At 37.5% G+C, this 144,179-nt stretch overlaps 1 protein-coding gene and 1 long non-coding RNA gene across 2 annotated transcripts; both read left to right on the forward strand.

Moving 5' to 3' along the window:
- Positions 1-13,922: 13,922 nt before the first annotated feature.
- LOC145978310 (uncharacterized) lies at positions 13,923-31,066 on the forward strand. The gene is made up of 3 exons (XM_083110856.1): positions 13,923-14,003; positions 29,003-29,147; positions 30,771-31,066. The coding sequence occupies exons 1-3, from the start codon at positions 14,001-14,003 to the stop codon at positions 30,932-30,934; spliced, it is 312 nt and encodes a 103-aa protein (XP_082966982.1). The 5' UTR covers positions 13,923-14,000; the 3' UTR covers positions 30,935-31,066.
- Positions 31,067-39,221: 8,155 nt separating this feature from the next.
- On the forward strand, positions 39,222-75,598 carry LOC145991213 (uncharacterized). Its single transcript, XR_014442020.1, has 3 exons — positions 39,222-39,284; positions 72,080-72,227; positions 75,339-75,598. It is a non-coding gene; the product is annotated as an uncharacterized LOC145991213 (long non-coding RNA).
- The last annotated feature ends 68,581 nt before the right edge of the window (positions 75,599-144,179 follow it).

A 144,179-nucleotide genomic window follows, 5' to 3' on the forward strand; every position in this document is an offset into this window, starting at 1 on the left:
CTCAGTTTTGTTCTCTTGCCTGTTACCCTGGTCAGGGTAACAACGTTGAAACGTTTCAGTAAACGTTCTTATACGTTCTTAAACGTTTCAACGTTTATATAAGAAACGATAAAACGTACTGTGATACTTATCTTCACGATTAGTCAAACGTATCATTCATTCGCTCTTCATATTTTCCATCCTTAAATTCTGATAATTATGTATTTTATCTAACAACAGATTAAATTATATACCAAACATTATCGAGAAGCAATTCTCAAAACATTATACTAAGATATTAACATTATAATAAGTGTCCTTCCATAGCCATTTCAGTCTTCAAACTGCTTCCAACGGCTTCCGTACGTTGATTCGCGATTAGTCAAACATGTCAAATGTAACTGCTATTAGTAAACGTACGAGGAAAAATAAGTTTTTTAGAAATTCTCTTCTCAATAAGAATACTATATTACTACCTTCATTATATTAAATATTAATTAATTAATTAATTCTCTAGCACTCTTGATTCTGAAAATTCGTAGTTACAGTTCAATTTGTACTTATCCTGAGCAAAATTTATATATATTCTATTCCAATCTTTACAGATTTCTTTTAGATTCATCTCCATGTTCGTTTTGGTCCTTTACCATCAGGTTTCCCAACAAGATTCCTGTAAAAATCTCCTTTATTCCTTTCTCATTCGTGCCGGTTTAAAAAAAAACATAGAGAGTTAGTTAGTTAGTTGTTTCCCACTGTACTATTTCAATTTTTGAATAATCACATGTTAGTTATGAATGCATCGTTGACATCCTGTCTGATCATATATGTGTTTGGGCTGAGGCTCCGTATCTACCTGCAACATTATTTCTTTTCTTCTTTTTTCTTGTTATCTGCTTTCTATATTTAACATTAGAAACAACACATTCCCATTAACAATATTTCATGTTATGCAAAACATTTAAGTTTTATACACCATCAGAGGTGTGATTGCAACAAACGTTACCACTACGTCATCCGACAAAAAGCCAGAATCGGTATTGTTATATTTTATTGCTCAGGTCATTTCATTTTTTTTAATATGTATAGCTATAGTGAATATACTAACTTAAGCCCTCAGACTCGTAAACCAACAAATATACACACCTCTGTTAACTGCCTTGTATTTTGGGGGGAGGGGGACAATTGTAGCTGTTGGTGCAATACACTTTGAAGTTTTTGTTTTCTAAGTGCCACACATCAATTTCATCATAATTATCATTATTCATCCTCATCGTTGCCATTAGCCTCTTCTTTTTTACAAATTTTTTCGTACTGATATCGCCTTAGCAGATTAACAGAAATCGTCTAAAATTTGAACTCGTGACACCTCTCAATACCATTGCAAGCTTACTTGTGATTGTCCCCCTCAATTATTCAAAATACCTCACTTTCATATTCAAATACACACAAGTAAAAAAGTTCATATCACATTAGTGATTTTAAATTTTATTCTTGGGGCCACTTTCTAACATTGTTGCCTGATATTAAAATAAGCGAAAACACTCTGCTATGCTTAATAAAAAACAACATCTATTCATTGCCAGATTGTACAACTGTATAGGTCGAGGTTGATAAGCCTCATCCATTTTATTCTAGGGACTGCATATTTTGTATACAGTTTTTGTAGTGGAATCAAAACACAGGTTGTTAAGAATATCGTCAGTAAATATGAGAATTCTTGCTGTGAAATTTCTATGCTGTTTAACCTAATAGAATTCGAATCTCTGAGAAAGCCAAGTACTAAGCTTTAGCATTCCATATTAACAAAACCTTTATACGTACGTATTTATAACCTCAATTTACTAATCAAAAAATCCCCCCTAACCAACCAATTAGCACATTTATATGACCTTCTATAGAGGAAGAGGACATGACATTTCCGAGCCGGTATTATTAATATGACATTCTTAACAGGTTAATGCATCAATCTTTAAGCAAACACTTAGGAATGTTTGAAATTCAAACAATTCTTGTGACAAAAAACAAATAATTAGGAAATTCTTTTTAACCAAACAATCAACACAAATCTCTCTTTTTTATAGAGAAAAAAGAAAGAGCATAACATTCCTGAGACAGTAATAGTGAACACTGTCGTTTGAAATTAGAAGAAGATTAATCACACGAGCATCATCATCGTCGACATCGCTTATCCTGACGGGGATGCACGACATGTTTATCCAACGTATAGGAATACACGTTGATGATTAAGCGTTTTCCTTCTGCATCTCGTGCTCGTGTTTCGAATTTTGATGTATCAGAAATAGTCACCGGGTATTCGATGCCAGACATTACACTTTCAAAACTCGGACTCGTATTGTTTGTAATATCCAACCCATTGTGGATTATTTTTGTAATAAACAGGATGCAGTGCAGCCAATATACACCAAAAAAAACACTTGTTATCGCTGTTCTGTATATTTAACACAGCCCTCTTGTGTTGAATGTTCGGTGGAAGAGGCATAAGCTAAGTACGTGTTGCTAGAAGGCCTTCGTCGTTGCAAGTCATCCATAACCCATTCACTAAGAAATAAGAAAAAAAATATTGACGTACTGAAAAAAAAGTTGACTTGTTCACCGAGTTCACAGATGTTTACTTATTGATGACTCCGTCGTTGTCGTCTATCAAAAAAACCTAAGTACGTTGGAAACAGTGAGAGAGTTATCGAAAAATCTCCCCCTTGTCGATTTTTTTTGGTGACTGTAGGTCCAGTTTCGATTAGCCTTACTGTGCATAAAATAGACATAAAAAAACAAATCCAAACCAGAGTATCAACAAATTAAAAAAAAAAAATTCCCCCTGTGTACTTGTATAATTTAAAACACCAAGTTCGATACCCGGCGGATCCCACTGTAGGTCCAGTTTCGATTAACATTACTGTGCATAAAGTAGATTTAAAACAACAAATCCAACCCAGAGTACACGCGTCAATACCATCCACCATGAGTAAACTAACATGATCATGATCATCGCCCCCTTCCCCTCCCTCCGATTGTTACCTCGCTTTTATGTTATTCGCAATGAAGAATAGTTTTTTCAAGCGCACGTTATGTATGCTCATATTTTTTTTGTTTAGCGTAAATTTCGATGTTTAATCAAAACACCACTTCCTGTTCACTAACGCAACTCGCAATTATTACACACACATGCAAGAGAAATAACAAGAAACAAAACTTACCTACAAAAAACTGCTAGCAATTTAACACACACAAAACAGTTGTATAATCGCGTGCAGTTGCAAAAAAAAACGTTACTCTTCTCTACAGAAACTTTCACGCTACTGTGTTTGATCTGACCTACATCCACACCACAGAAACGAAAATAATCTCTCCCCCTCCCGTCGTCGCATCCGGTTGCGATGACAATATAAGCAAAACTAGGTCGTGTCAGTATTGCCAACTCGCTAGGCCTCTGAGTTTAGGGCGACCCGACTTGTGCGAGGGTTGGGGTGCAGCCGAACACCGTCGCCGCCCACCATATAGAAGTGGTGCGTTACCTTTTCGGGAACCTCTCCTCGTACACGCTGAAATACGTTTCGTTGTATTTCAACCTGGGGGGAGAAAATAATGCCCGAGGGCGAAAACGTGCAGACGCTCTACGAGAAAAACAAGATAGACGATCTGTTGCAGTACAACGTACAGGATTCGATGATTGTGAGGGACGTGTGTTTTTGAAAAACAGACTCGTGCAAACGATCGTCTCCACGTGCTGCCAGAGCGTGTTGCGAGCGGACCAGGTTCGAGGGCATCAACTCAACTTGCATCTCTCGCATTACTATTTCAGCGAAGCGTTGCAGAACAAGCAATATTTGTGTTTCCCGCGACAGCATCTCGAGTACCACCACAAGCTGGTCGGGGGTTACGTGCACCGTAACCCTCACATGAACGTGGCGCTCAAGACCAGGACGGAGGATGAGATTATTTTGGTATTGGACTTCACGTCACTCTACCCGAGCGTCATGGTCGCAGCCGGCCTCTCCCCTTTCAACGTGAACTTGGGGAGTGGCGCGAATTCCACGCCGGAACGGGCGTTCCGCCCGGTACGGAAGTTGATGTTTATCGCGGCGTTACAAATCCAGCCGGTTGCACGGAAGCTGATCTTCACGTGTATTTCTCACAGGACACGCTCAATGCCACGTGCATACGCAAGATCATGACCTTGCGTAAAAAAATCAAAAAATTTAAAAACGATAAGACTTTACCGCCGGGCAAACTGTTTGAAATGGACGCCAAACAGAACACGGCTAAATTAATAATAAATAGTATGCACGGGTAAATATACAAATTGAAAAACATCCCCGAAGAGATTCGCCCCCACGTCAATCAATTTTACGTTCGAAGGCCGTACGGGAAAACCTTTACTTTTTTGGTTGGGCACCACGCACTCCTGGCGGGGTTATGGGGGCCAGGAATCCTAAAAAACAACAATTATTATTATTTTGTCTGTTTGCTTGCGTCACAATACACGCGCACGCGTGTGTGTGTGTGTGTGTGTGTGTGTGTGTGTGGCACATCGTTCCCCCGAGAGAGGTTTACAAAGGTCACGATATACAAACATTGCCGGAGTTGGAAAATTACGATATGGCGCATTCGCTCATTACTGTTGCCAGCTATAGGTTTTTCTCTCTCTCTAGCCCTTGCCAAGTAAAAAAAAAGTGTAGGTAGGAATTGGCAACACTGCGAGAAAATGGAGCTCATGCCTTACAAGAGAAAACCATTAAGGCGATTTTTATTTGATGATGTTGAACCCGTGCAGTGTTGCCATCCATCCATCTCTCTCTCTTTTACGGCAGTGCCGGCTCTCCTTGCCCAGTATATGTAGGTTGGCAAAAATTGCTTTATGCACTGTAAAGCAAACCTCAAGCAAAGTTGCCAGCTCCTTGCTTTAGGTTAGGTTAGACAAAAAAAAAAGCTGTAGGTAGGCTGTCGGTTGTTTAACTCTTCCCTCTCTCTCCCCCTCTCTCTTTTTTTTGTAAAAGACTATGGCAAAAGTACCAGTAGGTTGGCAACCTTGCTTTATGCACTGTAAGGCAAGCCTCAAGCAAGATTGCCAGCTCCTTGCTTTAGGTTAGGTTAGACAAAAAAAACCTTGGTGATTTTTTCGAGTAAGATGTTGGCAACACTGCGAGAAAATAGGGCTTATGCCTTACAAGAGCAAACCATCAAGACGAGCCCCACCGAGCTTTACTTTCGGGCGCAGTGTTGGCAACACTGCGAGAAAAAAATTGCCAGCTCCATGCTTTAGGTTAGGTTAGACCAAAAACCTTGGTGATTTTTTTCGGGTAAGAAGTTGGCAACACTGCGCCATCAAGTGGAGATCATGCCTTACGAGAGAAATCCATTAAGGCGATCCCCACTTGATGGCGTTGAACTCTCTAATCTGCACTACTCATGAAAATTGAATATAAAGATGAAAAGAGGGTGAACAAAAAGGAATGGGAACAGTTTCAATTCAGCAAACTGACGCACTGGTTTATTTAAAGACTCCAGGATAGTAAGCGCATACGCTCGAGTGTATGCAGTCAGAGGCGGGTTTACGTCGGAGGTCTTCCCTTTCTTTCCTTGCATTTAATTATAATCTTAAAAAAGAATAGTTTCATGGCGCCCTTACTGTTTGAAAATCTTTCCGCAGCGCCAAAGTCATAATGTACGCACTTGCAACGCTAAATTAGTGTGGTTAGTTTGCTTGTCTTAAGTTTCAAAATAAACACATATTTCAAATTCAGAAACATTTTACATGTATCAAGTACTAAATAAGCACATATTTGGGACAATTAGATCATTTCAGTGAAAATAATGGAATATTTTCGAGGCTCCCCACGGCGCTGTGATGCGCACTTTAGGAACCACTGGTCTAGATATTCGCAATACTCTAATTAGCTTACATAGTCACGACACTATTGCAAATATCTAGAGAACAACGAAAGTAAATCACACGAAGACTCACGTGAATGCTCTGGAAGGAATTTATAGCAGATATAATTTCTCAGATATTTTGTTATAGAGTCTAGCTGATCTAAAAAGGTTTTTACTTTTACCTTTGTTGGCGTCGGTAAATGGTGCAACCTTAAGTCATTCTTTAAATTATCACCCATTTTTCACCATGACTTAAAGTTATGAAATTTGTCAATAAGTGTTCGGAAATCTATACTTATACCTACTGTATATAGGAGGATGGAGATTTTGTTTAGATTAAAGATTGTGAGGAGATGAGAGAAATCTCGGTTTTATATCAGTCACGAGTCGAATTTCGAGACAAGTTTTGGATGGTCTTTTAAAACTAAAGACGAAAATGATACCAAAGATTTCAAGAATTTTTGAGACCAGATCCATGAGAGCCTCCACCTCCCCTCTCTCTTCCTCTCTCCCTTTCTCTCTTTAAGGAAATCAAGAATTAATTATTATCACTAATTCGTAGTAGGCGTGGAGTCAATGCTGTTCCTGCAAACACACTTTTACGGGCATAATGGAAGTGGAAGTGTTAGGTAAACAAATAGTATTTAAGGAAGGTGTATATGCGGTGGGTCGGATCCGACTTTAAACTGTAGATTCAGTCGCGATTAGCCTAGCTGTCCACAAAGTTGACTTAAAACAACAATTAAATCAATCAATTATGGAAAGCGTTTATTTAACCTGCATTAAATTTTAAAATCATTGTAGGCGCTATAGAACTTTTAGATTCCGCCAATGGTGTGAGCAGGTATGGAGACTTCCAAGTGTACATGCTTCATTGTTGTAGCATAAAACAGTGTTCCCTTTATGTATTATAATCTTGTACCTTCATATATAAATGTATGGATCAACGTGAATATTTTCTCATACAACTATTGTTCTTTATTCATCTTCGCCAACTAATATTTACTTACTTACTTATAGTCTAGGCGCATATGTAACCCGTTGAGTTTTTGAATGAAGGGAATATATGACTACCGGTAATACGTCGCTAGTGTGGTAGATAATCATGTTCAACTAGATGGTTTGGCCGCAATTGTGGCATATGGCTTGTGTGACGGCATAAATCCAACATTGTTGCACCTTTTTGCACTAACAAAGAAAATCGATCATAACTCCATTAAGAATGGTTTTAGACAAAGTGTTGCTCATACAGTATTTGTTCAGAATTGAAAACGGAACAAAATCGATTCTTACAGGTTTTTTCGTATCACGCACTGTTATGGAGATATATCCAGTGAAACTATTTTGCGTCCTTTTCAGCAAGGATTCTAAGCGTATTTTACACTATACTTGATATTCTGGAATATAAATGGCAAAAAATACTGCCTGTGATATTTTGTTGATGCCTACTATTGTGGCGTATATTTTGTGTGACGTCATACATCCAAGATGGCTGCCTCTGCAGAAATTAAGAAAGATAAACGACTATACCTTCTAATCTCCTTTGGGAGTCATGTTAACCATTTGTAAGTTTGTTGGGTGTTTACACGAAGGGGAGAGATGTGTAAAAAGGTTGCCTTCATTTGGAGGCATGCAATCATGTATTAGTACAGGTGTTTTGATGGAAAATGTATCAGAGATCATACATGACGTCGGAAATACAAGATGGCCTCCATGGAGGTTCTACACATAAAATACTGTCCATATCCTGATTTAGTGCTCGATTATCAGATTTATGAAGATGCATTTTCTGTTAAAAAATAACATTTTGAGTTGGTGTTTTAAGTCCACTTTATGCACAGTAAGGCTAATCGGGATTGGATCTACAGTTCCAAGTGGGATTTGAACCACCATGTGCCTCCACCGGGTATCGAACCCGGGACCGCTTGATAACAAGTTGACGACGCTACCACTGCGCAATCGCGGAGGCCCTGTTAATAGATAACAAGTGAAAGATATTCATTAATATTAATATCATTATCATTACTATTATTATAACTATTATAGTACAGGAGTAATAACACCATCTGGGACTTCCGTATTGTCTCTTGAAATTTAAGCAGTTCACCTGTTATCAAGATTAAGAGTGGCTGTAATCATTTGGGAAAAATCATGTCATCAATACAGTCACTTTAGTCAAATTCCTCGTCACTCTGATCTCAATATCTGTCCTGTAAGCCATTGTTATCACATTTTCTTCATCTGCTCTACAAAGACAGAGTTCAGTACGTCTCATGGAGTGATCACGGCATATTCATGAACATTTCCTCTTTCCGCAACTACATGCCAACTGTAATATTCTCTGGAGCTGTACACACTATCACTATGAGAGGAAAGATCATCTTGTCATCCTCATTTTGTTCTTTTTCTCTCCAACAGCCTAATGGGGTGGTTAGTTTTGGATGTCTCTTTCCTGCTTTTATTTCACTCCAATACTTGGAAGTAACTCCTTCTGGTGAAAGGTGTCAGGCGCACACTATTAATGGTGTTCAGTTTGTGCTTGTTTTGCAAAGAAGTGGGTGTTGAATGTATTTGATGGCGCATAAGATGATGTGCTTCAATCTGTTTCAAACTTTAGTTCTCTTGATATTTGATATTCTTTTTAATATCTGGTAATATAAAATTAAAAACTTATTACGGAAATTAGAGGAACCATAATTTTCCACAAGACTGAGAATCATAAGCACGAGAGACACAATTTTCTGAACTGAATATTTTTTGGGAGTGGGATCAAGAACCGAATCCAGAAGTGGAAGTGAACTGCTTGTTCATTTTCAAACATTTTCTCTTGCGGACTCCAAAATGCACGTAGGCTAAATTACAGACAATCTGCAAGATTCCCTGATTTTTCCTGACATTTCCTGTTTTCCAAGTTTTCTAGACGCAAAGCAACACTGTTAAATGTTTAAATGTTTTTCTATGTACGTATTCAATATTCAGTAATTCTAAATTTATTACAATATTCACTTATTGGTATCACAATGACAGGGAGAGGAAATTGGTATGAGAACTGGTATCAATTCAAAGAGGTATGGGATCAGTTTTAATACACAAACACACACAAATACAGATTGACACAGTGCCTCCCTGATGACAAAGTGTTTGTCATCGCCCAATAATCAAGGGATCTTGGGTTCGATACCTGGTGGAAGCACACAGCTGTGTAGATCTCACTATAAACTGTAGATATAGTTCTCATTAGCTTATCTGCGCAGAAAGTGGACTTAAAATAAATGTCTGCATATAACGCCAACAAACTATCACAATATCCATTGAGAGGGATTAGGATTTACAATTTCTCGTTGGTAACGTTTTGCTCATTAAGGTCTGTTCAATCTAAAGAAAACAGAATTTTCTATCCTACATGTATATGAAGTCACGTAGCTGAGATTTGCAGTTGTCACTAGATTTATCTCTTGGTTGGATAACACGTTAAAATAAACAACATATTGAGTTGGTGCAGATGAAATGTCTTCAGAGGTAATATCTTCAACATTAATAACAATAAGTATAGTATATATCCTGTCAAAATAGTCCCCCTTGACATAATCATCTGGTGAAGTTGATGTTTCATGTTTTCATTCATGGTTTCATCTTGTCTAAAAAAGACATGTGAATATTTTACGAATTTTATCTTACAACTTTTCATCCTAATCTTCGCGATTAGCCAAAAGTGGCAGAAAAGCGAGTAAAATAGGACAAATATATAAATCAATCATCAACATGATATTTTCTACTATTTCTGATAAAATAACACCAGGTATCCGTGTCAGAGCAGTTTGAGTAAGGTACAACCAAATCAGAATTATACTATTACTAGGGTTTTCTGAGTACTAGGTTTGATATTTGAGAAGGAATGCATATTGTATGTTTTATATCTTTGCCTCCTCATTCCCTTCAACATAAACCAGCTTATCTCAGTTGCAATAATTATAGTTTTACAAAAAATGCGAAAGTAATTTAGTGTTATCTTTTAATAATGGAAGTATCATTGACAAGGTGTGTATCCTTTGCTCGTAACGGGGAGTAGTAGGAATTGCTGGCAGGGGAACTAGCCCTCCGATCCCCACCAGTACAATCGTCATTGTCAATAATGTTAAATTTGTAAATTCTGAGCATAAAGTGAGTGAAAATAGGTGGCAAAATAATGGCTTACTTAGGTAGGCATCGTAGTGAAAAACACAAGCTTTAGTCACTAGCAAGAAACTATCTCTACTCAGTCAGCCGCCTCTTCGCTATAATTCGTACTCCTAAAAGTCGAATAGTATTGCAATTTTGTTCTAAACGAAATGTTCATAATTTGAAATCTCATTCACACAAGTCTCGAAATAGGACATTATGTTTCATTCCCTTCTCGACACGTTCCGGTTTAAGTGAGGGAGTGGTTAGCACATCGCGTTATAACGCCAGGGGTCCCGGTGTAGAATGCCGGCCAGGGCATGGGTGTTCTCTGTGAGTGTCCTTTTAATCAGTGTGTGTCATTGATTTCATAATATTATCATCATTCATCTTCATCGTCGCGATTATCCAAACGTGGAAGAAAATCGACTCAAAAATTTAGAAAAGGAAAATAAGAAAATTAAATCTTCTCAATACGTGCCTCTTGGAATCGTCGGACAAGACTTGAAGGATCTGGTCACGATTCTTGAAGTGTGGTCTCGATATTAGCCCAATTCAAACCCAATGAAATTGCCGAATAGGTTTACTGCATACATACTAGAAAACCAAGATACTCATTACAGATCTCCTTTCTTAAGGACATTACGCAGGGCTTCTTCACTTTCCAATTGGAGGTAACTGTAAATGATTGTGCCCATGGGCGTATTTAAGGGGGGATTCAACGGTCCAAACCCCCTTATGGTTCAATAAAATTACCGGAATACCTGCCCTATCCGCTTGTCATAAACATTTCTTCGCACTTATATTATTCTCCTAAATTCGAGATGTACAGTACGGGATACCTATGGGAAGAACATTACGTAATTTCACACACTATAGATGGGACTGATAGTTTCGGAATTTCTGCGTTAAGAAACTGCATTGGGACTGTCAAATCAGTTATAATTTCTTTCCTTCGAGTTTTCTTAAAGGAATTTGGTTTTTTTAAAAAGGCAGTGCAAGAAAACCAGGAAAACACCGTAACATTCTCAGTTGTTTGACACAACATGAACAGAAAAGTGACAATACTAAGTAGTGTGACTTGTGGAGTTTTATTCACAATTTGTAGAAGCTTTACGGGCCTTACAATCAGTGGCGTGCACAAGGGGGTTGGTGGAGGTTATTACCCCCTCTTTAGCCCAGTATTCCTAAAACGAAGATGCAAGAATACATGGCAAAATGAAAGATGACAAATAAAAATGCACACTTAACCCCCTCCTCTCGAAAATTCTGAGCATGCCACTGATTACAATATATTAGTAGAAGAGAAATATTTCAGCAAACTCTTCAGTTTCTTCACTGTGTATCCTGTGGGGAGTTTGAAACATCTTCACTTGTTCTAACCAAATAGATTTCATGCAGTGCAATGTAATGTTGAACACCTCAAAAGGTGTACTGTTCGGTACTGTGAACATTAGAGTATTATAAAAGAGATATTAAAAAAGTGCCCCTTCCCCCCCGAAATCATGCACGTACCCAGATATTTTCCACGCAGGGACAAGCAAGGTACTTTTCCATGGGTCATATTATTACGATAATAGTGTTGCTCGCTCAAGAAAACACTACTTGAATTTGAAATTATCGCATTCCGCATCCCCATTATAATAATTGGGGACTAAAATTGGTAAACGATGTAAGTACCAAATTATTCAAACACAGATTTCCACTTTAAACTGTGAAATGTGTCATGCTTTATAATGTGGTAAACGTGAAAAGTGGCTGGTAGCCTAGTTCAAATAGCGTGTAAAGAGGTCACTAGTGTGAACTTTCTTACGGGCTGATGTGCTGAACGATGCGAATTCCCAACACTTTCGCTTTTGGCACTTACAACGTTTACCACTTTTTAGTCCTCAATTGTGTAAATTGCTGTAACTGAAATCAAATTATACGTGTGAAATATATACTTTTAGATTGACATTTGTTTTCTAAGTGGAAAAGAAGTGTAGCCATCCTTGCCTCCCTTCCAGATGTCCATCCTCCTATATTAAACTTTTATCTAGAAATTTACTGTAGAGGATTCTTATTGACGTTATTAAACTCTATAATATTCTCAAAGAAAATGAAGTATATTCAAGCTGATGAAAGTTGAATGCAGCTACGGAGTAAAGGTGCATTGTGCAGAAATCAATTGAGGGGGCAAGGATAGCATACATTTAAGTAAAAGAAGGCAAGGCTAGCAGAATCTAAGAGTTACAGGACAAAAAATACTCAACAAGTTGTTAGTTTTTACGTCTTTCTTGCATTATTTCTTCCAGACGGCCAAGAGAATCTGCAGTGGGACACAGAGGGGAAATTGCCCCCCCGATTTAAAATTTTATCGAGAATTTGACCTCGGCGCCAAACAATCTAAATGAAAAAAAGTAGAGAATGCTATGGCGGTCTATGATTTTTTGTGCCCTATTAAATCAATAGTGTTTTCAGTTTGCTAAAATTTGGATCAGAATTTTTTCTTGGGCACTTCGCTCGCAATTTACTTATTTTCTCTACTGCATTGTTAATTACGAGAGAGAGAAAAAATAATAAATAAGAACTTCAGACTGTTGCTGCTAAACAGTTTTACTTAAATGCAGGAACAATGGTTCGGAGAAAAAGGTACGCTTATATTTCAGAGACAATTTATATAAGTTTTGCTCTTGATTTGTTATGGGGAGGATGAATTGATTATGTAATGTATTTAAATAATTTGCAAAATACACCCCCCCCAACACACACACATATATGTATATATATATATAAATATATATATATATATACACATATATATGCATACACGAGTATATTATTAGATACGCACATACCCTCAATGCAATAAAACTAAAAGAGTGAGATAAAATTAGTTTCTTCTTTCCTGACTGAACTTTCATCAAGTCTCTTGTCCTCGCTAATCACACAGTCTGCACACACCTATGTCAATGATATACTTAGAAAAAAGATTTGTATCTCTGCAAGCAGTGTGAAGAATATGAGAATGGATATGTACATACACACAATATTGTCGGGTCCTGCACCTCCCCACCCCCACCCCCCACAACCCGCGCTCCCCAACCAGCTTCAGGTCAGAAGTGTCCCGAATTTTCACTTATGAAATATAACAAGCCTAAAAATACCAAAAGTTTAACCCCCCTTACGTGAACTATATATACGACCACAGTTTTGCCGGAAGTATTTTCCTAAGTGCTGAACTGTAAGTTTTCGTGACCTTGTAAATCGGACAAAGAAATGTCTATCGATAAATAAATTGGGTATCATCCTCAGCTCAAGTAGAAGACGCTCACGTGTCTTCGTAAAAATAACGACAGATAACGCTGTTAGTTCCATTTCTAGTACAGAAAATAAAAGAAATCACATAAAATTCGTTATCGTTTCACGGTCAAATAACAAATCTTATCTTCTTAATACAAGCTTAAAAATTAAAATATGAAAAATTTGATATTATTTTTCTCGCTCGAGGAATTTTATTATTTTTGATATAACTGTCTTCAGCGCAACACTTCTATGTTCCATAATTTCAAAAGACCAAGTCCAAATAAAAAGTATCATAAAACTATTGTGTTTTAAATGATAATAATAAGAAACAGATGAAGTTCTTCACTCTGGACCGTGATATTTTTGTCACAGAACGAATATATAATATTATTTTATAAGTGAAAAAATAGTAATACGAACTATGCCAAACAAGGTGCATATCTATCTGGCTTTACGGAATATTATAGCTTCATAATAAAGCATGGACAAAATTTTCTGTATCGCTAGATTTATTACGATGCATTATAATTATTAAAGAAATTTTAAGACGTTGAAAAAATTAGAGGCCTGAATATTCTTGCACTGAATAATTATAATTTGAATTGGGTATTTTTTTAAATATAAAAGCTAAGGGAAAATAGGAGTCTGCAGTTACTTGTCCACAGGTAGTAATCAAGTCTACAGAAATGGTAAGTAGAAATTCTTCTACTGTCAGTGAAAATATTAGAAATATTGAATTGCTTGTAGGTTTGTCCGAGGTGCAGAAATGTTCTAGATCACTTCTGTACTCTGTACCCGACGTTTCGAGGAATAGATTTAGAACGTGTTTATTTAATTCCTGTGTGATGGATATGTGGATTACGTTAAAGATAGACGATCATTGCTGACTGACATAGGCTTCGAAAGCCACAATGAATAAAGTGAGTTGCTTTCTTAATATGAGATTGTCATAGATTGCAGATGTTGAAGATCACCATGGTCGGTATATGCAACAGATAGTTGTAAATTTTTCACGATTTCTGTGTTCGTTCAATATTCTACAATAAAAATACTTTGATAGGTATACTGGTTGCCCAATTGAAGACAATTGTATTTGTGATTTAACGTTTCGCGATTGTAGCAAATTGCAAAAATTTGGATTTTGTTTGTTTGTTTTGTTAATGTATCTATAGCGGGATTTCATTTTCAGTTACGTAGGGAATTGTTGATATGAAGTATGATATGGAGCAGATTGGAACGTTATGTTTATAATGGGAATTAGAGACAGATAATATAACACAATTACCGGTACTTATTTCAATGAAAGATATTATAGAAAATTACATTTTGGCAAAAGGAATGTTTATTTTAAACTTCTATTCCGGATAATACTTGTTTAGTATATTTTTTGTTAAAATAATGGGTTACGGGAGATGATTCTATTTGAGAGGGGTGTGGTTGTTTGCATTTTATCCCATGGAAATATTTAAAAACTCGAGAAAATATTTTGAAGTTTACTTTCTACCCAGAAATGTACGACATGACAATAGTTTGTGAAATGAAATGAAACCAAATCTCTGCGCAAGTAGAGTCTAAAGAGGTCTCGACCAATAATCACGTGAGAGTGAACGGAATTGCATGGAGGGGAAAATAGACTACCGCTACCAGTATTTTACATCAACGCGTACTGATTCGCTCCGCCCATTCGCTTTCAACCCTTCTCTAACATTAACTGTAACTTTGCTCCAGAGATACCCGAGATAGGGTATAGACATTACTCAAGCCCATAAAGCACGTAAAGTTTTACTTATGAAAAACTCTCACCGGTATGGGTTGATAATAAGATAAAATTCCCTTGCATACAGGACAATGTTTCGTAGGCACATTTAGGAGATCTGTGGGTACACCCACACATTCTCGATCGAGGTCATTTTGGAGGTGATGTGATCAGCACCACACTCCAGCCAAATTTACCTTCCTCCCAGGTATTGATTTGATTTGAGGCTGGGTAAACCCCAGAGCAAGTTTATGCGGGGACAAGGCGGGGAAAATTACCACATTAAATCGCCGACCTTGAAAATCGAACCGAGCTGTTCTGCGTGGCAGTTAGACGCACTGCGGTGTAGACCATCACGACTCTTCCGATTGATGAAAAATTCTATAATATTTTCAAACATATTCTTCATATAAATCACAATGTTTATCATTGTGTACAAATTGATAAGTAAGTAAGAAACTAAAAACGTTAAGACTTTTTCCAATTAATTTACTTGCAACATCACATTCACAGTTGAAGTTTGTGGTTGCAAAGTGAGGCAACCGACAGTTATTTCTCCTAAAAGCAAGTGGACAAATTCACACCACTATGTTTAAATGTTTAAACTTGACGTAAGGGTTTTATATAACATATATAACATGGACTTTAAACCAAAACTCAAACCAAACTAAAGATATAGTTCATTTGCTTCGTTATACTGAAGAATACTCTGCCTCTTTCATGTCCCTTGCTACCAAAATGTATTTAGTGGGGGAGTCCAAGGGGTTCGAACTCCCCTCCCCCCTCCCCCCTCCCCATAGACTTACCAAATACTAAAATTAAATAATGAAAAATATATTCGTTTAGTCTTTGTTGTATAATTTCCTCTGAACTTATAGGAAGACAAGGATTAGATAAGAATCATACGGCTTTGAAGAACAAAAAGGACTTACCAAGTACTAAAATTCGATGGTTAATAATTTCCTCTGAACTTTTTAGAAGGCAAGGATTATATTGGGATCACACGGCTTTGAATGACATTGCAAAGAAGATTTATGTACACTACTACTCAAAATAATATACATAAAATATTACTACATGTAACATCCTTCTTGTAATTCGATAAATATTCAATTATATTAATCAATTTGACATTAATTTCATTGCCAGGTCACTTGCTTTTATGTATATTATTCCGATCTTAACTACAGGTAAGCTACGTAATGAATATGCGCTGTTATATATCTATTCTTATGCAGTCTTTTTACCTATTCGTGTAACAATAATATAATATCAATTCATGTATTGTAATTAGTATTAATTAGATTTGATATAATAATTTTAAATTAAATATTATTCTTATTACTACTATTATACTATTATTATTATTATTATTATTATTATTATTATTATTATTATTATTCCTGAGACACTTGGTTTGGACCCCCCACGAAACATATTTGTAGATACGTGCCTGCTTTCTGCCGCTTTCACATTAGCAAAAGCAGACAGATGGTTTTCTGAATTGAAAATTATATAAACCTATTTAAAAGTTTTGTTATTTAGAGTCACCTTTCTGCCACGTTTGGCTAATTGCGAAGCGAAGATGAGAATGAGTGATGATATGATGGGATTGATGAAGGGACATTCACTAAGAACACCCATGTCCAGACCAAAATTTGAATCCGGGATCCCTGGCGTAAGGCGTAGCACGTTGTGCTAACAACTTCGACTATTTGCTCAGTTCCATGAGACAAACGCTTTAGTGGTATGACTTTACTTTCATCTGAAAATCACAGAGCCAAATGATCAATTTTATGAAAGTAATCGAAGCTTGTGCAAGCAAAATGTCACTGTAATCAAGGGGTCCCGGTTCGGTACCCGATGGAGGCACATTGCACAGTGGTTTGGATCCTACCTTAAGGAGTAGGTCCAGTTCCGAGTAGCCTATATGTGCATAAAGCTGGCTCAAAACAATAATTCAATTCAATTGAATGCTTGTGCAGACAGACAATCAAAGTATTAAATCTTCAAGAATTTTAATCAAGAATCATCTGCTCGAATTCCATTTTCAATACGATTCTCTCTTATTGCAGTAGGTAAACTGTTCATGTTAGTCCCCCCACACCAGTTTAGATAAGTAAACGCCACTACTTTGTGCATACATTTTTAAACAACAAAAACAACATGTAACAAACGCAAGTGAACGAACACCGCAGTATTACGTTCTCATCAATATCATAAGAAATAATGGAACACGTAAAATACAGAGAATCACATGACTCTGTATTAAACTACACATCATCTTAATTATTGACTCTAAAGGCACGAAACAAAAACCATTCCATGGAGGAAATCATTGTCTAAGAATTTGGTCTAGTGACTTTAAGACGTAACTTACGTAGTTTCTTACATATTTGCTGTTCTTCGTAAGTGTCCCTTCATCAATTTCATCATGCTGTCCAACTTGTCCAAATTTCTGTTGCCAAGTTCAAAACACAATGTTCATCTAACCCACGTAAAACTTTCTTGTGAACACTTTAATTAATACGTTTAAAATATCAGAATATGCCACGAAAACGTAAGTGGAAAACAGCCTGCTGTTGCCTCGGCTCGGTAAGTTTGGTCAGTTGCAGAAGTATGTCCTTCTTTAATCCACAAGGCTGCATACTTTTTGGCAGGGAAATCTTTGATGACTGGGATCGTTAATGGACACGAATGATTTATGAATTGGGTTTGTAACACAGTTACGAAATAGTGTACTATATGCTTTCAATTTCGTTTATATGAGTGGGATAAAAACATGCCTGGCAGGGATAAACTATTTTTTTTTATTTTGCCGGTGATAATTGTGTGTGTGTGTGTGTTTGGGGGGGGGGGGCTCCGGCATCCCACTCGTTAATTTGCACAGTGACTGAAGTAGTACAGTGACTGAACTAGTGCAGTGACCCTCCATACAAAACTGTCACTGGCGTACGCACAGTGAGGTTGATGGGGCTACAGCCCTCTCCGAAATTTTGAGAAAAATCAACATTTCCGAATAAATGCGGTGAAGAACTCAAGGAAAAAACAAAGTTGCAAGTGAAAACCCCCGTAAAATGACGCTGATTGCCATTTTTGACAGTGAAATGTTTTAAAATTATGAAATATCTTGTCGAATATTTCACTCCCTCCAAGGAAAGCAATTCCAGACCCTCCCGAAAAAAAAATCCTCCATACGCCAGTGAAAACTGTCCCTGTTAGTGTAGGTGCTTACGTCATTAGTGACCTGAACTATATTTGGCTCCAAAGTTTATGAATTTCAATTTAAATATAATTGCAAAAAGAAAATATTGTTGCAATTATAGTTAGGAAAGCGACTTGTCCTGGTATGCCAATTGTGAAACCGGGCAGGTGAATCCGACCTACTTGACTGGTGTTATGAATTCTTCTGATCCATTGCTGTTGAAAGAACAGACTACCGAATGGAGCAAATCTAGCACAAAACAGAAAACATATAACAAAATATGCTTACCTCAACGAAATGCAACTCCGGAAGGACGAATGCTTGTAATAGTTCTAGTCATGGTGAGGAGTGAATGAACTTCCACATGGCAATGCAACATGGAGAGTGTGGTAGGACGGAAGTTTAAAAAGCAGTGCTCCTCAGCACTCCGTGGCAGATACAAGCCTCTCTTCAAATTTCCCGAGGGGGTTGGTTCGCCAGTGTTGCATAAGTGTGAATCTTGCAAGATAAAAAAGAGACACGGAATGGAACCAATCAATGTGCAGTTTGGAGTTTGAGTGTATTTTGTGGTTTTTATGGCCAGGAGTTTGAACTAGGAATATGCAAATACGATTTCTATTTATGCAATGGTGAGTACTGTATTATTATTTTTGTATTTTTAATGTTTTAATTTGCATTTTTGTTACTTTTGTGTAATTGCAACAGAGGACGGAATGGTGATTAGATGAACTGGTGATGGGACACTCCAAAAGAAAGAAATATCTCTGTTCAGGTAGGGTCTCGAAGCTCTGTAGGAAGACCTTGAGTGTACCACTAAACACACTCGGGTACAGCAATGGCTTTATTATTTATTATTATTATCATCATCATCATCATCGGAATGTAATATTAGAAGTGAAATCGCGGTATCTACCGGCGTGGAGGCCGCCTTTATGGCAATGACCCTCTGTTGCCGCGTTTACCTGCCAAGGAACTCGCGGTCAAATTGCCAATCTTCGGGAAGAGCCGACAACGTTAAAATTCCCCCTCCCCAAAGCAGCCATTAGGGAAACAGGATTTTGTCAAAATAACCGTTCTGGGCTGTGATTGCACACTGGTTCCTAGCTTGACTCAGCTAGCAGTAGATGTCCGTAAGGTTGAAGGCAGGCACATTTCCCTCAAGATGGCGCTGCTCGCTCCAAGCACTGCTGAATATTTGTGACGAGCGGCAGCTTTCAGACCGGAGTGACGCCCGACACGGGAGTTTCACACCGAAGTGACAAGCGACAAGGTCCCTTTCAGTCTGTTTAAAAAATAAGAAAAAAGTATTCACTACGCATGCGCGACCAACAGGCCGAGGCGACACGATGAGGAAACGGGTCAGCGAGTTGTGTTAGAAAGAGAACACTGCAATGGTGTTGATAAAAATGTAAATGTTCTGCTTCTTTCCATAACTCCACAATGAAGTTGAACTTTGCATCGAATATATTGAAGCAACGCGTCCAGCAACGGACCCAGAAATAAAATAGTGGGGAATCAGATAAAGGAGTGAAGTATTTTCTGGAGGGGGGCAGTCACAATTAATATATATCCCAAAACACATCACACAAAAATCTGCACATGGGTTTAAAGAGCATTTATTTATCTAGTTTTTAGTATTTGGTAGGGTGGGGAGTGGACAGGTTGACTCACCATCCGCAAGCGCGTGCACACATAGCATACAATCTTCATGTTCCAGCTCACTATATATATATAGTGGAAATGATGTTGATGCAATATTAATGATAGGCGTTTCTAAAAGAAAACATTGCGATATTGGTACATAATCACACGTTAGTACATATTTATCTATATTTCCATAACGAGACCATTTATTAGTTTATATTTATATTCTGGCAAGTAAACATTTGTTTGAATGGGCAAAAAAAAAAGTAAGTGTCCCTACATCACTTTCATCAACTCACGTTACGAGGTCAGTGGCGGATAAAAGACGTTCACTCGGAGGGGGCGGATGTCTATATGACGTCCCCTCCCCAACTTTTGGCGTCCAACACTCACCTCCCTCTCACACCCACCTATCAACGGTCCTGTCATAAAATGCTGCCACGTTTATTGTGCACACACCACTCATATTAAATTTCGTGAACCACAAAACAGTACCTATGTTACTTCAAATTATATTACCAGAAATACATTTCTCATAAAGCAAAATAAATTTGATATTTAAGTTCAACAGACGTGACTTGAGTTAGAATTTTTCATTTAAGTACACTTTATGTACAGATAGACTAATCGGGACTGAACCTACAGTTGAAAGTATGATCCGTAAAACTAACCCCTATATTTCTCCACCTTGTATCGAAGCCGTGACCCGTTGTTTACAAAGCAACGAACAAAAAGTGATTTCCCCCATACAAAATGCTTTCACTTCAAATCCTCAGGATTCAAACTATTTTTCAAATGTCGCTATAAGTGACACGTATAGGGCTTTCAAACTGTGTATGTATATTATGATATCTATTGACAGAATCACAACTTTGTGACCGAGTGATGATGATATCTTACTCTCCTGTAAACAAAACAGATTCGAAACACTACATCATAGGAAAATTTCGGAGCGAATGCAGAGAAGTTCGTTTAAAATCATACTGAACTAAAGCTTGAGCCAAAGTTAAAACCGAATGGTATTTGTAGGAAAACGGAGCGAATTGTCCCCTCTGGATGCTGTTTCTTCTCTCTTCCCTGTTTGAAAATTATTTAGTGCTTGGAGCATTTCCCTCCAAAACACTGTTTCAGTTTGAAGTTATATGTTCTTGCAACGCTCTGTGTTAGTTTTGTAATCATCAGTATTTCTATATAATAATTCAATCCGTGGAGGCACATAGTGGTTCGGATCACTTTAAACTGTAGGTTCAGTCCCGATTAGCCTGTCTGTGCACAAAGTGGGCTTTGTTATTTGATTAAACACAAACTCAAGCAACAGATAGCACTATGAACCAATACCGATACCGATGCCGCTACTCTTACCGATTCCAACCGATACCGATATTTGAAAGTTGTAATACAGTAAAACCTCATTAATCCGGACTAATGGGGGGATAAGTTGACCGGTTTAACGAAAGTCCGCATTAATTGAAATAACCTAAAAGAACAGTAGAAAGTGCATTAAAACTCCGTTTATAGCAACAAAACACGTTTATTATTGTGTATTTAACGGGCATAGGCCTAAATACTAAATACACTATACAGTACATTACAAATTCTTAGGGAAAGAGAATTTCATCAGTGGTTGACTGCCTTTTATTTGGGAAGTTCTCTTTTTGACTTATCTATAGCCACATTTAAAACCTTGCATTCTGCTTTCATTTTCTTTTTTTTCTTTTTCTTTGCCTTTTGCCTTTTGCCTGTCCGGATTAAGCGATGTCCGGCATATCGTTATTCGGATTAACTAGGTTTTACGGTATTTAAAGTTTGTTCAAAATATTAATCAATATTAGTGTGTAAATATTCTTCTCCAATTGCATGCATCAATTTACCAAGAAATTTACTTTAGAATATTCAAGAATTAAATTAAGGATATGAAAATAGATGTTATGTAATCACAAAATACAGTTTTTCGTGGAAAATTGGCACAGAAGAAAAATAAAGTTTGTTTGAATCTTGCATAATTTCCAGATTTCGCGAAATTATCCCGCAGCATTTTTGTGGACCCCATGAAAGACCAACATGACGAAAAAGTATCGGCTGGTATCGTTAGATGAATTTCAACCGATACTTTTCGATTCCGATACCGATATTTATAGGACACACACAGTATATGAATTACGCAAATTATGTATTAATAACTGAAAAAACTTAAATAAGGCATTTCGAAGGAAGACAATCGCACACTCCGCACCCCCAAGATCCTCAAGTTAGGGTTGTCATCCCCGTAACACTTTAACCCCCTCTGTAGATCGATAGTAATGTCTCGCTCCAACCACATAGGAAATATGCAAATGAAGGGGGGGGGGCAACATATGAAAAATTCCCACAAGAAGAAAATGAAAATGTTCACTGGCCCCTCTCTCCAATCTACTGCGGCCTTAGCAAGTGTCATAAAATACCAAAATGCATTTATGTAAATTTATCAATAACTAAGAAAATAAAATAAGGCACTTGAGAATTCGATAGTCTCCTGAGTCCCCTACAAGATCGTCCCCTTTAACCCGCCCTTGCAAGCTACTAAGATTGGTAGTTGTAGTTCACGTAAATAATTTTCGCCACCAAGTTTCAGCGTCCAGGGCACATGCCACCTGCTGCCCTCCCACCTACGATCTTTCCACAGTGAAATCATATGAAAAAATGAAAAAGTGAGGAGGCTGAAGTAATGGTGGGAATAATCTGGAATGAGAGTCATATTTAATATAGACCGAAATACTATACAAAATGCCCATTTGAGAACAAATAGTATGTATTTGTCTATTATTATTTACTGGTGGGGGGAAAGAGTCAAGACTGGGATGGTTGTTAGCCCATCATTCCCATCCCCCACAGCTCACCGTTGTTGTCACTGCTTTGCCATGCGTGATGAAAAATACCCTAATATATTTTTAAAATTTGTCCCAACTGTGTAAACATCTGAAAAGCAAAATAAGGTTATCACTCACCGCCTCCTATCTTTCGTCGTCTCCTATTTTTGTCACCTCTTATCTTTATTTGCTTTCACCGTTCAGTTTCCATTGTAGTCCCTCCTGCTCCTCCAAAACTACCGCCCTATGGAGCGTCGCAAAATGCCATAATAGTTACTTTATTTCATTTCAACCGTGGAAATTATTTATCAAAATCTGTAAAATGAAATATAAGGTCCTTGTGGGTTCTGTGTCCGCCAGATCCGAAAAGCCAATGTAACATCCACCCAAAAGAAAATGAAGCACCCCTCACCCATGTTCATGTCATAATCCACGTAAAGTATTTAATTAGGACAGTGTTTCCGGATATATATATTTTTAGCTTTAATGAACACTTCACTTGAGTTATTCCTTTTCTACATCTAACATGTCACTATCGCATCAAATACTCTGTAGTGCAAAGTGGAAACTCGATGATCTGTTTTGCGTCTAGTATGAGCAAGGTTTACCATTAATCAGGGGATAAGAGATGAATTGCCACATCAAACTTCATGGTATGGATATAAAGATAACTCTTAACATATTTAACGTCATAAGATGAATTATCATTTATAATCTGCTTAAATTTATATGAAATAACAATGTTCGAGTTCTGTTAAGAGAAAATACACTGCATATTTGGAAATACAATAGATAATTATATGAATTTAAGTAAAGACACGTATTGACTTTTACTATTTATTTCTTCTTCTCATTTATTGTAACATGTATATGAACAAAATGTACAATTGTTTTCCACTAAGAAAACTTAATATTTTGTAGAAAGAAAATAATTAATAGTAGCCTATTTATTGAACCACAGCTTACACAGTACATTTTTATGACGAAATAAGAAATCTTAAGTTCTCAGACAATCACGTGAATGGTAAGCCATGTTACTCTTTTTGCTCTGTTTTTTGATTACTCATTGAAAAAGAATATCAGAAGTAGAACGCTTGTATCGTTTTCAAATTAATGTTTATTTACAAGACAAATATATGCTAAAACAAACTTTAGTATGAAGATATTAAAGGAAGGTTTTGTTTCTGAATACTGGACCTTGCAAATTTATCATTTATCTATTATTTCATCATTTGGAATTTGTGCAAGAATGTCACTCCCACTACACAAAATAAGCAAACTTGACAATCATGAATCCCCCAAACTGGAACGCAACCTACTTTTAAAAACCTATAATCGAATATCACCCCAAGACCGTGGATTCATTACCTCCCCAAAATTGTTCATCATATCCCCCCCCGATAGTTTTAATTCTTGTTTGTTTGAATACAATACCATGTTAAAATGTCCATATATTTTTTTTTAGTTCAGTTTTCGAAATTGTGGAAAGCTGGCACATTGATTGGTTATGGGTAATAAGTAAAATTATATAAATATGCCTTTAAACAGTGCGAATGGAGAATAGATTTATGAGATTTATATAACACACAATTTGAGTATTTAGCAGAAATTGTTACACAACTTAAGATAGAAAATTCAACCTGGGCAAACCAAATAACATGCTGCAGCCGTGTGACCGATTCAATTATTGTTTCATGGGACATTACAGAACCTTGGCTATTAATTCCTTCCCAAGCTAATTGCGAGAATTTAATACGGTTCCTCCTTCAAAGAATTCTCTCCCTCTGCTTGGGATAAATATAATTATTTTAGTAATTCATAGCAATAATTACGTGGATTCTATCTTCAGTGCAAATGCCACTTGTTATAATAAAATTGTCCTGCGACAAGGTGTTAGAAATGCGAAGAAATTTGATATTATTTTTTTTCTGTTTTATCGGGTAACGTGCAAGGTGTTACTGTACAATATGTAGTACACTTAGTACAATTATTACAGCATAAAGGAAATTAATACTACAATAATACGACAAATAGAAGTGCGTCATCCAAATGATGCACCTGCTTTAAATTGAGCAGAATACTAACATTATAAGCAATATATTTTAAGAAGTGATGTTATGAATCAACACCGAGAAAGTAGTTCATGTCTTGTATTGCAGTATATATATATAGTATATATATATATATATATAGTATAAAACTTTACTAAATTCGAAACACGCATTATCGTAATACAATATTGCGAGCGAACCGAGAAAGAAAATTCTTGTATCCATTTCTTTGAAGTCTTTCAAGAAAATTAATTCAATGGCATGTCAATACTTTCTTATAAACCTGCGATATTTACTCTTCCCTAGCTCCTCCTTTCGCACGTTCGGCGCCAAAAACGTGTGGAAACCATACCGCTAAATATAATCCCGTAATTATAATATTCGAACTTTCCCCCACTACAGAAATCCATCGACAATCTAAGATTTAATTAACACTTTAGCTCCCCCCCTTAAATTTAATACTCACCAAAATTTCCGTGCCAATTTAGACTTACTGTTTATGTTGAAGAGTGGATGTTGCCTTCTCCAAAACAAATAATTCTCAGTCACCAGAATTTTCGCAACAGTTTAGAGTCTAGACAATAGTAATATACAAAAATTGGATACCCCCTCAATTTGACGCTCAATCCCCCCTAACTAAAATACCCTCTGTAATCTAAGACTTAACACTGATATTCAAGAAATGTATATTGCCCCCCCCCCAAACGTTTAAGTCTCAATCCCCCCAGAATCTACGTGTCAATAGGTAAGAGTTGGATATCCCCTTATTATCCTTTACAATTCCCTTGGAAGTCCAGAAATTGCTATTATAAAGCAGCAATGGTAACTTGTGTCCAATGCTATATTGTTCACGTCAAATTTTCATCATAACCCCCCCCCCCTCCCAATTGGCTGTACGCAACGGGCGTCCACAAACTCACCTGTGAGTACCCCTGCCCCTAAGTACTTTCTTTTCTTCATCTAATGGATTAAATATGGTGCATTTAAGGTGTAACATTTTTATAAATATTTTAGAAATGTATAAAAATGTTGAATTTAATGTTATTTGAAAGGGAACAGACGCCCCCAAAAAATCTCGATGGCGGAGTCTGCGCCGTAGTCCCCCTCGTGGGCACCCCTGACGCACATTGTATAGTTTGTCAACATGTCTAGTCGGTACTACTGGTTGTTTTGTTATAAATAGTGAAATAATTCGGATAATTCGTGTTACAATGCGAAACAGAACGGAGAAAATGGATAAAATATTTGTGGGATTATACAGGTTTGATGCTGAAAAAACTGGGTGAAACAAAAACCACGGTTCAATTTCTGACGTTCGTCTTCTTGGAAACCATGCCCCATCTGAAAATGAAGATCAACACTTTCCTACAGCACTAAGGAATATTTGGTTTCCACTTTCTGGTGATACTGGCAAAGAGAAACTGATAAACTAAACTATCAACCCTCCACCATTACGTTACTCGGTAGAGAGACACGAAAAAAATTTCAAGCAGCCATCAATTGAATATTTACTCATTTGGTGATCCATCCTGAATGAAAAAATGTTTCATTTCAATGGATTTGGATTTGAAGGAACAGTAAAAGACGTAACGACAGCATTTCTTCTCTCACACATCTGAGTGGCTGCAGTTTTTTTTTTTTTTTTTTCCTTCGTGAGAAAGGTGTCTCGTTTGCTGCCTAAGCTATTTGATGTTAGCGACCTCTGAATTCCTTGGGAAATTGTTGAGATGCCTAGCTATAATATGAGAGTGGTAAAATTACTGGGAAATCCTTCGTGCAGATGAAGAAATGAAAGTTTGAAAAAACTGTGGCCTGTGGGATTGGTCAGTTCACTTCTGGAACTAAAACATTGTGAGGTTTGCCGTATTCTCATATTTTTATTTGTTGAGTTTGTGCTTAAGTCCGATTTTTGCACAGAAAGGGTAATCGGGACTGGATCTAGAATTTAAAGTGCGATATGAACCACTATGTACCTGTACCGGGTATCGTACCCGGGACTCGTTGATTACAAAGGTACACCGTTAACACGTATGTACTCTCATTTCAATAACACGTTTGCATTAATAGGGATTATCTTCGCACTTGTTAGTGGTTCCATTTGTGATATAAATTTAAATACATGTTTCAAAAATATGCCTTCAAAAGTTATTTCGAAAATAAAAAATGGAAATTTAACTGTGATATTTCTGAAGGTCAGGGTATTTTTTGAGGGTGGGACACTCAAGCCTATAACATTGCTTAGTTACGAGTAGTTATATACACGTGTATGTCAAGGACATTTTTAGAGATGGTGTGCTCAAAACTACAAAGAAATAACAGCATTTCCTACTAAATAAATTTAGCCGACCTGACTGAGTTTTTCGCAAGTGTCTCTACCGTAGGCAAATACTGGGAAGGCACCTTGTACAGTACACACAACACTGACTTTTTCATATCACTTTCTTGTCCTTTTCTTCCATCATCCTCCACCCTTCCCGTCTCTGTTAACGTAATAACACAAATAAGTGGCAATATGTAAACTAAACAAAATCATGCTTTCTGCATTGTTGTTGTCTAAAAATAAAGTTTATGTCAATAGGATCCGAGCACTTCGAGTTCTGTCGGTCTTGGGGCTTCAACATGGTGCCAATCAGAGTTCGTTCCTGCCACGTATGAATCGGAACTTTGTCAGCCTCATTAGGCTCTTCAGCCTGAGTGGCAACAGACATGTTGCACCGGAAAATAACCATCTTAAATGCGATGAAACCTGTAAAACATCCACAGATATTTATTCTGGGGTGGTCCCTCTGATAAAACATCAATATTCTTAAAATTCTTCGAACGGACTCCGTAAAGCATTGTAATACTTCCAAAACTGAACCTGCTCTGAAACACAAGAAAAGTGCCTCATTAAGAAATCAATGTGCCTTTGTTAAGTTGTTAGGTTTAGTATGGCACAATATTTTCAATAATACCAATATAATAAACCAATAAAATTTGTTAGATGACAACGACTCCTTACCACAAGGAGAATATAATTATTCCTTAGATGTTTACTTGTTTAAAAGCTTTGATCCTTTGAAAGGTTTGTTAAGGAGTTGAGACAGTTAAATCTACTTTATGCACAGTAAGGCTAATCGGGACTAGATCTACTGTTTAAAGTGGGATCCGAACCGCTATGTGCCTCCACCGGGTATCGAACCCGGGACCCCTTATTTACAAGGCAACGACGCTACCACTGCGCCATCGCGGAAGCATCGTTTGCTAAGGAGGATTCTCAAAATCGGTCTTCACGAAATCGAGAAAGATAATGGGCGATTCGAAATCGTACAGTTTGTGAAGATAATTACTTTTAACACGTTGCGTGTTTTAGGTTGTCTCAATAGTATAGTAGAATAGTTATTTGCTGCGAATAATACTACTTGCCCTGAGATATGATAATCTACATAGGCATCACGCCAGCATTATACGTACTTATTTTAGCGTGTATTGCGCTCTGATTCGGGACCACTTGTAACTTTTTGCATATATGCGATTTACCGCCACACAAGCGGTCATTCTTCAATCTGGTCACAAACTACTCGAGCTGGAAGCATTGTTTTGACGCGACGGCGATACCCAACCCTGCCTGTTGATGACCTGCAAGGGGTGGAAAGGCCGCTCCCTCAAAATTTCGAGAAACATCGAAGTGCTCGGTTCCTACACTGACATCCACATTTTCGCACTCTTGAGTTAACTATGACGGTGCAGACTAAAGCAGGATGCAGGATAGAAGGAATTAGACGAAGGTTACGTTGAATGTACCCTCCCGACATTAACCAAGAAAGACTGAGGTAAAACAAAAGATATAAATGTATCTTTCAATATCTGCGCACCCATGAAGCCTCTGCATATGATCTTCTAACGGTTAATCAGCATTGCTATATGATAGCATGCAATGTTGATTGGGCATTATCTATTGTCTAGTGCTTTAAACTTTGAACTCTCTCGAAATATAGTGTTAGAATAAGTATAGTTTAGAGCACTAGGGCTCGATAATGCATAATGTCCAATTAATGAAGCTTGCTTATGTAGAACCATTGCCACTAATATTCAGAACTAATAGCTAGTCTATATGTTCTAGAATTTTGAAAAAATGTGTTAGTACATATAATATTAATTTTATAAATTGCTGTCTCAATTTTTTTCTTCTGTTTCCTTGTTTCAGAAGAAACTTGTTCTACTGGTGTTATGTGTGGCGCTCCTGAAACCAAGCATATCTCTAACGAAGACCTGTACGGCGAGAGAATTCCGAGAGGCCGTCAAGGCTGCATGCAGTTCCGCAGGGCCTAAAGTTGATATAAATGAAATAGGTAAAAACCTATCTAGATTAGATATATACTACAACTTTGATCTAGGGCATATTACCTTTCTTTCCTCACCCTGGTCAATTAAACTTCCTACAAAAAGAAAGCTAAATGTCTTTTCAAATGCAATTTTATCCTCCATTCAGCTCTTTATGTCCTCTATGTTCCAAAATAGTGATACACTATTTTATATTATCCACCTGAAGCATAGGGTTTGCAATAAACTTGCCTATGTAAACTGAAAAGGCAATTCCTTGTGTAAATATTAACAGTCATATTTGTCGGCCATATTGAATATCTCAAATTAGCTGTGTCTTGCGTTCTTGCCATTTTGTCAGCTTTCTTGATCACGGAGCTCTCAAAATACATAGGATTTTATTTTAGTTATTCTTATCTCAGTCCACATGATTAATATTTGGGGGGGATGGAAATATTTTCAAAGTATTCATTTTAAAGTTAAATATGAATGTTATGGCATTATAACTGATTCTACGAACGCGCAACTGTAGACAACACGATACATTGGATGCCCATGACGGCCGTTGACAACCATATGTCCGCCACTATTCTGGCTGCTTAGAGGGAGCTCAAATGCATAGGATTTGATACTAAATATGCTTATCTTGGTCCACCTAATACATTACTTTCGTCCATGTTCATTTATAGTGAAAAAATTATATATTAATAGGGCAGTTTAAGTTTTAATCGGTTCCATCGAATGCGGCGTTGTCAAAAATGTAGAAAGCGACATGTTGCACTCTCTCAATGTCCGTTAAAAAATTATAGGAATGTAAATTCAATATAAACCCTGTGAAGTCGAAGGTTTGATGGGATCTTTTCGTAATCCGTGCAATTTTGAATGCTTGGAGGGACTCCAAATACATAGGATTTAAAACTAAATATGTTTATCTTAGTTCACTTGATACATTATGTTTCCTAAGTATATTAAGTCCAATTTAACATGTACTTACTTTTCACACAAGCTTTCACCACATCATGTAGCTTCATCAGGAGATAAGACAAGAATAGTCAAGTTAAAACATGGGAAAGGTAAGGTAAGTTGGAGCTGAGGGTAAAGTAAGATGAAGCCATATAATGTGACGAAAGCTTGAGTAAAAAGTAAGTACATGTTAAATTAGACTTAATCTACTTAGGAAAATGATGGCATGTGGTGTAGCTACGGTGTAAACTATGCTTATCCAATATTATCTTTAGACCATTTCTTGGAAGACATATTTTTAATATTAATATTCAGTATAAGTTTAAGTAGGACCTTTTCGTAAATCCCGCGTGTGTACTTATCCCTGGTGATATATAACTTTAACGCTATATATTATGCATTGATATTGACTCAATATCAAGACTTTGGGGTTACCTACCGAGGATCGAAATCCGCACCTTTCGCACTTGCGTTGAGACAATTAACCATTTTTCTGTTTCGTATTTATCACTTTACTTTGCTCACGTCAGTATGACAAATAAAACAGCCATGACCTAGAATTTGAATCATTATTCGGTTATTAATGTAACATCTTTGCTGTTATTGCTGGCCACTCTCCATTTGATTTTAGTTCACATTGTTGTTTCCATATTTGGAAATGTAATTAGTTTTTTTTTCCTTTTTTCTAGTGAAAGTATTTCCTGTGTGGGATCCCTTGCGGCCATTTCTCGAAATGGAGCAGAAATTGAAACAAGTCAAAAAAACAAATCCCCCTACAAACGCTGCCCAACTCTTCCACAGATGCTGTGTCGACGGATGCTCCCACGCGGACCTCGTTGGAGCCTGCTTATGAATATCTTCGTATCAACATACTCACACATTTACAAACAACTCAATTTTCTACCAAATATCGTCTACAATGCATCAATGTATTTAACACTTGACAATAAATTTTCAATCTAATGGTTGTGAGAATATGAAGAAATTATGCTATTTCTACTGAATTCAAGCTTCACAGGAAGAAGCACCTTGTCCCAGACATTTTTACTTTACTTTCTTTCTAAGAAATGAAAAATGCATGCAAAAAGTTTCAAAACACCGCCCAATCTATTTTGTTTCACAGTTTCACATAATACTTAATTTTATCATAATTGAGACATAGGTATATAATTTCCCCTGGACTCTTTCTCACACAATTACACCAAGTGATTACTTTTAAAGAGCACTTTTTTGGTAATAAAATAATTGTTATACACCAAAAAGCAACATCGATACACGTACAGTCACCATCAATAAAAATGGGACGCCTAGATCCACAAATGCTCGCTTCCCTGCAACTTTGTTGCCCAACTCTAGGGCGATAAGTGGATTTCAATAGCAAATTTTCAATGGTAACTTCTACAACAACCGCAGATTTAGGCAACACACATAGCGCCTTGCAGGGAAGAGATTATTTCAGGATCTAGGCGTCCTCTTCTTATTGCCGGTGACTGTACGTAAGTTCCAGAATTCATAACTCCAGATGTAATTTTTTCCAACAGATTAAAGTGCACACCAATGGTGTAGGCAGGATTTTTACTGGGGGGAGGGAATTGGAATTGGATATTATGTAGCTGCGTTCTAGGAGGGGGATGGGATACACTACAAAACATTTCATAATTACCATTTCCAACCTTAGTTTTAAAAGTGGTTCAAAGGCAAAAATGATAATCGGGGGTTATATTAAGAAGGGGAGGTGCATTTACCACTCTGATTTTCACGAGTTCTTCACAACTGCCATTTGAACTCTATTTTCTAAAAAAATCGGGAGAAGGTGTAGCCCCATCAGCCCCACGGCGTATGCCAGTGGTGCTTACTAACGAATATCTATTTGATGTTAGAGTTGTTAAATTATATATATATAAAGGTATATATATAAATAAGAAATATATTACGAACATGTATTTCGTTAAATTGGTGTTGACCTAATCTCATCACAAATGAAAACAATGGTGCTAAATATCTATAGAGGGGAAAAAATTACTTCGAATGAAAAATTCGATTATTCGAAGTTCAAGATAATGTATTTGTTTACTTGTTTAAGACGTGTTTATTGTGCTTATTTATAAACGTACGCTACTTCCCAGGACATCATCCAGTATCATGTAACAGGCAATCATTTTTGTCTACACAAAAGAATCATATTAAAATGTAATGTCTTACAAGAGATAAACTAATCTATCAATAAAGGTAAACAATAACGTGTATTGTTCGATATTTTAATTAATTTTCTTGACTTTTCTATGTTTCTTAGGTTAATTAAACTGATGAAAAGGATAAATAAATACTAACAACACTACCATCGTAAGCGAATCCAACTCGCACGCTCAGAATTCGAACATATTGTTTGGCGGTGTGTCGCTAACCACTATACTGTGTGGTGGGGCTGATTGAAAGAAGATAACGGGCTGGACACTAGCTCAGAATGTAGGGCGATGAAAATTCACTATAGTCATCACCTGACGACTGAATTTTTAACTCTTCTTACCTACCAGTGCACTGAAATATAATTTTGAGTGTCGGTATTTCTAAGGTTCAAATCTAGAGTTTTGATTTTTTGTTTTTAAGTCCACTTTGTGCACAAAGAGGTTAATTGGGACTGGAACTACAGTTCGAGGAGGATCCGAACCAACATGTGTCTCCAACGGGTGTCGAACCAACGTGTGTCTCCACCGGGTGTCGAACCAACATGTGTCTCCACCGGGTGTCGAACACGAGACTCCCTCATTGCAAGACGACGACTATACCATCGCCCTGTACAGATCTAGAGATGGCACCGAGACGAAACGAAACTTGGCACAGTCTCATCTACAGCAGTGTTGCCACATGAAGGAAAATTTCATTTTTGCAGGGAAATTCGGACCGAATTTAAACTAAAAAGGGAATTCCATGAAAGATACAAAAATTACATGGAAATATGAAACCATCAGGCTCAATATTGGAACAGATTATATGTATTAAAGATTATACTAGTTCCATTTTCATATTCATAATCCTTTGCTGTTAGTTCTTCAGTATAAGCCTAGTGTCTACTTACATATTTATAAAATATTTACGTCTTTTTCCTACGTATTCGGTTAAAAAGACGATGAGGATGAATGAATGGGTGAAGGAACAAACACAATTGTATATTCATGCCTGGCTTTCTAGACGTCTGGTGCGGTAGCGATAACTAGGCTATTAGCAAGTACTAGTACGTGATGAATTTGTAAAACATTTTGATTCTAATATGTACGAACATGGGCCAATGAAAATATTGCTGACACTACTACTACTGATACTACTAACTACTATTATCATTATTGTGCGAGTTCTTTGTATGAAGGGAAAAATTGGACGAACAGGCGAAATTTTGACCTTTGCAAAGGGGAAATTTTGTCTGCAACACAACACAACACAGATCTAGAGTTGTAAATGTTTGTCTTTATCGGTGTCGTCTTGTCGCGACACCCGAGACACGAATGATACACAGAATTATAAAAAATACTTATTATAACACAAATATCACATATTAATCTGGGTACTAATGCTGAACGTATGCAATGGGTTTGTGGCTGATCTTGACAGCTGAGAGCGTGTACATTTCATATTTGCTTAATGACATCATGACATCAATGATCGTAGTCAGTATGACGCTTAATATATATTTCACATAAACATTTTGCAGTTACTTCCTCAAAACACCCAAATGTCAAACCCCCTTCCACGCTGTGCAGCTGGACTGAATTTTGAAGACTAACGAGGCTCTGCCGTCTTGACTCGCAGTCAGTGCCGTCTTTGCAATTAGCCAAAAGAGAAAGTGGAAGAAAAGCGAAGTAGAATGAAGCAAATAAATTAATCAATATCTATTTTCTAAAATTTCTGATAAAATAACACCGGGTATCCGTGTCGGAGCAGTTTGCATAAGGTAAAACAAAATCAGTCTCCTACTACTGTAGTAGCTTTGATATTTGAGAAGGAATACATATTTTATATTTTTATATGTTTGCCTCATCAATCCCTTCAATTTGTCATCCCTTCTCACACTCCTATGGCATGATAACATAGACCAGATTTTCTCAGTTGGAATAATTTTAGTTTTACTGAAAAATGCGAAAGTAATTAAGTGTTTTCTCTTACTTATGGAAGTCGCCTTGACAAGGTTTGTCTGCTCTGCTCGTAAAGGGGTGTAGTAGGAGTTGCTGGCAGGGGCACTAGCCCTTCTACCCCCGCCAGTGCAATTGACATTGTCAATAATGTTGAATTGGTAACCTCTGAGAATGAAGTGAGTGAAAATAGGTGGCATCAAATGGCTTATTTAGCTAGACATCGCAATGAAAAAACAAAGTTTTAGTCTCTGAAAACAAACTATCTATACTCAGTCAGCCGCCTTTTCGGTATGTCTCCAATAATAATCATACCATCATGTGAAAAAAAAGGGGGGGTCCGGTTCATATTTCGCATCCCTGACGTTCCGGTATAATTTAAGGCAACGGGACAATAGAGCATACCTCCGAATGTATGAGAGTGGAGGAGGGCATTTTTCCGGAATTGTCCCGTTTGAAAAAGTGTCTACAATAAGACGAACAGCAAAACAATTTTGATCTAAACGAAATAATCATGATTTGAATCTCATTCACCGAAGTCTCGAAAGAGGACATTAAGTCTCATTCGCATCTCGATGACGGCATCCGTGGCGGAGTGGTTAGTACCGTGGCGTAGCGTTTCGTCCGAATTCCAGGAACAGGCAGCTTACGGTTACCTGACATAAAAATTAGCCTTCTCACTGTGAAGGACTTTTAATTCAATGGAAGCGTCACACTGGTAATTGTTTGCGACAACCATTCATAGTGCGCAGCTTTTCATGGATGTATCCAACTAAAATCTTGTGCAATGGCGTTTGAACTTCTCTCCCTAGATGTCACTTTGATCTAGATGTGTTACCGATGCGCTAAACAAATTTTAAGGCATTTTTCTAACACCTCGAAAAGAAGAAAATTGGTACAAGAATTCAGTCATAAGTTTTTACTGGTTAAAGATACATAAAAAAATTCTTCACCATTGCATTTCTCGTGAAATTCTAGCCTGATTTGATATATCATATCACCCCCCTCCCATTTAATATTCTGAAGTTGAATTCAAGATGGCTGACATCAAGATGGCCGCCGACCACGCGGGTGGCGTCAATGTGGTTACCACTTGGCCTGATAATGATTGGTCATCACCATTTCCATGTTGCGCGCTGCAGTGGCCTTGTACCGGGGGTGTTAAGTGACTTTTTGAGCCACCCTGAATATTCAGCTCCATTCTTACAATCTTAGCATCTGAATGTTCTGCTTCTTTCTTCAAGTACATAATCAAATATTTCACTCGGGGGTGTGGTTTACCCACGACTGAGTTCAATCGGTGGTTCCATCCTTCAACCGCGTTATTTGTCATGTGTCTCCTTTGGTGGCAGTTCCACATGTCAATTGGAACATGTGGATTTTCCAACCACTGGTCTACAAAGTAGTCGAAAAATTCAGTCAATTCTTCATTTTGTTCTGGCTGACTATGGATATGAATCCATCCTTCCTCCACTTCCGTTACCTTTAAGAATGCTAAGGCAGCACACATCCTGATGGAGTTCCGAACTTCCTGACTGGATTTGTACACTGGGTGTTCACACCCAGCCTAAATTAAGAGAATTTCAGAAAATCAATCGTTGATCACAATCATAAAGAAGAAAACGCTAAATGTGAGTGACGCTGATTAATTGAACATACAAAAAGGTTAAAAAATTGTAGAGTACAAGGAAGGAATAATAAAATAAAGTAAAACATGAAATGTGAATATAATAATGTATGTTTTATGAAGAATACGAGCCTGGGACCTTGTATTGTGCTAGCTCCTCCGCCAGAGAGCCCAGGGAAAATCCATTATTTACGAAACATAAGTCAATTTTCATTTATTTCGATTCAGTGGCGGCGATTAAGTTCCGGAACCGGGGGTGCAAGAAGCCAAAACTGGGGGGGGGGGGGCAAAGACAGTATATTTCCCTCTGTATACAAAGGTTTAACATAGTGCGAGGGAAAAAGTGTAAGGCAACTGCCCCCTCGCCCCACTAATCGCCGCCACTGTTTCGATTTATGGTTTCCGCTTAACATCCCACTCGCCCGTCATTACCCAGGAAAAAAAACAAGGAAAAATTACTAAGGTAAACAGTTTGAACTATTGAAATGCCTTCTTCTGTCCTCATTTAGTGTTGGAAATTATTGTACCTACTCCTAAGAATTAATCCCGCCACCAATTCAACTAACCATTATACCAACGAATTATTATTATTATTATTTCAATTTCAATAGCTATTTGTAATTTCATGATGTGAATTGCAATTTGCGACACTTAAAATTATTGTCTTAAGTTACCTGTAGGAGTTTATAACAATTGCAATTTCTTTTCAATAAAAATACAATGGATATTTATCCATACTCGCATACATGTGTACCAAGATAAATATTATTTTCCACTAGCAGTGTCTTCGTCTTCTTTCTTTTTGACTCGTCTACATTATCTAAAGGTTTAAGCAACATATTTAAAATGTCGATGTAAGTGCAACTCTGATCATTTTGGTGATATAGTGTTTGACAACAAAACCTTCTGCCATGCAACTGCAAGGCTTCGTGTGCGCGACAACTCTTTGCAATAAAGTTTTTGAGGAAGTTTTCTGCCTTAATTTTTGGCGAAATGGATGGCGAAAAGCATCGAAGATTTTAGGAATTACTATAACAATGCATGCAAACGTACTTGCATTATAATATATTAATAACTGCTTACTTTTCCCCAATACAGAAGCTAAACGAAACTAAAAATACCTTAAATACTCGTACCTCGACCGCTATCGGCATTCTCCGAATAGTTGCTGCCATCTGTTGAGTGTTCTTTCGGAAGGGCACGTGCTCCGATGTCCAGTTTTCCCCCTTGCTTTTTTTCGGCTTCTTCCGTCGAGCTAGATAAAACACGGGAAGAATACAGCAGAGGGAGTTCACTGCGCCAGATGTGCCCCGGCCTCTCGCAGCCTAACCTGGTGAGCTTCTCTTGTCAACAGTCGGGGGAAATTGGGAAATATTAAGCATTATGAAGACTTTTTTTTAACAAAAATAGCTGCTTTATAAAATAAGTATATTGAAATGTAGTATTTTATTCTGCAGAAAAGAAAACAAATTGAATATAATAATTTTCGTTTGGGGTTTCGTGTGCTCCGTGAACCCTCTTCAGGCGACGCCTCTGCTTGTAAGCCCAATTTTCTGTATCTTCCTCCACAGACTTTGTGAGAAATGGAAAAAAACAACCTTGTACTTTAGTTCTTGGAAAGACATGTTTCCAAGCTTCAATAGCTCCTACCTCAAAATCAATTTTTACTGTTTCAGGAGCGCATTGCAGTACTACTTTAAGGATAGCTTCAAATAGGCGAATGTAGATAACCCTTTTCTTGTCAGGAAGCAACCCAAAAACTGCAGGAGCAACATTTGTATCTTCTCTAGTGCTTCCTAAATCTAGGTGAACCAGTGGCGTGCCCAGGATTTTCGTAAGGGAGGGGTTACGTATACCTTTTCTTGGTAGTCCGCCCTCATTTTGTCATATTTTCCTACCATTGACATTCTTTTTTTTTTAGAAATATTGGGCCAAAGGAGGGGGGTTATAACCCCCACCAACCCCCCCCCTTGGGCACGCCACTGACGTGAACTGTGTACAACTGAGCAAACTGCTTGCTAACACTCTCAAATGTTTGTTGTAAACTCCATCTTACGAAAAGATGTGTTCTCCTTGAACGCACTGATCCAAATATGGTCCACAATATCTTGCACCCTCCGGTGCCACCGGTTAGTCAAGGTGTGACTCTTAATCAGCCAGGCTCGGGCGAAACGCAACTCATTAAACCGTCGCGGACGAACTGTAGCATTTTTCTACGAATTTCGCTTTCGGACGAACTGCAACTCGGACCAAACGCTACTGAATCGTTATCACATCGCGCTACGACGCCAGGGGTGTCGGGTTCGATTGCGGGCCTGGACATGTGTGTTCTTTGTGAGCGTCCCTTCATTGATTTAAAAATATCATCAACCCTCCTCGTTGTCGCGATTAGCCAAAAGTAGCAGAAAAGCGACGATAAATAACAAAAACGAAAAAAAAAAATCAAATCCTCTCTATACATGACTCTTGGCTTCGTCTGGACAAGGTCAAAGGATCTGAAGTGTGGTCTCCGTATTAGCCCAATTCAAAACCCAATGCAACTGCCGAGTAGGTTTACTGCATACATACCAGAAAACCAAGATACCATTACACAGCTCGTTTCTTAAGGACATTACGCAGAGCTTCACTTTTCAACTTGAGGTAACTGTAAATAGTTGTACGCTAAGTATTACCCTAAGTGCTGAAATGGGAGTTCACGCGACCTTGAGAATCACACAAAATCAGGATCTATCGATAAATAAAATGTGTATCATGCTCAGATCAAAGACAAGACGCTCACGTGTCTTCATGAACACAACAATGAAAGATAACGCTATTAGTTCCATTTCAATTATAGAAAATAAAAGCAACCACATAAAATTCGTTATCGTTGCACGGTTAAATGACACTAAGTTATTTCCACCAGTATTTGATTCAATAATGCAAGCCAGTAGTATAAAATTACAGTATTTGAGATTATTTTCCTCGATCAAGGAATTTTATTATTTATAATATAACTGTCTTCAGCGTAATAATTCTTTATTCCCTAATTTCGAAAGATCAAATTTAAATAAAACTATCGTGAAGCTACTGTGCATTTAAATTATGATAATAAGAAACAGATTAAGTTCTTCACTCTGAACCGTAATATTTACTCAGAGAACGAATATATAATATAACTTTAAAAGTGAATAAATAATATGCACTATACCAAACAAGGGGCTTATCTATCTGGCTTTACAAAATATAATAGTTTCATAATAAAGCATGGACAGAATTCTCTGTATCGCTAGATTTATTGCGATGCATTATAATTAAAAAAAAATTACGACGTTGAAAATATTAGGGACTTGAATATTCTTGCGCATAATAATTACAATTTGAATTGCGCATTTTTTAAAGATATAAAAGCTATGGGAAAATAGGAGTCTGCAGTTACTTGTCCACAGGCAGTAATCAAGTCTACAGAAATGGTAAGTAGAAATTCTTCTACTGTCAGTGAAAATATTAGAAATATTGTATCCCTTGTAGGTTTGTCCGAGGTGCAGAAATGTTCTCGATCACTTCTGTAGTCTGTGTCCAACGTTTCGAGGACTAGATTTAGAACGTGTTTCTTTACTTCCTGTATAATAGATATATGGATTACGTTAGGGATAGACGACCATTGCTGCCTGGCATAGTTCTGGAAAGCCACTATGAATAAAATCAGTTGCATTTTTAATATCAGATTGTCATAGATTCAGTGCCGGATCTACAAATCTTGCCTCCCCCCCCCGAAAAATATTACCAAAGGCACCCCTCTACCTACCTAGCTACCTCTACGCGCACACACACACACACACACACACGTATAATGTATGTGCATGGGTGTGTTATTATTGACTTCATGTTGACAACAAATGCCTAGAGGGTGATTCAAAAGTCCCTTAACATTTTTCTAAAAGGATATTTGTTTGTTTGAGTTGGTGTTTTAAGTCCACTTTAGGCACAGTACGGCTACTTGGGACTGGACCTACGGTTTAAAGTGGGATCCGAACCACTGTGCGATGTGCCTCACCGGGTATCAAACCCGGGAACCTTTATTACAAGACAATGACGCTATCACTGCGCCATCGGGGAGGTCCTTTTGAAAGGATAGGTATGATGTGATGTATATGTGACACTATTTTCTCACACCTGGAAAATGATACGTTTGTTACAATGTCGAAGACTTTCCTGCATTTCTCGCGAAATTCTAGCCTGACTTGATTCTTGTCTGACTGCCACGCGGGAAGCCTGGGGTGAGTAGTCAAAGGTAGGAATTTATCCGGCTTTGTCCTCGCATAAAGCGGCTCTAGGGCCCACCCAGCCTCAAACCAAATGGTATCCGGAGGGAGGAGATAAAGAAGGCCGCAGCGTGGTGCTGATCACATCACCTCCAAGATGGTCAATATAGAAAATATGTGGGGCCCTACCCTAAATGAGCTTCCATGGCAAGGTGTCATGCACAAGATACTTTACCTGTATATATTGTATTCGTTTCTGTACCTCTGAGTAAGAACGTTTATTTTTTACACACGCATATACGACCCTCTGCTATGGTTGAGGACCCCCTAGAGTCTTACTTGTCTCCGCCCCCCGCACTGCGGGTTGTATATCCGGCACTGCATAGATTGCAGATGTTGAAGATCACCATGGTCGGTATATGCAAGAGATAGTTGTAAATTTCCACGATTACTGTGTTCGTTTAATTTTCTGCAATAAAAATACTTTGATAGGTATGCTAGCTGTCCAATTGATGACAACGGTATTTGAGATTTAACGCTTGGGGATGCCAGCGAATTGCAAATCATGTGTTTTCTGTTCTTTATTGTCTCTATAGTTACGTAGGGGATTGTTGACATGAAACGTGTGGGGCAGATTATAATGGGGATTAGAGACAGATAAAAATGCTCTCTTCATTATCTACAACGCGATAATATCTTCTATGCAGTTTCTCGAACGGTGGAAAATAACTGTTATGTCCAGTACCGAAATCATCGGAGAACAGAAACATACAAAACCATCGTCCTATAGCTCTTTTATCTGCCCCTGCTAAAATATTTGAGCAAATCTTATATTGCCACATATATAACCAGGTTAAAGAAACTTTAACTGAATTCCAGCATGGCTTTCTGACCAACTGATCAATAGAAGCAAACCTTGGTGAAAACCGCATTTCATAAGCACAGTGCTAGATGATGGGGGAAGGTGGATACATAGCCATTGGCACTGTAGATTATGATGTACTGCCAAGTAAATTGGGCACTTTTAACTTTTCCCAACCCCTTAGGATACTTATGGCGTCATACGTAATGAATATAAAACAATATGTTTCATATAAAGGCCACACATCCAGCGAATTTCTAGTACTTTCCGAAGTACCTCAAGGGTCCAACATAGGATCCCTTCCATTTCTTCTGTTAATCAACGACTTACCAGAACACGTGATTAATTCTAGAAAACTGTTATTTGCAGATGACCTGAAATTATTTCAAAGAATATAATGTATTGAAGACTGTATTTGTCTACAACAAGACATAAATAGATTGAGTGCGTGATGTCTGTGCAACGGTCTTTCTTTGAATGCAGCAAAAATGCTATTCCGTTACTTATTCTAAACAAAGAACGATCTTAAATTTTCAATATAAAATGAATAATACCAATCTTAAAAAATCGGAAACGGCAAGGGACCTAGGAATCTATTTTGACTCTAAGCTAACTTTCACTCACCATATTAACAAAATAATGAGCAATGGTTAGAAACTTATCGGGCTCATTATTAGAATGGGCAGAAGCTTCTGAAATACCCAAACCCTTAAGGTTTTATATTACTCTTTAGTACGGAATTCGGGTATGTTATATGGAACACTGACAGTATAATACAGTCAGACTACAAAAATAGAGCGAGTACAATCGAAAATGTTACGTTACATGAAGTACAAACTTGAAGGTACTTATCCCAGATTTGATTCCTACAGTAATCTAATAGAAGAGCTCCGAATGCACATGCTTGACGATCGGAGGACAGAACGCAACCTGCCGCTGCTCTGGAAAATACGTATGTAATGGGAAACTTCGCTCTCCGCTCTGGATCTCACAATATAAATTACGCGTTCCTAACAACAAAACGCGACCCAATCATTAAACATTTTTTTTGTAAATAGAGCTTGAACTAACATTGTCAAAAATATGGAGAATGAGTGTCTTCTACAATGCCTTAGAGAAGCGTAACAAAAATATTGATTCATTATCTGTGTCTTATATGCAATTTAAAAACGCTGTAATGAAAACACTCTCAAATAACGCTCACTAAGGCATGTATAACCTGTATCTCGGTTCCATTATCTACCATGAACTCTCTAACTTGGAATCAGCCTGTTGGGTTTATTTACTTAAATAAGTATATAAATATAACACAATTACTTATTTCAATGAAAGATATTATAGAAAATGACATGTTGGCAAAAACTTCCATTCCGCAAAAATTCTTATGTAGTATATACTTTGTTAAAACCAGAGGTTACGCGGGGATATTTTTTTTGGCGGGGTGGGGTTGTTTGCACTTTTTCCCATGGAAACATTTCAAAACTCGAGAAAATATTGTGAAGTTTACCTTCTGCTTTGAGACTAGCCAGAAATATTCGATATGGCAATAGTTTGTGAAATGAACTTAACTGCTGCCTTGCTCCAGAGATACCCGAGATAGGGTTTAGACATTACTCAAGCCCACAAAGCACGTAAAGTTTTATTTATGAAATACTGTCACCGGTAAGGGTTGATGAAAAAGGTAAAATTCCTGTGCATACGGGACCACACCATGTAGGCACATTTAAGAGATGTTGCAAAATGAGGCAACCGATAGTTTTTTTTTATCCTAAAAACAAGTGGAAAAATTCTTATTTATACCAGGGGCAAAACCAAGCTGTAGAAAATGGGGACAGTGCCCCGGGGCCGTATTTTCACGAATGTGCGGAAGACTGTAATGGACTCTCCTGACTTACGTTTTTGTTCCACTGGCCCGTTGCAGGCAGAGACCCAAAGTTGGTGTTCCATATAGATGCAAGTCTTCAGAGATTATGCCACGATTTCCCACTATGCTAAGCAAGGAATAAAGGTGGGGTGAATTATGCAAGGTTTAACACAACTGAGCTAGGATTAGAACGCTGGTTGGTATATCTTGTACATTCAATAAAGAACGAAGCAATTTGCATCTCAAGCGCCAAGCGTACGCTGGATTCTTTTTTTTCGGAGGGGCCGGCATTGTAAAGGTGGATTACATAGCTACGTTGGAGAGAAACTCTAAAACATTTCATAATTATTCCTTTTAACCTTCGTTCTAAAAGTATTCAAAGATAAAAATGGTTATCTGGAATAATTTAAGGAAGTTACATTTATCAATTCAGTTCTTTACTCCTATCTTTTTAAAATTTGATTCAAAATTTCAAGAGGATCTGCAGCCCCATCAGTTTAGCCTACATACGAACAGTGTCTCAAGCTTATGAAGTACATTGCGCTCGCTATTCATAATTCAAATTTGGCTCATAAAGATGCTGTAGAAAGTAACCGGGAAAGAGTTCAAAATAAATATGGTAACTCTGCGATGCCAAGAGTTAAAATCTTGAAATCTTGAACAATTATCTGTCAAAATGCTTAATTCAACACGATGGATAGCATGATAAGACGCTGCCATGCTCTTAAGGAGAAGTTTAGCGATGTATTGAAAGTTTTGTCATGAAAAATAATCAAAAAGGTAAATAACCACTTTGACGAACTCTGTCGGGACCAAAGACTTACCAATCGAGAGAGCTAGTTCACAGTATTAATATTTTATTCTCCGATTGCAAACACAATTTTCTCACTACAGGACAATTGATTTAAACACATGAAAGCAATTGTAGACACATACAAAGTGATGCAACCTTCCTTTGTCAAGTTCTATAGATACTGAAATTGAAAAAAAACATGAAAGAACATTTCCAAACCCTTACTTCATTCACAAATATTATCAGCTAGTTCTTTCAAGTACAAGATAAAGGACGTGAATTACGTGAAAACTTGTTGATCTCATATGATACAACATAGTTCATTGAGTCCCGGGTTCAATATCCGGTGGAGACACATGCGGTTCTGATCCCACTTTAAACTGCAGGTCCAGTCCCGATTAACCTCCCTGTGCATAAAATGGACTTAAAACCAAAACTCAAACCAAATTCAAAACATAGTTCATTGGCTTCGTTATCCTGATCAATGCTTTGCCTCTTCCATGTCCCTTGCTGCCTCTTTCACATTAGCAGACAGGTCGTTTTCTGAATTGAAAATTATAAAAACCTTTTTAAAGAGTCGCTTTTCTGCCACGTTTGGCTAATTGCGAAGCGAAGATGAGAATGAATGATGATATGATGAAATTGATGAAGAGACATTCACTAAATACATCCACGCCCAGAGCAGGATTTGAATCCGGGACCCCTGGAGTTCTAGCACGTTGTGCTAACAACTACGACACGGGGGGCAGCTATTTGCCCAGTCCTATGAGTCGAACACTTTACTTTTATCTGAAAATGACAGAGACAAATGCTTGTGCAAGCAAAATGTAACTGTAATCAAGGGGTCCCGGTTCGATGCCCGGTGGAGGCACATTGCAGAGTGGTTCGGATCCTACCTTAAATAGTAGGTCCAGTTCCGAGTAGCATAAAGTGGGCTAAAAACAATAATTCAATTCAATTCAATGTTTGTGCAGGCAAACAATCAAGAAAGAGTTACGCCGGCTCTCGTGGCGCAGTGGTTAGCACATCGCGCTATGATGCCAAGTGTCCTGGGTTCGAATCCTGGCCTGTCCATGGATGTTTGTGAGTGTGAAATCAATCAATCAAGAAAGAGATACCTAATGTAAGTATTAAGTCTTCATTAATTTAAATTTGTTAGTGAGTAAAACAATGTATTGTATTTCAGACAGTAGTAACGTAAGGCGTTGGCCAGGTTTTTTGTCATGTGTGTTGCCTAAATTCAGGCGGCAAAGGGGCAATTATGTGAATATTTGGAATTTAGGTGTGTGACGTTTTTCTTGGAATTGTCGTTTCCGGTGACGTTAATGAGTTGTAATTCTGGGAATTGGTTGTGTGGTTTTCTTATGTATTTATGTCGGAGACGCGGATGTGTGTATGAATTCTGGGAAAGGGTGTGAGAGAAGAGTGATCGGTAGAGGAATTCCTGTAAGGGAAAGCAGATGGGCATCTGGTTGAACGTGTCGACCTTGACTGGATAAAAAGAGATGAATTCTGGGAAAGGGTGTAAGAAAAGAGTGGTCGGTAGAGGAATTCTAAGGGAAAACAGTTGGGCATCTGATTGAACGTGTTTACCTTGATCGGATAAAAGGAAAAGACGTGAGAAAGATTTTACCTGTGTAGGATGCGATGGAGGAAGAACAAGAGGAAAACAAGGTGTCGGAGAAGCCGGGTGTAAAAAAAGGGAATAGAGTAAAAAATTATATTTGTAGGAAGTGACAGCGGTATACAGTGTACCGGGGAAGGAAGAAGATAGGAGAGGTACGTGGGCGTTGGATGCTCTACGCGAACGAATGCGCACAGAATATAATGATAACGTAGATCGGAAGGAAGGTCGAATCGTAAGGTTACCAGAATCACCATCTTCGTTGCAGAATCAGCAGAGACGCATTTCACCTAGAACAGACCAGCAGATAACGGATCACCGTCGAAAGATCATCAGAGTCATCGCTATCTGTGTGAGATTCGAGCAGATATCGAAGGTGAAGTACCCGAAGGTGAGTAAAAATGGGCGTGGTATCGTGGCTGTTGAGATTTGTGAGCGGTGTGTTCGGTATGAAGTCTCCGGACTCACCGCCGCAGGTTGAAACAGTATGTGGTTCCCGTCCACTACCGTCTCCTCCACGGTCACCACGACCATCGATAGTTTCAGAATCGCCTAGGGAAGGAGAAGTGAGAGAAAAAGTAAAACCTTATGTAAGTGTCCGAAATACCTAACGGAACGACAATTTCGTAAGCTGTGGGAAGAAAAAAAGCATCAGTATGAAGAAGTGAAACTTGGCAGGAAAGACACTTTCGGTGGTGGTGGTGAAACGTTGAGGAAACGGAAACAAAATTTTGACAGGAAGGTGTAGTGTAATACTCTGTACGGGTATACAGAGTGTTTTCACGAAATAACAACGTGTCTCGCATATCCTACAGCGATTTCTGGATCAAAAAAGATGAAAGGCTGCAGAAGGAAAATATTTCAGAATTCAAATTCAAAATTTTTGATATTCGACGTCCCAGTATGATAGGGGGAATCAATTTTGGTACCATTTTAAGATAGAAATTTACCGAAGGAGACTTGCATGCAGATTGAAAGTCAAGGTTATCCGATAAGAATGTATTGTATCACAAGTGGTTTATGCGAGACTCATTATCAATTCGAGAAAGCGCCTGTATACGAACATCTACCGTACCGTGTCTGGAGTGGCCGTGTAGCCGGTGAGGTGGAGACTCGAGGATATCATGCAGGACCTTTTATTGTAGTGTCTGGCAATTTCCCGATAGAATGTATGTGGGTGGAAACGGAATCTGAATTAAATTCGGAACATGTAGATATAACACATCTGCATGTTCCTCCACGCTGTTTGGCAAGGAAATGCATCATGATGGCTGACGAGAGAATAAACACGGATCTGACAGGGTTGTGAATGACAAGGTATGAGAATTTGAATGAGTTGTTAAATGGGGACATTCCACGCTTGTACAGGATTCGTTGTCACAGGAAACATATGATAGTTGAGAACGGTGATGTCGGGACAGTGACAAAGGAATTCCGTAAAACTTATACGGAATCTGTGTTGAAAATGTCCGAGGTGTTACAATGGTTCCAATGTGGTATGAATTTGGAGGAAACACTAAGCGAGACACTAGGAATAAAAGATCCTGAATTAGATCTGGAAGAGATGGTCAGATATTCCGACCGCCCTTCAAGCCATGAGAATCTGAAACATAAATATATGTCTCTTTCCAGCATCGGCAAACTTGAAGACCAATTGGGGAACAGAAACCCACATCGTGAGTTCCCGGATATCCTAGCGGAAACCGACACGTCGGAAGCAGAAAACGAGGCAATTTGAAAGGTGAGAAAATAAAAAAAATGTTATTAATGTTTTATTCCAAAAGATGTCTTACTGATGATGATGATGATGATGGTACTGCAGTCTCTGCCGTTGACAGTGTAGGGGGGGAGGGTTGGCTGTTCCTGACCGTCTGGTGGCTTTGTTGGTGGCGAACAGTTTCCCTCCTCTTCTTCTTCTTCAGTCAGATCGATGACGGGCAGATCCTCGTCCTCCTCCTCTTGTTCCGGCAGAACATGAGGAGCGGGAGGAGTGAGTGGAGGAGGAGCGAAAGGAGGAAAAGGAGGAGCGGGAGGAGGAGGAGAAGGAGGAGCGAGAGAAGGAGAAGCAGCAGGCATATATGCCAATCCCACTCAGTTCAGCATAGGCGATTTGATTCTCGTCTCCGATTGGCTGATTTTGCGGATGTGACGTCACACCAACAAAAAAAACAATTGAATGGATAATGCGAATTGATAAACAACAAACATGCGTGTGTGCATTAAAAATTTATATATTAATGTAACAACGGTGGAAATTGTGTGTAGTGTGTACAAAAAAAAATCACTTTCGTACTGTAAACAGGAGATATAACAAAATATAGTGCTAGTTGAGTTAAGAGCAAATCAAAGCGAGAAGGATATTTGTATGCATTTTTAACTTAATAGTGTACAATAATGACAAAAGGTGTTTGTGATTGTTTGGAAAAATTGCAGCATATATCAGTCTAAACAAAATCAACACAAGCGAAAACGTAGACATTTGAAGTGAACCATGAAATTCTTTATCACCTGCTAAATTTTATTTTCGTACAGCAGAGAAATATTGTAATGGTGTAATGTGCAGAAAATAAAAACACGTTGTTAAGTACGAAGCAGTATCCTTGATAACTTTAATTTTATCCTTTAAATATTTCTTTCGTGCTATTTTTACACTAAAATGCGTCTAAGTTTTGACTAATCATTTTAACAATTTGTATAGAAGGGTGGAAAATGCATTTAGATAGGTCGCGACTATTTTCACCAGGTGGTGAGAATAGTATATAAGGCTACTGTCACCAGGTTGTGAGGATGGCATGTGGAGCTATTTTCACCAGTTTCTGAGAATAACATATGGGACAGTGGAAAGTGCTGAATACCACAAATCTTGTTATGATTATCAGGTATTGGAAGTATTTACAGAAGTATTTTTAATGGTAATAACTCTAAACCTGACCTGTCTAACCTAACAACAAAAGCATTTGGGAATGTGTTAAGTACACGTTCGTACCTACGTCAAGTGACATATTAGCAGTATCAGTGAATGTCGGAACACCTTGTGGTATTTTTTCCAAACCCATGGTGTGCAGAAGTAGAAGTACTTGTCACCCAAACAAAAATAAATGCAAACTGACGTAAGCTTGATACATGCTAACTAGAGAGTGCATGTATGCATATAACAGGCCAGGTTAGGTAGATTATGCACATGTGGAGTTTAAAAACCTGGTCACTCCATTTAGAATATTGGAGACGGATTTCTTCAAATTTGCAGGAGAAAGTACTTACACAAATCATTTTCTGTAGTGTTGTTAATGTTCGGGAATGTAGTTTTGATTAGGGTGACCAGATATTTGTCGACCAAAAAGAGTATAGTCTATAGGTTGAAGGTGCGCATGCATTTTGGTCTTTCATGGGGTCCGCAAAAATTCCGCTCGATTTCTTGACAGTCTAATTATCCTGGAAATTATGAAAAATTAAAACTTCCTTTTTATTTTACACTAATTTTGCACAAAAAACTATATTTTGTGACTACATAATATATATATTTTAATATTCTGATGCAATTCTTGAATATTCTCAAGCAAATTTCTTGGTATGTTGATGCATATAATTGGAGGAGAATATTTACACACCAATATTTTGAACAAATTTTAATTATTGCAATTTTCAAGTATCTGTATCTGTGGGAATCGGTAAGATTATCGGTATCGGTTCAAAGTGGTATCGGCTCAGCCCTAATCATTATCATTAAATTCCAATGAATTTGAAATATGTTTTGCTTGTTGATGGAATATGAAAATGACACTTGAAATTGTTCATAGGAAATTCTTGAGTCAAGGAGTAAATACTTCAGTTTGTTGACATCTTTGACGTTTTCCGTTCTGTGGATTTTAAGGCATTTTTACCCGTAAAATAATGAATGAAATTAAATAGCAAGGAAAAGAGTATATTTGGGGATTTTTGCAAATTGAAGAGAGTATAGAGTATATGAACCTCTAAAAGAGTATAATACTCTTAAAAAGAGTATGTCTGGTCACCCTAGTTTTGATCCATTTTAATGCGAATGCATGTGGTTTTCTACGAAAATCTATTTCCAATGCTCTATTGTTGCTGCCGCCATTTGCTTTCTGCACAAGAGCACAATACGCGCTATTGCTGCTGCTACAAGATGACGTGTCGAGGATGCGTCGTGAAATTGTTGCCGGGTGTGGAAGATGCCATGGAATTTGTAATTCCGATGTTGTCCGTATATGCTAAATTGAATGAAAGGAGTGCTAATGGAACCTAACCTAACAGGCCTAACCTAACCTATAGTGGAACCACGAGCAAAACAACCTGCGCAGACCCGCGGCTCCTGTGCACCGTACCCCCGCTAGTAGGAGAGGGGGAGAGTGGACAATGCTTCCTTATGGCTCGAGGTGGAGGGAAGAAGGGAAAGCTGCACGGGGACTTCTCATCCCAAGGTTTTTTTCCTTGTGGTCGATCTATAGTAGGCATACCTCGTCCCCGTGATGGTTCGTGAGGCTATTGTATGTAAGAAATAGACATTATTTTCGTAGAAATCCATTATTTCACCTAAAGAAATGTTCCGCAATGTAAAAAATTGCGAAATAAATCATTGATAGGTGTCTCCGGTATAGTAAAGTAGTACCGAAATGTGTGCAGAAGTAAGCTTCAAGTTTGGAAAAAGCAATTTGCTAATTTGTTCAGTATATGCCTGTTTAACTGATAGGCAGTTTTGGTAAAATCTGATATTCCCCGGACACCTATAACTCCTTCGTTTTGTCAATTTTTGACATTTGTACTTACCTATCTGCTTCGCGGAACATTCTTTAAGGTGTATATATGTTTTTCGTCCCGGAATCGGTGGGAAATTTAAACTAAAAAATTATTTTTGTTTGAAATTTTTGAGTCCAAATTTCCCACAGATTCCGGGCTCTGCCCCTGGGGTAATTGACCTACCGCCCCCAACCCCTAACGCGGCCTCGCCTCCGCTCCGGCTCCCTGGCTTTATCTAGAGAGTCTCTGTTAAAGGCATGTTAGAAATTGGCCGGAGTCACCTGCCCCCAAATGAGCCCCAAAACTTTTAAATTTGAAGAAATCCATTACATCACACAAAACACCTTCCAGATGTTAGAAATGCTACAGGAACTTATTACCGTAAGTAGTTTCTTGTGTAAAAATGAAGAAATCTGTCCGGGGAATATCAGATTAGTACCATGGTTTTAGCTTCAGTTCATGCATGCGTGTGGGGAGCTTTCTTATTTAATTCTAAGTAAAAAAAATAAACATCACTGTTGTGTTTTGATGTGAAAAAATTGTACATGGAAAATTCTTCTGATACACAGTGTAGCTCACTATGTAGAAGTGTAGAATGGCTAGCCATGTGTGTGTGTTTATTTAATTTTGATGTAAGCTTGAAAACGTTCTGGGAAACCAGACGAAACATTGCAGGAAAAATAAAAACCACTAAAAAATTTATTTCTAAGTAAAACAAACAAATATCACTGTTGTGTTTTGATGTGAAAACATTGTACATGGAAAGTTCTTCTGATACACAGTGTAGCACACTATGTAGAAGTGTAGAATGACTAGCCATGTGTGTGTGTTTATTTAATTTTGATGTAAGCTTGAAAAAGTTCTGGGAAACCAGACAAAACATTGCAGGAAAAATGAAAACCACTAAAAAATGTTATTATATTATTATGCATAGGCAATGCCCATTCATGTTGTGTGCATGTCTACAATGTGAAACACCATGAAATTGTGCAAAATAAGAGTTTTAAGTTTAATGGTGCACTACCAAATCCCATTAGGCGAGTTGTTTCTTCCACTGTGCGCTGTGAAGCCAGGAATTCTTCCTTACAATTCTCAACAAATATAAAACATGATTGTTTCTTAATGTGTGTTCATTGCGTATTTCTGTATTTAACATTTATTGGTCACAGTCACAATACAGATAGATAACATAAATGCATTGTAGTTTTATTTTTCTCACTTGATAATGATTTTCTGTCGCTTTTGGCTAATAGTGGTGAAGATGAAATGGTGATCACATGAAATAGATTAAGGAATACAAAGTAACTTCCATCTGCAGGCTAGATCTCGAGCAAGGGAATTTTGGTAGCGAGGCTGTGATTTGACTGCTCACCATTCATAGCCACCTAGGTGGTAGGAAATATAAAGTACAAAGTATAAAATAGGATGAAGGTTTAAACAGCAGTCCATTCATGTTACCATAGCCATTGCCAGATAAACTGCCGCAAAGGATATATTTATTACACACAAACCAGTTCTATCCATTATCTGTTTTAACAGTGGTATTCAAGTCTGGTTTAAATTTCTAAATTAGGCATGCTCTTAATTTTGAATATTATGGTTAAATATATCATACCAAACTAACATTAGAACAAGAATGGTATTTTGTTTACAAACGATGTCATAAATTGTGCAAATAAAAAAGCAGTCATACAATTTATTTTTAGCTAGTTACAAGATTATTATAAGTGTTACCATTGGAAAAGCTAATCTATTTCCAAATATATTTATAAAAGAACTACATTTGACAGATCTCATTAAATCCAGTCAATATTTTTAAATTAACAAAGACAAGAACTTTAATTTTCAATAAACTTCTGATTTAAACAGCAGTGGTGAACACTCCATATACCCAAGGTTAGTGTATGCTAACCTGGTGTAATGGTTTGGTGTTTAACACATTGAGTGTGAAAACAATGATAATGTGTCATGAGATGAATAGGCTTGCTCCCGGAACAGCTGGGAGTCCCTCCTGGTCTACTTGACAAAATTTGTTATTTCTTAAAATGAGGAGATGTAGTATTATACTTTTTATTATATATTCATTATCATCTTTTTAATTTCATTTGGTATGCATTTGTCGAGTGAAGAAATTTGTTATTGCAAACCAAACAATTAAACTTCACAATATGTGATAACAGGTATGAGTTTCCAGGAGTTTGTTTTTGTATCATCCATATGTGTTTGTGATGATCCCTTCATCGCTCTCATCTTATCATCATTCATCTTCACCTTCGTGATTAGCCAAAGTTGCAGATAAAAGTGACGTAAAATAAACAAAGTGAAACCAAATCAAGAAATAAAGATAAACTACAGGGGGTCATGTATGCGAAGTCCAATAAACCAGTTAAAGGGTTCCATCTCATGTTCTTTGGGTGTGTTAATAAGGATGGTCATTTGTCAAGGGGTGGATAAAATGTTAACATTTCAGCTGCTTTGGTGATTGTGTCTATGTGTGTTAGAATTTTAGTATAAGTGTATATCTGTCTATGTGTGTTAGAATTTTAGTATAAGTGTATATCTAACTTAAAATGCTTATTTTTGTCACCTTGAAATTTCTTACGTTCGCACTTTGATAAATATAACCCAATAAAATAATTAATTCCCCATGCCCCTATTCCAATTCACACTACTAACAAAAATAAAAAACAACCAAAAATAAGTGCAACCTGAAGTGAGACTTTCACTTATGCATAAAATGTACATCCACTCTTCTTAAACATTATAATATTTTTGGGGAAAAGTTTACTTAGTTCTACATCTTTTTGTTCTTTGCTTATATAGCATGTGGTCGCAGCTGGTAGATTGTTACTAGCGATACATATACATTACATGTACAGTCAATGGCAAAGATAATGGTAGGCAAATTGTCCACTGCCATTTTCATTACTTCTTTATTCTACATCCTGTGTTGTTTTAAGGAATGAAACTATGTTGGTTCGAAGCAGGCATTGTTTATTGAAGTCATTATTTCAATTCATTGTCATCACATTGTGTAATTCAGACCGAATGAAAATGGTGGTGGACATTTCGCCTACTGTTTCTTTCGCCGTTGGGTGTACATATATATATATATGTGTTCCGTATAGGATGCCGAATTAGAAAATTAAATAACAATATGGAAAATATCATGAAAGTAGTTATATCTAACATACATATATGTAAGCAGTAACATCTCCCATTTATGTATGAAAAACAACGTCAGGCATATGTCCACCCCTACTGAGTGCATACATTTACGCACTCCACAAAATTACTGATAACCCTCTCGCAGATGTCTGTCCTGATGCCTCCAATCACCCGTATGATTTCTGCCTTCAGTTCCAAAAGGGTTTGTGGTTTGTTGGCTTACACCTGTGATTTCACAAACCCTCATGAGAAGAAATCACAGGGTGTAAGATCACATGACCTTGCCGGCTATTCCTGGTCACCGTGCAAAGAGATCACTTGTTGTGGGAATTTTTCATGGAGTTCCATATCGTAACCACAACAAACGAGTCAAAACAATTGAGGCTACATTAATCTGCATAACAACAGATACCAAAACATTGGTAAGAACAGGTCTGCCAACCTCAAAACAAAACAATAGCACTCGATTCAAATTCGGCACCCTATACGGAACACCCTTTATTACCTTCAAATTATTGTTGTATTGTTATTTAATTTCTCTTCTTGTGTCATTTTGGCTAATCATGATGAGGATAAGTGATTATTGGATGAAATTGATGATGACACACCCACGAAGAACATCTATGAACAGGTTGGGACTCAAACCTGGGAATTTCAGTGACACTTTTGAAATGTGATCACCTAATATATTCAGCAATCGAATCTACTATAAATTGCCGTTCATTCCCATTCATAATAATTGTAATCATAGAAACAAAGATTGATGGAAAATAAGATAGAAAATATCTTGCCACTAGTGGTCCTCCTGAGTCTCCCTATCATCAGTGCTTGAAGTGGAAATTAATAGCTGGGCTGGTGGAATGCTTGGGGATAGGAGGGTGCTTGTATGAACCAACATGGAAACAATGCAGTAGGTGGGAAGATGCCTGTGCAAATTATCCAAACTGAGATGCTTTATGGAATTTTTTCCATGTTACCCGCCACTTTGAGCACTTGTAACAATTATAGACATAAGTGATCCTGGATTAAATTACACCCATGCAACAGTCTTGTTAGGTTGTAAATGAAAGTAGTGCAAATGCTCCTCTTTTGTATTGAGTTACAGAAACATGTGCTTTTCTTACTTAAGCATAATGCATCAAATTTGAAACCAATGATGGATGCGTACAAATCTAGAAAGTCCTTTACAATGCCATGTCATGAACAGGGCTTAAAGTGAGCTGGAACTCCATTTTGGTAAATCACTTTTGTGCCAGAACTCAGTTCCTGCCAGTCATCCATTTTATTTATTTACTACACTACAAAAGTCTGTCCATTGTTACATTATTTTTTGCAAACAATAGATACTAAATTTGTCTCTCGTCAGTAAGCAGTGTGGAAATTTTGGAACAAATATTACCAATGGGCAAGTGCTGTCTTTTATAATCCAAATGACAACTTAAATTTTCTGAAATAACAGATGTGATAGTTTGTGTTTATATTTACTGTGTATGCAATAATAATAACAATACCAATCACCATTATTATTGTCATCATTAGTAGTAGTACTCATGTTGATTCATTTGTGGTTGACATTCTGGCTATTGACTGAAACCACTTAAAGCACTGGTCATGAAGGTTTGTCTACAAGCAGCACTAGAAATCAGTGCATTAAAAGAGCAAGCAGTTAAACAATACATAGGTTTGTAATACCAGCAAATTGTATTTGGCATGCTGTTTCTTCTCTTCTGCACTGTAAAACCAGGGATGCTGACTTTCAAACCTGGACAAGGCATGCATGTTTCTACTGGTTTGCAGGAGATGTAGAAAATAAATATAGATACCAACTTTCTGTGTGTGTGTGTCAACCGTGTGGGCGAGTATTCACGACTGGGAGATGATGTGCTTTGAGATGGGCACTATTGGCTTTTAGGTTACTGCCCTGTGGAAAAGGGCATTCAGAATGGCGAGGCATTGTTCCTTGTGATGGAAGCTACGGACGGGTATGGGGAATTTATTTCAAAAAGGTTGTTTTTTACATCAAATATTAACACCATAAAAACAACCAAGACAAAGTTGGTTGGGACTTTGCATTGCTTGTTTTTTTAGGGATATTTTTTACACTGAAGCAACATGTGTCAATTGAGGATGAGACAATCCAATGGTGGCTTGTGCAGTGGATCGGTGTGAATTGTTGCTATTCATTCCAAGTGACACATCATTTTAGTGTGAAGTCTCTCTTTAGTTTCCATATGTACCAATGTTTCAGAAACTGGTTCTGCTCCCGTTTTCTGTGTAGTGTACTGTATTTGCTTCCATCTTGTCCCATGTAAGAGTGAGACAGAACCAGTCTCTGAAACATAGGCACATACAAACACTAAAGTCAGTGGTTACATGTAGAAACAATTCAACATGCCACTCCTGACCACTTGACTGGAACGTTTGGTGGTGAGATCATGAGTCGACTTAACTTTGCTTCATGAAGAGGCTAAATTAAGTCATATGTAAATATATGAAGAATGTATAATGAAGTTTATTGGTCTGTACAGTTTGTTATCTTTTGAAGTTTCTTTATATAAAATCTTCTGTGCTCTCCATCCTCATGCCTTTTCTGCATGGCTTAGTATTTTCAAGATGTTCATCATTAACACACACATTATACCATCGAAAAAAATCATTTTCTTTGCTATTATCTTTTTTAAACTTTAGGTGGGAGTTTTTCAGTTAATGAACAAGTATAAAAAATAAAATATAGTGAAGACAGCAGAACCACTTGAAGTATCACATTAAAATCAATCATTTTTATCAAAGATAAGAATCATTTCTAAGTTCACATCTATGAAGCAGGATATTTGAATATTAACATTCGTTACCGTTAGCATGCTTCTTTCCATGGTATTATTTGTTCACCAAATAGATTCTGTATAAGACTCCAAATCAGTTTTTTTATTCACAAACAAAAATGTATGAAATGCGAAGGTAATAATCCTCCAGTACTTGTGGACATTCTGAAATTATATAGTTGCAGTTGCAAAATAGAAATCAACAGTGGCATGTCAGACACTCTGGAGAAACCATTCTCAATCTTGGTATGTAAGGTAATGGTCACTGGTATGTTGAGCAAGTAACAAAAATAAATAATTAACAAGCTATAACATGGATACATTTATATTTACTCTAGGAACATGACAAAATTCAATTACAATTGCCAGTTTTCGAGAAAAACTTTCAAAAAATTCAGGGATATACAAGAAGATGTTTTCTCTATTTCAACGTTACGTATTACCGCCTCTCACCATCCACACAAATATATTAACAATACAAAGAGTCCCATGGGATTCAAACTTATCCAACAAGGCTAATTCAATTAAATGGTTTATATCCATTTAAAATAATTTAAGGTACATAATTTACATTTGCTATTTCACATACTCAGACTTGAAATACATCTACAAACACAAGTCACAAATGTTACAAGATATAGTAACCTACCAGAAATTGTTAGTTGTATGAGAGTTTCAAACTCAAATTACCTTTAAAAACTTAGATATCTTGCAATAATCTTTCGTCTGTCACATAGGTCATTCTGCAAAGGACACTAACGAAGTAAATGGATTGAGAGAATTCTGTTCAATTTTCCATGCATATTTTTTCCCCGCCTTCCTCGATAAAAATAAAAGATAAATGGTGAAACTTGCCCCAGGGCATTTATAAATTAGAATAAATTGAATGGGATTTGGATTAATAAAAATTACAATTTTTCACGTCTGCGGTGAAAAATTCAAGCAGAATTCACGCATAATTCCCGGAGAGTAGCCACCCTGATTTAATACATAAAGTGAGCTCTCTCTCTATATATATATAAAGTTCCGTCTATACCTCTGCCACTTCTTGAACTTGCAATTTTACATATGCATAAATATATAAAGAAAAATTGAACTGTACTTTTATACCGGGACATGGTCTACTTTTAAAGGAAAAGCAGACTGAGTCCTCACATAACAATATTCAACCTAAAGAGGCAGAGATAATATTCAAGTTGTTGAAATATGACTGTTCTGTTTTAATCTATGATTTTGTGTTTTAAGTCCATTTATGCACAGTACAACTAATTTGTACTGGACCTACAGTTTAAAGTGTGATCCGAAGCACTATGTGCCTCCATCAGGTATCAAACCCGGGATCCTTTGATTACAAGGCAACAACGCTACCACTGTGCCATTGTGGAGGCCGTTTTAATCTAGTTGAAATGTTAAATTTGTTTACAATTGTGTGGGAAATGCTATTTAATACATATTTATTTATTTACTGAGAAAATTTTAGATACAGCATGGATAGCCATTTTACACTGAAATTGTCAACAATTTAAAGAGCAAAATTAAGAATATCAGAAAAATGATTGACAAATTATCAAAAAATAAGTAACACTACTTGATTATTTACAAGCATGTCATGTGATGGAAGACTGAAAGGTATACCTAGTGTAGGTTTTTCTGTGTAAAATATACTTGTGATACGTCCTATGTGCATAACTTGATATTTGGGCAGGCTATTATTTCATGTTGGAAACCATAATTATTTTTGTTTACATCTTCAAACAACTGATAACATGAAATAAATAATGTTTGTGTTTGCAAACATATGTCATACTTAGGACAAATAATAGATATGTGTGGCCTCCCCGATGGCACGGTGGTAGCGTCGTTGCCTTGTAATCAAGGGGTCCCAGGTTTGATACCCGGTGGAGGCACAAGTGATTCGGATTCCACTTTAAACTGTAGGTCCAGTAATTAGCCTTACTGTGAATAAAGTGGACTTAAAACACCAAATCAATAAATACATGTAGTAATCAAATGGTCTCAGGTAAGATTCCTGCTAGGTACAGGGCCTCCCTGATGGTGCAGTGGTAGCATCGCCACCTAAAGGGGTCCCGATTTCGATACCCGGTGGAGGCACATAGTGGTTCGGATTCCACTTTAAACTGTTGGTCCAGTCCCGATCCGATTAGCCTTACTGTGAATAAAGTGGACTTAAAACAACAATTCAATGTACTAGATACATTGCACACTAGTACTTAAAGATTCAAAAAGGAACGGGAATTTCAGTGCCAATTAGCCTGTCTGAGCATAAAATGGTAACACTTTACTATACCGGAGACGGATTTCTTCAAATTTACAGGAGAAAGTACTTACGCAAATCATTTTCTGTAGCGTTGTTGATGTTCGGGAATGTAGTTTTGATACATTTTAATGTGAATGCATGTGGTTTTCTACGAAAATCTATTTCCGACGCGCTATTGCTGCTGCTGCCATTTGCTCTCTGCACGAGAGCACAATACGCTCTAGTATTGTCCGTATATGCTAAATTGAACGAAAGGAGTGCTAATGGAACCTAACCTAACCTAGTAGGCATACCTTGTCCCCGTGATGGTTCGTGGGGCTATCGTGAATTTTTGGACAACAGTAAGTACTCGTTGATGTAAGAAATATACATTATTTTCATTACAAATTCATTATTTCACCTAAAGAAATGTTCCGCAATGCAGAATAGTACGTTAGCAATGTAAAAAATTGCGAAATAAATCATTGATAGGTGTCTCCGGTATAGTAAAGTAGTACCGACATGCTCATATGTCTAAGAGGCTGATCTTTCTCATATATTACCAAGAAAAGATTTTAAATTAACTAGCATCTTTGGCTCATTTTTTTATTCATTTTGAATTTGTTGTTTTACATATATCACTTTCAAGGAGAAATATAAGTAGTCAGATGCATGTGTAAGATTTCTCCTACAAATGAAACATACAACTTATGAGTTATGTTCACATTTACATTTGATAGTTTTTATCCATTGTGTACAAATTGTGAATAAGAATTCACTAAATAAACTTCATTAAATTTTAGGAACATTTTTATACAAGGTTTCTATAAATATTTTGAAGCCGCTGATTTTAAAAAATGTACAAATAATTATGTACCATCTCACGATTTACATTGAAACTTGTAATCAGTTGATTTCATTTAGGTGTCTTGGCATGGGAATTGAAAAATATTCAAATTTGCCAGAAGCAGGCATTATTCCAGTAATTTACCGTACTACTCATTGATAAAATATTTTTGTTGCTTTCTCGCAGATAGAAAAATGAAATGCAAATCAAAGGACGTACAAGAATTATTTTGCTTACAAAGCTTCACTAAGTTGGAATATTTAAAGATTCATTTTACGATTTAAATGAATGGATTTTATTTTCTACTAGCTACAGTTACCTTCCGAGGAACGTACCATCAGAATAAAAATACGCATTTTCATTAAATTTTTAGAAAATAGTGTACATTTTACAATTCTCATTAGGCTACATTTTCAACATATACATCGTGTGGCTGCAGAATACGTGTCTTGCTTTCAAAATACCAGCAGAAGACAAGTTGTAGGGCACTTCCGCCAAGTTGACCAATCAGAAGCAAGAATTGTTCCTCCTATGCTGAACTGAGTGGGATCCGCGAATATGCAAGCAGCAGCAGGAAGATATTCTCTGAGGACCGCAGGAGGTACCAGGAGGAGCAGGTTTCTTGCCCTTCGATTATTTCGTTGGCGCATTCTGGAAAACAATATACAACAATTAAAAATTTATTGCGTTCCATGTAGATATTGGCTATAAAGGAAAATGTTATCAGGTATGTGACATATATAATCTGAAAAACAGCATGTCAAAATATACGATGTTATCAGGAATGAACTGAAAGAATAATTACCTTTCTCGATACTGACGAAAATTATCGTGGAGCCTTTCCCGATTCCGGGTATGGCGAGCGACGAATGCGTCCGCTTGCGCATACCCCTGACATAGGAACTGTATTAGTTCCTCGCCGAAAGCGGCAAAGTCACGCTGCTGCTCCTCTTCGATCCTAACCTGCTTCTCCAGGTACATCTGAACAAACCTGGTGAGCTCTGCGAAATGTTCGGCATCTTCAGCACCTATCTGATGTTGATAGTAAGAATTCCGCAGAGCCTCCCCGTGTGAATTACCAGCAAATATATGTGAATTAATATATAACAGTGCTTACAGCTTGTGTAAAATATAAAACTAACTTATTTTCTGTCTATTTTCAGATGACTACACTTCCACTAGGGTTCAGTCTACTGTATGGTGACGTAAAAGAACAGAGAAGAAATTTATGGAGTAAAGTTCACGGACGACAAGTAGAAAAGGACGTCGGCAGCGAAGAAAACGGGTTGGCCGAAGAGTTATTGCGGCAACCAGAAGAAACGTGTAAAGATTTTGAAGTGAAGGTGGACACATTGTCCAAGACATTCAGCTTCATTATTGAAAATAAAGGAAATGCCGCAGTGTTTGGTGATTTTGTAGAAAACATACAGAGAGCACAATATATACCTTCGCATTTATCGTTAAGAATCTGTTTCGATTTGATGGGACTATTTAAAGGTGTGACGAATGAGAGAGCGGAAAATAAGAAAACAGGAGGAACTGGGAAATATATGGAGATACGGATGATGGAAATGTTAAAAAAGATAAAACTGAACGAATAAATTAACAATCACTAATACATTAACACCTGTTCATTTAGTTTTCTGTGCGAGGTAGTCACGGACATTTCCGGCTTGTAACACTGGTATAAACTTTGAATGCAATCGTTGCAAGTCGAAAATGTCTGTGACTGTACATATTGCGTTTTGTAAGATTATGGTGCATAACCGAAACGTTGTAAGTATTGTTAATATATGAGAACCTTTTTGTAGAAAATAGTTAATAGATGTGTTCACAAATTAAAATGTACTTTTTCGAAACACTGATTTTGTGTAAGATTGTGGCGGTGTACCAAAATATGTGAAGTTCCGAAAATAAAATATATTATATACAGAAAAAAGATGTTATGTTTTCAATATACATAGATATGAGGTACTTACAAAATTCCCGTTCTCCATTTGATGTCAACACTCTGATATATGCACACTGACAATATCTGAGAAAATTAAAATGAACTGAAGAAACAATGTCCAAGTGAAGTACATATATATACTAAACCAAGGGTTCCTAAAGATGGACATACCTAAGTAGCGAATAACGAGAGGAAAGTTTTCTGCAAGGACAATCTCTCACTTCCTTATAGGGTTAAACCATCTGCAGTAATTGCTATCATTTTTACAATGTACTTTCGAAGCTCGCATGTAAGATCAGTTTTAGTCACAGCGATTCCTTATTAGGAGTCTTTATACCAGAGATGTGACGCACAGCAGTTCCTTGTTTCATCCTTGTTTAGAGTCTGTATGCTTGTCTCCACAGTGGTGACACTGGTCCGATTTCATGTGAAGTTTATACACAGGAAGACTGATCGGGACTGAACCTAAAGTTAAAAGTGATCCAAAAGAGGTTGTTCATATGGTATGCGGTCCTATAGTTTTCCACAGTGGTGACATTAATCCGATTTAATATTTGATGTAAAGTTTATGCACAGGAGACTGATCGGGATAGGGTTTTATGCACAGGAAGACTGATCGGGAAAGGGTTTTATGCACAGGGAGACTGATCGGGATAGGGTTTTATGCACAGGAAGACTGATCGGGATAGGGTTTTATGCACAGGGAGAATGATCGGGATAGGGTTTCATGCACAAGAAGACTGATCGGGATAGGGTTTTATGCACAGGAAGACTGATCGGGATAGGGTTTTATGCACAAGGAGACTGATCGGGATAGGGTTTTATGCACAGGAAGATTGATCGGGATAGGGTTTTATGCACAGGAAGACTGATCGGGATAGGGTTTTATACACAGGAAGACTGATTTGGACTGGACCTATCTAGTTTCTTTACTTCCTATCGTAGACCCCCTATCGACCATTTTCAAAAAAGTCTGGACTTCTTTATAGACTTTTTAAAATGTATTTTTTAATTGTTTTGTCGTTGTTTTCGAAATTTTCGATTTTTTTCAATTCTTTTCGAAATTATTTTGAATTTTTCAAAAATTTTTCAAGTTAGTTTTTTAAAGTTTTTTAAAAGTTTTTCAGTTTTCTTTTCAAGTTTTTTTTGTGAGTTTTCTTTAAAAATTCAAATACTCATATGTCCGTCCGTATTTGAGATACAAGGATGGTTCGAACGACATCAGACTCGGAAAGAAGTCCTCTTTCCATTGAAAGTGGTTTCATCTTTCTAGGACCAGCGGTTCCCTAAGTTCTTTATTTTTAACCGTAGACGACGATTATGCTGAAAGGTCGTTACGTTCAAATTCCGAATCTACAATCACTTTCACTGTAGCACAAGTAAGCTCGGATCGGGGCCCCTTTGAATAACAAAATGTTTCCCTGATAAAGAAAAACATTTGCTGAAGACGGTTAACTAGTTCCGAGAATTTCATAGTAGTCAGGAACAGGAAAACATCTGCTGAAGACGGTTACCTACTTCCGAGAATGTGCATGAACTTTCATATTAGTCAGGAAAACATCTGGTAAGGACGGTTAACAATTTCCGAGAATTTCACAGATAAACTTCAAAAGACCGTTACATATTTTTGAGAAGTTTAAAACCGTTAGAAACGGATATACTCTAAATAACTGCTCTGTTATGCTTGCTTTTATAAAGAACGGCGTTCTCTTCACAGAGCAGTCTTTGTGACAGTCATTGTACGATCATGGACTTTCAGTTATCCGCTGACCAGTTGTTAGTACGCGTACTATATCGGGATGGGTATTACAAAACACCCAGACCGTTATGGGAAGTTTTGGCGCACATTGCCCAAAACATCATCGCAGTAGAAAGTATCTCCTTAGTCGAGAAATATGACCGATTACTACGGACATTGACAACATCCGTACCCGCTCTTTCCGGAGAAAGGTGGACACATATTTCCGAACAGCCACCGGACCACTCATCGACACCCGATCCTGTATCCAGAGTTACCAAGGAGAAGCAGCTAGCCGCATTTGACTCCGTTACATCACCAGGAACTTCAAAGAACGTTGTGTCAAGATCAGTCCCGAAACCTTTGCCAGGACCGCCATGGAGAGCGGATCCAGTACCAGAAGAAACCTCTAAGAAAACATCGTTCAGCACTGTGCCTATTTCCATTCCGGATTCTATGGAAGGTAAGAAAAGTAGAAGAAGAAAACATGTATCGGTGGTTTAACAAACTATCGGGAATATTATATTGCACAACATACACGAACGTAACTATCCAAAATTTCGTTCTAAGAGACAGCGGGTAGAATTTAGTTTTCGCAACCCAAAAATATCGATCCCCAAACATGGATTCATGAAGGAATCGAAAGCCTACTTATTTATGTAAAAAAAGGTGCCAAGGATAGTGATAAAATAGGACTCACACTCTCTAATGTATCCGATGTCACAGTAAAAGACATGCATGTATATGTAGGGTGGCATAGATGTGATCAGTTGAAACCTGATATGATTTGGGATATTTTGTCTAAAAAACTTCAGAGTGCAAAACATTTTTGGTCACAGACCGTTTAATTTTACGAGCCGACCATGTTGACATACATGTTGGCGGTGATAGTGGTAAACGTGTATATTGTTTACCGATATTGTTTACCGAATTACATGGAAGCCTCAGTGAAAATAAGTCTTGTACGTGTGCGAAATAGAGATAAACCTTTGTGTTTGATGGAAGCTCTGATTATAGGGAAGGCATATGCAGATCAAGATACCGCCTATAAATCCTACAGGGATGGTTATAAATAAATCTCGGATTTTAGGTTTTTAACTTATTTTTTTCTTTGCAGGTCAATAAGAAATAACAAGTTATATCAGCGTTTCATTAAAAAACGAAGCAACTAACGAAGTTTTATAGTGACTAAAATAACCTATTTTAGGTTTATGTCCCTAAATTAAACCTTTTTTTTGGGTTTTGTAGGATTTTTATATCTCACAGAGGTATTTACTAGGTTTGGTGATGAAATTATTCAATGACTGGCGTGTTTGAAACATGTTTTATGTCGATTTTCCTCCCTCCAAGTATATGATCTATATCAAAACATTAAAGAAAACAAAAAAAATGTCTGACGTCACTGTTATCTGCAGGTAACAGTCACGTCAAAAAGAGGACAGTTCATACTTTTTACCCCTGCACTATAAGCCTTGCCTACTAAAATAAAGTAAACTATCCTTGCCCCTCTCCCCATTCTTAGTTTTGGCACCCAATCGTCCCAAGTGCAAACTTCTGATCAGTGCGGCCTTGCCCACTCTCGTGTCAGTTTGCTCCTTCTTGGCATTCACGCCTTAAGAAGAAATGTTTCAGCATTCAAATTTTCACTACTGACTATTATGTTTCTGTTGAAAGATAATTTTCAGCACATGAAATGATCCTCATAGACAATAGGCGGAGTTTGAGTGTGAATAACGCAAAAAGATTCATGATGGTTACTATTATAATTCCTGGTTTTCAAGACGAACTTTCCAAAACTTCAAGGATACAGGCAGATGTTTTCTCTATTCAAACCTTACGTACTACCGACTCTCACCCTCCCTTCCACACACAAAAATATTGACAATAAAAAGGGTTTGTATGATTTCATTATACCAAAAAATTTACCTAATCAACTTCAAGATATATTATTTTGTAATAATCTTTCGTCTGTCACATAGATTGTTCTGTAAAAGACACTAAGAAAGTAAACGGATTGAGAAAATTTAGATTTATTTTCCATGTAGCTCTCTTTTTCTTCCTAAAAAAAGCTAAACTGCGAGAAACTTGCCTCAGGGCATTTATAAACATGTATACATTTAATGGGATTTGGATTAATAAAAGTTGCAATTTTTCACGTCTACGGAGAAAAAATTGGAATAGAGAAAACATCCGCTTGTACCTTATTTCATGTTTTGCCAAAATTCATGAATAATTTCCAGATCAAATAATTCACGCATAATTTCCGGAGCCAAAAATTCACGTGTAATTCCCGGAATTCGAGAAATTCCAAGTGAGTAGCCACCCTGATATTGTGCAGCAACTTATACATACGTAATTCATTTTTCATATCAACAAGTAACATTTTCTAACAGCACAACTGCAGTATAATAAAAATTTGTAGATAATACCAATTCCAAGACCACAACAATAATCCAAATTTTTGTTTATATTTTACGATTTTGAATGTTACACTGATATCGCTTACACAGAAAAAAGCAATGCGTTTCTTCATGTGCCCAACTTAATTGTGTTGTAAAAAGCTTGCCATGGGTGTTACCTACAAGAAGATTTATCAGTGTCCTGTCGTGTTTGTTGAACACAACAATACATTTTTTGGGATGATCCTGTTGACACATTTTTATCATACCTAGAACTGCAACACAAATTCAGTAAGATCACTATTTGTGCGCACAATGCACTGGGGTACGATTCTACATTTCTGTTACGTAGAATGTTGGAAAGAGAAATGGACCCTAGAATTATTTTGAATGGGACAAAAATTCTGAGCATGACGTACCAGAATTTACATTTCATCGATAGTTCAAATTATGTTCAATCAAATCTTGCAGGATTTTCAAAACTTTTTTATTACCAATTCAGAAAGGATATTATCCGCATGTGTGGAATACCTACGAACACCGAAATTACGTAGAAGAAATGAGAACCACCACCTTCATCATACGGATATGACTACATGAGATCAGTGGATGATCAAAACAAATTTATGTTGTGGTACGAAAACGAGTGCAAGAAAAATATTTCTTTTAACAACAAGGAACAAATATTGGAATATTGTATCAAGGATATGCCACTCTTGCGACAGGGGTGCTTGAAATTGAGACAAGTATTTATTCACATTAGCAAAATAGACAAACCTGGTACGAGTTTTTGAGGTGTTTGTTTCACGGATGTTCACGGTGTATTACCACCAACAGAAGTGTGTATCCCGAGTACAACAACCACAATGACAAGGAAGAAGAAGAAGATGGAGGTAATATTGATCAACAGAATATAACAGAGAGTAATAAATACATCAACCGTGTTAAAAAGGCGGCGTTCAGGTATGAAACAACATGTCGCAGAATCAGTGTCTTACAGTCTCAAGGTTACAATTTTGAAACCATGTGGGAGTGTCACTTTAAGAAAATATTACAAACCAACCCACAACTTGAGAAATACTTAACAAAACATCCTGTTGTACGTACAGTGCACACCTTTAAATCCACGGGATGCATTATATGGAGGGAGAGTACAGAGTATTAGAACCTATTATAAAGTCAAGGAAAATGAACAGTTGAAATACTATGATTTTATCAGTTTTTACCTCTATGTCAAGAAATACTGTGTCTATCCAATAGGGCATCCTACCATTTTCCTTGAAGATTCCATCCCTCCTGTATCGGAAATATTAACTATTTAAGGGTTAATCAAATGTACTATTCTTCCACCTCAAACAGTTCTCCATCCTGTTTTACGTACAAAAATGAACAGCAGACTAAGGTTTGTTTTGTGCAAGGAATGTGGATTACAACTAAAGTGTAAAGGTACCTACCAACATTCTATAGAACAACGTGCACTTACTGGGACGTGTAAACCCTACACTTTAGGTTACACTGTACTATCGGTATCAGAAGCGTGGAAGTATGAAACAACTGTGTATGACCCTATCACCAAATCTGGAGGATTTTTACGGGTTATATGAACACGTTTCTAAAAATAAAACAAGAAGCAAGTGGTTGGCATTTGTGATGTAAGACAGAAGAGGATAAACAAACCTATATCCAACAAAATTTTGAGAGAGGGGGGTTTTGTTGGATGTAAAGAACATTGAGGTGAACCCTGGTAAACGCACCCTTGCAAAACTATGTCTGAATTCTTTGTGGGTCAAGTTCTGTCAACGGGATAATCTTTCACAAACCACCATCATCACCGAATCAAAACATTTTCTTCATAAAATAACCGACCCGAACATTAATATCGTTGGAGTTATATTTATCAACCAGGACACTGTATTTATCCCCAGAAACGATAAAGTAAGTGTCTTCATTGGTGCATTCACAACATTTCACGCACCTCCTAAATTGTACAAACTTCTGGAGAAATTGAACGAGTATGTCACTGTGACTCCGATTCTGTAATTTACATTGACAACTCTAGAATGAAATACCATCCCCAAATAGGTGATGCTCCCGGGGAACTCGCCGATGAATTAGTGGACTTTGGTTCGAATGTTGTGTGTGAAGAATTTGTCTCAACAGCACCAAAAAGTTACAGTTTGAAAATATGTAAACCATTTTTAGAACCCGAATATATATGCAAAGTAAAAGGGGTTCACATTGTATGCTTCAACTTCAACATTGGTGAATTTCCAAAGAATGTGTGATATGTTGAAAAATAAAAAAATCTGAAGCTGTTGTGGACAATAATTTTAGAATTCGAAGAAAAAAACAATTCCAGGTGATAAGTATATCGGAAACACGTCTGTTCCAACCGGTGTTGGTGAAACGTTGTTTCGACGATAAACATCCCTTCTATCCTTATAGTTTCTGCATTAAGTAAATATAAAGTTTGTTTCTCTACTGTCCGGATGGGTACTATGTTATTTTTTTATTGGATCCTATCCAGACTAGGTATAAAATATATTTACAGACTGACAGATCTAATTTCTTCTTCAAGCCTCGTAGAATAAGAATCAGGAAGGTTTTTGTTGAAGCTAAAAGTACCCCAAACTCCCACATGCTTTCACCATGATGGCTTGCGGAGCATCAGGAAGCGGAAAAACTACTTTTGTGACAAATGTGGTCGATTCCATTGATCATCTTGTCGAAGGATCTGCCAAAAAAATCATGTGGTGTTACGATCAGAAAATCAGTACTCCACGAAATCTTTGATGTGTGCAATATCATAAAGGTATCGTCGATTGGCAGTCGTGGAACGAAAAGAAAAACACTCTCATAATCCTGGATGAACTTATGATGGTTGCTCAAGGAGAAAAAGTCGCCGACCTTTTCACGAAAGGCAGTCATCACAAAAACATTTCGGAGGTGTTCATAACACAGAAACTTTTTCATCAAGGAAAACATTGCAGGGGCATTTCGTTGGACGTGAAGAATTTTGTTATTTTAAAAAATCCACGAGATATGAACCAATTCACTGTGTTTGCACGGCAACTTCATCCTCACCTCATGAAGGAGCTCGAAAAAGTATACAGAGATGCTACCACGCAACCTTTCAGTTATTTGTATATTGATCTTTCACAGTCAACACCGGATCCTTTACGTTATCAGACAGATATTGTCAACCAGAATTACTCAACTGCATATCTTCCTCAGGAATATTTTAAACATCGAGATGAGGAAAACGAGGAAGACACGTACCAATTCACGTTCTAAATGGAATCGACATTCGACTTCTTTCAAGAAACATTATCCGTTCTAGATAAGAAAATGAATGATATTCTAAAAATGAAAAATACATCAGACGATCAAAAATTGCGTCTTTACAGAAAAGAACTGGACGAGTATTTATGGTTGAGTCGAAAATCGAAACAACCATTACAAATTCCTATTGTTCAAGATAACGACGGTTCTTCTACTATTTCACCAGGATCGACGTATTTTTCTTCAAACCTGGCAGAGACATTACCCAGTAATGCACGTCACCAGTTACAAAATATCATCGAAGAGTACCAATCTACTGCGCAACATTTGATAGATGAACGTCAGGAAACGTCCGTGTCTCCAGAAAAACTACACCTTTTCTGAGAACACCTGGCACATACAAGCTGGTTCCTCTGAGAAAAAGTCGTAGACAGAGAGGTCAATCATGGGAGTCCCTAAGTTAAAACACGATAAAATTCTCACCAAAATATATTACGATCCCCGACAACGTGCTTCATTCTTATCTGTAGATCGTTTATGGAAAGCAGCACGGGATAAAAATATATCCCGCGACACGGTGAAAAAATGGCTGATGGACCAGGAAACGTACACTCTTCACAAAACTGCGAGAAAAAGGTTCCCTGAAAATCATTACAATGTGTGGAACATAGACATGCTTTGGGAAGCTGTTCTCAACGACATGACATCGATACAAAAACATAACGATGGATACAGATATCTTCTGACAGTAATAGACGTATTTTCAAAATATGCCTTTGCATTACCGCTAAGAAATAAAACAAGGAACTCGGTAACCGAAGCTTTCAAAATTATTTTCGAACAAAACAGACGAAAACGTGTCACACTACAGACCGACCAAGGAGCGGAATTTACAAATTCTATATTCCAGAAATTTTAAAAAAATTAACGTGTAAAATTTTCAACCGCTTCAAATTACCCTGTGAAAGCAAGTGTAGTAGAACGTTTCAACAGAACATTAAAAGAACGGATGTGGAAATATTTCACCTCAAACAAACAAGACGTTACGTATTTTCCCACAACTTCTTGAAGGTTACAATACAGCAATCCACAGTTCCATAGGAATGGCACCTAGAGATATTAACGAAACAAATGTTTACATTGTGTGGAAAGGACTCATCAAACCCGACAAACATATTTCACAGGCATCTTCAGATCTGAATGTTGGTGATGTCATATGAATTTCTGTCGTCAAAGGACATTTCGAAAAACGATACAAACAATCGTGGTTATTACAATAGAAACTGTACATTATCCAGACATTTCCAAATGCACAGTTTTTTTTTTACATTTTCACATTTGCTATGTTACCTGCATTTTAACTTTTCTGAAGTCTTTCTCACACTATCTAATTTTGGACATTCAAGTTCTTCGATGTTACATACAGTTACTTTACCCATACGTTTTTCTCCAAGTAATTTTTCCAAACATTTTACTTTCTCGTACCTTTCACGCACACTTTTTGATTCACGAACACACAATATAAAAGGTCTCCTAATTTCTCATACGGTACCCATCCATCTCCCCAGTAGAGACCGTGTTTATTGGTACGGAGCCAGTAATTCACGCGGCGATACTTTTAACTCAAAAAGTGTAAACCATATGGAGATTTCACTAAACAGTCAAATGCACTGTAAAAAGGAAATTTTAAAATTCCCACTTCCTTCCATATAAATTCTTCTTCTGCTCCTCGAAGACCTTGAACGTCCAAAAAACAAACATCCATTTTGTTCAACAGGTGAAAACAGTCAATGTATCTTCAATTCTGCCCCGGCACTCGGTACATTTGTCCATTTGAGAAGCACATGATCCGCAGGAAACAAAATGTCGACACGGAAGAATTACAACATTACATGCGTTCTCAAAACATATTTTGCAAATTGTCACAGAATCCACAATCTGTTTATCAGAGGTTTCCTCAGGAGTTTCTACACTGTCGCAATACTTGCAACTCTTGGAGTTACGATGTAACGTCACAACACTCTGTATGAATGGACAATGGGATATCAACAGGTAATGTCCTAGAATCGGACAATCTTTGGATGTCCAATCACAAAGTCCATACGAACAATAAAAACACAATACCCTGTCGCTAAAGCCTGAATAGTAAAATCCTGCAGTGACTAATTCTTCCGGAGTCTGACATAATCCTATAGGCCACTTTCTGTACGTTCTGTGTCTCGAATTCATTGATAGGTAATTGATAACATACGGCTCGGTGCGAATCCAGCAATCGTGGTACGTAAACACTCTCATATGTCACAAAAGGAAAAATAATCGGATACTCTAGGTGATGGCGTCCCTGGTATCGGCGATAAAGGTACAGCCAGAATATCCTCAGGATCGTCGGGGTACAATGATCTGCGAACACCAAAACCTTCCGGAGGAAACACAGGGAAACAGGGATGTCCTTCTAATTTACATAACAAAGGACGATCACAGCCAGAACACCACAAGGAATTTCTGCTCACCAACAAAGAAAGTCACTCTCTCACTCTCTCCTTCAAAGCTTCGTTGATCTTGTACTCCTCCTTCCTGTGACGTAGTTCGCACATACACCCGTGACTTGGAAATCCTGTTCTCTCGTCAGATCTTCTTTTTCTCGCTTCTATCTCCCTCAACGTCTCGCAGTGATAATGAACTCCTTTCCTAATTCGTTAAACAGGTAACATCCACACCAGGGAGATTCAGGTATCGCTACATACATGAACGGAAAATAACTCAGCAGCCGATGCAGGACTCTTCGATAATTGTCCAGGTCGCCGCAAGATCGAACAAGTTCCCAGAACTTCTCCTAGTTGCTCTCGTAGAAATTCACACCATTATCAGACAGTCTTGTACAGGACACATCCATCCTCACGTATGCCAATTATATTGTATCCCTTCTTATTATACCTTCTTTTTTTCTACGTCACGTTTTCCGTAAAACATATTTCAAACTGTCACAATTCCTGAAAGGCTACGCCCAAAACATGTTCCCTTTCAGACAATTTAAGCTCTACCCAATTCAAACATGCCGCTTCCTGGTTCCGAGAATTTCCTTATCTTCTTCAACCGTCATCTTCTTTACAATTAACGACCCAGAAACTCTCACGGTTTCCAGGAACTAATATTCTTATAAAAAGGAAGGAAACAAAAATAACACAGAATTTTTGTCACAACCAATTCCCAGAATTTCAACTCAGTAACGTTACCGGAAAAGAAGAATTCAAAGAAAACCCTCATACACACACAATTCCAAGAATTCACATACTTGCCTCTTTGCCGCCTGAATTTAGGCAACGCACACATGGCAAAAAACCTGGCCAACGCCGGTGTGTTATTATCCACACTATCTATTTATTAGTTATTTTTAACACACTATTATTATTAGTCTCTAGTACTTGTCAAAAGAAAATAAACACATCATTGATCACAATCAAGAAAATTATATTTGTTTACCGGCCCATATGCTAAAATTGCGATTTTCTTTATTCGTAGATACAGCCACTAAAATAGCAGAAATTGAGGACCCCACTTAAATAGTCTGCCCCGGGGTCCTCATGAGTCCCTACGCACTTGATTTGTACCTACTACATGTTAATTAATCTATATTTTTCCAGGGTAAATTCATCATTGTTCTCTATTTTGTCGCTTTCCTAACATCTATCCTGGCTGAAAAGTTCTATACTTGTGATAATAGGAAAACCAGAATGACAATAATGGCAGAATGTAAAACCATAGGAGCGAAAGCACATGGACGTGAAAAAGGTAAAAGAGAAAAAAAAGTACTTGATCTATGCATTAAATATCTACTTCATTTGAAGTCTAGACTGTCGAGAGTACTGTACTGTTACCTTGCTCCTTGGCTGTATTGGAACATGCACATTTTTTCCTCGATCCTGCTTTCATAACAAGTAGGGCTCGGAACTTGATGATGAAAAAAAAATCTAAATAAAAAATGACCTAAAATAATTTCCGCCCTTGAGATGAAAGCTCGATTTTTCATAAATTCCAAGCGACTAGTTGAATAATTAGATAAAGAATCTGTTCTTTGCTGGTTTAAATTATCAAAGCAAAGGGAGAAAACGAATTAAGTGCTAATGCAGTTTTCGATATCTTTACATCAAGATTTTTCTGTGCAAGTCATTCACCTTCCGTCAGAGTGGGCCCTGCACGACATAAAAGTTGGTCAGCATCTGAAGATACAGTTTTGTTTCGTGTGCATCAGTTTATATACGTATATATATTTTTAAGTTGTGACTAATTTTACTTAAAAATCACAGGTTAAAGCGGAAACTCAAAGTAGGCTTCACTCAAAGTGTTTGAAGTTTGCTGGACAAGAAGTTCATTTAACACAATTAATTTCAAAAAATCCTTTGCCACAGGTCTTAGTTAAAAATTATATTGTAATTTTGCATTAGGCACACTTACAATTAAAGGCGTACTTGTTAAAAGACCGTGTTAGTCAATTTAAGGATGTAAGTTACGCTAGGAAACGTATTTAAAGATTAAACAACTGAGATGGAGAAAATGGATCTTGAAAAATGATGAAGAAAATGCTATATGGAAAAAAATAATGAAAAATGACCTAAGAACAAAAAAGGCTGGAAAATTCAAAATAAAAATTAAAGTTTTCTGGTTCTAACTGAAGTTAAACGGACTACTATCAGAGTTAACATTGTTTACCAAGCCCAGAAAAAAAGATGATTTGTCATCAACTTAGTAACCCTAATTTTAACCTTTGCAATACCCTCCACATAACCATGCCAGTCCTCTCCAAAGAAATATTAAGTATTTTCCTACATTTAGTTGCTAATGACATGAAGTGATATCCACTACGGAATTTCGGCACTACGAAGTCCCCTCAATTGAGAACAGGACTGAAGCTAATGTTTAAAGTGAAATCCGAAATACTGTGCAATGTGCCTACATCCGGGATCGAACCTGGTACTACCCCTTGATCAAACGCAAAACACAAAATTAACGCTGCAACAATGTGGAGGCCCTCTCTGTAGCTATGAGAGCACAGGCGCTCAATGATATGGGGGGGGGGAGAAAGACCGGGGGAACTTAATAGACTTTAGACAAGGGATAGAAGTTATTGAGGACAGGGGAAATTTAGTTTTCTTCTTGGTGTGGGTGGGGTGGGGGGTGGCTTCACCGTAAAGCATCCTCTTCCTCCGAGAAAAAGTTTTTTCCCTGCCAATGTGTTTAAGGAAATTTTATTTTTATTTTGCATATTTTGGTGGTTTTTAGGTCATAAAAATCCTATTCCTAGTAATCATCAAGCTGAAAATGATTCACTTTTTTGGAGGGAACGTAGTAAATAGGTAGCAAACAATCAAGGCTGGCCCTAGGTATGTGTGGGCCCTGAGGATAATTGTGCACGTGCGGAAATGCTCAGGTGAGGTATTTATACGGGGCGATACAGTAAGAGCATTCAAGAAGCAAACAGAGAATAGGTGATGCACCACTGAAATTTGGAGATCAGGAACTTCGGCCATAGCAACGAGACGTGGACTGATACATGTCGAGCGCTACCGCGTACCATAGGAAGAACAAATAAGTGACATATAATGACACTATTGGCATACCATTAGTAGCGACTTTTATTGACGTTGTATGAATTACATGCTTGTGCATTTGCAAAACTTGGTCAGGTCATAATATTGACAGACTGGCATTAACACCATACAATTAGGTGCCAGGATCCCACAACACTTTGAAATTGCAAATGCAATTCAAACACGACAGCGACATACGTGAACATGCGGCGTAAATACTGGCAAATAGTTCCATGTCAGTGTCCACTGGCGTATCATATACAGGGTGTTTCCGGGCTGATGATACAAACTTTCAGGGATGATGGAGAAGGGCACATGAATCAATTTGAGATAAGGAACCCTGGTCCGAAAACGACTTAGTCGAAAGTTATAAGCGAAAATCGGTGTATCAAGATGTAATACTTATATTACATGCGCAAGTTTCACAAGCTACTACATTCACAACAATTGTTCAAAGTGGCATCTCCCAGCTTCGCTGCAGGCATGACATCGTCGCACAAAGTTCTGGCGTACCCGTTGCAACAACCCAGGGGTCGTTCGAACAATGTCACAGGCACCGAGAAAGGTGGATAGCAAGAGAGGGTTCTGTTCCTTGGCCAACTCGGTCACCTGATCTGACCCCACTTGATTTCTTCTTGTGGGGTCATGTGAAAAGTCTTGTGTACGAGGCACCTGTCGAAACTGAAGAGGATCTGCTGGCAATAATTCTCGCTGCCTGTGACATTGCTTGAACGACCCCTGGGTTGTTCCAAAGGGTACGCCAGAACTTTTTGCGACGAAGTCATGCCTGCAGCAAAGCTGGAGGGTGTCACTTTGAAAAACTGTTGTGAAGGTAGCAGCTTGTGAAACTTGTGCAGGTATTACATCTTCATACACCGATTTTCGCATATAACTGTCGACTAAGTCGTTTCCGGACCAGGGTTCCTTATCTCAAATTGATATATGTTCCCTTCTCCATCATCCCTGAAAGTTCGTATCATCAGCCCGGAAACACCCTGTAGAAGTGGTTTGGGATATCGTCGGGTGAAAAGAATGAGTGGATTCAGGTTCGGTTACCTCGTAAGCTAGTAAAAGGACCTCCCCATCCAAACCAGCGAGCAGCAACGGTAACGGTAACATCCAAATTGTGTACCACCCTTCAAGTAATCATTCAATCGTGACAGAAGAGAATTACAATGTTGTTCATTTATGCAATCTGATATTAAAAAATAGTGGAGTAAGTAGTTGTAATTGAATAATGCTAAGCCAGTAGTGTAGTTTTTGAATTTATGGTTCCTCAAACAGATGTAATTACTTCATTTGCTTTCCTTTTCAGAGAAACCACGCCCAAGTTTCTGGAATTCCGTGCGTTCATTCTTGGGATTGAAGCCAACTACCAGAGACGATGCACGTGAAATTATTGCAAGATGCTGTAGAGATGGATGCGCATCTTCCGTATTTAGACCGTTCTGCATCTAATGACACCAATGTGTAGATGGTAAAATTCTTCCATACGCACTTTCAATTTTCATAATTATGAAGTGTCTGATTAAGTGATGCCATTTTAATGAAATCCTGTTGAATGCAAATTGTAAACGCTGATATTCCTTCAACATATTGTTAATTGGTTTGAGTTGCTGTTTTAAGTCCACTTTATGCACAGTAAGGCTAATCGGGACTGGACCTACACTTTAAAGTGGGATCCGAACCACTTGTGCCTCCACCGGGTATCGAACCCGGGACCCCTTGATTACAAGGCAATGAAGCTACCACTGCGCCATGGGGGAGGCCCCGAACATATTGTTAATAAATGCACAATACTAAAAATAAATGTTTGAACTATTACTTTCTTAACCAGTTTGCTCTAATATAGCTACTGACTGCACACATGAACACAGAAATCCTCATGTGTAGAGAACAGTGGTTCGGAAAGTTGGTGGTTGCATTGAAAAAAATTATATTATATATTGTGTGTGTGGTAGCGTATTTTATGAGCAATTATTCACACAAGAGGACACCTCATCTTAACCCCATCCCTCACCATAGAGAATCAAGAATGGGAAATTCCCTTTTATTCCTCTTCAAGTCCCACTTCGAAAAAAATAATACTATTATATACTGACAATTTTTTGTTTCTAAAAACTGGGAGCCAGTTGTTTCTCTAAGGAGAAGGGTCACATTGACCCCTATTTAGAATCCCTTCTGTTTTCCCAGTGTCTGCATAATATCTTGTAATCTTATTTTATATATGTTAGTCGGTAGGACGTTTACTGCCACTTGGAAGACGAGGGTTTTATTCCCAGGGCGGATGTTCAAAAGTCGGAATTTAGTGACCTTGCCAGCTTCGTCGCCTTGTAATAAAAGCTCCCGGGTTCGATACACGGTGGAAGCAGGTAGTGGTTCGGATCCCACTTTGAAATATAGGTCCAGTCCCGATTAGCCTTACTGTGCATAAAGTGGACTTATAACACCAACTCAATCAATCAATCAATCTTTACCACTATTCTTTACCTTCGCAATTATTCACAAGTGGTAAAACATAGATCATATGACATCACAAAATATCTAAAAATTCATATGCGTCCTTTTGCAATTTCTTTCCCAGTATGGCTTGCCAATACTCCATTTTCCACCAAATATTACTTAAGTGATAACGAATACGTCTTGACCCATTTTTCAATTATCAATAATCCCATTTCTAATAATATATCACATAACGTGTAAAACTGTCCAATTTCCAAACAAATTAATATGCCCTGGAACATTTTCGGATAATAATTCATGCTCAACCTTGTAAAAAAGTTTGTTTTCTGATCAAATCCAACACACGCCCATTTTTTACTTCCATTTACTCCGAACTGCTTCCTCTTATCAACATTAACTCCTCCAGATTGTTACAACGGTTTTTCTTATCAAGGTACGAAAAAGGCATATAAGGGGAATATAAGATGTCCGTAGCCGAATGTAATCAATTGTCGAACCATGGACCCCCTTAATCTTTTCAAACTTGTCGTCAAGAGACAGTTTACTGTTGAGTTTTCTGCTAGTCAAAGGTTTCATGTTGTGTTTTCTTGCTTTATCGCAGATCTGCGTGAATCTAATGGGCAAAAAAGCAATAGTGCAGTGAAGGATATAATCGGAGAGATTTCCAAAAATCTAATACGCCCTGGAGCATTTTTGGATACAATTTCATCCTCAACCTTGTAAAACGTTTGTTCAATATTCAATTCCAACCCCCACCCATTATTTACTCCTTTCCATTCTCAACATTTTCCCTCTACCACCATTAAAAACCACCCCAAATTGTTCGAACGGTTTTTTCTTATCAAAATATAAAATAGGTATATGAGGCGAATTTATGATGTTCGTAGGAAAATGCTCCATCGAGTCTCGAACAAGGGACACCTTAACCTTTTCAAATTTGTCTTCGAGAGTCAGTTTACTGTTCAATTATCTGCTCGACAAATGATTCGTGTTGTGTTTTATTGCTTTGTCGCAGCTCTGTGTGAATCTAAAAAGGAAAAAAACAGCAGTGAAGGATATACTCTAAAAGAAAAGAGGGAGGGAGTGTCTTTTTCTCTTATGTTTCTTTCGGGTTGTTTTTATCACTCTTTGCATTTTTTTCCTCCTTTCGAGTCACAATACAAAAGGTAAAAAACAGAATGAGGGAATTTGTATATCTCTTTATTTTTTCCTTTGTTCCTCTAACTTTTTGACTCTTTCTCTATATCTTTCTTTTCTTTTTCACAGCCGTACATAGAGAAACAAGAGAGAAAAATTGTTTTTCTTTCTATTTCATCTCCCTTTCTTAATCTTCATATCTCTCTCTCTCTCTCTCTCTCACTCACTCTCTCCTTCTTTGTTTCTCTCTTTTTCTCCCTGCATGCTATTATTCAGCTTGGCATCGGTTTTGTTCTAATATGCAAAAGCAGAAAATGTTAGTTCCATTGTACAAATCGGTTCATTTGCAGAAAACGCGATAAAATAACACAGTTGGACGTGTTGATCACAAGGACTCGAAATTTTAATTTCAAACACAGCTCTGTTAAAATATCGAGGCATAAGATCCAACTTTGAAATTGGTGTATCGTAATCGGGTATCGATTCTGGGACCCCTTTATCATAATGCGAAACATTACCATTATGTCACCGCTTGATTATCTTAATTTCTTTACTGTCGCATTCCTGCCACTTTTCTTTCATTACAACATTGTGAAATGCAGTGTGGTATCCACATCGGGTATCTAACCAGCAACGTTTGAACCTTTCAAATTTGTCTTCAAGAGCACCGGGTTCGATCGTAGACTGGTGTCTCCACTAGGTGTCCGTTCCTGGAACCTTGAACATTTGCGTTACCCGGTATTATAATCCGGGGGCCCTTGTATCATTGCATATTAACAACATTACAACTACAACTTGCAAAATACAAAAAATAATTCTCTCGATTGTTTTAGCTTTGTAATATTCACATAGATTTAATGTGATAACCACTACTATTACTTCTGGAAACTCTGTTCTTAATCTACACACATTTATCAAGTTTGACTGTTGGCAACTTCCAAGACTTTACGCTCAAATCTTACATTTCCGAGAAATTTCTCGCCACACGTCTCCAAAGACTTTGTGGGTCCGGACAATGTGTGTTTCCACCGGGTATTTAGCCAGGCATTTTTATTACAAGGTAACAACATTATCGGGTAAATTTGAGATGGACATAGAATGGATAATTTCATTAGGTGCCAAACCCGGGACATTTGAATACAAGACAATAAGATAGGTTACCATTACAACGTTAATTCATTGAGATAATTTATTTAATGTAGAATTCCAACCACTCTGAGTTAATAGTTCCAGTTTGTTTTTACGTCCATTTCATTCACAAAATCAATAAGCAGAATAGGACCTACAGTTTGCAAAGTGAGATCCAAACCACCATGCCCTCCATCTTATTGCCTGTTGCATACATTTATATACAATACACCACCATTCATTTCATTGTAAATAATTTATATATGCACCAATCATGTACTTCAAAAATTGTAACTGAACATTCATAAACTTTAAACTTTAAACATATTTTATTTCTTGTAATCATTACAATATGAAACAGTATAATTTCCAAACATTTAATTGCACCGTTTTTTACATCTTCACATTTGGCATGTTCTCTGTACTTACCACATTTTTACTTTTCATAATACCACAGTCTTTTTCATCAGCGTGAAAAAACGCTTCACACTATCACACTTATGGACATTCACATTCTTTTTTTCTAACAATTACTTATCCACCCATTTTACTCTTTCGGTAAAGAGAATAGTGGACCTACAGTTTTAAACAAAACCTACACTTCACTCACATTGTTTAAAATATTAACATACTTTATTTGATTGGTTAACATATTTTTAACATAAGTTTAAACACAAGACCTATTGCTTATAATCCAACAACCTTAACCAGTACACCTCGGCATTGTTCTTTCTAACTGCCTTATAAAAAAATCTTTCACTATAGACGGATCCCTTATAGATTTATTGTTGTAAAACTCAACCCTTTTACACAAATCCTAATAAACATTGAGCACTTCTAGTGGAGAACTGTATATTCCATGGGAAAATTCGTGTATAATCTCTTCCAAGGTAGCCACCGCACAGCTGTTAATCTTGTTGCTCGAGTTTGTAGACGTCATATTTTACTTACACTTCACTGTTCCTTTCTTTCGGTTACTTATCGCCACTTCTGTTATTTGCGTAATGCTTTACAATTAACACATTGTCTCGTTGGTATATCCATTCTTATCTCCATATTTTTTCTGTGGTAGAGGAATTCGTTTAAGGGAAAACAGATGGGCATCTGGTTGATCGTGTTGACCTTGAGTGGATAAAAAGAGATGAATTTTGGGAAAAGGTGCGAGAGAAGAGTGGTCGGTAGAAGAATTCCTTTAAGGCGAGGAGGGACAATTTCACCTAGGTCTTTCGCGCTGGGGTAGCTGCCGATCGCTGTTGCCACCTTCGCTCTTTTGGAGCCAGATATAGAGTGAAAGCGATTACAAATTCGGAATCTACACGTCAAGACCTTTCGATAGAGTATATGGAAGGATGTTTACGGTAAAAAAAAAAAAAATCAACCAGTGTGAACCATGTGGAGATTTCACTAAACAGTCAAATGCATTTTCAAAAGGAAAATTTTAAAATTCCGCCTTCTTTCCACACAAATTTTCCTTCTGCTCCTCGAAGGCCTTGAACGTCCAAAAAACAAACATCCATTTCAACAGGTGAAAACAGTCAATGTATCTTCAATGCTGCCCGGCATACGGCACACTTGTCTAATTGAGAAGCACCAGATCCGCAGGAAACAACTTCCCGGAAATGGTTAACCGTCTTTACCACATGTTTTCTTGGCTCATATCAAAGCTCATGTACAATTCGCGGAAATCGTTAATTGTCTTCAGCAGGCGTTTTCCTGTTCCTGACTGATACCAAACCCTATGGAAAATTCTCGGAACTAGTTAACGGTCTTCAACAGATCTTTTATCAGTGAAACATTCTGTTATTCAAAGGGTCCCCGATCCGACCATTTTCGTCCAACAGTGAAAGTGATTACAGATTCGGAATCTGCACGTCGAGACCTTTCAGTAGAGTGTTCGGAAGGGGGCTTTACGATCAAAAATAAAGGAAGTAAGAAACCGTTGGTCCTAGGACTATGAAACCACTTTCAATGGAAAGATGACTTTATTCTGAGTCTGATGACGTTCGAACCATCCTTCTAGCTCAATTAGGAACGGAGATATAGGGATTTGAAATCTTCGGAGAGAGGGGGGGGAGGTGAAAATTTCTCAAAGCAACCAAAAGATTCAAAGGGTCATAACTCCGTCCCTAATTGAGCTACAGTAAAAGCAATTGCAGATTCGGAATATGCACGTCCAGACCTTTCGATAGAGTATATGGAAGTGTGTGTGTGTGTGTGCCCTACGGTCAAAAATAAAGAAAACCAACATGGCGGTCCCCATCGTCATGAAGACCTGAGATGACAATTAATTGTATAATATTACGTAGTAACCGTTGCTGATGTTTATTGTCAGCTAGCTATTGCAGGTAAATTGAAAAACAGGAAAAACCAACTCAGCCGTGGTCGTTCCAATATTTCTGTTCCGATTCGTCTCACAGTGCATAAAACGGACTCGAACACATTTTTTACCTCACAGTACATAATATGGATTTGAAACATCAGTTCAATCCGTCACTCGCTCGGATCCTCAAGAAGGTATCACATTTTCTACCATGCCCTCGTATATTTCTGTACCGATTAGCCTATGTGCATAAAACGGATTTGAAACACCAGTTCAATCGATCGGAGCCTCAAAAAGGTACCACATTTTCTAACCATGCCCTCGTATATTTCTGTACCGATTAGCCTCAGTGCATAAAACGGATTTGAAACATCAGTTCAATCCGTCACTCGCTCATCGGACCCTTAAGAAGGTAGCACTGTTCCTCGCTGAAGAATCTGTACAAAGGACGTCCTGTGAAAATCATACAAGGAACTGTTGTGCCTCACACAAGAAAGCGTTTTGATCTCATATGCAGACTTCGAAAGCACTTTGCAAGAAATAATAAATACGATTGCTGATGTGCGTCCCTATATGAAAGTGGATAGATTCCTTTTGCAGAATAGGCTTCCCCGATGGCGCCGTTGTGTCGGCCCCCGTGGCGGGGTGGTTAGCACATCGCGCTATGACGACAGGGGTCCCGGGTTCGAATCCCGGCTCGGACATGGATGTTTGTGATTGTCTGTCCTGAAAAGTCCTGAAATAGAGTTGAGTTGAGTGGGTGTTTTAAGTCCATTTTATGCACAGTAAAGCTAATCGGGACTGGACCTACAGTTTAAAGTGGGATCCGAACCACTTCTGCCTCCACCGGGTATCGAACCCGGTACCCCTTGATTACAAGGCAATGACGCTACCACTGCGCCATGGGGGAGGCCCAGGACCTGAAATAGAGATTTGAATAAAATGATATGAGTGAATGAAGTGTGATGGGGGAAGCTTCCTCTTAGGGGCTTTCTTTAAAAAAAATAAAAATAAAAAAGTGATTGTGTCGTTGCCTTGTAATGAAGGTGTCCCGGGTTCGATACCCGTGGAGGCACATGGCAAAGTGGTTCGGATCCCACTTTAAACAGTAGGTCCAATCCCGATTAGCCTTACTGTGCATAAAGTGGACTTAAAACAACAACTCAAATCAAACCTTTTCCAGAATCCTTCCCTCCAGTTCATTTCCTCTTGACTTTTTGCAGCAGAATGGGCAACCAAGATTTCTTCCGTGTTGTAAGTACCCCTTTTGTATTTAATGTATTTTACTTTGTATTCTGTGTCTTTTGACAAATTTGCGAAGATGGAATAAGTGATAAATACTTAGACATTCACAACCATACCTGAGCTGGATTCCAATCAGGACCTTCTTTTATAAAAACATAGTAAATTCCAGGATTCGAACCCTGCGTCTCCGGCAACATTCGCAACTATTCCTGAGCTGGATTCAAATCCGGGTCCTCTTTATGAAAACATAGTTAATCCCGGGATTCGAACCTTTTTTCCTACGTCACGATTTGCGTTAAACATACTTCAAACAGTCACCCTAGAAGGTTACGCCCAAAACATGTTCAGGCATGTTCCTTTCAGAAAACCGTCACACCCAATTCCCAGAATTTCAACCGTTCATTAAAATATCTGATGGCTATTTCCTTAAGAAAAACTTTCCCCTTGAAACATTGATGGGCGAACGCCACTGAATCGGAAAAATATGCGAATCTAGAATTTTCATTGTCATATCCATGCTAAGTTTCAAAAATGGTAAAAAGGTGCTCGGAACATCCCAGAAAACCACCCAATTCCCAGAATTTCAAACTTATCAACATCCTCAAACCGGAAAAACGCATATCATAATTCCAAGAAAATCAACCGTCACCGAAAAATTCACGAATTTCAACCTCCCCCAGAATTTCAAACTCATCAACGCCATCTCTCCTCAAACACCGGGAGCACGTATCACAATTCCAAGAAAACCAACTCATCAACGCCATCTCTCCTCAAACACCGGGAACATGTATCACAATTCCAAGAAAACCAACTCATCAATGACATCTCTCCTCAAATACCGGAAACACGTATCACAATTCTAAGAAAACCAACCGTCGCCAGAAAACCGTTACCCACATTACCTCCTCCTCCTCACAAAATCTCAACAACCTATCAAAATCCTACTTACAAAATAAGACACGCCCATTTTATGACATCACACACTGAAAACAATACCACAACCCTCATGTCACATACACTCAAGAGCAATACCGTATGTGGCCTCCTTTAGCCTGGCGAAGTGCAGCAACTCGACGTGCCATGGACTCCGTCAGTCGGCAGAGGTCCCCTGAAGAGATGTTCAGCCATACAGTCTCGATAGCCGTCTATGATTGCGCGGTGCAGGATCTTGTACACGAATGGAACTTTCAATAATATCCCAAATGTGTTCCACGGGGTTCAAATTCAGCAATCTAGGTGGCCAAATAATTTTGGGTGAAAATAGACTCTCTAATTGTCAATAACTTTTCTTTGATTCAGACTCTTTGCTTTTTTCTTTCTTTTTTCTTTTTTCTTACTAAAGTGACTTACACCACTGTAACTTTCACCCGTCCATATTTAGAGTGTAACAAATTAGAATTTTCATTGCTTAATGTCGCACAAATGTCCTTACTTTCTAAACTTATGTGTTGTGTTCTGAGATCTAGTAGAACTTTGTACTTTCGTAAGAATGAAACTCCCAAAATAATATCAGCGTTAAGTTATTTTAGGATATAGAATTCCATAGGAAAATATTCATCATCAATTTGAAGGGTTATCGTTTTACAACCATCAATCTTTCACCTTTTACTTATAACAAATCCAGACTATCTAATATCTTCAACATTGTCTAATCTAAGATTACCAATCAATGATGTTATTTTGCACCAATGTTCGTAATTTAAAACATTTGCTTGACTTCCAGAGTCTATTAGGCTAAACAAGCAATAGGTAGTTTACATATGAATCCATGTGTGATTGGGACTTCTGTTACAGGAATAGGAACACCATCCTCATTAAAAGTCCAGTCGGGTTCATTGTCGAACCATTCTAACAGAAAGTTTACTTCAAACGTTAATATTACCTTCTTCACGGTGCTCATCCTCGTTCTGTCTTTCGAGATTTTTCAGTGGTTTTTCTCAGTCTATGTTTAGTTCTGGTGTAGTGTCTCCGGTGTAGTGTTTCCTCCGCTGTGCCAAAAGATTCTCATAAACTATTGCAGTGGATATGTGCCGAAAGTAGATTTTCGTTTTCGGCACTTCGTTTTCTGCACTCGCGGCAACATGTGTGCGTGTCTCCGTCATGGCTTCACCCAGCACCAGGGAACAACGCTCGGCAGGTAAGGGGACCCCGGTCCGGTACTTTCACCTTCTCTGCATGGATTTGATCTGTGGGGACAAAGAAGTAAATCCGGCACCTGCGATAACGATGGCAAATTTCTCTGTGTATTACCAAAATACACAGAGCATCAAGAATAAGCTTGCTGACTGTGCTACATTTGCGTGTGAACTCATGGCATATGACTGCTTAATATTTACCGAAACGTGGCTAACTGAAAATGTTCGTGATAGTGAGCTGCCATTCGCAAGCAATTTCACCATATATCGAAACGATCATGCGACTCGTGGTGCAGGCGTTAATATCTGTGTGAAAGCAAAATGGCCAAGCAAAATACGTCATAACCTGCAACGGAATTGTGAGATACTATGGGTCGAGGTTTCAGTGACCGGTTCAAAAAATCTTCTCCTTGGCTCTTCGTACAGAGCGCATAGAAATACTTCATTGTTCCTCTTGGAAGAATGTCGAAATTCTCTCCTTGCAGCAGTTGCCCTCGGCGACGCTGTCCTTTTCTGCTACTTCAACCTCTCTATTGACTGGCAAGACCCTGAGAATGGAATAGCAAATTGTGCGAACGATAAGTGGTTTATTGAAACTTTCATTTGTGACTTGAACCTAAAACAGCACAATTTGTTCAACAGCAAAAAGGACAGCAACCTGTACTATTTTCTGTCCACCCCGAACGAAATTTTTATTACGCCACGCAAGAACCTCCTGAGCTCCGACCACGACAGTCTGGACGTGTATATTTCCATCCCCCCCATCTTCTAAAAGAGGATATGGACCCCAGATCCAGAAGAAGCGTTACCTGTGGAACCAAGCCCAGTGGGAGGAGATAAAACTTTCCTTCGAATTCTTTCCTTGGGGCCTTCTGGAAGATCGAACCGTCAACGTCGCAGCTGACCTATTTACAGCTGTCATTGAAGCAACAGTTACGAACGTCGTGCTTAGAGGCAAAATACCTTCTCGTAGATTTCCGTGCTGGTTCGGAAGTACGGGATGTACTGGCCAACAAGACACGAGCTTGGCAATTTTGGAAGGACTTCCCGAGTGAACACATGCACAACACTTTTGCTGCTCTGGAACGGCACTCAAAGTATTTTCTTCGGAAAAATAATACAAGGAACATATAGACAAGATCACTGTAAAATTCCCGGAAAACAAAAAAGCATTTTTAATCTAATAAACTCAAGAAAAAATAATAGTAGGATTCCAGCTGAATTTACATATGATAGTGAAAGTGCGATAGGCGACCGAAAGGCAGAACTCTTCAACGCTTATTTTCACGGAAACTTCCGCCCACCGTCCTCCGTTGCAGCATTGCCAAAAGTAAGGCCTATCTGTTCCTCTTCTCTAACGACGCTTGCTACTATACCCGATAAGGTGAAAAATCTATTGTCGTCTCTTTCAGCTCACCGTGCTCTAGGACCGGATGATATCAACACCGTGTTTCTCAGGAAACCTGTGCAATCCCTGTGCTATCCCCTCTCCTTTCTCTTGAACAGATGTTTCTCGGAAGGCGTCTTTCCTCACGCTTGGAAACACGCAAACATCACACCGATTCACAAAAGTGGCAACAAAATTATTGTTTCTTCGTACCGACCAATCTACTTGCTTTCTCCTCTGTCCATCATCTGTGAAAAATAATCAAAGACAGACTGTATACATTTGTTTCTCCTTACTTAAGGCTCGGCTGGACCTTTGGCATGCAAATGGGCGTTTTTTTTTTCAAATTTTCCTCTCCATTCGAAAAATTTCTTGGATATTTCAAAATATGAAACATTACATCAGCTTAGAATTCTTTCTAGAGCATTGACGTGAAATTTCGTGTAGTTTTCTTTCACTGTTGTCTAGATATTATCAATAGTTTTGTTATTACATAAGTCTATTAAACTATTGATAATATCTAGATAACAGTGAAAGAAAACTACATGAAAAGTAACGTCAATGCTCTAGAAGGAATTCTAAGCTGATGTAATGTTTCATATTTTGAAATATCCAAGAAATGTTTCGAATGGAGAGAAAAATTTGAAGCAATTCGCCCATTTGCATGCCAAAGGTCCAGCCGAGCGTATTTCAAATAATTCACAATTATTACATAATAAATTTAAAAGTCTATAACAATAGGGTTCCCAACTCTGAGCTGAACAATTCTGGGACAAGTACAACCCCTCGCCCCTCCCAAATCTTAGGAGTATTAAAAAAAAAGTACGAATGCATTTTTGAGCTATTTTAATAATCTGATACTGATACTTACAAATAATGCAGGCACAGCGATGCTTCAGTTGCATGTTGCATCGCTCGTACTGGATGTAGCAGAGACAGCTGATACTTTAAACCTGATTTGGCTCCTTTCACTAAGTCAGGCCTACCCTTCACATAATCGTAGAACTCAGTGCAAGTCATGTTGTAGTTTATTTTTACCTGTATTTCAGCTTTTAGTTGATTCTCACTTAATCTGTTTCTCGTGTCTGTATACATATAGCCCATTACACTAAACACTCGCTCACAAAATGAATTTCCAACAGGCAGTGACAACACAAATGATACTAATTTTAGTTCTTTGCATTCTGGAGCTTTTTCAAAGAAAGATATCCATTTTTCTTCCACGGTTTCTTTATTGAGGGAGTCTATTGTACTTCTCAGAACACAAAAATCTTCGTACAGCTGATCTAAATTTATGATGATCTGCAGGCAGTTAATCAACTCCTCAATTTCTTACAATATGGGTGGGTTGGGTAAAAACAGCCATTTTCTTAAAAATTGAATCTTCAATATTATACCACTTTGAAATCTACATTAGCGCTTTTTCAAAAAAAGCATTTGCACATGTTTCGAACTTCCTTTTGTCTTCATTTTTCATATTATTTAGTATTCTTTTTGCTTCACTGCCATAAAAATTATCATTTTGTTTGCATTGAAGCTCAGATTTCACCTTACTCATTAAGGTATGCAGTTCAGTGGACGTAAAAGACTTGTTTCCTAAATGCTGAATGCTCGTATAGAATAATTTAAGCACATTATGGATAAACCATAATGTACACAAATGAATGTAATCATCATCCTCACATCCACCGAATACTGTCCACAGCATGTCACTGCACTCTCCTTCCTCTTGGGATAAAAAGTAAGACTTTAGAGCTTTCCAGTTTAACAGAAGGCGTTCAATAGCAGGATACAATGAAAGCCACGTGTCTTAGAACTGTTTTGTATTCTACATCAACAAAGTCAAATAATTGTTTTAACTCCTCGTTTAGTTTGGCAGATGAGGAAAATTCATTATACACTATAATGACAAATGCTTCGATATCAATATACCTACATGCTTTTACGGCAAACTTTACACAATTATTTAAAATGTGGCACTTGCAGTTTGCTTGTATAATGTTTTTGTTATGTAACAGTAACTTCTGATAAAATAAAACATGTTTCCCATAATTTACAGAGGCATGGTCAGCCGAATATGCAATATGGGTTATATCCAAGTCATTGTTGTTTAAAATGGTTGTGATGCGATTACAAATAGCTTCACTACTTTCATTTGAATCTTGGTAAAAATCTAGAACCCCATGATTCACCCCAGTTTCTGGATTGAAATATTGAACAGTTAGAGGAAAGAATTTATTATTTCCTACATTTGAGGAATCCGAACGAATGCTAAAATAACCGTTCTCGGTTTTTAAACTTTAAATGAGACATTCTTGAGAATGGGGCTCCAAAACATTCTCAATAATGCTTGCACTTTTAGTTCGACCACAAGATATTTTGCTTGCAATTTCTGAATCCGGTGTGAGTTTCGGTAGCAGTTTATTTCAGCAATCTTGTGCATTATAGCTTATGCCGTGAAAAACACCATTCTCTTCTTTGGTTTGTTTTTTAACAAAAAGTCTGGATAAAATATTACACTGCTTAGTACTAGTTAAATTGTCTGTGTTTTTTTGAAGCACAATGTACCTGTATAGCACGTTTTTCTTCATACTTTATACTGAAGCTTTGGATGCATAACCTACACTCAGCAGTGTAATCACAGATTAATCGTTCACTTTCCGAACCCATTCTTCTTTTTCTTTTAGCCAGTCGTCCTTAAAAATACAATACCTTTTAAGTTTCTTTATCTTGGGCGATGGACTCGAATCTGATACCAACCTTAGAGACATTCTCGACGAGAAAAAAACACTTGTACACAAGAGAAATAGTTTGCAACTCACAATAATAAAAGGCCAGTACTTGGCACTCACACACCGCGTAGTAACAAGCCCGGCCAGTCGCGTTCTGTTGTTTCTCGTTTCACATTTGTGCGATGACGGTCACAACGCTTCGTTGTTGATAAAATCAAGGGGACAATGTACACAGTGTTGCAACATGCTGCTCATGAGGATCACCTACCGCAAGAAGAAAAAAATCATTTGAAAAATCTCGTTTACTAATTACTGTAATTCCGGGATTTCTTGCGTCCCGGAAAGATAAAAAAATCTTCCCGGACAAGGCAACCGATTCCTGGTCAATCCCGGACAAACCGGGATGGTTGGGAACCCTGTATAACAACCATTGCGCAAACTTCAGACCACTCATCAGAACATAGTCCTTTCTTTCTTCAATTCTGTCTGGTTGCAAAAATTATAGAAGGAAACCTTATTATTAAACTTCAACGGATCATCTAAATGTTTCACTTTACCAAATAACAATTAAACTTGGACGTCACTATTTTAAAATTCCCATATATTAGTCACTTATTGATCTACAGTCTTTTGTTTCTTTTCCGCTGCTATGCTCAAAATTAATATAGAAATTCATACATCGTAATTTACATTACCAATAATATGATAATAAATAATTATACATCATAATAATTCAAGAACGTTCTGCGAACATAAGAAAATAGAAATTGACAACAACATAAATATATCATAATGCATATTAAACACAAAATTAAATAATAAATAATAAATTAAATAAATTAACATCTTTGGATCAGTCACAAATGACACATTCTTGTACAGTCAGAATTTCAGAAGTGGATGGGGGAGGGAAGTATGCAATCCATCTTTAATTTTGCAACGTTTACCTGCAACTGATATTCTAATTTAAGAGATAAAATTATCACCAAGCCTTTTAGGCATGCAACTATTTGCAACTAATTGCATGCGTGACAGTCCTGAATATGTCACAAAATAGTGTAATTACAATTCAGGCAGGACCAAGTTATGCAGCACTGCATGGTGAACATGTCACAAAATAGTGTAATTACAATTCATGCGGGACCAAGTTATGCAGCACTGTATGGTGAACATGTCACTTTTACAAAATTAACAAAAAGAACTGGTAGTGCGTTAAAATTTTCCCACACATCAACATAATCCTCTAATTTCTATGGAGTGTTTCAGACCAGAAGCATTAAATGTTGAATAGATTGTGCCAAGTTCGTCCATGGGTAATGCCACTGACGTTACATGTTCAATAGGTGACAGATCCCGTGAATATGCAGCCCAAGGAAGAAGTGAAACATCGTGGTCATCAAGGAATTGTTGGACATTTTGTGGCATTTGCATTCGCAAATTGTCCTGATAAATATATGTTTCCTGTCAGGTCCTGAAGCTGAGGGACAACAGGCTGCAACACATGGGCAATGCAAAGGTCACTGTGGGTCTCTGCCATCCCCATTCCTGGTGGTGTGGCTGACGCATGTTTTCTCCAAATCGTATTCCGCAAGTTGAATTGATTGGAATCATCCTTCCTGGTGTTGCAATGTTAATGGTCAATAGTGTATTTACACTCTACAGTGAAGTTTCCTTTAAAAAATTGAGATAATTCCACATACTGCAGATACTATGCACTGACAATGTATTGTTGCCATTTTCATACGAACTTTAAAATAACTTTGTTAATCTTATTCCATAAACGCACCTTCAAAAAGTGGGCTTTCAAAACACAGTAATGCCTATGGAGACTTCCAAGTGTATCTACTTCATTCTTGTAGCATTAAACAGTGTTCTTTTTTATGTCTTATCATCTTGTACTACCTTCATAAATAAATGTATGAATCAACGTGAACATTGTATCATACAACTATTGTTCTCTATTGAACTTGGCCAACTAAAATTTAAATTTAATGTTTACTTACTTACTTATATGACGGTAGCTATGATTTTTTGATTATGAAATTGCATGACAAATCCAAGTTTTCCAGTCCAGAAAGGACATTTTTCCAGACATGTTAATCATCTTGACTTTTGCTCTTGAACCTTGTGTTTCTCATATAAATATATGATACGTTCATTATTATGAATATTCACTTTCACAACATTATTTTAACAAATTTCATTCTACATGCACAAAAACACATGAAAATTCGAAGAGTAAAATGTAAAATTATGACCCGTATCAAATGTATTGGGCGCTACAATCACATGCATCTAGCCTCCAGCTAAGATAATAGAGGTACATAATTTCACCATAACAGATCCCGACAATATAAAAACAACAGAAAAAGTACATAAACAACAAAATCTTCATAAACCAACACATTTGTTTCATTTTCAAGCGGATTTATGGTATTGTAGAAAATGCTGCTTTTTTTTTTACATTTGTAAGTACACAGCATCCGGAGAAATTTTTGTTGCATATATTAATTCTATAGGAAATGCCAAAAAGACTAAGATCTATAATAGACAATGACCTCATCTTTACCAACCTCTCCGATAATTATGATCATATTTTCAATGTACTTAATTATCAATCAGATATCTGGACTGCGAGTTGTACTTTGATATTCTTTCTAATATCTGGTATTATAAATGTGAAAATTTATTACTGAAATTCAAAGGAACCATAATTTTGCACAAGACTAAAAATTATAAGAAAAGAAATAACAATTTTCTGAACTGAATATTTTTTAGGAGTGGAATCACAAGAACCGAATCCAGAAGTGGAATTGAACTGCTTGTTCATTTTGCAACAGAATTTTGAATAGAAGCCCTTTTTTTGATACATTAATTGAAGACGAAAATTGGTAAACGCTATAAATGCAACAATAATTCAAACACCGTTTTCCACGTTAAACTGTAAAATGTGCCATGCTTGATAATGTGGAAAACGTGAAAAGTGGCTGGTAGCCCTCTAAGTAGTTCAAAGGGCTTGTAAAACGGCACTAGTGTGAACGTTTGAACGGGCTGATGTGCTGAACGATGCGATTTCGTAACATTTTCGATTTTGACACTTACAAGGTTTACCACTTTTAGTCCTCAATTCTTGCAAAAAATGGAAAAGAGGAAAAGATAAAGTTGTTTTACTAAATTTGTTGGTGTCCTGTCGGTGGGCAGTCGGCAAGCTCCAGCCAGGTGCCAGGAATTTCAAGGTTTATCGTATGTTTCATCTTTCATTTGGTAGACCTGAATTCCAAAACGATATACACACCTCGGAAGAGGAGTGGATTTCCCAGAAGCGGGAAGAGAGGAGGAGTAGAATTCCTTCCTATTGCCGACAGTTTGCCATTTTGCAAAATCCCCTCGTGATGCGAATTCCCTTTGATATTTAGACAATTCTTTTTTACAGAAAATGTTTTCAATATTGTCAACGTCAGTTGCAACACGCGAGTGTCTGTGTGCGTGAGAGCAAGGGATATATATTTTCTTAAGGAAGAAATCGATAACAAAAAAAGTCTTAGTGGTTCTTTAGACTCATCTATATCTTAATGGTTGTATACATTTGGGAAGATATTACTTTCTTTCCAAGCCGGACCCTGTGGCCTAGTGGATGGAGTCTGCCTGCAACTCGTGCAGGAAGCAGTTCGTAGCGAGCTCCGCTCTTCGAGTGAGAAGCCTTAGTGATCGAACTGTCCGAGTTAGCTAGGGCCGTATACGGGTAGCTAGTGTTGTGTTAGTTTTTTCCTTAGGAGTGCAAGCGAGGATTTGTTTACAATTACCGACTGCCAGTGAAGATTCAATGAAATAGATCACGATGAATACACAAAAGAGAAAACACCTTGCAATTTGTTTTCACTGATCTAAAAACGCGACGCACGTCATTGGATTTTCATCGATGGTTTCATGATGTCTAAGTAAGTTTAGTTTTCTGTTGTGGACAATCATAATCATGCAAACATTTACCTTGGCATCTATAAATTTGAATTGAATGCAAAGTAAGACCAAAATAATTGCTCTCAATGACTTTCTCATTAAACCGTCTATTGATGTCGCCCTCTTTCAAGAGGTCGCAATAGACGATATTTCCGTACTGAGCATGTTTAAAGTATACAATAATTTTACTCCATTTGCACTAAGGACTGCCATAGCATGTAGGCGACACTTGGATTTAAGTAATGTAGTGCCCCATCCCACGGGCAGACAAATAAGTGCCAAAGTAGGCTCAGTTTTTCTCTGTAATGTGTATGCTTCGTCAGGAAGCCAAAACAGACAGGCAAGAGAAGATACATTTTTTTAACAGTTGTGGGGTCCGAGTTGACATGCTACACACTAGTCACTATACTAGTGGTGGATTTCAACTGCGTAATTCGTTCACAAGATCAAAACCAAGGATACAACTTCTCACGTGCGCAGTATGAATTAACGCAGGGGTTATAACTGCGTGACGCTTGGATACACGCCAAAGGTGAAAGTCCAGGTTACACACATATCACCTCCAATAGTGCGTCAAGAATAGATAGGTTTAATGTCGCACCAAGATTTCAGGACTATTAATTAGTGTTCAAAATTTTCCAGTATGCTTTAGTGATCATAGTGTACCAATTCTCAAAATAAATTTAGATTTGATCAAACCCCGACAAGGTAGAGGATACTGGCTTTTAAATAGCACATTATTACACAATGGTAGTTATGTCCAGCTAATCAGGGAAACGCGGCATGAACTCAAGGCCTCTCGGCCAGTGCAAAAGACCCTAATCGAGTGGTGGGAAACTCGAGTTAAGCCTAAATTTCGTTAGGTCAGTAAATTATTCAGTGCAGAGGTTAATAGAGATCAAAGAAACAAATATAATTTTTTGTATACAGTCTTGAATGATCTCCATCGTTTAGCACTGCAAGGCAATTTCAATCGTCCTTATGCAAATGAAATAAAAGCGCAATTACTTGCTATACATAGGAAACGAAAATCTGCAGCAATAATAAAGAGCAAGATTCTTCCTAAGGACCCGGACGAGCAAGCCACACTAAGTCACATTCTTCAAGAACACAAACACGTCAGGAGTCACGTCATTCATAAATTAACTTTAGATTCCGGTGAAGTAGTCACCAGCCCTCATAGTATACACGACAGGCTTTTGCAATACTTTAAAGATCTTCTTGGTCAAGCTTTTAAAACAAAAGAAATGCAATGTCATTTTTTGAACTACCTCCCTGCATCACTGACGGAAAATGAAAGAACTGAGGTTCATAATGCAGTATTCAAAGCTCCGAGGAGTAAAACTACAGCCGAAGATGGATTACTATCAGAATTCTATCAATGTTTCTGGGATTTAATAGGAGACGAATTAACGAAATGAGTCAATGAAGTGTTGACAACAGTGACAATAGGGAAGACCAGTAGCACGGGAGTTATAGTGTTAGTACCCAAAGAGGCATTTCCAAAGTTCGTCACAGATTTTAGGCCAATTTCAATATTGAGTAGTGACATCAAACTTATAAGTAGGTGCATAAATCAGTATTTAAATAAATATATGGTTAAACTTATTGGCAATTTACAGTTCGCTTGTAATACGTCTCAAAGTATACATCACTTGCTGCAGACGATAAGATACGTAATTATTAACAATCAAAATAAGAATGCATCGGAGGCAATTCTATCCTTAGACTTTTCCCAAGCATATGACAGAGTGAGCCATGAATGTCTATACAAAGTCTTAGAAGCATATGGCTCCGGAGGCATTTTTATTCATTGGATCAAAACCTTATGTAATCATACGCTGCTAAAACTCAAAATAAATGGTTTCTTGACAACAAGTTTTAAAATGCGACGAGGTGTACTACAAGGTAGTCCCTTGAGTAGCACATTGTACGTCCTCACAATATCCCCTTTCTGTTTAGTATCCAGCATCATTTACAGGGCTTTTCTATGGCTTCCACCACAATACAAGTTGGCAGATTCATGGATGACGTGACCATTTTCCTCAAGGGTGAGAGAGATCTGTACAGTGTTCAAAGCCAAATACATACTTCTGAGCACACGTGAGGAGCAAAACTAAACAGTCGAAAGTCATTCCTGATGCCCCTTGGCAAGTAGAATCCTTTAACAAATTATACGGAGATCCCCGTAGACAAGAAAATAAAAGTTTTAGGTATATACTTCTACGCAAATATCGATGAAACGATAGCAAATAGTAAACTCACGTGTGAGGGGGCAATCTACGTCCTCAGACCGAACAAGATGCGCTCTCTGAGTTTAAAAGAAAGAGTAAGATTTATCAACGTTTTTGCTCTCTCTAAACTTTGGTATGTAGCAAAAATATTGCCCTCCAAACCACAGCACTTAGCTAAGGTCAACAAAGCTGTTGGCTCCTTTATGTGGCATGATACAATTTTCCGAGTGGCAATGAATGAGCTCACGTTATCAGAGAAGACAGGTGGGTTGGCACTAATACACGCGAACACACAGGCAAGAGCGTTGTTTGTTCAGACTGGCCTTCAAATAACTTTCTCACTGCACGAGTCAACGACCGACCCAAGCATGTATACACACGATAATACGGAACATTTCATCAAAAGCTGCCATCGATATCCAGAGTATCCCAAAAAGGTTTTTGTTTTATAAGGACATTGCTATACAAGTATGCTATTAGTTATTACGACATGAGACAATTACACCATCTGTTAAAATGTTATATAGTGAAATCGATAGTGCAAAGAACACAGTACCACGAATAGTCAGGGATTTATATACACATAATTGGCCACAAATATGGGAAAATGTCTCCGCCAAACACCTTTGAAAAGCTGGCCAATCAATAAAATACAAAGTCGTTCATCGTGTTATAGTGACAAGAGATAGGACATACCAATATGGAATCAGTGACTCTCCTAACTGTATATCCTGCAACATGCCATACTCTTTAGCCCACAGGTTAACGAAGTGTCGAAACTCCTCCACGGCATGGAACAAATTGAGAACAATGCTCAGTCGTATATGCCGCACCTCATTAACAAAGTTCACGGAAGGTTTCAACTAGGTAGAAATACAAATTGTAATAGTAGAAATACACTTATGTAAACAACAATGTAATTCCACAACTTGTATATCAGAATGAGACAAATAAAAGTGGTTAGCACATCACCAAGGGTCCCGGGTTCGAATCCCGCTCAAGCTTGGTTGTTTGTGAATGTCCATTCATCAATTTCATCACTCATCCCCATCTTCGCAAATTAGCCAAGAGGCACAAAACGCGAAATAAAATAAACTAAATCAATCAATCTTTCTTTCCAATTAGGCAGGAAAGTATCTTTCTCGGGAATTACTTCTCCAACGAGTATTGCAAATCGGTCAGGATTAGTTACTTCTCTATGAAGTTTGCAACTATGTAAACACAATGCGAAAGCTCTCGCGTCGTGCCAACCGAAAATGGGCACTGCTGGTTGTCTTATGGCTACCACCTCCTTTCTCGTTTCCTGCGGAGACTTTTTCATGACTCCGCGCATGCCTCTGCGTAAGGGCCACACTAGGCTGGCCCGGACAAGTGAGAGAACAGCTGGCGATGCGGCGCGGGAATTGAGGGTAGAGCCATGGCACGTTAGAGCTACCTTTACTTACTGATAGCGGCTGAGCGAGCGGTCAATTGCGCTGTGTCAAGTGATTTTTACTTTCCCCTGACAGTGTGTTACTCTATTATGACAAATATGGTGACGTAATGTTAGTGTCAACAGAGTTTTTTTCTCTCTCTCTCTCTCTCTCTGAAAGTTTGCGGCTGCAGTTCCAACGAAGTGACTTTTTTTTTGTTTGACCTTTTTTTTTGTTTTATTTTGGAGTGGGCGAAGATAATTTAATTTTATTTTATTTTATTTTATTTTATTTTCGGGTTTATTTTTAAATATTTCAACGGAGAATTTACTCAAGTACAATGTTTCTTTTTGTTCATATTTTGACTGTTGGCTCATTAGTTGCTAAACTCAGTGTCCTTTTTATTGTTTGTAACAAAATGGATTGTCACGTCGGGGTTAGGGTTTTGTTTTAGATATTTTTTAACAGATTTAATTTGAACATTTTTAACGTAGTCACTCGCATAGTGAAATACTTGTGGGTCTAATGCTGGTAGCGCTATAGAGTTTACTTTGAGTTCGGAGGCCAATTGTAATGAATTTTTATATTGTTCCTGTAGTTTATCTAGCTCTTGTTCTTCTGGAATTGATAGATGTATGATGCCATGGAATGGTAGATCGGATGAAGAGATATGAATAGCCTTTCCATGCGGTAATGGTCCCACTATTTGGCAAGTTTGGCTGTAACCAAGACCTTCGAGTTTTGGAGGAGCATTTTCATTTGTTGCGAGAGTGTGTTCCTCTCTTGATTGTGGTTTTGTTTGTTGGTTGCTTATTTTAACTACAACGTTTACACGTTTCTTCTGTGTGCTTTCTTTTTGTTCGTTGTCCGTTTCCTCCTGCTTAAGCGAGATTTCGGGTTCTTCAATTGTTTCAATCGCTCAACTGCTATGACGTCTGCGCATGTGTGTCCCCTAGCATTTGTAATTTCCACTTCAACTGTATTTGGGGTCAATATCTTTGTGACAGTGACGGTGACTGGTAACGATATCCATAAATATACCTGGTCTTCTCCAGATGGTAAAACTCATAGTCTTATAGATCATATTCTCATTGATAAAAGAAGGCACACTAATATAATTGACGTTCGTTCACATAGAGGTGCTGACTGTGTCAGTGACCATTATTTAGTAATTGCTAAATTAAGAGAAAGACTCTGGGTGATAAATCATAAGCAATAAAATCTCAAAGCTCTAAAATGAATACAGGAATATTTGATGATAATAGAATTAAGAAAGATTACCAAATTAAACTGTCAAATAGATTCGATGTTTTGCAGGATTTAAATGATGATGAAAACATAAATGAAACAGACGTAAATAAGAATTGGGAGCACATACGTAATGCAATACACTTGTGTTGACTTGGTGTTTTATGTCCACTTTATGCATAGTAAGGCTAATTGGGACTAGACCTACAATTTAAAGTGGGATCCGAACCGCTATGTGCCTCCACCAGGTATCGAACCCGGGACAAGGCGACGACGCTACCGCTGCGCCATCGGGGAGGCCGTAATGCAATAGAATCAGCAGCTAAAGAAAGTATAGGATACCATAAACCAAGAAAAAGAAAGCCATGGTTTGATAATGAATGTCATAACCTAATAGAAATATGAAATCAGGCTAGACTTAGGTGGTTAAATAAATCTGATGATTCAAATTTAAGCAATTATAATAGAATAAACCGACAAGTTAGAAATGAAAAAAGAGATTACTTGAAAAGTAAAATTAACGAAATTGAAACAAACAGCAAAAATAAAAATATCAGAGATTTATATAAAGGTGTAAACGAATTTAGAAAGGGGTGGCAGCCTAAAGTAAACTTGATAAAAGATCAAAATGGCAATTTTTTGGCTAACCCAAGCGATATTCTAAATAGATGGAAGAAATACTTTAATGACCTTTTAAATGTTCATTTAGGAGATAAATCAGAAGTTACTGAAGTACACACAGCAGAACCTTTATTTCCAGAATTAACTTGACTGAAGTTAAAGATGCTATTAAAAGGCTAAAGAATAACAAACCACCTGGCATTGATTTAATACCAGCTGAGTTAATTAAATATGGTGGGAATTCGTTAATATGTCAAATTCATAAATTGTTTTGTTCAATATGAAATAAAGAAGAAATCACTCAACAATGGAAAGAATCCATAATTGTTCCTGTGTTTAAAAAAAGGTGATAAAATGAACTGCAATAATTACCGTGGAATTTCTCTACTCTCAACAACATATAATATATTATATAACATTATTTTAGCAAGACTAACCCCATATTCTAATGAAATTATGGGTGATTATCAATGTGGATTTAAACGTAACAGATGAACAACATATCAAATTTTTCACATCAGACAGACACTTCAGAAAAAGTGGGAATATAATCAAAATGTCCATCAGCTATTAATTGATTTTGAAAAAGCGTATGATTCAGTCAAAAGAAATAAATTGTATAATATATTAGTCGAGTTTGTAATACCTGAAGCTTGTTAATATGATAAAAGTATGCACCCGTGAAACCGAAAGTGAAATTCGTGTGGATATTAATATGTCTGACAAATTTACAGTTAAGGATGGGTTAAAACAGGGAGATACATTATATCCATTGCTCTTTAATTTTGACTTAGAATAAGCTGTTAGGAAGGTAAATTAAACTACAGAAGGACTAAAATTAAACTGTGTGACTCAGCTGTTAGCATATGCAGATGATGTAGACTTACTGGGGGATGATGTAAATACAATTAAGAATAATGCTCAAATATTTTTCAAAGCAGTTAAGAGATAAGTTTGGAAGTTAGCAAGGAGAAAACTAAATATATACGTGCTTACAGGCCGAAACCAAGTGTTAAGAAATAAAGAAAATCAAATTATTGATAACAACTAGTTTGAACCAGTTTCCAAATTCAAGTACTTAGCAGTAATACTAACAAATGAAAATGATATTAAAAAGGGAAAAAAAGCAGGCTTAATTCAGGAAATGCATGTAACTTTCCTCTTCATAAACTTTTGTCTTCTCGTTTAATATCTAAGAAATTACAGTTAAAATATACAAAAGAGTAATTTTGCATGTAATATTATATGGATGCAAACTTGGTCCCTTACATCGAAAGAAGAACATAAATTGAGAATATTTGAAAATAAGATCCTTAGGAAAATATTTGGGCGTAAGAGGGATAAGGAGACAGGTGAGTGGAGAAGGTTACATAATTTAGAAGTACATCACTTGTATTCATGTCCAGATATTATTACAATGATCAAATGTAGAAGACTTAGGTGGGCAGGCCATGTGGCACAAATGGGAGATTGAAAAAGAGTTTACAGGATTCTTGTTGGGAAATCTGATGGTAAGAGAAGAGTAGGAGGACCAAGACGAAGATGGAGGGAAAATGTTTAGTTGGACCTAAAGGAAATTGGTGGGGAAGGCAAAGAATATATAGATCTTGCTCAAGATAGGGACAGATGGAAGGCCTGTGTTGCTGCAGCCATAAACTTTAGGGTTCAAGAAGACTAGAGAGTTAGTTAGTTAATTGATATAACTGTCTCCAGCGTAACAGTTCTATGTTCCATAATTTCAAGTCCAAATGAAAACTATCATAAATCCATTGTGCTTTTAAATGATAATAATAAGAAACAGATGAAGTTCTTCACTGTAGACCGTGATATTTTAGTCACAGAACGAATATATAATATTGTTTTATAAGTGAAGAAATAGTAATTCGAACTATGCCAAACAAGGTGCATATCTATCTGGCTTTACGAAATATTATAGTTTCATAACGTAACAATCCATAGGATTGTATGTTTATTTTATTAAGTCTCTCTGAACGCTTCATGTTGACCAGGGCATTCACTTGTTTTTCTCTCAGCTGTCTCAAGCCTCTTAGGCATGTTTACAATGCATTGTGTTGTGCCATGCAAACCTCCTGAGCATTCAGGAAATAGGTAACACTTCTGGGTTTGGTGTCAGCGGTTTGCATGGTAGCAATTATGATAATAAACACGATTCGGCGATTCGGCATCGAGGAAGAGCTCGATGGCCAGGGAATATAGAGGTGAGACAAGCTGGGAAGGGACTGGACTTTGGGAATTGAGTTGGTAGAGAGAGGAGGTCAGCAAGGCAGGAGGTCGATAGTGGAAGCACGCTCTGGTCAACAAATAGGAGAGAAGCTCACAGAGGACTTCGCTATTTTATTCAGCTCAGAGACTTCAGTTAGACAGGTAATTATCCTACACCCAGCCATGATACAGGTTCAACGGTTCACAAAATCCAACGAGTTGCCATTGTCTTTTCAGTAGTTTAATTCCTTTGTGTAATTTGTACCTTTCGCATGCCAAGCAATAACTCGTCATGTCAATGACGAGTGGTCTCATCAAGAGGATGAATGATGAGTAGTTTACATCACCCCATCAATTAACTGGTTAACCTTCTAGGTGCTTTTAAGATCCCACGAACTTTAAGGTTCGTTACGTGGTGGATTTGCTAGGGCTTCTCATGCATTTTTTCGGAAATGCGATGAGAAAAGAAATTGTTAGCCAGTTTAAATTAACCCCACCCCAAAGCTCGTTACGTGGTGGAGATTAGCGGGTCTTTTCATTTTTTTTTTTTCAGAAAATGAAAAGAGTTACAGTTAAAGTTTTAACCAGTTTAAATTCAACCCCACCCCAAATTTTGTTACATGGTTTTAAATTCAAACCCACCCTAATATTTTGCTCATTTATGTAGTTTTGTTAGTATGTCCTTGCCATATTTTATTTTTGAAAATACATAGGGCTTAAAGCTTTTGCATTTATGGGGGGAGGAGAAGTTATTGGTGCCATGATAGATGTCGAGCTTTCACCTTGCTGATGAACTCGACGAAACATTAGATAAATTGTTAGATATAGCACGAGGAACTACAAGTTTTAATTTAGATGTCAGCGGCCCAGCTGCAAGTTCCACCCCCAAGTTTAAACGCAGCCCAATTTTAACTAGACGCCTTCAGCGAGAATTACTGGAAAAACAGAGATGTGAACCACAATTAGAGCAACAGGATCAGGATTTTAGAGATTTAGACCAAACACAATTCGCAACAATGGCTCAGTCGCAGTTTGTTCCCCCAACTATTTTAGAGGGTATCCCATTTCAGGGGATAGCCGGGGAGGACGTTTCAAAATTTTTAGATAAAGTGGATAGCCTTGCCATATTAAATGGATGGAATAATGCCCGTAAACTAGAATTATTTCCAGCCCTTCTGGCCGGGCCAGCATTACGGTGGTACCAATCCTGGAAAGATGGTACAGACAATCAGGAAGTTACTTACGAGGAGATACAGAAGAAATTTAAAGACGAATTTACAGGGTCCTTGGATCAACTCCAGATCGAGGAGCAAATTCGATATAGGTTACACAAAGAAACTGAGTCAGTTACGAATTATGTTCGGGACAAACAATTACTTCTACTCAAGGCAGACCCCAAAATGAGTATTCAACAACAGATCAAGCAGATCATATTAGGCTTACAGGTGGATTACATGAAAGATATCCACCATAAAGAGTATGAGTCCGTGCATGGGTTGCTTAAGGATTTAAAATCCTTTGAGAAACTCCAATTTTTGATGAGACAGCGCAAGCTGAAGGAATTGAGGTACGAAGAGCAAAGAGAGAGTTTATTCTCTCCTTTGCATAATACACCAGCACTTTCGCAACAGCAGCAGATTTTACTGCAGAGTAACAATCTGGCTACTGCTGAGTCAGCGCAAGCGCGACCCACTTCAGACATTGAGGCAAAATTTCAAGCATTGCAAAAGGAGGTTGAGCAACTTAAGTTATTTAACAATCCTCACAATACCAAAGCTCAAGTCCAGGCTCAGGAAACTGGTCTGGAAGCGAGATTAGCCAGTCTCACTTTGAGATTGAACAGCATGGAGGATCAAAAACAGAACCCTGGCACCGACTCATCTACTCCAAAACAAGTTAGAGAACCCTATTATAAGGATAATTATCAATCAAGTAACAATTATAGAGGCTCTTATCGGGGTAATAATAATAGACGACAATTCAATAGGGGGTACAGGAATGGACGTAATAATAGTAACAACACAGATCGCAATAGGCGATACAGCAATACCCAACAATGGCGAGGACGTGGAAACGTCCGCGGACAGAACTCGCGGGGTTCCTCGTCTTCAGCAGGGCGAGACCAAGAAAACAGGGAAGAGCAACGGGGGAGACCACGCTGCTCAATTTGTAATTACCCTAATCACACAGCAGCCACTTGTTTTCAGAACACGGAGGCTTTAAACGAACAATGACTGCCCATAGAAGAGACGTATGCGCAGATTTCGTTGGCAAACAGATATCAGTCTCTACTTTCCCCTATGAGGAATTAATTTATATTAACGCAGTATTAGGGGGACAACGTCAGAGGTTTCTCGTGGATTCCGGAAGCCAAGTATCCGTCACCAGTGATCGAGGCATTCCTACAACCGCCAAACGTTTCAAAATTCATACGGCCATAAGGGGAGTAGCCAAAGAACAGATTGAAATTAAAGAGATTGTCCTATTAACTTTTGCAATAAACGGCCGCAATTTTACCCATCCTTTTCGGATGATTCCAAATTTTGAACATGGGACAATCCTGGGAAACGATTTCTTAAGAGCTCATAAGGCAAATTTGGATTTTGATCAAAATCGACTCACATTGAGGAGATTTGGTACTCCTCCGCGAAACCAGTTAAGGACGGAACACCGAAAGACCTTTGACGTTTCCATAAAAGTTGCTAGTCTGATCAGGGATTTATATGTGCCGGAATTTGTAACTTCCAGACAAATTAGAATCAAACCTAGATCTCATTTGTGTATTCCTGTCAAATTGACAAATTCTAATAATCAAAATTTAACTTATTTGGAACCAGATTTACAGTTTCAAATGGACACAGGCTTAATGGTGCCTCGAGCCATTGTAAATCCGGAGTCATTTTTAATTTGGATTACTAATCCAAATTCTTACAAAGTTAAAATTAGGAAAGGGGCACGCTTAGGTACCGCAGAGGCATGGCAAAATCCAGTACCAGCTTCACGTCATATTGCAGACGACGAAGGACCTAACGTTATGGTGACCAAGGAGACTGGCACCGTGACAAAACCAGTGCACGACATTACTAAATTTGACATAAATCCAGCATTAGAACCCGATCAGAAATTGCAACTTAGACAATTATTAGAGAAGTATGTAGATGTATTTTCTTGGTCTGAGCAAGACATTGGTTGTGCCACTAATTATACGCATCGTATAAAGTTAAAGGACGATTCGGAATTTCACGTCCCAGCCTACCCTATACCAGTTCACCTGCGTAAGGAAATTAACCAGCAAATTGACAACTTGCTAGAAGCAGGGGTCATCAGTCCTACGACATCACCGTACAATTCACCAGTTTTTCTTGTCAAGAAGAAATCAGGAGCTTATCGCATGGTGCAAGATTTTCGATTATTGAATGCCAGGTCCGTTTTCGACGCAGTTTCAATTGGAAACATTTCAGAGATATTGCACAATATGGCCGGTAAGAGCTACTACTGTAGTGCTGACTTGAAACAAGGATTTTTTCAAATACCATTAGAAGAACAATCAAAAAAGTACACTGCCTTTACTATACCAGCCAGGGGACAATTTGCGATGAACTTTACACCTATGGGACATGTGACTTCTCCTGCGGCAATGACCCGATGTGTTCAGCTCGCTACAGCGGGGATGAACGACAATAATTTTGCTTTTTATATCGATGACATGTTTGTTTTTGCCAATACATTTAAGGATATGTTGGTCAATTTAGAAAAAATGTTTCAATGTTTACGATCTGCCGGATTGAAATTGGCTGTACCTAAATGTTCATTTGGATATTATGAGACAATTGCCTTGGGCCACAATGTGGGCAAATATGGCTATCGTATAAGTGATAGAATACTGTCATCCATTAAGAATTATAAAGTTCCCACCACCACGAAGAAGGTTAAAATGTTTTTAGGTCTTTGCAGCTACGTGAGGAAATATGTCAAGAATTTTTCTGATATTGCATCACCATTACAGGGTCTAATTCGTAAGGGCAAGAAATTTACATGGGGTCCTGAACAACAATCGGCATTTGAGAAATTAAAGGAAGCTCTAATTACTGCACCTGTTTTGTTACCGTACGATCCAGCGAAGAACACCAAAGTTTTCACCGATGCTTCATCTCATGCGGTCAGTGGCGTATTAATGCAGCCCAATGCAGAAGGAGAGTACTTGCCATGTGCGTACTGCAGTAGAACGTTGACCGATACTGAAAAAAGATTGAGTGTTATTGAGCAGGAATTAACAGCAATTTTATATGCTTTCAAATCATTTAGATTTTATCTTGTTGGCCGCCATTTTGATTTATATACAGACAACAAAGCAATTACGTACATTAGGACATCCCGTAATTTGAGCTCAAAGCTTCTTCGATGGAGCAACCTTTTGGAGGATTTTTCATTTACACCGATCCATGTTAAAACTACGGAGAATATCGCCGATCCCCTCAGCAGAGAATGTGGAGAAAATGTAGAGGATGGCAACACTGAAGAGGACATTCCCGAACCCAGGACACTTACTTTATTTGATGCAAGCACAGATGTCGCAGAACATCAGAGACAGGATTCATTTTTTGGCCCAATTATTAAAGTTTTGGAGGACCCAGACAGGGACGATGGAACATTACCTTTACACATCCAGAGGCAGGTTTATCATCATGTGTTGGAAGATGGATTATTGTATAGACAGCAGAAATTAGGAGCTACTACCAAGAAATTATTATGCATTCCCATGACGTTACGTGATTCTGTGATTGAGACACTCCATGCTTCACCCATAGGAGGTTCTCATCTTGGATTTACCAAGTGTTACAATGTGGCCTTACCAAGAATTTATTTTCCAAATATGAAGTTATTTATACAGAGGAAAATTAGGGAATGTATAACATGCCAGCAGAATAAACGCCGTCCAGGTCTACCAGCAGGGGAACTGTGCACCTTTCCCGCACAGAAGCCATTCCAGAGGATTTGTCTAGACTTTTCAGGCCCATATCCTCCGTCATCCAATCTTCGTCACCGATACATAATCGCTGCAACAGATTTTGGGACGCGCTATTTAATAGCCAAACCAGTTGCGGATTGCACGGCCAGTACAGCAGCAGAATTTGTGTATGAAGAGATTGTGTTACGCTACGGAGTCCCACAGGATATCTACACGGATCGCGGATCAGCATTTAAATCTAAGCTTTTTCAGGAACTTGGCAATAAATTGGGAATCACTATCAAGTTCTCACCAGTCGGTCTTCATAACTCTATAGGTCTTTCGGAACGTAACCACGGCGTCTTACAGAGTATAATGAAGTGTTATGTCAACTCAAAACACACTGATTGGGTCCAATATTTACAGCCAAGTGTATTTAGTTACAATACTACCAGGAATCAGAATTTGCGGTATAGCCCATTCTTTTTAGTACATGGATTCCAACCTACTCTGCCCTGGGAGCTTGCATTACACACACCAAGCTGTGAAAATGTGGAGAATGATGTACGGTTCCGAGTATTGGAGAAAGCAAGAACCAATGCTACGGATAATTTAGCGAAACGACATGGTGAAGTGAAGAAATATTATGATCAGAAGAGGAAACAGATCAAGTTTCAACCAGGCGATCAAGTATTAATTTTTGACAGCACCCAGAAAATTGGAACCGCACGGTGCTTTTCAGGTATTTATAAAGGCCCAGCTACAGTTATTCGAGAAGAGAATCCCAATACATACCTGGTGGAATTCCAAAACAAGCGCGGAAAGACAGTAGTGGACTCTATTGCCGTCCAGAGACTCAAAAAATATTATGCGCCAGATGACGGTGAAGGCGAAGAAAATTTGGCAGGTGAAGATGAAGATCATCAAGAAGACAACGCGGACTCACGCGCGGACAATGGTCACTAAAATTGAAAAATTATATAAGTAACAGATTTAACATTTTAATTTCACTCGCGTGACATAATAATAATTGATAATAAAATAGCACTAATAATATTAAAGATTAAAAGCAGAATTATTATTTAATAATGTGCTTTAGGTACAAAAGTTTTTGCAGTATGTAATAATACTAGCTCAGCGAATACATCACTAGAATTTTATAGTTACTCTTCAGAAGAAGGTATATGATTATATTAGCAAAGTTTATTTTAAGCGCCAATTATGAGTATATTTATATTATATGAATATGTAGACGTCGACGTCAAGATTTTTTTGCGCTCCTATTACAAGTATTTTCCTTCGGATATTGGATTGCAACCGATAATCCTGGAAATCCATTCTGCCATCGCAGAATGATAATGATTAAACCACAACGGTTTTAGTTTAAAGCTTTGCCACAATAATATGCTAAGCATATTTTAGAATGAGTAGAGAGAATTAAAGATTCTTCAAGTTTCAGTGATGTTAGTATTTTAATGCATTTAAAGATCGCATAAATAATAATTATTATTTTATTTCAGGTAGTCAGGAGTAAATCAGTCTCAATTTTTTTTTCCTTACCTTGTACTTCAGTACGGTTCGATTGATTTCAAAGTTTTTAAACAAAGTTAACACCTGAAAGTAAAATAAGATAAGTTTGCAGTAAAATTTAAAATAATATAAGTTAAACAGTGCTAATAAATTTAGAGAATAAATAAATTATATTAAATAAATAGATTACGCAGATAAATTGAGCCTAGAGTCAGAAATAATTAAAAGTTGAGTTAAAATATCTACTTAAACTAGGCAAGCTTAAAGTACGTGTTAGCTTTGAAGAACTGTTTGTTTTGATTGCCTAAGCAACATGAAAATCATTGCGATTTTAGTTATTTTAAACGGATTACTTCCACACGTAAAAGCTTCTAATTTTATTTATCTGTTGAACAAGTCCTTTGACTATCCTTATAATATAATTACAATTTTATTATTAACAACATTTATTATTAGTATTTTTATAATTTTCATAATCTGTTATTTTCAATGTCACCGCAGGAAATTTATTACTTATGACCATGAGTGTACCAACGAATTACCGTTAAGCAAACCTAATGATTCACCGCCCATTGATCAGATTTACGACGATGTTACACCAATTGTTGAAGTGGTACCATTGAAAACAATAAATCCGCCACTGCCGCCTCCACTAATTCAGTCCATTATTATTCAACCTAGGGTACAGGAAGAAGTTCAAGACGCATCCAGAAATAGTTTAGTCACTAAAGACGACAGTATAGATTTGCCGAAGAATATTTTATCCGTTAAAGATAGAGTTCAGAAATTTGCCGTAAGCAAGGATCCTAATTTTGTTCAAAACAGTCGCAAAATGGAAAGTGAATTGCCTATTTCACACTGTGTTCAGCCAGTTGTAAAAGTTGAAGAGTTATTTGCGAATCAGTCACCAGTAAAAGTCGAGAAAGTTTCAAGTGTTACTTTAAAAGCAGAAAGTAAGCCAAATTTTCAGGTTACCGAACCTGTTGTATCATTTACAGACCATATTTTTTTACGACTTCAGGTTCACCTAGAATTTTATATTAATTACGATTTAAATTTTAAGTATAATTCATTTTTTACGTTTCATTGTACCTTATGCAAAGTTTATTAGTCATTTAGTTTGCTAACAGCTTCCCAACTGTTGTTATTTTACGAGCACGGAAGTGTTCAAGTAAACACGCTGTCGCAAAGCGCAACGAAGTTTTTTTTTTTTTTCTTTTCATCTCATTTATTACGTCATTTTAAAGACCTTGACTTTATTTCGAACTCCCGCAGCGCTTACTAGACTTTGTTCGTAGTAAGTTAAAGTTTTGTAAACAGTTACGCGTCATTCAATGTATCAGCGAACCATCGCCTTGCATTTTCTCTCTCCGTCCCTTTGCTCGCTGCTCGAAGAAGCGACCTTTTCCCCTCCACCTATCCCGAACGGAACCCGAACTTCCCCGAAGTCGCCAATTACGGCAGCGAACTCGCAAGAGCTCTCGATGTTCCTGCAGAGACACTTCAGTTACGTCCAGCGACCACAAATGCAACCTTTCACAATTTAGAATGTCTGCTATCAGCGAATTCCTTTTCTGCATTCAAGCGCTCTCCCGAGTACTTTGAACACGCTAGAAGTCAGAAAACACTTAGCATTGAGATTACAACGGCCAGGGGCGGTCGTCCATTAAAATTTTATGGGACAGTTTAGTTACGCATACAGCCATTAGAATTTGATTTTACGATAGAAGTTCATGTAAACAATGTTAGGGATATATTTTGTTTTATATAGATAAATTTTTCCGTAAAACGTCGCATTTATGCACTTCAGACTAATCACGACCAATAAGTTTTTTTTTAAGGAACAACAAGACGAATTTTTTTTACGTTTTTCTCGCAAAATTTTCCCGTTTTTCATAGAGATATTTATAGTAAGTAAAATTTTTGGGAAATCGACGCATTTTTTCATTAAAATCAGGATAAAGATAAAACGAAATTTCGATAAAATCAGGGAAATTTCTACAAAAGGGCAATTTTAGCACTTTATGCACTTAGAGTAATCAAGATTTTTAGCAACATGCCAGGCTAAGCCTCGGTGATTGGCACAGGCATGTGCAGCAAAAGTCGCCACGGCATCGTTAGCCTATCCAAATTTAAACAGAGTGGTTTACCACAAATGTCATAATTTGAGAAATTATTATTATTATTAATATTTATTATTAGGAAATTTAGCTCATTTACCCAATTTGCACCTTATTCGACAATGCAGCAATAAATTAATTACTTCTTACTGATTAACTTCGTGTTAATGTTAGTACAGTAGGTAATAACTATTAATTTGTATTTATATTTTAATATATAGCATAACTATTCTCTATCTATTTTGTTTAAACATACCTAAGGGATTGACACACCATTCTTATATGGGTCAAGTATACCTTTCCGCGGCGGGTCTGTTTACACGACCAAGTGATTTGAGGTATACGGCGGACTCAAGAAGTTTTGAGTGGTTAAATTTCTTTTGTTTAAAGGAAATTTGAAATTGAGAAAGTTTTTATTATTTTTATTGTGTTTAAAATTTGAATATCATTTTTTTTAATTCCGTGATGCTATATTTTGTTACCACCTGGAGTTTCAACGAAACTCAGAAGTAGCATTTACTGAAATTTTGTCTTACATTGCATATTTATCAACCACGGCAAATTGCACCGGCCTATCATTTATTAGGAGGCCATTAGAGGCTTGCCAAAGCAACCTCTTAATGACACTAACAGCTTGCTTTGCGCAACACAAATTTTATTTATTTATTTTAAGGGTTCACGATATAATAATTTTTTTACATTTAAACAGAATTTAGAACATGCTTGCAACACTTACTTTTGTTTATTAATTTTACATTTTGAAGTGAAGTCTATTACTGACAATAAATTATTTCAGTTTATTAGGACACGTAATGGTATTTTAATATCAGGTTCAGGTCAATTTATTGTCATTCAGAATTTGAATAATAATTTGAACACGCACAGATCAGTTCAGCTTAACGAAGGTCAATCTTTATTTTTTAATTATCAGGATTTTTCGCAAATTATTGTGGATCAACAAATTTTACACACAAGAATGTTAGCTTTCGAACAAGTCAAAATGAAGGAAATTGAGTTACTACCTAATATTCCCAAGAATTTATCTGATTTCACTATTCCCCAATGGACTCCACTTGAACTTGCTTTAAAACAACTTAATCAATCAATTAGTAAGAACATTTCATTTCAAGAATTAGTTTTAAATCCTTTGCCCATGTCTATATTAGTATTTATTATTTGGAATCTATTATTAACATCAATACTTGGGTATTATTTGTATAAACATCACCAGCTTTCGAAACAGATTAATTCAGAGCAGCGCAGTAATAATTAATAGGTTAAGGCAACACATTAATCATGGACATTAATATTTTAATTACGGTTGGATATTTTATTTAAATTTTTCTTATTTATTTTCAAAGAGTTATGGCAATTATTTTCTCAATTTATTTTAATCATATTTTATTTTTGATGAGACAATTTAATTTAATTTTAAAAGAAAAGGCAGTGGAAATTAGTTGGTTTTGTGTACATGCGTACTTGAATTATATATACCCATCCTATTGCAATTTCCTTTCTTTGTCATAATTTTTCCTTTATTCAACCTAACCTGTCTATACGGAGCACCATGGACAAGCAATGCCTACACCATCCATGGGCATTTTTCATGACGGACATCCGCAGGCAGTCTACTATTACCAGGCAGAAAGACTGAGTATCATTCTACGAGGGAGACATGCAGACATTTGAAATATTATTTCAAGAAGAGACTTGTCACCACCATTCTACGAGGGAGACATGTAGACATTTCTACTTATTACTGCACGGAGACTACCTTTTACAGGAAGGATGTAGTCAACCATACATTTCCCAGTATAGCGGACTACACATTATCAACAACACCTAGTGATGGAGCTAAATAAAATTCCCCTCCACACTGTTTGCAGTTAAAAACAACAACTTTTCTACGGGTAATTTACTACATTTTTACATTGCCCCAATGCAGTCAAGACGACAAGCAATCCAGAAAGAAGAGGAAGCAGAGAAAACATACATTCTACGACCAGCAGTTCTGGTCACAAACAATAATTACAGAATTGTGCTACAGTGTTTCCACACATACACATGTGAGCTCCTATCATGTGTATCTATTTGGTCATTCAACATGCATTATGGGAAACAGTACTTTTCCATAGTCCTTATATACATTTTCAGTTTTGTGTCATGCATAAGAACTAGTTTTATATGCATTCAAGTTTACATTATATTACAAGGAAGCGACACGCGCCAGTGGTGTCAATTGACCAGTGCATCAATTAGTGCCTAATTTTTTTTTACGATGAAATTTTGCACTTTCAATAATAAACGGACATGCAAGCAATAAATTAACATAATTACAGCACTTTCGAACATTTTAGAAAACATGCTTTAGTGACAATATTTTATGCATATGTTTATAGCATGCAGTTATTATTGTGATATTTTTTTTCTTTTTTTTCACCAACATGGAATGTTAAAAGCGACACATTTGTTCGCAGAACATTTTTATAACTCAAGCACATAGTTTTGTCACTTGCAAGATTAATAATTTTGTGTACAGTCATACAAAGGTATTCACCAAGCCAGATATATGTATACAGTGTACAGTTTAAAAGAAAATTGAACGCTATAATTAAGTTTTACCAGCGACAGTTTTCAGTGTAACTCACTATATGCTTTGAATATTGTATAATAATACATTGGAATGTGCAACACAGCCATGCAAGTTTATATATTTGGCAATGTTAGGAGTGCAGTGCTACGTACGTTGTTCGTAAAACATACGCACCTTTGATATGATCAGGTTTTCACACGGACAAAACAGTGAGATGTGACAATGTTTTACATGCTTACTTACGTGTACTTACTTGTGTACCTTTTTAAGGGTTTTCTATTTTGTTTGAAGAGTCTATATCAAGTGGAACTAATCATAAACATTGTGAATTCCGTTCCATCTTGCACGACGCTCCAACCGCTTGCCTCGCGAAACACACAGAGTCGTTATCGCGTGGCGAGGGATCACAGACTCTTGACTAGGAGCAAATTAATGAGCAATTCTACATGAAAACATTACGTACACGCACATGTGATACATTAAGAGTTTTTTCGCTCAACGACACGAACGTTTGTGATTTCTAGTCCTATAATAGTATATATTATTGTTTTTTACATCGTATAAACATACGAATTTGTTAGTATTAAGGGTATTATTCATTTTAGAGTTTAGGGAATAAAAAAATTTTTTATTCAGGCTACGGCAAACAACAGACAAGTTATGTTTTGGTGGATTTATTTTGTATATTTGGTTTTTTAAGAAAATATATGGAATTGGCGAACCTGAGTCATGTCAAGCTTTGCGATTTGACTTTTAAATTTTCAAAGGAAAATTTTTCCTAGGCGGCGCGAACGTAACAATCCATAGGATTGTATGTTTATTTTATTAAGTCTCTCTGAACGCTTCATGTTGACCAGGGCATTCACTTGTTTTTCTCTCAGCTGTCTCAAGCCTCTTAGGCATGTTTACAATGCATTGTGTTGTGCCATGCAAACCTCCTGAGCATTCAGGAAATAGGTAACACTTCTGGGTTTGGTGTCAGCGGTTTGCATGGTAGCAATTATGATAATAAACACGATTCGGCGATTCGGCATCGAGGAAGAGCTCGATGGCCAGGGAATATAGAGGTGAGACAAGCTGGGAAGGGACTGGACTTTGGGAATTGAGTTGGTAGAGAGAGGAGGTCAGCAAGGCAGGAGGTCGATAGTGGAAGCACGCTCTGGTCAACAAATAGGAGAGAAGCTCACAGAGGACTTCGCTATTTTATTCAGCTCAGAGACTTCAGTTAGACAGGTAATTATCCTACACCCAGCCATGATACAGGTTCAACGGTTCACAAAATCCAACGAGTTGCCATTGTCTTTTCAGTAGTTTAATTCCTTTGTGTAATTTGTACCTTTCGCATGCCAAGCAATAACTCGTCATGTCAATGACGAGTGGTCTCATCAAGAGGATGAATGATGAGTAGTTTACATCACCCCATCAATTAACTGGTTAACCTTCTAGGTGCTTTTAAGATCCCACGAACTTTAAGGTTCGTTACGATAATAAGACATGGACAGAACTTTCTGTATCGCTATATTTATTACGATGCATTATAATTAATTACTAAAGAAAATTTACGACTCTGAAAATATTAGAGGCCTGAATATTCTTGCACTGAACAATTATATAGTTTCAATTGGGCATTTAAAGAAAATATAAGAGCTAAGAGAAAATAGGAGTCTGCAGTTACTTGTCCACAGTTAGTAATCAAGTCTACAGAAATGGTAAGTAAAAATATTAGAAATATTGTATTCATTGTAGGTTTGTTCGAGGTGCAGAAATGTTCTCCATCACTTCTCTACTCTGTGCCCAACGTTTCGAGGACTAGATTTAGAACGTGTTTATTTACTTCCTGTATAATAGATATGTGGATTACGTTAAAGATAGACGATCATTGCTGACTGACATAGGGCTGGATAGCCACTATGAATAAAATTAGTTGCTTTCTTAAAAATGAGATTGTCATAGTTTGCAGATGTTCAACATTCACCATGGTCGATATATGCAGAAGATCAGGAGCTGTTCTACCTTTACGGTCACACGGTCACGTACCCCTCCATCCATTAAATATTTAAAATTACAACAGTTTGCAACAACTTGTTTGTAACGCTTGTATTTGCTGTACCGCATCTGAGCGAAGACTGCTACAGTGGGTTGTACGAAACTTGCCAACATAACAATGGTCACATTCCGACTGCGGACTTCCTGCCTCACTGCTTTAACATCATCCCTACGTTCTGAGGAGAGGTCAGGGGTAATTGTTACTTTCATTGCGAATGGTCACAACATCGTTGAGACCCAACACTTAGGGCGCTTTTCAGATTCCCCCTGGATGATAGCTGGGTCTATTTACCGTACCTTACTGAACAAAGTTAATGGAGGAACTCGGGAAGAAAGAGGTGAAAAGTCTGTTGTCGACGTTCGATGTGTCTTGGTAAGTTTATATAAATTGGTGTGATTTAGTGAGTTCTTTACTGAAGTGTTATAGTGCGCTTGAAAATATAGCGAAATGAATCAGGTGAGATACTTACAAACTAAAATTCTAAATCACCAATACAGATTGTTGGCCAAAGAATTATGCCCACCAAGACCAGAGCTTTGTTTAAATCAAGTGTTCAAAGATAAAAGCAGAACATACGACAGAAAGTTTAATAAAAATATCTACAAAAACTGGCAATGGATGTGCGGGTGTCCTCTAGATAATTCCATTTTTTGTGTTCCGTGCATTTTATTCAACGGAGAAGACACATAAACTAAAAGTAGCGTAACAGATTGAAAACATAAACTATTACATGCTTTTAATTTGATATATATTAAATAATGCTGTTCTAAGATATAGCCTATATTTTGAATATGCCCTGCCTCTTACAAACACCACGAACCGCCACTGCAGCAGATAGTTGTAAATTTCCACGATTGCTGTGTTCGTTCAATTTTCTACAATAAAAAAACTTTGATAGGTATGCTGATTGCCCAATTGAAGGCAATGGAATTTGAGATTTAACGTTTGGGGTTTCTATCGAATTGCAAATCATGTTTTTTATATAATGGGGATTAGAGACAGATAAATATAATACAATTACTTATTTCAATGAAAGATATTATAGAAAATAACATATTGGCAAAAAGAATGTTCATTTTAAACTTCTATTACGGATAATTCTTGTGTAGTATATTCTTTGATAAAATCAGGGATTACGCAGAGAATTATTTTTTTGGGGGGGGTTTCATTTTATCCCATGGAAATATTTCAAAACTGGATAAAATATTGTGAAGTTTACTTTCTGCTTTAAAACTACCCAGAAATATACGACATGGAAATGGTTTGTGAAATGAAATGAAAACAAGTCTTCTTTGCGCAAGTAGTGTCTCGACAGGGCTCGACTAATAATCACGTGAGAGGGAACGGGATTGCATGGAGGTGGAAAAGAGAGTGCAGCTACCAGTTGTTTACAGCAAAAGTACGGATTCGCTCCGCCCATTCGCTTTCTCCCCTTCTCTACCATTAACTGCTGCTATGCTCCAGAAAGACCCAAGATAAGGTATAGACATTACTCAAGCCCATAAAGCACGTAAAGTCTTACTTATGAAAAAATCTGACCGGTATGGGTTGATGAAAAAGGTAAAATTCCTGTGCGTACAGGACCATGCCATGTAGGCACATTCAGGAGATGTGTGGGTACGTTCCCACGCATTGCTCGATCACGGTCATTTTGAGGATATGTGATCAACACCACGCTCCGGCCGCACCCCCCTCCCCCAGGGATCGATTGTTTAGAGGCTGGGTGAACCCCAGAGCAGTTTATGCGGTGATGAAAAAATCTAAAATATTTTCAAACGCATTCTTAATATACGTAAATCACAATGTTTTAATTTATGTACAAATTAAACTTGATAAAAGTTATTATCACTTGAAAAGATAAGTAAGTAAGAAACTAAGAACTTTAAGACTTTTTCCAATTATGTTACCTGCAACATCACATTCACAGCCGAAGATTGTGATTGCAAAATGAGGCAACCGATAGTTATATCTCCGAAAGACAAGTGGACAAATTCACACCCCTTTCTTCTAACTTTATAAACTTGAGGTAAGGTATTTAGATATGGCGATCCTCCCCGAATTCACTGAATGGTGCAAAAATGGCATGATGTGCCGACGCACACAAAAATTTTAAATCAATCAATCTTATTTATACCAGAGGTGAAACTGCTTTGGAAGTGGGCGGAGGATTGTAATGGATTTTCCTGATTTACGTTTTTGTTCGACTGGCCCGTTTCGGGCAGATTATAGAGACGTGTGAGATCCAAAGTTGGTGTTTCGTATAGATGCACGTCTTCAGAAAATATGCCACGATTTCCCACTATCCTAAGCAAGGAATGCAGGTGGGTTGAATTATGCAAGGTTTAACTCAACTAAGCTAGGATTACAACGCTGGCTGGTAAATCTGTGTACATTCAAGACAGAACGCAGCATTTTGCATTTCAAGCCCCAAGCGAACGAAGGATTTTCTTTTTTCGGAGGGGCTGGAATTGTCAAGGTGGATATTACGTAGCTTCTTTGGTGAGAACCTCTAAAATATTTCATAATTACTATACTGATGTCCAAAATTAAAGCAACAAACGGAAATTCTTTCCCGTGTGTCCATTTCACCACATAATACGAAAAGGTGATAGTAATATTTATGATGTCATAGACAACTGGTTTAAGATAGAAAATGAACTAACCTTAATGTGCCAGGATTTATCAAGAAAAGAATCACGATAGCAACATGTTAAACTTGGCAAATTTATGAAAACAAAAATTACACGAAGAAATAATTTCGGTTTGTTGCTTTAATTTTGGACACTTGTGTACTTTTAACCTTCGTTTTAAAAGTTATTCAAAGACAAAAATTGTAATCTGGAGTCATTTTAGGGAGTTACATTTAGAAATTCAGTTCTTTACTCCTATCTTTTGAAAATTTTGATTGAAAATTTCAAGAAAATCTGTAGGCCCATCAGTTTGCCCTGAATACGCCAGTGACTCAAGCTTATGAAGTACATTGCGCTATTCATAATTCAAATATGGCCCTTAAAGAGGCTGTAGAAGGTAACCGGGAAAGAGTTCAAAATATGTATTGTGCGTTTATATGTGTAAGAGTAGTCTGGGATGGAAGAGTTAAAAACTTGAAATCTTGAACAATTATCTAACTGTCAAAACCCTTAATTCAACACGATGGGCAGGAAGATAAGGAGAAGTTAGCAATGTATTGAAATATTTGTCATGAAAAATAATCAAAAAGATGAAGAACCACTTTGACGAAATCTGTTGGGACCAAAGTCTTACCAACCGAGAGAGTTAGTTTACAGTATCAATATTTCATTCGAATGTTAACACAATTTCCACGAAAGCAGTTGTAGACACAAGCAAAGTGATGCAACCTTGTTTTTGTCAAGTGCTATAGACCCTGTAATTGAAAAAAAAATTAAAACATTTCCAACCCTTTAATTCATTCACAAATATTATCAGCTTGTTCTTTCAAGTACAAAATGATGGACGTGAATTACGTGAAAAGCATGTTGATCTCATTATGATACAACATAGTTCGTTGAGTCCCGGGTTCGATATCCGGTGGAGACACTAGTGGTTCTGATCCCATTTTAAAATGTAGGTTCAGTCCCGATTAAACTTCCTGTTCATAAAATGGACTAAAAACCAAAACTCAAACCAAACTCAAAACATAGTTCCTTTCGCTTCGTTATCCTGATGAATGCTCTTCCTCTTTCACGTCCCTTGCAGCCTCTTTCACATTAGCAGACAGATCGTTTTCTGAATTGAAAATTATAAAAACCTACTTAAAATGTTTGTTATTTAGAGTCGCTTTTCTACCACTTTTTGCTAATTGTGAAGCGAAGATGAGAATAAATGATGACATGATGAAATTGATGAGGGACATTCACAAAGAACACCCATGCCCAGACCAGGATTTGAATCCGAGACCCCTGGCATACTAGCACGTTGTGCTAATAACTTCAACACGGAGGTCAGCTATTTACCCAGTACTATGAGTCAAACGCTTTAGTGGTATGGCTTTACTTTCATCTGAAAATGACAGAGCCAAACGATCAATTTTAAGAAAGCAATCGATGCTTGTACAAGCAAAATGTGACACATTGCACGGTGGTTCGGATCCTACCTCAAAGAGTAGGTCCAGTTGCGAGTAACCTATATGTGCATAAAGTAGGCTTCAAACAATAATTCAATTCAATTCAATGCTTGTGCAGACAAACAATCAAGAAAGAGGTACGTAATGTAAGTATTAAGCTTTCATTGATTTTAATTTGTTAGTGAGTAAAATAATGTATTGTATTTCACACCATCTATTTTATTAGTTATTTTGAACCCACTGTTATCGTTAGTCTCTAGTACTTGTCAAAAAGAAATAAACACATCTTTGATCATAATCAAGAAAATTATTTTTGTTTACCAGACCCTATGCTAAAGTAGCTCATTTTTGTATTCGTAGATCCAGCCACTAAAATAGCACTAACTAAGGGCTTCACTTAAGTAGTCTGCCCCGGGGGCCTCATGAGTCTCGCTACGCTCCTGACTTATAGTACATGATAATTAATCTATATTTTTCCAGGGTAAATTCATCATTGTCCTGTATTTCGTCGCTTTCATAACATCGATCCTGGCTGAAATAAAATACTATCCTTGTCATACAAAGGAAGTCGGAAGGGTAATACACCAAGGATGTACCATCGCAGGAGTAAGTGCACATGGACGTGCAAAAGGTAAAGGAGAAAACGTACTTGATCTCGCTCTATACTAAATATCTACATTATTTTAAAACTAGACTGTCGATAGTATTGTTACCTTGTTCCTTGGTTTTGTTGGAACATGCACATTTTTTCCCTCGATCCTGCTCTCCTTACATGTAGGGCTCGGAACTTGACGTAAAAAATATTAAAAAAAGCCTAAAAATTATTTCCGCCCTTAAAATAAAAGCTAGATTTTTCTTAAATTACATGCGACTAGTTGAAAAATTTGCTGGTTTATATTATCAAAGCAAAGGGAGAAAACGAATTAAGTGCTAATGTAGTTTTCGATATTTTTACATCAAGATTTTTCTGTGCAAGTCATTCACCTTCCTTCAGAGTGGGCCTTGCACGATACAATAGTCGGTCAGCATCTGAAAATACAGATTAGTTTCGTGTGCATCAGATTATATAAGTATATATATTTGTATGTTCTGACTAATTTTACTTTAAAATCACAGGTTAAATCGATAATAGTAGCCAACAAGGGAAACTCAAAGTAGGCTTCACTCAAAGTGTTTTAAGTTTCCTGGAAGAAAAGTTAATTTAGCACAATTAATTACACAAAATCCAATGCCAAAGGTTTCAGTTAAATATAATATTGTAATTTACATTGATCACATTTACGATTAAAAGCGTACTTTTAAAAATACAGTGTTATGCTAGGAGTAGTATAATTGGACCTATTACTGGAACACAAAAAGTATGACCCTCCTCAGACTGGTTTAGGCTACACTTAAAACTATGTCAAGATACTTATATAAGCTTATTGCCTACAGTGTGCTACTCTGTCGAATCCAAGAATTTAGTTAAAAAGCCCTGGGGGATTTCCCGTAAAAGCTATGACCCCCCTCAGATTGATTTGGCTACACGTACAAAAGCTGCATTTGTCAGATTGTTGACCATAGGATCGTAAAAAAATATGACCCTCTTGGCATTGTTTTGTCTACCCTTAAAGCTAAGCCAAGATGCTCATATGTGCTTATTACCTTTAGTGTAATACTCTGAAAAGTGTAATAAAATGCACACCAAAAATATGCCCAAAATGCCATAGAAAATTTTGCAAGGCATACTTCAATAGACATATAGGCTCTTGTTCTGCACAGGCATCAACATTGTCCGCACAACCATCTACATCTGGTCTAAAAAGAAAGCTTTTTACATCCGATAATACTAGACCAGCAAAGCGACCACACAATGTACCCATTCATAGTAGTTTTGACGGTCAACTAAGGGATTACCGTTTCGTATCAGAGCCAAGATGTGATATTAAGAATTTTTTTATCAGTAAAAATCCTGATACGCTAGCTATTCTAAATGCACAAAATGGCTCTTATAAGCTATCTCTTAAATTGTATACTGAATATAAGAAACCAAACGGCACAAAATTTACACACCCCCACATAACAGAAACTATACCTGTCTACTCAAATACAAACTTAGACGAAATACTAAGCAGGTTGATAGACCAATTGCTTATCAAACATTCTGAGTTTGCTGCTAAAAAATCAGGATGGAGTCTTCGTGGATCTCCACACAGGCTCTATGTTAATATTTCTGAATTCAGACCTCCACAAGGTTCGACATATCTGCCTTTACCTGACAATATCAAAAACAGAAAAGCTGTGGTTAACGTAGAAAATACCGACCAGAATTTTTTTTGTTGTCTATTTTGGCTGCTTTGTTTCCAGTTTTAAAAAATCCACAGCGAATAAGTCACTATAAACAGCACGAACATGATTTTGATGATGCTGTGGATGGCTTAGAATGTCCAATTCTTGTCCAGAATATCGATAAATTTGAAAAAAAAAGGTCAAAGATAGCAATGGTATGCCATTATCTATTAATGTGTTTATTTATTCTGCTAGTCATGGCGATTGCTTAATAGAGCCTCTTAGAATCAGCAACCTTGATGATGACTCTGCTGTCCCGATTGATCTTAATTGAAGGTTATGGTACATATCACTACACTCTGATACGCAATCTTCAGGCTTTAGTCAGAAAACAACAAGGCAAATCCAACGCAATATACAAGTTGTGTCGAAGATGTTTGACTGTATTTGATGGTCGAAAAATGGTAAATGGCGTTCGTAAAAAGAATATCGAAATTGCTCAAAATAAGTTGGTCGAACATAAAAAATACTGTGGCAACCATAAACCTGTTCATATGCTTATGCCTAAACCAAACAAAGATGCCGAATTCAAAAAATTCGAAGCCTTGTTGGAGCACCCAGCGTATATAGTTTGTGATTTTGAATCAAATCTGAAACTGTTTGCTTTCTGCAGCCCAGATCCCGAAGAGTATTCAAGTACACCGTATCAGCTACATGAACTTTCTAGTTTTTGTTATGTGGTTGTACAGGATGGTGTTATTAGTAAAGGACACTTATACATGGGCCAAGATGCCATCAAAAAATTTGCGCGTAAAATAGAAAATGAGTGCCGTCGCATAACCTATGATATATTATTAAAATCAGAACCTATGCTACCTTTAACAGAGGATCAAATCGAAGTACAGAAAAATGCCCTGTATTACCTTGACCCGGTCTATTTTTACATTGCTCCAGGCCTAGCATGGTCTGCGATGTTTCTGAACACTAAAATAAAATTGGATCTGATCCAGGATCAGGACATGTATCTGTTCATCGAACAATGTATACGAGGGGGCATAGTACAATGTTCTCAAAGAAATAGCAAAGCCAACAACAAGTATGTCCCCGATTATGATCCTGCACGACCATCAAACTATATATTTTATGTGGATGCCAACAGCCTGTATGGTTATGCCATGATGGATAAACTGCCATATGCAGGGCTTGGGTAGGTTTAAGATTTTAATATTGAGGATCTTCAAGACTTTGATGACGGTGACTATGGCCTGTTCTTAGAGGCCTGGCAATTTCTGATAATTTGCACAGCCGGTTTTCTGATCTGCCGCCAATACCTGAGGTCAAGTGTCCACCTGACTCTAAACAGAAGAAGCTGAAGATGACTCTGAAACCAAAACAGGGTTATGGCATATACTACAAGAACCTCCAGTTCCTGATGCGTCAAGGTGTTAAAGTAACCAAGGTTGGCAAAGTCTTAAGGTTCAGGCACTCAAGGTGGTTGAAGCCATACATTGATACAAACACCGAGCTTCGAACACTTGCAGTAACCCAATTTGATAAGACCTTGTTCAAATTGATGGTCAATTCGGTGTATGGTAAGACCATAGAAATGTCAGAAAGCATACTGATGTCAAATTAGTTACTGACCCCAGCCGGAGCAAAAAATTGGTAGCAAAGCCTAATTTCAACTACAGAAGAATTTATGATGACAATCTGGCACTCTTCAACATGAATAAAACAAAGATCAAGTTTGATAAGCCTCTTTATGTAGGGGCTGTAATATTAGAATTGGCCAAATTACATAGGCTGGTGCTTTATTACTTAGTGCTTAAGCCTTTTTATGGTGATTGTGTAAAATTGATGTATATGGACACGGATAGCTTTATCCTTGATATTCAGACAGATGATGTTTATAAAGATATAGCACAGCCTGCATTGCTTGAATATTTCGATACTAGCGAATTGCCTGGCCATCTGAATATTCAATCACACAACAAAAAGGTGCCTGGCAAGTTAAAAGACGAGACACTTGGCGATGTTATTGTAGCATTTTCTGGGTTAAGGGCCAAGATGTACAGCTTTGAAACATCCAGGGGTGCTGTTACAAAAAAAAACCAAGGGTGTTGGTAGAGTAACTGTAAACAAAGAGCTCAGATTTGAAGATTACGAAGATTGTCTCAAATCATGTAGCACAATCAGAACATCAGAATGCAGAATCCAGAGTACGGATCACTTGTTGACCACAAATATTGTAAGAAAGGTTGCTCTGGACCCACATGACGATAAGAGATGTGTTTTATCATGTGGCATACATACTCTACCATGGGGTCATTGTGACTTGATAAATGGCAATCAATGCCCAATCACAGAGAATACCTTGCAATAAATAAACATGCCGATGAACTTATTTGGGTTCAAAAAACAGGCTATTATGGACCTGACAACACCAGCACCCTCTACTGATATACAATCTATGCTATCTAAACTCAGTGGTTTGTTAATTATTCATCTGAATAGCATACTTACAGATGTTGATGTTAATACAGGTAAAACATTGTACATATTTACCAATAACTTAAACCACTACCAGTTACCTGTAGGTGGTCAATTACAATTTATTACAACCCCCGAGGGCAATGTCAAGGTTGCAGTAGGCAGAAATATTTACAGAATTAAGCACTCAAACATGGTTTCTGGCACTGTATATACTGTCTCTGCAGGTGACTGTTCATGTATTGAGGTTCTAGGACACTATGACAAGCTTATACCTCTTTTTATAGAATTAAGAATCAGATACTATATAATAAATAACCGCTAAAAACACAATGCCTAACGATATATTTGGCCATACAAGGCACGAAGATCACAGCGACGAGATTCTGATGCTTGACGTCAGAGTCAAAATATTAAGAAGCGATTTACAAGCTCTACAAACCACACTTAATGCCAGTCTTCAACTTGAGATTACTAATTTACAATCACAATGCATGGACCCTCTTATTAAAATCGATTCAGAACTTAAATTGCTGCTTCAGAAATACACTGACTTGGCTACACTAGATAATCTACAGTCTTGAAGAGACCATAGCAGCTCTTCAAGCCAAATTTAAGACTCATGCTACCAACTCTGAGCAACTGAAACAACAACTAGAAGAGCAGATTGGTAGTGTCCAGACACAGCTACAAACAATTGTTCAAAGCATAAAGTCCCAAGATGATTTTGATCTAGTGATTTCTACTTTAAAAGAAAAGATTCAATCACTACAGATACCTAATCTGGACCCCTAAAAAATGCCATAGCCGAGGTCAAAGAAAAAATCGAGACACTAGAAAATTTTATCAACAACCTACCATCTTCGGATGCTCTGAGTGCTATTACTCGTAGTGTTGCCAACATCAAGCTACAACTAGAGACATACGAGGATTTTGGCAAAATTCAGAGTACCATAACCCATCTTGAGGGTACCATAGTAGCAGTACGCAACGATCTGACAAATGTACAAGAAACTCTGGAGTCCCGTTTACCTGGTATCGTAGACACCCTTGCCAGTGTCCAGCAACAGATCACCAAACTTGAAAATCTTAATACCGAATCTGAGCTATCACATTTTCATCACTTGATCGATGATATTCAAACAAAGCTTGAAATTTTACAACAATCGACACCTACTCAGGCAGACATAGCCCTGCTCCAAGATGCTATGCGTAGTGTGGCTGACGCTAGTGAATTAAATGATGTAAAATTGGCCCTTGAGTCTCTGCAGAATACGGTGGCCAATCTGCCTACATCACAGGAACTTAAAAATATTAAAAGAGCCGTACATCGCATATTGAAATCTGAAGACATCAAGAATATTCAGACAGAGATCAAACAGCTTACTCAGACAGTGGCTACTCTTCCAACCAATCAGGATATTAATGAACTGCATGCCCTGTTTGAGGATATAAGAACCCAAGTCCATGATCTTACAGCCCAAAGTTCAAAATTGGCTGTTGTTGAAAATCTACAGCAAATTGTAACCAACATCAAGCAACAGCTAGGAACCATTGAATCCAACCAAGCAAATGCTCTGTCTGTTTTTGCCACGCAGCTTCAAGAGATTGTGCAACAATACAAGAAACTTGCTGTGGACATAAGAATCAAACCAGGCCACGACGAGATTGTTAGGACTATCAAAGAGCATCTTGAATCTGTAATAAGTAGATTGCTTACAGCAGAAAAAGAAATAACTGGCCTAATCGAGAATCCTAAGCACACAGTAATCCTTGAATTGTACAGTGTCCCCAACAAAGAATACGAATCACCGTTTACACCAGGTGGCAAACTGTATATGTTGTCCCCTTCACAATTTTATTACTAGTTCTTCGTAAGGGGCACACTCAAACCGGTCAAGATCAAATACTGGTTACAACCGCAGGCTCAACACTACCCTACCTTGCCAATAGCCAATGCTGACAACATACCAAACATCACCAGTGTGGAGTTGGAGGATTTTACAGACCCCGATACACTAGAAACAGCCTATGCTGAAGATGATGGTTCTTTGGAATTTGACATACAAATAGGGGATAAGCTGTATTTAGAAAATCCTGTAGTATCAGCTGCTGAACACCCCATAGTTGCAATATTCTTGTTTACGTACTATGTCTAGACAAACCATAGTTGACGAGCTACACAGACCAGCCAGACGTAACTATAAGCAACTGCCAGTGGTCACAAAGGGCATAGACGATCTGTGGCAGGCTGACTTGGTTGAGATGGCAGGTGGACAGCTGAAAAACATACACAAGATCAACAAGGGCTAAAAGTATCTACTTACTGTCATAGATACATTTTCGAAATATGCCTGGGCTGTGCCACTAAAATCCAAAACTGGAGCATGTGTTACAGAAGCTTTTAGGACAATCATCAATCAGAGTGGCAGATTACCGCGCTATCTACAAACAGATAACGGTAAAGAATTCTATAATTTGGTGTTTCAACAATTTGTTAAGAGCCAGTCAATACGACATTACTCAAGTTACAGCGATCTCAAAGCCTCTATTGTAGAAAGATTCAACAGGACCCTAAAAAGTCATATGTATAAGAAATTTACGCTTCAAGGTAATTATAAATGGGTTGCTATGATACCAGAACTTCTACATCAGTATAACAACTCGGTCCACGCCACAATTAATAAAAAGCCATCTGACGTAAACAAATCTGACGAGCAGAAATTGATCAACACTGTTTACTTTCCGAGATATCAGCCAACAACCAGAAGACCTAAATACAAGGTAGGTGATCAAGTAAGGATCAGTAAATATAAACACATATTCGAAAGAGGCTTTACTAGAAACTGGAGCACTGAATTATTTACAGTGGTTCAAGTTATACCTGGGACCCGTAACACAAATACAGGGTGTCATTTTAATGGCGCCCACGGACCACGGAAACGTATAGAGGACATCAAAATAAACAACTTTTCTCAGTAACATTTTTCTCGTTGGTGCATCATTTCGGCGCTAGAGTCGTTCAAAAAAACCGTTTTGCCGCCTGAATGCTGGCAACCACACACAACATTTGATTGCATTTGTGACGTCATATCCCGTCGTGAAACAATGCGTTCCAGGTTTGTACAATAAAACAAAATGAGAAGACACGTTCTGTAACTTAACAGGAAGTAAACAAACGATACGAAAAATGGCAGAAAGAAAATAGAATTCAAGTAAAAGTGGTCATACCAATTTTGTCTCAGCTTATATGTCAAATATTTGCAAATCTAGTAACTAAGTTGGCATCTACAATTTACTCTATCCACTTCGTCCTTCTGATACTAGTTGTCTGTGGCACACTGATAGGAACAGATGACAAAATAGAAATGAAAGAACTCAAAATTCCAAATGTAAGCAACACATAATATAATGTATATTCAGGGCATTATGAGGCAAGTGACAAAAATCGTTGAAAATACAGGGATATATGTAGTAGTAATACAAGCTCTCCGACGGCTGTGTTCATCTATGTACCGGATACACATGTAATAGTTTGCAACTGTAAACATGGCAGTATATTCCTTACTGATTCATCATTACATTGTTACTTTGGTTGTACGTGTTTTAGCAGTAATGTAACAACGTGAACCTCGGATACTTCCAGTATCAGCCCAAAAGTACCACAAGGCATCTGGACACAAACCAGTAGATATCAACCTTGCAACGAGATTTGCAAATATTTCACATGTAGCTGGGCGTAAACAGCCACATGTAAGCTGTAAGTCATATAAAATTTATTGTTGTTGATATTTGACATGTAGGCTAGGACAAAATCCGATATTGACACTTCATTTTGAATACGTTTTTTACCATTTCTCATATCGTTGGTTCACTTCTCCTTCCCCTGAGATGACTGCTGATCTTCTATCTGGTAGGCTATGATGTTCGGTCTACTGAACGCGTTTGTCGTTTCGTTTTACAGCTAATAATGTGGTTGGAAGTTTATCATTTTTCACAAAATTTGTGTGTTCCTTGCAACCATGCCGTGCGTCGTTTCGCCGCGGAAATTACGTCACAGATATGATCAAATGTTGTGCTGGGTTGCCAGCTTCCAGGCGGCAAAACGGTCTGTTTTGAACGGCTGTAGCGCCGAAACGACGCACCAACGAGAAAAATGTCACTGAGAAAAGTTGTTTGTTTTGATGTCCTCTACACGAATCTGTGGTCCGTGGGCGCCATTAAAATGACACCCTGTATAATAAATGACCATCACAACTAAATCCTCAAAGGCCGATTCTATGAAGAAGAACTTAGCAAAACTAAACAGCCCGACACATATCTCATAGAAAAAGTCATCGACAAAAAAGGCAACAAGTTACAGGTCAAATGGCTAGGTCATCCAGAAAACAGCTGGATCAAAGCAGACAAAGTGATACTATGAACACCTGGGATGTTATAAAGCGACTACCAGAGCCCGAACAGCAGACTAAGAAAAATGGCAATATGCTACCTGATAATATTCGTTGTCTTATTGTTAGGCCGTCGGGTTGCGGTAAGACTACGGTACTGGTTGATAATTTTTACTGGCACCTAACTGGTTAGACTGGAAAAACAGGCACTTGTACGTCTTTTCTAAGAGCTTAGAACAATTAAAATATCAGCAGCTGATGAAGCTATACGATGGACAGGATATAGCCACATTTGAATCAGATGTTAAGCCACTCGATGACTGTCTCGATAACTCTGTTGTTGTGTTTGATGACATTATATTAGATAATCAAAACGAGGTTCGAAATTTTTTTACACAGGGGTGGCACAAAGAGATAGATTGCTTCTACCTGGCGCAGACATTTTCTAAAATACGGAAACAGCTGCTACGAGACAACAGCAATTTTATATGTGCGTTTCGTCAAGATCAAACTAACCTCAAACACATACATGACGAGTATGTAGGTGCAGACTTAAGCTACAACGAGTTTTCTAAGTTTTGTGGTAGGTGCTGGAACCAGGACAGCTACGGGTTTGTCACAATCGATATGACAAAGAAGCCCAATAGTGGTAAATATAGGAGTAAAATCAACGATTTTCTAGACGTAGAGACTTATATAAACAATCATGAAACGACCAATCGTTGACGATCTTAAATTAAGAGACTATCTTGTAAAACGATTCAAGGGATTGAAATCAGAGAACCGAGGTTTTTATGAACAACACAAGCGCACAGAACAGCCTATTATTGATGCTTTAGTGAACTGGGTAAAAATATCAAAACTGTTACAGAACCAAAATTTGATCACAGAGATTGTGACGATAGCTGCTCGGAACATATTAGATTATCCAATCATCCCCCTTTCTAGTATTCATACACCTAGTAGTGTTTGTCCTCAAAGAATCGAAGCTAGTCAGGATCCTATTGAATTGGGTCTTCTTGCTCAAAAATATTTAAGCACACCTAAAGACAACAAAGACGAGGTCTTCGGTTTATATGCTGACACAGAGCGTGAAGGTAGCATCATACATACAATTGGCAATTTTAGGGTAACGTTTATGGGCGATGATCTGATTGTATATTCAGAATCACATCTTGGAGAAAGAGGCGGTTTTGTTAAGTATCCTGGAACACCTGGATTGTGGGAACTGATGACTCGTAAACGGCCTGACGACTATACAGATCAAGACTATGAGCACTACAAAGAAATACTAATAAAATCGGATGCCCTGTGCCAAAAAACGATCCTACACAAAAAAGAGTCAAGTCTAGTAGTGGAGCAAAATACAACAACTTAATCAAGCCCATATGGACACAGATCAAGACAGGTAGCGGGATCAAACAGTACAGCACCCTGCCTAAAGAATTTGTCTGGGTTGACGATGTAAGAAAACTAATAGATAGGCTGCTCGTCATAGCAAGCCAAGACAATGCTGGTAACCACAACTTTTACAACGAGAATGTCGGAATTATGGATATGATAGCCACCAAATTGTCTAATTTTATAGTCAACGACACTAAGGAGATTGGTTATCTTATAAAAATTATTAATATTCTACCGCCTAAATTTTGGAATATCTCTGAGGGTCGGGAGCTGGTTAATGACATCATAAACAAGCTGCCATTTGAGCTACACATACCAGGTTATCAGTATTGTGGTCCCGGTACCAAACTAGACCATAGACTAAACAGAGGGGACCCTGGTGTTAATCCACTTGACGCTGCTTGTAGAGACCATGACATAAAATACAACACACATACCGATCATGACAAGCGACATGTGCCAGACAAAAAATTAGAAGAGGCTGCATTCGGTAGATTAGTAAGCAAAGATGCTTTTTTGGGTGAAAAATAGCAGCGCTGGGGACCACCATAGCTATGAACACCAAACAAAAACTAGGGTGGGGGTTGTAACAGACTAAATAAACTGGCCCAGCAAAAAGTGTTACGACTTAAATTTAAACAACTTAATTAAGCTATGTAAACCCAGAATATGTATATAATAAACCTACGATGAAGGCCAAGGGTGTTATGTATCAGGTACCTTATGCAGGTCTTAAATCTCTTGCTACTATCGATAGTTTTTTAGCCAAAAGACAGCGCAAAAAGAAAAGCTCTTGTCTTGCCAAAGGCCATGGTATGAAGTTGTTACTTAGTACTCCCCAATTAAGAAAAATTACAGCAATCCAGAAAAAAATCACATGTAGGTGGCTTTATATTTAGTATCCCGACTATATTAGCAGCACTAGGTGAAGTTGGTAGCTTAGCAGGGGGATCGGCTGCCATAGCAAAACAGTAATAGATGCCAAGAAGAATAAGGCCGAATTAGCTGAACAAAGGCGTCATAATCTGGCCATAGAAAAACAAGGCAAAGGTATTAAAAGAGTCATAAATAAGTATTAAAAAAAAGCGCCGCTTACCAACCAAGATATTGAAGCTTTAATCGAACCACTGGGCATCAAAAATTTTAGAGGTGTGTATATGTCTGATTCTTTACCAGAACAACCGCTCAAAAAAGAGTGTGGCATAGTCAATTTGGATAGCTACAAAAATCAGGGCACACACTGGATCTGCTATCTTAAATATTCAAACAACAAGGCGTTTGTGTTCGATTCGTTTAAGGGGATTCCACCTAATAATGTAGTAAAATATCTAAAATCTCATAATCTGTATTACAATGACGATCGTATTCAAAATTTTGACGATATTAATTGTGGACATCTGTGTTTATCTGTTCTTAGATATCTGTTCCAAATAAATAAACCATCAGTTGAAGATTTTCAAAAGGTCCTGTGCTATCTAAAACATCATGGGCATATTCCATCTGACCAGCCAGAATTCAATCTTAAAACTCAAAATACATGATGATATTATGTATCCCAAATCAATAGCTCTTAAAGCATTCTATGGCATGTACTTGATCCCTAATATTACACACTATAACAACACAATCACAGTTGGGGATCAAAAAATTGTCATCACTCCAGGGCAGTAAAATATATCTACTTTAAATGCTCAGTTACCTAGTGGTGTTGTCTTAACTCAAAATTCTGTCACTCACAGAGTAGAGATTGTGTCTGCTACAGAGACAGTGGATCTGGGTACTATAGCAGAGCTATTAGGCTTCCAGAACAACACAAAATTTTAACCAGCCATCAAACACACTGCTATTAATATACCTAAATTCTTGGCCATAGAGACTCCGAATATTCATTGTAATGTGGCCGAGAGTATGATCACTAAATCAGATGGCATAGGCACTCACAAACAAACTGGCATCATCGGAACATTCAAACCTAACTCTGAATTCATGGAGCCAATCATCTACACTCCATCAGCCACATTATATTTTCCTGTGTGCCATAATAGAAACGACTACATTGAGTTGGTGGTCACTAACGAAAAAGAAGAATTAGTTGATTTTGCCGGAGCCACAACAACCGCCATCATAGAGATTAATATATAAATAAAATTCATACTAATAAAATGGAGCATATCGAAAGCTACGAGCTACAGTCGTTCCCTCCGAACCGTAGGACCTTTGCCAATTTGAATCAGCCCAACACAGAGATTGAGGTTGACCTTGACGTAGGGGATGGCTTTATACACCCCCACAGAGCAGACCTATATATCAAGTTTGATGTTGTCAAGCTCGACGGCACAGATTATTCTGCTAACTAAAATATAAGACTAGTAGACAATTTTGTACCGCATCTGTTTTCTCAAATCGAGATCCGAAAGCATGGTGTTGTCATAAACAGAGTAGACTATCCTGGTATTATTTCTACAGCTTTGGCCACACTGAATTTATCCAAGACCGAGGCCTCGTACTACAAAATCGGTGGATTTGAGGCTGGCGATAAAATAATAAGTAAGAGCCACACTGTACTGTTTCCGATGCGCCTGTTACCTGGATTCTTCTCAGATTACAAATATATTATGTGGAAGGGTGGTTTAAGAATCACATTTCGAAGAGCCGCCAATGATAATAATGCTTTGATGCGGTACAGTATATTAAACTCTACTGGTGCAGCTCTGCCTAATACCCTACCCGACGAAGGCAAATGTGTTATTCAGACTATGGAGCTAAGAATCCCGGTTGTTAAATACGAAGCCAGTTATGCTGTTAAATACGAAGCAGATATACTAAAAAATCCACAGGTGCCTATACAATTTTATACATATCAATGTGTCCAGAAACCTGCCACTGGTAGCTATTACGAATTTGATGCTACGAATTCAATTTCTAGTATACAATATGGCATGCCAGATTTTGTGGTGGTGCTGTTTCAGTCTGGTCGAGACAACGACCAGCAACAAAATTCAAGTAAGTTCGATAACTGCAATATCAAGAACATATATCTTAAAAACGGCAGAAACGAGGTGTTTCCTAGAGAAAATTATAATTTAGACATGTCCAAGGATGATTTTCTTAAATTATATGAGGCCTACACAGCATACAAAAGAGTCACTACTGGCAATACCGACATGTAATACTCACCCGATGAATTCAAAGCACAGAGACCTATGTTTGTCATCAACACCTCAAAACGCAAGCAGGTTGTAGTTAATGACAGGACAAACATTAAAATAATCTGTGAATTCCATGATATACCACCTGCCGAAACCATATGCAGTGTTATTCTTATAGGTCAGAAATCATATGTTTATGATATAAGAAACGAAAGAGTCACAGAGCAATTCTAGAAAGCCTCTGCATAATGCATTGTCTTAGTACTAGATATACAAGTTGAGCCTGGTGCACAATTAAAATATTCGGCTTAACATATTAATACTCTGAACTGACTGTCAAGTATTTAAGCACACTTGACAGAGTATTACACTAAAGGCAATAAGCTTATATGAGCATCTTGGCTTAGTTTTAAGTGTAGACAAAACAATGCCAAGAGGGTCATATTTTTTGCGATCCTATGGACAACAATCTGACAAATGCAGCTTTTGTACGTGTAGCCAAATCAATCTGAGGGGGTCATACTTTCTACGGGAAATCCCCGAGGGCTTTTTTTACTAAATTCTTCGATTCGACAGAGTAGCACACTGTAGGCAATAAGCTTATATAAGCATCTTGACATAGTTTTAAGTGTAGCCAAAACCAGTCTGAGGGGGATCATACTTTTTGTGTTCCAGTAATAGGTCCAATTATACTACTGCTAGGAAATCCATTTAAAAGTTATTAAACAACTGAGATGGAGAAAAAAGAATCTTCATAAATGATTTTAAAAATGTAATAAAGATGGTAAATGCAAGATAAAAACTATGTTTTCTAGTTCTAACTGAAGTGAAACTGATTACTATCAGATTTAGCATTGTCTACAAAGCCCAAAGAAAAAGATGTTTGGTCATCAACTTAGTAACTTTAGTTTTAATGCTTGCCAAACCCTCCAGATAACCATGCCAGTCCTCTCCACACAAACACAAAGTATTCTCCTACATTTGGTTGCTAATAACATAACCTCGAAGAGATATCCACACCGGAATTTCGCCAGTACGAAGTCTCCTCCATTGGAGTGGGACTGAAGCTAAAGCTTAAAGTGAAATCGGAAAAACTGTGCAATCTGCCTACGTCCGGGATCGAACCTGCTACCCTTTGATCACACAAAATTACCGCTGCAACATTGTGGAGGCCCTCTCTGTAGCTACGAGGGCACTGGCGCTCAAAGATATGAGAGGGGAAAAACATCGGGGGAACTTAAAAGACTTTAGACAAGGGATAGGAATTATTGAGGACAGGGGAAATATAGTTTTTCTTCTTGGTGTGGGAGGGGAAGCCGCAACTTAAAGCATCCTCTTCCTCCAAGAAAAAGTTGATAATCTGCCACTGTATTTATGGAAATTTTAGGTCACGAGTGCATATTTATTTTGCATATTTGGTGGTTTTTAAGTCATAAAAATTCTATTCCTAGTAATGATCATACTGAAAATGATTCACTTTGTGGGAGGGAGAGCAATAAATAGGTAACAAACAATCAAGGCTGGCCCTAGGAGCCCTGTTGATAATTGTGCAAGTGGGGTGAAATATACAGGTATATATGGGGTGATTCAGTAAAAGCATGAAAGAAGCAAACAGGTGATGCACCTCTGAAAAGTTGGAGATCATGAACTTAGGGTAAGAAAACCTATTGCAACTACACGTGGGATAATGCATAGAGCATACCACCATCGTCCATAAGAATGACAAATAAGTGACATGTATGGACAGATAGTGACACTCCTGGCATAACCTGTGTAGCAACATTTACCTACATTTGTTTACATGTATGAATTACATGCTTGTGCATTTGCAAAACTAGATCATAATATTGACAAATCGGCATCAACATCACTTTTACACTTTTTGAAATTCACGGACGGCAATTACAAATCACACACAACAGCGACGTACGTGACAATGCAGCACCCTTTCAAATATCCCAGGTGTGTTGGTAATCACATGAAATGTTGTGAAAATAATGGCAACTGATTCCATGTCAGTGTCCACTGGAGTATCATAAACAAGCGGTTTATGGGATATCCTCGGATGAAAAAATAATTGGATGCAGGTTGGGTGACCTCGTAGGGCAGTAATAGGACCTCCTAATCCAACCCAGCGAGCAGCAAAGGTAACATCCAAATCGTTGTGGACATCCGCACTGGTGAGGTGGTGTTCCCTGTTTCGGTGCTTTGGCTTCTGCGATCTCAAGGTTGCCTATCGACAAGTGTTCAGTTCTTCATCATCTATATCCAGTTTGATCCTTGCACACTTGTACGGAATTACCATGTATATACATGCCCAATTGAAAGAATAGGACTTACTAAAACATGTAACATTCATTATGTGCATTGAGTACCATCCTTCAAGTAATCATTCTATGGTGACGAAGAAAATTACAATATTGATCATTTATACAGGGAGTTCCACATAAAATCGGTACAATACATACAATGCATACAGGTTTTATGTGGGACACCCTGTACAATCTGATATAATAGAAAGAGTACAGTAATTACTTCTAACTGAATTATTTTGACATAGTAGTGTAACTTTTTGATTTAGTTTTTCTCAAACAGATGTAATTACTTCATTTACTTCTCTTTTCAGAGAGTTCACTCATGGGATTGAATCCAACCGCCAAAGACGTTTATATGAATATAATTAAGAAATGCTGTATGAATGGGTGCACAGAACAGGAATTGGTAGAGCTCTGCATGTAATGACACCAATGTGTAGATGGCAAAAGTCTTCCATCTGCACTTTAAGTTTTCCTAATTGTGAAGTGTCTGATGACGTGATTCCATTTTAATTAAGTCCTGTTGAATGCAACTTCTAAAGCTAATATTCTTTCAACATATTGTTAATAAATGCACAATACTAAAAATAAATGTTTGAACTATTACTTTCTTAACCAGTTTGCTCTAATATAGCTGATAGATATACGTGTCTGAAAGATTTGACTATATTATGGTATAGTAAATGAGCAGCAGAAATTCCCGCAACTTGAAAATTGTCAATAATCAATCTCCTTCGCACACTACAAAAAAGCTTTTTGAAGTTATAGAAATAAATCTAAGAACAAGTAACAGCTGTTGGTCTGCACACAAACACAGTCTGGAACACTGGGCAAAGAAATGAGAGCGTTCAAAAATATCATACCATGCTCCACAATGTGTAACATCCTTTCTTTACATAGAAAGTAGCCTATTGTTTTCAGTTATTTCCATCCATTTGTATTGTCAATACGGGACGTATGGTCACCGTAGTTAGTGCCCAAAACGTATATAAAAGGTAGGGAAGCCTCCGATGCCATCTTCAAGTGGCAGAAGCAGAGTACACCACTGCACGGAAAACTGAGATTTCGAATTTTCAATGCCGTACAGAGGCACACAAGAGAAAAAATTGCCCGGGAAGAAATTTCCCTTGTGATTACATTATCTAACTATTATTCTCTTCAAAATAAGTTTAATAATTAGCTGTCTATGTAAGTCCAGAAATATGTTGTGGTTGCGCAACATTCCCACCTAAGCAGCAGTTTCCACTGATTATTGACAAGCCTCAGACTTATCTCAAAATTCAAGACAGGGTTGAAAATGAGAGAAGACTTCTGAAAAATCAACATAAGATGAGTTCACGTGTTCGAGACTTTCGTACACCGTAAAAAACGTATAGGTACATTGCAAGCGAAGCGAGCAAGAAAATTTATAGTATATTAAGTCCAATTTAACATGTACTTACTTTTCACACAAGCTTTCACCACATCATGTAGCTTCATCAGGAGATAAGACAAGAATAGTCAAGTTAAAACATGGGAAAGGTAAGGTAAGTTGGAGCTGAGGGTAAAGTAAGATGAAGCCATATAATCTGAAGTTTGACCTGGAAGTCGGCCAACAATGATTTTTTTTCTGGAAAGCCAAATGGTAATATGATTTTCGTGTATAGAAAAACCGCTAAAACTTCAGCAGTGAGAGAATTTGTCGGTGCGGCTACTACGTAGCCTTTAGAATCGGTTTGGTTGGAGGGGAGGGGGGCGTGCTATTCGCATTAATACAAGGTTACTCGAGCCCGGCAAGGATCGATTATACCTTTTCTGATTTACAAGAGAGTACACAAGTTTTTAATGCAATTATAAAAGATGCCGTAAATATTGATGACCTATTTGATGCACAAGGTAATTCAAAACCAAAAGGTAGTTTTTGGTTCAAGTTCTGAAAAAGTACCAGATACTATCGAAGAGAAGTGGCAAGCAATTTTTAAGGTGTTTCAAGAGACTGATATTTCACGTAACAACATTTCTAAAATGGTTAACTTTGCTATGTCTGTTGCCTGAAACATCTGCTCCAGTTCAGATAGTATTTTCAATTATGGGGAATATTTGGTCTACAGAAAGCAGTAGACTTCTAGTATCCACTGTTAAACATCTGCTGAAAGTTAAAATTAATTCAGAACTTTCATGTTGTGAATTTTGTGATGTTATTATAACAAACAAGCTATTTCTGAAAGAAAGTCATGTCTAGTGAAAAGTACAACTGAGTCAACTAACAGATAATGCTACCTAGAACAGATAGATTTCCTAAACATCAGAAAATATATTATTCAATTAAACATTTGAAAAATTAATTGATTGATTTTAGAAAATAATGTTAATATTTTTCTGTACAATTTATAGTTTAATATTCCAATAAAATGTGAAGGCTTTTAAGTCATTTCAATTTATTTTTGTAAAAAATACCCTGAAATTCAACAGTAACGAGCGAATATGTCCTGGTTTGGACCAACAAAAATATCGTCGGTCCAATGACATAACGACGTATCTCCGTTTTTTTTTGTTTTTTTTTGCGAAATTGAGTTATTAATATCGTTGTGATCATACCGGTACCCTGCATCACCTGGCAAATCGGCGTAACTCAAATCCAATTAATAAGGAAGTTATGAATATTTTTTGATTTTGCGTATCTCAATTTGTTAAAAAAATTTGGTATGACATAGCGGCGTATCTTGACTTCCGTCGTTATGTCAGATAAAGTAAATCCTAAACTGTTTCGCAAGTTGGCGTATCTCTTTTTGCTTACAGCAGAAAAATTCAACAATCGGGGCCAATACACTCACAAAGAGGAAAATAAAGCAATGCAGAAATGTGTATTTCAGTATTTACAAATCAGCGGTCACAATCTTAACAATAGCGAAACGGTCTAACAGAGGATAGTTCAACTACAGGGAAGGTTGTTGGGAAAAGAAAATTGCTCAAACCCCCCTGCAAAAGGCTGCACCCACAAAGGAAGAAAATCTTATGTACGGAAGAACAATGAGAAATCACGAATAATTATTTTAAATTAATTTTTCGATCTTGGAAACTTGCAACGTCAAAGGAAGTACGTAGCACGACACGTTGATGTAGAAGATACGAGACAAAAAACCACAAAACAAGCATCGAGACGTACAAAAACGCAATTTTAATATCTTTCCCTGGATGGAAGAAGGCTGAAGATTTGCAAGATGTTTTTGAATACTCTTGGAATTAGCGAACGATTTATACGTACGACAGTGAACAACATTCAAGAAACAGGCATATTACTAACTGATAAACGAGGTGGAAGATACAAACATTTGAAAGAAAATGACGATAGGAAACTGAGTATAGTAGAAGATCACATAATTCGCTTTCCACGAATGGATTCTCACTATTGTAGAAAATATTCAACAAAGGAGTATCTGCATTCTGATTTAACTGTAAAGAAGATATATGAGATGTACAATGAAGAGATCGACACAACATGTCAAGCATCTTTGCGAACATACACAAATGTTTTCAAGGGTATGAATCTTGCATTTCATCAACCCAAAAAAGATCAGTGTGGATTATGCATTACGTACAATGCGGGATCTGATGAAGATAAAATGAAGCTAGAAGATAAATTTAAGCAGCACGTTGCAGAGAAAAGTAAAGTGAGAGAATTGAAAGCAATAAGTAAGACTACAGCGACCTGTTCGGTTGTATTGGATCTGCAACAAGTTATTCACTTGCCTATCTCGAACCACTCATCCGTGTTCTACAATAGACGTCTGGCTAACTACAGCTTCACTGTCTATGAACTGAACACGAACAATTGTCATTGTTTCTTGTGGCATGAAGGAATCAGCAAGCGTGGATCATGTGAAATAGCAACATGTCTTTACCAGTATCTAATGAAAATGGACCAAGAAAAGAAGAATACAGTTCACTTATATGCTGACAGTCGTGTTGGCCAAAACAAGAATAGGATTGTGGTGGCTGCGCTTATGCATGTAATGCTAAAAGCAGAGAATATAAAAGAAATTGTGCTCAGAGTTTTTGAGCCTCATCATGGGCAAAACGAGGGAGACTCTGCGCACAGTGCAATCTCCAGATCGTTACGGAAAGTTGGAGAGATATTTGTTCCCTCTCAGCTTGTACCCATCATAAAACTAGCCCGATGAAACCATCCTTAGATCGTGCACACAATGCAGATGGAAGATTTTCTGAATTATAAGCCAATTGCTGAAGATCTGAGGCTTTTCCAGCTTAAGAAGACCGATGATGATATTAAGTTCAGTTGGAAAGACATTCGTGAACTACGATTGCAGAGCAACAAGCCAGATACTATCTACATAAAAACAAGTTTACTGCAAGAGAATCCCGCAAAAATCGTAGTAAAGAGATGTAATACTAAAGCCAAATTATAGATACATATACGCATGTCTAGCTTTTTAATTGTACTTGTAGTGAAGAGTTTTGTAATTTGTACACGTACTTAAAGCATGTAAATCTAAAGAACTTCAAAATAAAAATTACCATTCACTTTGAAAAAAAAAAAGCGTCATGAACAATAAAATCATAAATATTATATAGTTTTGCTCACATTTTGACTAAAAAAGAAGATTTCTTAAATCCTGAAGCTGTAACTTGATACTAATTTGCATGACGTATCTCAAATATATTTCTGTGTGAGTAATTATTTTGATCTGACATACCGACGTATGTCAAGATATTATGTAATTTCAAGCACGTAACGTAACACACGTAACATTCAACCACACTATTTTACAGCAGAAACATAATACAATTTAATGACAAAACAAAATTTGTAATGGGGTAAATAGTTTTCTCACAAACATCTACGAAAGTATGTGCGAAAACGTTTTTTGCTTCTCCTCAAAAGTTGGAAAAAATGAGATAGGTCGTTATTTCATTGGACCGACGATATGGTAAGCCTACTTAAATATGTCTGTATTATACAGTGACGTAACCACAGGGGAGGTAGGTGGTCATTGGCCTTCAAATTTTATGCAAATAAAAATTCATTTAGATCCGATTGATCTAAATGAAAAAAAAGATGTGAATGAGAGAATGCCTTGGGGCCCCGTTATATTATTCTCCCCTTATTAGAGGCAAATAGAGGGAGGGACATTGACGACGTAGGGCGCCTGCTGGGGGAAGGGGCAGAGCCTAAAATATCTAAAGTAAACATATATTCCTTAATTATGTCTGTATTATACAGTGACGCAACCACAGGGGGGCAGGGGATCATTGGCCTTCAAATTTTATGCAAATAAAAATTCGTTTCGTAAAATTTTCTTGCTTGCTTCGCTCGCAGTATCTGCTTTTCTCTTTTTGGCCAAGTTCAGAGCTGTAGCTAGGGGCGATGAGAGTCGGCCATGGGCGCCGAATGATCTAAAAAAAGTTGTATAAGAGAGAATGCCATGCCGTGCAGTAAAATTATTTGCCCCCAATTAAATCAATATTGTTTTCAATTGCAAAAATTGGACCTATAAATTTTCTTGCTCGCTTCGCTTGCAATGTACCTATACGTTTTTTACGGTGTACGAAAGTCTCGAACACGTGAACTCATCTTATGTTGATTTTTCAGAAGTCTTCTCTCATTTTCAACCCTGTCTTGAATTTTGAGATAAGTCTGAGGCTTGTCAATCAGTGGAAGCTGCTGCTTAGGTGGGAATGTTGCGCAACCACAACATATTTCTGGACTTACATAGACAGCTAATTATTAAACTTATTTTGAAGAGAATAATAGTTAGATAATGTAATCACAAGGGAAATTTCTTCCCGGGCAATTTCTTCTCTTGTGTGCCTCTGTACGGCAAAGAAAATTCGAAATCTCAGTTTTCCGTGCAGTGGTGTACTCTGCTTCTGCCACTTGAAGATGACATCGGAGTAGTGCAGGTTGGGGAGTTCTGCGCCCTCTATTGGGGCTCGGTGGGGCTCGCCTTAATGGACTTGTCTTGTAAGGCATGAACCCCAATAGAGGGGCAGTGTTGCCAGGTGCTTACTCGAAAAAATCACCAAGAGTTTTTTTGGGTCTAACGTAGCCTCAAGCAAGGAGCTGGCAATCTTGCTTGAGGCTCGTCTTAATAGATTTTTCTCGTAAGGCATAAGTTTTATTTTCTCGCAGTGGTGCTAATATTTTACTCGAAAATAATCACCAAGGTTTTTTTTGGGGGGGGTAAACCTAGCCTAAAGCAAGGAGCTGGCAATCTTGCTTGAGGCTTGTTTTACAGTGCATAAAGCAAGAAGCTGGCAACCTTGCTTGAGGCTTGTCTTACAGTGCATAAAGCAAGGAGCTGGCAACCTACTGCTATTTTTGCCATAATTTTTTACAAAAAAAAAGAGAGGAGAGAGAGAGAGGGAAGAGTTAAACAACCGACAAGTACCAATACCCATCTACAGCTTTTTTGGTCTAACCTAACCTAAAGCAAGAAGCTGGCAATTTTACTTAAGACTTGGTTTACAGTGCATAAAGCACTGGTATTTTTGCCATGGCTTTTTACAAGAAAAAGAGAGGAGAGAGAGAGAGAGAAGAGTTAAACAACCGACAGCTGCCAACACCCACCCTAACCTACTCTAACCTAACCTAGCCTAACCTAACCTAACCTACTCTAACCTAACCTAACCTAACCTAACCTACTCTAACCTAACCTAACCTAACCTACTCTAACCTAACCTACTCCAACCTAACCTACTCCAACCTAACCTACTCTAACCTAACCTACTCTAACCTAACCTAACCTAACCTACTCTAACCTAACCTACTCTAACCCAACCTAACCTAACCTAACCTACTCTAACCTAACCTAACCTAACCTAACCTAACCTAACCTACTCTAACCTAACCTAACCTAACCTAACCTAACCTAAAGCAAGGAGCTGGCAACCTTGCTTGAGGCTTGCCTTACAGTGCATAAAGCAATTTGCCAACCTACTAGTACTTTTGCCTTGGCTTTTTACAAAAAAAAGAGAGAGAGAGGGGGGAGTTAAACAACCGACAGCCCACCTACAGTTTTTTTTGTCTAACCTAACCTAAAGCAAGAAGCTGGCAACTTTGCTTGAGGCTTGCGTTACAGTGCATAAAGCAATTTTGCCAACCTACATATACTAAACAAGAAGATAGGTTAGGTTAGGTTAGGTTAGGTTAGGTTAGGTTAGGTTAGGCAACAAACATATATACTGCCGTAAAAGAGAGGGAGGTATGGGTGGATGGTAATATAGTATGCGTGTGCGTGTGTGCGTATAATATGTAGCATTATTAACTAGAGTGTGTTGGCAATTTACTTACAACTAAAAAAAATAGAGATGCTAATTTTGCTGTAAGATGAAGAAAGAGAGATTTATGGCTGGCAACAGTGGTGAGCGATGTTCTCCCTCTTCTGTGCAATATGACATTATGATGTTACTGTAGTTTTTGACGAGGATTACGAGTTAACTAAAAAACCTGCAACTAGAGAGAGTTGCCAGCACACACACGCTGTTGTAAGAGAGAGATGGGTGGCAGCATTTCTGGCATTTCAGCAGGTCTGGCAACTGTTGAGAAATAGTGACGTCAGTTAACAGCATTGGTAGCAGTGATGCGATGCGATGCATTAACTTGTGAATTTTCGAACTCGTAAAATGATGTGGCTGAAATATAGGGGGAAGAATGGCTATTCACAGTGGCGGATGTACTTCCTGTTTTTCAAAAGCTAACAATAATGATGGAATTTCATGCTGACGTATTTATTTCGTTCAAAAATTCGTGTTCAGCACAGATGATGCTATGTAATTTTCACATCAGCTCAGCCAACTGTTGAGAAATAATGACGTCAGGTAACAGCATTGGTGGGGGTGACGTGATGAATTTACGAAAATAGGAAAAATGACAGTGCTAAAAATTGAAGTATAGAACTATTTTCTAGAGCATACACATGATGCTTAGGTTACAACAGCTGTTAACATCAGGTCTGGCAACTGTTGAGAAATAGTGACGTCAGTTAACAGCATTGGTACCAGTGATGCGATGCGATGTATTAACTTGTGAATTTTCGAACTCGTAAAATGATGTGGCAGAAATGTAGGGGGGAAGAATGTTCTAGACTGGATTTCTACTAGTCCACGTTGTTAACCTACATATTACTCCTCGACTAATAAACTAGAAGCTCGAGGGGCATCAGGTCTTATTTTTTATTGTGAGCTGCAAGAAGAATATTGTGATTGTGATTGAAATTAACTAACGTGAGTAAATTTGTTTGTTAGCTTGCATGAGTTGGTTTTGTGTTATATAAATAGGGTAGTGTTGCTTCTGTGAGTTGATTCTGTAATAACCAAACAAATGTAAAGAAATTGTAGATAAAAACCAAACAATTCTTAAGCATATTGTGGAAGGAATATATACTCGCAAAGCACGCAAAAAGAAGAGAGATAGAGTATACGAGTTTTAAGTGTGTTGCAAGTATCTCTTTTTTTTCTTGCTTTTTTTATATATATATTTATTACATATTACTATATACACCAAGCATATGCAAAATAACAATATGCAGGGGTGTAAGAGGACGACTTTCTGGTAAGACGCCTAACAGTTAACCTCACTTCCACGTAGTACACTCTGGACTGTAGAGTAACGAGGCTCTGGCGTCTGGCAGACCAGTATAATTTTGCGTGTGTTAGCCTGTTTTTTTTTGTGCCTTTGATATTTAGTGGGGGTACATAGTGTTTCGAATTTTATTATTATTTAGTTTTATACACAGAAAAGATATTAAACATAAAATTAAATAAAATAATATCTAATTATGTTTTTTTATCACAACAAGCATTCACAAAAAATAACAATAATGTGGTTTAAAGTTTTTTTAACGTAATTGCTACGTAAACAAAATGGCCGACTTGCAATGAGTGTGTCAAAGTTTTTTAAGCCTAATTGCTACGTAAACAAAATGGCCGACTTGCAATCACCGTGTCAAATATGAATAGATTGAGAGATGGAAAGAGAAGTTAAATATGCTTAAATAAAGTGCTCCTCTGTGCATAGCACCATACCATAAAAGCATATAGGAAAACTGCCATGTTTAATGCATGGAACTTAAATATACATATAAAATTAAAATATTTGGTGCTGACCACATTACACATTGCTGATTTTGCATTGTATTTTCCTATATTCACATATGCACAGTAAAACTAATCGGGACTAGGCTTTTAGTTTTTTTTTAAATAGGATCCGAACCACTATGTACTTTTATCGGGTTCGAACCTAGGACCTCTTGATTACAAGGCAACAACACAACCACCGCACTTTCGAACCCTAATGAATATGTAGGAAAAAACAACGGTATATACATAATCCAAAATTGCGAGGTTCTAGGCCCCATAGGAACCGAGAAAATCAATGTCTTGGAAAACATCTTAAGATATTTGTCTTAATCTTTAAGAAAGTCGACTTCCGGTCTGTCAAGATGTTACTTCCGGTCTGTCCAGAAAATTTTCTTAAGACAAATATCTTAAGACGTTTTCCAAGACATTGATTTTCTCGGCTCCTAATTGAGCTAGAATGATGATTTTAGGTTTGTTGGATAGGATTCGACGAAAACTATTCGACTAGCAAATAAAATCGATTCCACGCCCTCAAGTTTTGGAAATACAGACAATTTTTTATTTTTTGAGAAACTTGATTTGCTGGCTTAGTTTTTACCCTATTTCGAAAATTTTAATGACATTTGATAAAAAATTGAATATACTCTACAACCTATTGGAAACATAATGATTAGTGCTTACTGTTTTCGAGTTATTTTAAATTTAAATTTCAAGATGTAATTTCTAAGTTGTTTTGTAACTCGTAAACTATGGGTCGTAGAAAACCTATTCTTGTTTTTATCTGCTATTGCCCGACAAATACTATAAACACAAATAATGTTTATTGTTTGATTTAAAAAAAATCGAAAATAACTTTGTTTTCTGAAAATAAAAAATGTGTGTATGGAAAAAAAAAATACGATTATATCAGCCGAAACAATAGAATATATATAAACAAGTATATTTTCATAGTGTCATACCTCTACTAGATTGGTAGAAAAATATACTAATGGGCAATAAAATCTGAAGAAGATTCGTGTCTAGCAAAAAATAAACTAAATAGAATTACACATGCATACAATATTTATTGTGCTTTTTTTTTCTATCTACATATTTTTCTTATATTTTTTTTTAATTTTTTTACAGGGTTTATTAAAGCACACATTTGAGGAAAACAAAATTTTTCTCGTAAGGCATTTTTTGTAAACACTCTACCACCAACAGATCACATATAAATAAACATACCCCCCAAAAAAATGCGCTCCATGAAAAGTTGCCCTGTGTGCAAAATAAGCATATCAAGCAAACATTTTGCAAGACATTGTCGTACCTGCGTGCCAGGCAAGCATTTGGGTGCTAAAAAATCATGTCCCAGGTGCGGTATACATATTACCATTAATAATTTGAAGAGGCATATAACATCATGCAAAGTTGACGTCGGAGCACCTGTTCCACAACCGTCGACCAGCTCGACCAAGAGGAAAGCAGAAGCAGCCTCCATCAATGCACCATCCGCCA

This window comes from Lepisma saccharinum, chromosome 1 (assembly GCF_977018435.1).
Source record: "Lepisma saccharinum chromosome 1, izLepSacc3.1, whole genome shotgun sequence".
NCBI classification, from domain to species: domain Eukaryota; kingdom Metazoa; phylum Arthropoda; class Insecta; order Zygentoma; family Lepismatidae; genus Lepisma; species Lepisma saccharinum.

What these genes read in the sequence shown, in the direction of transcription:
- LOC145978310 (XM_083110856.1), top strand. An exon ending in AGTTGATATAAATGAAATAG is followed by an intron (nt 29,148 to 30,770) that starts GTAAAAACCTAT and finishes CCTTTTTTCTAG; the next exon opens with TGAAAGTATTTCCTGTGTGG.